The 144179-nt window shown below is 36.1% G+C and overlaps 5 protein-coding genes across 9 annotated transcripts in view; 2 read left to right on the top strand and 3 right to left on the bottom strand.

The window, feature by feature from the left end:
* ccnb1 (cyclin B1) overlaps positions 1–1427 on the top strand; it is a 3357-nt gene extending 1930 nt beyond the window's left edge. Inside the window, 5 exon segments of the mRNA NM_131513.1 lie at positions 1–102; positions 337–573; positions 663–803; positions 904–1014; positions 1119–1427. The exon segment at positions 1–102 is cut by the window's left edge and continues 57 nt beyond it. Of these exon segments, the coding sequence (NP_571588.1) occupies positions 1–102; positions 337–573; positions 663–803; positions 904–1014; positions 1119–1220 (693 nt within the window). The 3' untranslated portion in view covers positions 1221–1427.
* Positions 1428–27300: 25873 nt separating this feature from the next.
* On the bottom strand, positions 27301–27836 carry pmchl (pro-melanin-concentrating hormone, like). Its single transcript, NM_001162488.1, is given in 1 exon segment — positions 27301–27836. A coding segment is annotated over 1 exon segment (375 nt). The 5' UTR covers positions 27799–27836; the 3' UTR covers positions 27301–27423.
* A 9241-nt stretch (positions 27837–37077) lies between these two features.
* Positions 37078–44986, top strand: spag8 (sperm associated antigen 8). Its single transcript, NM_001386738.4, is given in 7 exon segments — positions 37078–37300; positions 37437–37596; positions 39908–39953; positions 42789–42909; positions 43125–43187; positions 43277–43373; positions 43375–44986. Coding segments are annotated over 7 exon segments (597 nt in total). The 5' UTR covers positions 37078–37225; the 3' UTR covers positions 43410–44986.
* Positions 44987–47120: 2134 nt separating this feature from the next.
* npr2 (natriuretic peptide receptor 2) lies at positions 47121–122077 on the bottom strand. Of its 4 annotated transcripts, none has more exons than XR_015491822.1 (22): positions 121138–122077; positions 107784–107971; positions 104801–104914; positions 103216–103351; positions 98528–98622; positions 96422–96545; positions 94865–94949; positions 88444–88564; positions 86210–88374; positions 81993–82070; positions 78285–78389; positions 78000–78071; positions 73940–74099; positions 73683–73838; positions 73426–73594; positions 65465–65611; positions 64743–64866; positions 56631–56699; positions 56195–56369; positions 55716–55814; positions 52639–52730; positions 47121–47606 (listed from the first exon to the last, which is right to left on the bottom strand). XR_015491822.1 is itself a non-coding variant. In XM_087254196.1 (22 exons), exons 1-22 carry the CDS (start codon positions 121835–121837, stop codon positions 47544–47546), a joined length of 3147 nt encoding a protein of 1048 aa, XP_087110322.1. In that variant the 5' UTR covers positions 121838–122077; the 3' UTR covers positions 47121–47543. The 4 variants fall into 4 exon arrangements, 1 of the variants encoding a protein (XP_087110322.1); XM_087254196.1 differs by having other exon boundaries at positions 86210–86284; XR_015491820.1 differs by lacking the exons at positions 47121–47606; positions 52639–52730 and adding an exon at positions 53396–54675 and having other exon boundaries at positions 55259–55814; positions 86210–86284.
* Positions 122078–126754: 4677 nt separating this feature from the next.
* Positions 126755–144179, bottom strand: part of anapc2 (anaphase promoting complex subunit 2) — a 29437-nt gene continuing 12012 nt past the window's right edge. Inside the window, exons 9-14 of one of the 2 annotated variants that reach the window (NM_001256746.3) lie at positions 134399–134540; positions 131613–131688; positions 131135–131338; positions 130840–130972; positions 127188–127429; positions 126755–127083 (exon numbers count right to left, since the gene is read on the bottom strand). In NM_001256746.3, coding sequence (NP_001243675.2) covers positions 126871–127083; positions 127188–127429; positions 130840–130972; positions 131135–131338; positions 131613–131688; positions 134399–134540 — 1010 coding nt within the window. In that variant the 3' untranslated portion in view covers positions 126755–126870. Of the gene's footprint in view, positions 127084–127187; positions 127430–130839; positions 130973–131134; positions 131339–131612; positions 131689–133580; positions 133960–134174; positions 134541–144179 lie in introns of those variants that run through there. The other variant, XR_015489869.1, reaches the window with a different exon arrangement.

Genomic DNA, 144179 nt, shown 5'->3' with positions numbered 1-144179 from the left:
CGTGCCATTCTTATCGACTGGCTTGTACAAGTCCAGATTAAGTTTAGGCTGCTTCAGGAGACAATGTACATGACTGTTGCCATCATTGATCGCTTCCTTCAGGTGGGTGCACTTCCAGTTTTGCTTCTGGATGTCAAGTGCAAGTTGAAAGTTAAAGATATTTTGGAAATCTTTAGTGATGTACATGCATGGTAAAACAAATGCTATGGAAGTTGTTGGAATTTTTTTTTTAATATTATTTGTTAAACTGGTTTGGAAGTTGAAGGCTGAGTAAATTTACAATTTCCTGTTTTGGGTGAACTTTCCTTTTTAATGGGATTTTTATTTGTTGCTCAGGATCATCCAGTTCCAAAGAAGCAGCTGCAACTTGTTGGTGTAACGGCCATGTTCATCGCCTCAAAATATGAAGAGATGTACCCACCAGAGATTGCAGACTTTGCTTTTGTGACAGACCGTGCATACACCACCAGTCAAATCCGGGAGATGGAGATGAAGGTCCTAAGAGTCCTCAACTTTGGTTTTGGAAGGCCTCTACCGCTACAGTTTCTCAGGAGGGCCTCCAAGATTGGAGATGTAAGTCATTTAAGCCATTTTAAAGCTTTGTTGAAGTATTATTATTATTATTATTATTATTATTATTATTATCATCATTTATATTGCAGGTGACTGCAGAACATCACACATTAGCGAAATATTTCCTGGAGCTCACCATGGTCGATTATGACATGGTCCACTACCCTCCCTCTCAGATGGCCAGTGCTGCTTATGCCCTGACCCTGAAGGTCTTCAACTGTGGTGACTGGGTAAGTTCTTGTATGGGTTGGCTGTTTACTTGCTTTTTTTTTTTTTTTTTTTTTTTTTTTTTTTTTTTTTTTTTTTAATTGTTCATCTGCCCTTCTGCAGACCCCTACTCTTCAGCACTACATGGGCTACACTGAAGATGAGCTGGTTCCTGTGATGCAGCATATTGCCAAAAATGTTGTGAGGGTCAACGAGGGCCTTTCTAAGCATCTGGTGAGTTGTTTCAAACTGCTATTAAGCCGCCTGCCAGACTTGGAGTTTTTTTTTTTTTTTTTTTTTTTTTGTGCACAGTAACTAAATGTATCTGTCTCTTTTAGGCTGTGAAGAATAAGTACTCCAGTCAGAAGCAGATGAGAATTGCTACAATTTCTCAGCTCAAGTCCTCCTTGATCAAAGACCTGGCTAAGCAGATCTCATAGTTGGGGTTATGCTGAAGAGACTTAAGCACTGTGTGCTGCCTTGTAAAAATTGTAACTTATGCATGTTTTACTGTTGAACCTTTTTATTGCAATTTATTTTACGGATTTCTTCACTGCCATGGGTTGAGCAAAAGTAATCTTTTAATGATTCAAAGTGTTTTTGCAAGTTTGTACATTTGAATTCAAATAAACTTTTTAAAGTTTTAAGCTTCAGCGTACTTGTAAGTTTTGTATGAACATTTTAGCTTTAGGGCTAGGATGGTATGGAATCAAGTCACTATCACCATTGAGCGGGTTACTGAATACAAGGACTATTTCTGCTAGTTTTAGTTAAACTGACTTGGTTTTGTTTTTTGCTTGGGTTTAGTCAAAGTGCTGCTTTATGAACGCATGATTTAAACCACATTTTGTTATTGGACCAATTAAACTAATGGTTTTGATAATGTGCCACTGCAATGGATTGTCAATTTTGAATATATTTGTTATGTAAGTTTAGTGTGTGTGTGTGTGTAGCGAGGAAATATTTTGTAAATAAGAATTTTATTTGTTTTGGCTATTAAAAATGTAAAGCTACAGCTTTGAGTTTGAAGTGTTAATTCTTTGAATTTATGGTGAATCTGCGCAAATATTAATGAACCCAGTACACTTGCAATTTTTTCTTTTCTTTTTTTTGACCGTTTTTGCTTGGTCAGGCTCATTAGGCACTTTAAACTCCGTTTAGATTGCTTGAATTTCTTGGGTTGCACCACTTTGTGGTCGCCGATGGGTGGCACTCTCTTACTTGTATTTGAGCTTCGTCAACAGGCTTTGTTTTCAAGTCTTGGAATTTTTTTTTATTGCACATTTTTGACTTTGTACACAAACAGTATATGAAGTGCTTAATTGTAATTATTTAATGCAAACCGTCACACATTGAGACTCGATCGATCGCCCCTCCCACTGCTGTAGGTGGAGTGTTGAGCAACACTACCTATATATCTGCGTCAGCCTCAATGGACAGACCCCAAGGACGCATTTCATTCTTTCCATGCTCAAATTATTCACTAGAAGCCGTAAGATGACTACTTTGTTACTGAGACATTTCAGCCAAGATCTTAACCGAACATCTCGGAAAACCTGTTTACACGGAGTGACTGCGTTTCCAACAAGTTAATCTAATCGGTCTTGATTCCTTTGGTATAGTCCAAGAATTAGAATTTTAAACAGTTTACAGTTAATTTCCCGGATTAAATTATACAGATCGAGAACGGCTCACGTTTGCTAATAAAGTTGATTCTTATTGACACAATATATGTGTATGTTCACTTTTTCTATCCAAACGTAAGGTAGTATCCAAAGACTGCAAACAAACATTCCCCGGTTTATGCCTATGTTTAAAAAAAGTGGCCAGTGCACATAACGTAACATTAAAGCGTTTCATTTAGAAGTCATTGACTAGTTTTCTAAAATGTTTTATATACATTACAAAAAATATCACACTGGGATTGGCTAAATTAATGCATAAAAGGGCAATAAATAAATGTTGATTTAACTAATCAGACCAACAGATAAACTAGCTCCAGCCTTTCATATACAGTATTAAACTTTTTTTTTATAGTCCAGTTTTGTGTAATTTCTGTCTTGTCGTATATTAATGTCTTTGTGGCCCATAAAAACTTAATAGATGTTGTGTGTGACAGATGCCCCATATAACAACTAATCATTATATCCTATTCCAGCACAAGGATGTGCACACAGCTGCTGCTTCCCATACTGAGTATGAAGTCTTCATTCTTTAAGAGGGAAGGGCTTATCTCCTTTGCTCCACCCTTAGCGGTTGAGCTCCTCTGAGACCGGTGATAATGAGTCTCAGTTTCTCTGGCAGGCTGCTCAGTGCTCTGGTAAATGCAGGTCCAGGCTGAGAACTCATACTTGCACGCTGAGGTCATGACTGGCCAGTGAGATCAGTTTACAAGGCAGACTCTTCTTGTTTTCATGTGCCATGGGGCTGCAATTCAACAATTCAGTGCTTAAATGGATGTTTCATTTAACACCATTCTGCACTACACTATCACAATGTTCCCAAAGCAACATGACTATTGTATAAGAAGAAATTCACATGAGCATAGTAGTTCACAAAATGATTTGGTCTTGAAATTGCTACAATATAAATGTTAATGCCAATGATAGTGTTCACACTGCAATACTTAAAGGATGTTTTGTGTTTTATGCTGAGCTGAAGTTGAATTCTGACTTGATTTGTTTTCATATGTATAAACTGTACAGTTTCAACCAAAAAATGACCAAGTCTGTCAGATGAAGAAGAGTCAGAGATTTAAATAAATAAACTTTACGGAAGATAGTTTGCAGTTTCATCAGTAGAAGCCAGCTTCAACACTCAAGTTCGTATACTCTCACATAACGTCATTAACTGCATCATACATATAGGTGTTTTAACCTGATGGGGTAAAACAGACCGACTAAGAAAATTTCCACGTTTTCCACGTTCAATTCTGAACGATATCGCAATATCTCAAACATTTAACGTCAGACAGCCACTAGGCCTCGGTTTCTTACCCAAGGCTGAGTGTACTCTCAGCTGTCTTATCAAAACTGGTTAAAAGCCGGTAAAATCTACATACAAACTGCCAGCTTACATCCAACTCAATGTCTTGCACTAAAAGGAAATCACTAAAAATATAATTAACACATAAACATATCAAAATCACTTAAGACAGCATTAACACATATCAATATCAATAGGAACAATTGTTTTATCAGGCCCTGCAATTCCATTTAGAGGTCTCCATATATGACCTGATTTGGTGGCTCCTGAAAATAGAGTTATTACAGCCAAAGATAGAGTCTTCAACAGAACACTGCTAAATACCTTCCAAATTAATGTTTAACTTTATTTATTAGTAAAAATCATTTCAAAGATTAAATACTGATTTAAATAATCATATTAATGAAGAAATAAGAAAAAGGATAAACGATCCTTGATGGGACAGATTTAAAGACAGAAATCTCTGAAACATGGTGGATTGTTTCAACCCTGCTGCATAAAAAAAATGCGTCCAGCAGTAAGATTTGTTTATGTTTTTACACAACCCAATATACTTAAGAGTGTGAAACTCAAGTAGGTTATATAATATATCCTTCACATGCCTGTGGATTGTTGTGCGAAGTTGCTGGATATTGTCAGAAACTAGAACGTGCTTTTTAAAGAGCATCCCAAACATGCATGATGGAACCACATGATAGAACTTGGATATTTTATCTTGGATATTCAGGTTTTGTGTACAGATGCTGACAGCATGGGTCTGCACATGCAAAATCATATTGCTGCATAAAGTAATGTTCATGGATGAATGGCACAACAATTAGGATCTCATTGCAGTATCTCTGTATTTAAAATGCCATCAATAACATGCAGTTGTGTTGTCCATATCATACACCTGCCCATACATAACCCCACCGCCACCATGGACCACTCGATTCACAAAGTTGACATCAGAAAATTGCTTACACACACACATAATACTATACATGCTGCATGCCCTATACAGTGAAACTGGGATTCATCCATGAGGAAAACACCTCTCCAAAGTGCCAAACACCAGCAAATTTGAGCTTTTGCATACTGAAATCAGTTATGATGACGAACTTCTATCTGTTCAAGACCCCTGTGAAGATGACAAGCAAGATAAACTTCCCGGACACAGCTTATGCAAAAATCTGTTGCTTATGGAAACTGATTGTTGCAGCAGCTGTGGCTGGTCTTAGACAATCTTGGAGATGAAGGTGTAGGATGTGGAGGTCCTGGGCTGGTATGTTTACTCGTGGTCTGTTGTTATGAGGCCAGTTTGATATATCTCCAAATTGTTTAAAACGCTTTTGGAAATGGCTTTTGGTAGAGAAATGAAGATTTAGTTCAGTGGAAACTGCTTTAGTGGACATTCCTGCAGAAAGAATAACAATTGCACACACCCTCAAAACTTGCAACACTTGTGGCATTGTGCTATGTAATGAACTGAACATTTTAGAGCGGCCTTTTATTGTGGCCAGGCTAATGCACACATGTGCAATAATCATACTGTGAGGTGAAGGGCAACGCAGAAGTGCTCTGCTCCCTAACACAGATTTAAAGAAATATGTAAAGTTGTAAAGCATGAAGTTAAATCAACTGGCATTCATCTTGAATCATGTTGATTTGTTTCAATTCAATTACAGCGTTGATTCATAAATCATGAATCTAATTAGACTCAGCTATCCAACTTTTTTCAAGTAAGAACAAACACAGCCATTTGGCTTCTGATGTCATTTTTATGTAGTACAAACAGTTTTCTTTTCAGTTAACTGCACTTTGACATTCTTTCTATGTTTCCCCATAGCTGCAAAATAAAAGTCTTGCAAATCCACAATAAAAAATCAGCTCTACATAGACGAAAAGAAAATAAGGTTCATCCTTTAGGCAAGTTTAATTTCTGATTGTTGTCAGTGGTCAAATCGTCACCTTAGAATTACAAGGTTCTATCTGACAGTTTCGCAAAATTCACAAATTCGTTTTAAATGACAACTTACTTACATTGTGATGTTTTTGTATAAGTTGTATACATTTTAAGACTTTTTTATTTAAAAAGCAAAAAAAGGTTTTAACTACAAAGTTGAACTCTAGGTTGACTCTATAAGGTTCTTTCTGTGAGCCAATCAGCATTTAGAATCCATGCACAAGACTGCTTCGTTGACTGCGAAAAAAACCAAAAAGAAACACAAAATCAGAGTCTAAATAATGCATCTAAATAATGCTGCAACACACAAAATTGAGAAGAAACCAGAAACTAAAAATATTTGTGTAAATGTAAGCATTTTCGTGAAAAGCATTTAGACATTAGACATTAACATAAAATGTTAAATTTGACAAATCGATGCAGTGGTGCAGTAGGTAGCGCTGTCACCTCACAGCAAGAAGGTCACTGGTTCAACCTTGGCTGGGTCAGTTGGCGTTTCTGTGTGGAGTTTGACTGTTCTCCCTGCGTTTGCGTGGTATTTCTCCAGGTACTCCAGTTTCCCCCACAGTCCATAGACATGTGGTACATGTGAATTGGGTAGGTTAAAATTGTTCGTAGTGTATGAGTGTGTATGAATGATTCCCAGAGATGGGTTGCAGCTGGAAGTGCTTCCGCTGCTTAGAACATGTGCTGGATAAGTTTGCGATTCATTCTGCTTTGGCGACCCCAGATTAATTAAGGGACTAAGCTGAAAAGAAAATGAATGAATGAATATTTAGTCAGTGAAACTTTTTTAGTGTTTATTAAACACTTACAATTCATTTGCTCATTGTCGGTTTTCTTTTAAAGTCTTTAAATCTGCTATTAAGCCTTGAAGGGCAAATTTATTTCATGGGGTATATAATTCAATAAATATAATTCAATAATTCATATCAAGCATATAATTCAATAAATATAACCATGTTATTTACACAAAATTAACATGTATTTCTTGAAAAGTAATGCTTCAGTTAATGATCTGCCAGATAAAACCTTATAATTTCAAGTGGAAAATTACTTTTTTAAAATTAGAAGATCGGAGATCTGCATTTGTCCTATTTGTTTTAATCCAACTTGCAAATTTAAGAGAATTTTGATAATTTACATTTAGGGTCTCTGTCATGTTAATGTATGAAAGAGAACTGTTACACACATATTGTTTGCTATATGGAATGCAAAAACTTTGAAGCTCAATATCTCAAAATCATTTAAAACGCAGAAAGAACCTTATAATTCCAAGGCGACGAAATATATAAAATGACTTTGTCATAAAGTAGTTTTAAGTGTCTTCTGTGCTAATTTTGCCCAAGAACAACAGCACCTGAGGTAAATTAACTTGATCTTCTATTTATTTTTTACTTTGTGCAACACTGTGCGTCAAAAACTTTGAATGTACTGGCTGAACAACCTGAACAATTCGCATCACAATGTACTTTAGTCTTGATCTTGATAATGTAAACATTGACTAAGGCAACCTACAAAATCAGGAACAATTTATTATATGAGGCAACAGTTTGCAGTAAAATCCAAGCTTTAAACATGTTTGATGAGATCCCCATATAATATTGTTAATAAACTGTAATATAGTAAAATTAGTAAGTTTTTTTTTAACTTTCTTTAGAATCAAACGCAATCACCCACAAATAATTGGTCAACAACATATACGCAACAGCTTACAATATCATAGACACAGAATTTTTTTTTTTTATCAAAAAATATACACACTTTCTTTTCTTCAAGAACTCACTCCTGCTGGTTGAACACCTTGTGGCCCACTTCTCTTAACATATTAAAATCAAACAGTAAGCTTTTTTAAGTGCAGCTTCAAAGATTTAAACATCAGTTACCATCACAGGCTGATTATAATCAAAACAGACAATCCAGCTTATCATTGATTTTCCTTTGGCTTGGTCCCTTTATTCATCAGGGGTCGCCACAGCAGAATGAACCGTCAACTTATCCAGCATATGTTTTACACAGCGAATGCCCTTCCAGCTGCAATGTAGTACTAGGAAAACAATGCAGCTTATGAGAAAGAATAATTAACTAAATAATTTATTTAGTTAATAATGATAAAATAATAATAATAATTGTGTTAGTTGGGTGGCATTAGTCAAAGTATTAGTTTAATTCTCTTCAATTTATATATATACAATATATAATTTTTCTTTGCTATTTATATGTGGGACATTTTACATTTTTTTTGGATTGCTTACACACTAAAATTAAAAGTAGCACACTATTAGCAAAACCTTACACACAAGTATCAAAACATCAGCCCATATTTGCACAACTATAAGCACATTGTCAGCTTCACACTTGTTGCAAATCTCTACACACAGTGATTTTTAAAACACTAAACACACTTAACATACATCACACACTAAAATCTATCATGAAGTCACTTCCTTGCAATACCAAAGCACTGACTGTCATATTACTGCACCGTCCAACCTATTGGTTCAACACAGTCATCAGATGTGCAAACACTTGTTTTATTAATTGTAGACACATCAATCAGGTGTTTAAGCACTATAAAATGCCCGTTTCAATGAAAACCATTAGGTCTCAATATCAACACTGTCACACACCATAAAAAAATATATATATTCAAATGAAGCAAATTTATCGAGTGCCTTTCGAGCACAATTTTGAAAGGGTGAAAAGACTGTGCCATGATGATGCAGAGGTATGTATTCATTTTAGCAGTGTGATCTTGCATACTGTCTCATTATCTTTTACTGTACTGTAATACTAGATCTACACTAAACGACACAATTTTGCCTGACACTGTTCTTCAGGTAGTTTTACGAATGGATGGAGAGGAGATCTAGCATGAGTTTGCTTACGTAGATGATGGTGTGTTCAACCTGATGTGAACACGGAGTAGAAGAAACATCATTGGCCACAGGGCTATAGTCAATGTCCCAGGGCAACGTGGGGGAAATATACAGTAACACTGTGCAGCCATTACAAAGAATGTAGGGCCCTAACACAGCACATATACTTACATTCTTGGACCAATTGCACAATATAACAGCAGCAAATCAAATCGATCATACGCAATACATTGTTGTCTGGGACAATGTGTCTTTCCACCGTTCTGCTCTGGTTCAGAACTGGTTTTAGCAACATCCACATTTTACCATCCTATATCTTCCAGCATACTCTCCATTCCTCATACCTATTGAAGAGTTTTTCTCAGCATAGTGGTGGATGGTATATGATCTTCGTCTCCAAGCTGAGGTACCCCTTATCCAAGCCATGGAGGAGGCCTGTGACCAGATGGAGGTAGCAGCAATATATGATTCTACATTCAAGACACTTCTTTCCAAGGTGTCTTGCTAAGGACAACATTGCAATTGATAATTCTCATGCCAGATCTAACTTACAGTTCAATACGTAAAGTGACATGTTACAGTACTTTGAATCTTCATGCCAACATGTTGGACATGTTGAGGAATAAATGAGTTTCTTCAAGGTGCAACATTGTTCTTGAGTAGTGTTTGGTGAATTTACTTTATATTTGTACTTTGTTGATCTTATCATAGGGAAGTAGAAGTGCTAAAAGTGTTTTAGGTTTATCACAGCAGTGTGTAACTCGTGCAAACAGTGTATAGTAAATGTGAAAACGTGTATTTCTCATGGTAAAAAGTGTGGTTTTTAAACATAAGTCTATAGTTTTTATAAGAGTGTTTAATTATGCAAATGATCTGTAGTGTTTCGCTAATTGTGTGTGTGGTTGTGCTAATTGTGTGTAGTGTTTTAAAAACACGGGCGCTGTTTTGAAAATCGTGCTTAAGCAATCCAAAAAAACTTTAAAAATAGTTTGAGTTTTTTTTTTCTTCTGATATACAAGAAAGAACTAAAGTGCATTTTTGCTATGAACAGATAACTGCTTTCTCCAGATGAGATTGATTACTCTACCTTTGTTTCTCCTCTTTCAATCTATAAACTAACCTCAGGAATTTATCTGAATGAGGTGCTGACACAACCATGTGGAGTGGACGGAGAGACACTAATAAGAGCACAGCTGGCAACTGGGCCGCAGTCTCTCAGAGCCTGGAACCCCATGCATAAATAAACATAGACGCATTCATTTTCACAATTTATAGATTTTCAAGTAAAAGCCCAATGTGCTTCCTGAACTTTACAGACCTCTGCTGTTCTATGGCACATGCAGGGAAGAAAGTGTTCTTTTGTACCCAGCTCTGGTTGTTTGGTTTCATTCAGGTGTAAACAGGCATTAGAACAGTCATGCTCACATCCTCCCTTATTGTTGAATTAATAAAGAAAGAAAGACATTAATCCATTTAGAAAACTGAAATCTTTGGCACACAAAAACAGTGATAGATTTTTCTTAGTTTAGGTGAAAGTATTATTTAGTTTATTTAGTATTGTTATTTTATTTGGCGGCGTGGTGGCTCAGTGGTTAGCACTGTGGCTTCACGGAGAGAAAGTTTAAGCCCCGGCTGGGTCAGTTGGTGTTTCTCTGTGGAGTTTATATGCTCTCCCCATGTTTGCGTGGGTTTACTTCGAGTGCTCCAGTTTCCCCCACAGTCCAAAGACATTTGATATAGGTTAATTGAGTAAACTAAGTTATCCCTAGTTTATGAATGTGAGAGTGTATGGTTTTTTTTAGTACTGGGTTGCGGCTGGAAGGGCATCCACTGTGTAAAATTAAAGCTTGATAAGTTGGCGATTCATACCGCTTTGATGTCCCTTGATAAATAAAGGAACTATGCCGAAGGAAATAAATGAATTAATTATTTTATTCTGCTTGTGGTGATGTTTTTTTTTCACAACAAAGGTTCACTGTACAGCAATCAACATTCTTTGTTGATCTTGTAAAAAAATGCTGGGTTCCACACATTCGATTTGTGTTGGAACAACATGAAGGAATTATGTTAAAATTTATTAGGTTTTACAAATTTAAGGTGATTAAACATAAACAATGAAGTTGTCCCCCAAAAAATCAAGAATTGTGTTGTTTCAAATTAAGTAATTTGAACAAGCAGCAAATGTCATTTTTGAGTGTACCCAAATTAGTCCAAAGGCTAGTTTTCATTAGCAGCCCCAAATACTATAAGCCTATGTTATATTATGCAAATTGTATCAATTAATTTACTGTAGGGCCTCTCGTGTTAATTATGTAGACACATTTCTTCAGCTTAAAGGTTGATTATGTTTTTTTATGTCTGACTGGTACACAGCTTTTACAGTCAGTGCTAGTCGCTGTTTGTTGGGTTTTGGGGTTTCCAAAGACAACAAATTCATCATCATTTCACAACACTTTCTATGACACCTATTTATATTGAATTGTGTGAAATGGAAAATTACTATTCCAATTTGTGCTTAAAATTAATTCAGTTCAATTCATCTTTGTTTTTCCAGCGCTTTTGCAATGTAGACTGTCAAGGCAGCTAAACATAGAAGTTCTAGTAAATTGAAACATGCTTCAGTTCAGTTTTCAGAATTGAAGTTCAGTTTAGTTCAGATTAGTGTGGTTTAATTTTACTACTGAAAGTCCAAACACTGAAGAGCAAATCCATCGATGCACAACTCTACCAATCCTAAACAAAGCAAGCCAGTGGCAAGGAACAAACTTTACCAATTGACAAAAGTGAAAAAAAAAATCTTGAGAGAAACCAGACTCAGTGGGGCACGACCATTTCTTCTCTGGCTGAAATGGAGGCTGCTGGAGAACGCTGAATGTCCATCATGGAGAAACTGCAGGAGTGAGTAGAAATGTATATTAACAGTAGTCAAAGTCAAAAAGTCAAAGTCAGCTTTATTGTCAACTCAACCACATGTACAGGACATATAGAGAATCTAAATGACGTTACTCTCAGACCCTAGGTGCCTAACATATAATGTTAATACAAAAAGTAGAGTTTTAAGAAAGAATTTACAATAAATACAATTATACATAAAATGTAATCTAAATATATTCCTAAAATTTAGTCTAAATATATACATAAAATGTGATCTAAATATATACATAAAATGTAATCTAAAGAATAAAAAAAGAAAGAATAAAACATTTTAATCAATACAATACAAAAACATTAAGGGCATATGGCAATGGGTGCGAACCAGAGTTGTGCAGATAGAAGTACTATGATTACTTGAATTATGAAATAAATGGAAATTATTGTTGTCTTAAGTTGTTCTTGATTTATCATATCATATCTAGTCACATCAATTTATATAAATCAAACAGGCAATAAATGTATTAAGTTAAACTTTGCATAACTACAAAGAGTTAAAGTAACATTAACCATTTGTTGTCATAACTTTTTGTCATATTATAATCTTCCATTTATGGCACAATAGATTAGACTTTCCTTTCCCACACGACGTAGATTATACCCTAAATCAATTGTCTCACAACAACCATGACCATGTTACTAAAAATATCCATTAATTAACAGCTTTCATATTTTGTGATTTATTGGTGTTTTTTGTTTATTTATGGTTATGAATTTTATTATAGGACCTTGATCTCTGCTCTGTCTACTTTTGACACAGAAAGCTTCAGTACAACAGTGACTTTTATTGACAGTTTAGTTATTTTGGTCATTTTAATGTTTGAAAAAATATATCATATACTATGAGATAAAATTAGTCCTGGTTCTCCAGGTTTGCGGGTTAAGCGTTGGACTAACAACCCACCTCATAAAAATTAGATGTTACAAAACACCAACATAGTGCGGTGAAATATCAAATTCGATATAAACAGCCCTGGGAATAAGTAAGTAGTAAGTTAGAAGTAATATTATGTCCGTAAAATAATATAAAAAATACTGTAATTTGCAACATTGGAAGAGACAATATATAATATCAAACTATTAAAAATGTCAATAAATTCACCTTTTAAAATTTTTCAACATCAAAAGTTGTTAAAGGAAATATCTAGCTTTTATAATACCATTAAAAAGCATGAATAAATTTTTCAAAATCATCTAGTGTATCACAAAATACGTATTTTTTATTTATTTATGGGTTTTGTTTGTACAGCACACCTTTTGATTGTAAAAAAGTAAAATAATTAATACACTGTAAAACAGTTTAGGATCAATTAGACCTGACAGCATAATTTTAGGTCATTGTAACTTATTAAACTAAGTTAATCATGTTCTTCCTTAATTTCATACGTTACGCTAGCTGTTTTAAGTCAGTTTAACATAATATAAGTTGGACAATGGACAAATTTAAGGCAACTAAGACTTTTTTACAGTGTAGCAACTTGAAACAGACAAAGACCCCTTGTTTTGTCACTTTAAGTCGTAAATAACAGTAGATGAACTGCACATTCTTCTTAAGAGAATAAAATAAAGGTGCCAAACAAGAAAATCACAGAGATGCTATAGAAGAATCTTTTTTTATATCCCACAAAAACATTATATTTAAAATTTCTTCACAGAACCATAGTGTGAAGTACATTTTATAACCATTTCCCAATATGGAGAACCTTTTGTAGAATGAAAAGATTTTTCAAGGGATTTTTCAATGCCAGTAACAAAGCTTTATTTTTAGTAACAAACCGTGCATTTCTTATACTTCATATATTCAGCAAGCCAAGTAAGTTATGGTGCACAGTACATTACACCTTAAATTGAGTATACTGTTACTTATGCAATTACAATTACTTATTTAATTTATCAGACTTTTTCCCTGTGCAGATGATAAAAGAGAGAACGATGGGCTTTTTATTTGAACCAGTAAGCCATCACCTAGCAACCACCCAGAGTCAACTGCATAGCAGCACAAAAAGAGTTTATCAACCACATAGCAACATCTTTGCTGAGTATCACTCCATTGTACGTGATTAACCATGGGTAACTAGGGTGGTTTGGTAAAGCGGTTGTGTGAAAAAATGTGAATTGATTATGAGTAGTTCCAAATCCTTCATTTGGGGGAAAGATAGTGAAGTTTTTAGATCAAAATGTTGCGTCGAATTGATTTTTCAAATGACATAATGATATGTGCAGTCATGGATATATTGTTAAATCGTGGCTTGCATCATTAACTGCAATCCATGTATATAAACACAGATGTTTGGCACCTCTTGCTCAATTTAAGTGAGATGTGGCAAATTATTGGTAAATTTAACCTTTTTATATTAAAGAAACACTCCACCTTTTTAGAAGTAGGATTTTCACAACTCCCCTGCAGTTTTACCATTTTTGAATCCATTCAATTCAACAACAGACATGTCACCTATCAGATCGGGCTACCAGTGTAAATCTTGATGTCAAGTGGTGTGATATTAGGCTGTAGTATCACCCTTACACATCCCAGTCATTAACCCCAACCTTGTATCTATTCAAATACTGTGTTGGTAGCATAGTCTGACGAGTTGGCCATGCTACTAACGTCTGCTCTCTAAAATAAAATCTGACAAGTGCCTTTCACATATAAAAGATATAACGTATTATTTCATCCATTCATCTATTTTCTTTTCGGCTTAGTCCCTTATTAATAAGGGGTCGCCACAGCGGAATGAACCACCAACTTATCCAGCATATGTTTTACACAGCGCATGCCCTTCCAGTTGCAACTTATCACTGGGAAAGTCCCATACATTCTCATTTACACACATACACTACAGACAATTTAGCTTACCCTAATCACCTGTATTGCATGTCTTTGGACTGTGGGGGAAAACCGGAGCACCCAGTGGAAACCCAAGAAGACACGGGGGAAACATGCAAATTCCATACAGAATTGCCAACTGACCCAGGCTTGAACCAGCAACTTCCTTGCTGTGAGGCAAGAGCACTACCCACTGTGCCACCCCGTCACCCATATATTTTTTTTTAACATAAGATCGTGGGTGTTTACAGGAGTTTGATGGATAAATATGAATTTGTAATTAAATTGTTAGCAGTGCCAAACAGCATTTCCTGTTGTTTACATTGTTTACATCCTTGCTACAACAAACCATTAACGCTAGACACTGTGCATGTAATAGATCAACTTTAACAAATAAAATTACTCACAGGTTGTGGTTCAAATTTCACAGGTTTGTCTATTATGGTTGAAGCTGCTCCTTCTTTGAGGAGTTTTTAGCCAAATCCAGCACTGAACTGGGAGAGATTCTGGAAGTTCTCCTTTGTCAAATGCTAGCTATATAATTTTTTTTTTTTTTACAAAATCTCTGGAACATAATTAAAATTTTAATTGTAAGCACTTCTTTCTTTGTATAATGTCCTTTGGAAGCAGAAATACAGAAACAGGAAATGGAAAAACTCCATTGTTTAAGTATAGATGACTTTTTTTATCTTTTATGCTACCACAGTGGTGAAGAAACATTTGCTTCTGCTGTTTTATCATGGCAAGAATCACAGAGAATAACTAAAGGCAACAACTCAAACAATAAGCTATCAAAATCAACAAAAGACCAATATGTGACTGCCATGACAAGACCCTGTTGGTCTACACTAGCAAGTATGTGTGTGTGTGTGTGTGTGTGTGTGTGTGTGTGTGTGTGCGTGCGTGCGTGCGTGCGTGTGTGTGTGTGTGTGTGTGTGTGTGTGTGTGTGTGTGTGTATGTATATATATATATATATATATATATATATATATATATATATATATATATATATATATATATATATATGGACACAGGTTTTGTATATAAAAAATAATTGTAAAATAAAAGAGTGGAAATGTGAAAAGTAAAAAAAGTTATAATTATTATTGATCCAATGAATAAACAGTCATATATTTTCAGAAATAAGCAAGAAGCTAGTGTCGACACAGTAAATTAACTCTAAAGGTCATTCGGTCAGTTCTGCCCTCACTCAGGTCACAAATCTTACAATCTCAACTTCAGATTGATATCAAAATTTTCATTCATTATATATCAATGAGTGCGATGTCTAAGCAGCCAGCACGAATGATGGAATCCTTCATCCTTCAGTCCTTTGTGAATTGATATTTCAGAAGGGCACAACCTCACAAGATTTATAAAACCCAATCCCAAAATGATTCCCATAAAAAATTGCCTTTTCTCTTACAGTGTATTTTGTTCCTATATGTTGTCTTATATTTAAGACTAAAATGTCTTGTAACCTGATGCCGGAGCTCCTCCCATTCATCATCAGCAATGTTTCATTAAAGCAGCTCAAATATTACAGCAAACTCAAAAGATCATGTCAACCAGCTGAGCAATGGGTGCTAATTCAATTCAGTTATCCCCCAGCCTTGACTTCCTTTCCAAAAATGACTTGTTTCCCCTCACACATCCACACCCACCCACACACACACGCACAAAGCAGCACTTATTGATTGGATTCAGTCAATAAAGCCTAGTTTCCTCTACTCTGATCCTAATGCACTTAGGGAGAAGGTCCCTGCCTGCATGACTGCTGCCAGGTTATAACAGAGCTGAATGCAAAACACATCAATTATTCAGGAACTGTGCTTCTGCTTCCATTAATGATGTCACCCAACCCCGTGGAGCCAGACATTGTCCCATGGGAAGTTATGCTTAGCAATGGTGGGGGTGCTGGTCTATAGTACCCCATGCCTATTCTTGTATATAGCTTTTCTACACGAAGGAACATAAAGAAATCAAATACAATCTTTTGAACTTTTAAATATTTAAAAAAATATTTCTGTTTAGAGTTTCTCCTAGGAATTAGAATTAGTATTTCTAATCAGAATCAATTTCTAATCACATGGCAGCAACTCAATGCATTTAGGCATGTAGACATGGCCAAGACGATCTGTTGCAGTTCAAAGCAAGCATTGAAATGGGGAAGAAAGATGGATTTAAGTGACTTTGAACATGGCATGGTTTTTACCAGATGGGTTGGTCTGAGTATTTCAGAAACTGCTGATCTACTGGGATTTTCACACACAACCATCTTAAGGGTTTACAGAGAATGGTTAAAAAAAAAAAGAAAATATCCAGTGAACGAGCGGCAGTTCTGTAGGTGCAAATGCCTTGTTGATGCCAGAGAGAATGGCCAGACTGGTTCCAGCTGATAGAAAGGCAACAGTAACTCAAATAACCATTCATTACAACCGAGGTATGCAGAAGAACATCTCTAAAAGCACAGCACATCCTATAACCTAGTGGTTAGCACACCAACATATGGTGCAGTAGCACGTCAGGGTGTTCTCAGTTCAAATACCACACATTTCCTTATCCCTCCCCCCCACCCCCAACTATGCTTCCGGTCTCAATACTGTCCTATCTAAGAAAGACATAAAGGTAAAAAATAATCTTAGAAAAAAATTAATTGAGCACCTTTAGGATGTAGTGGAACAGGAGATTTGCATGCTATCACTTAATTTGGACCAAAATCTCTAAGAAATATTTCCAGTTCCTTGTTGAATCTATGCCTCGAAGGGTTAAGGCAGTTCTGAGGGCAAAAGGGGTCCAACCCTGTACTAGTAAGGTGTACCTAATAAAGTGGCCAGTGAGTTAGTACATATTATTTTTTCTAGTTATATTGTAAGATACAATATGGTTGATTAGGCAAGTCATTGAACAACAGTCATTTGTTCTGTAGCATTAAAAGTAGTACAAATTACATCTGTAGGTCTGTCATGCTCAGAGTTCTGGGAAGTCAGCTGAAAGTATTCTTCCTGGACATGGAAAATCAACACTGAAAGAAAAAATATTTAGCCTGGAGATTTTGCCACTGAATCAGAGAGCCCCTGGATTGCCAGGCAGACATTAAGGGCTCATAACCTCCAAATTATTGGTTTAACCAGTGAACCATGTTCTTGTTTATTATCAGCAGGAAACCCTGGAACACTTTTTTGGTTTTATTTTATGTGACATCCCACATGGACTGTTTATATGTACACATCATTTTCTTTCACACCATCTAAACTGATTAAATTGTAACTTGCAGATGGAATTTCAGAAATGTCTCAAAACTTCAAAGGAAATGTTCACACTGTACACAGGTTACTACCCATTTCATTCATGCCATGTGGATTTAAAAAAAAGCTACAAATGAATACTTTTCATAACGCATGCTATGAAATTTGCCTAAATAATTTGAACATGAAATGTAAGAAATAAATTCAGACTTGCCCTTTACTGTGGAGTTTGTTGCCTTGTACTGTGCTTAGTAAGCTCAAGTGAAGTTGTTTTGATGGAATTGTTTACTAAATAATGCATCGATATTATTACAAAAAAGCTTTTTTAACAAAAAAAAGTAGTAATAAAAATTCGGTTTTCTGAAAATTTGTAATTTTGTTGTTTTTATACTGAAAACACACAAGTTCATTCATTCATTCATTTACTTGTTGGCTTAGTCCCTTTATTAATCCAGGGTCGCCACAGCGGAATGAACCGTCAACTTATCCAGCAAGTGGATGCCCTTCCAGCCGCAACCAATCTCTGGGAAAAAACACACAAGTTGTACTGTATTTTACATTATAAAAGAATGTTTAGTCAGCATATCAGAGCATTATCAGGAATTTTCTGTTAAACAGCTGTAAGCTGATGAATACTAATAATAAGTTATTGCTTTGGTCTCAGGCCATCGCAATTAGAATCATTTGTACTTAGTATTCACTTAACATTAGCCAGATTTGAACAATTGTTTATTATTACTTTCCTAGAAAGCTCGACATTTTCCTTCAAGGAGACAGATGAATAACAGAAGAATAAAATGTTTCCAGATGTCAGATTTTCTTTTTAAACCGTAAAAAGGGTATAATTACTTACAAAAATGTAAGGCCTTTTCCAATGTAATTTTCAGTCATTTTACATGCCCTGGTGTTTAAGTTATCTCAATACTCAAACTTGTGCTGTGATGGCATTTTTGCAAATCGTTAATTCAGCTTTCAAACTCAATTTATTTACTTATTTTAATGTGCATCTCGAATTTTCAGGTTTCTCTTTAGAGATCTAAGAATTTACACCTAACCAACTAAACATTAATCCTGATATTTAAAACAGCTCCAGTTATCACAAAGTCACCTCAAAATAATAAAGTGATAAATGCTGAAGTCACATACTGGCAAGAAAGGGTTTTTCATGTTTGCTGTTTATCAGTGTAGTGGAAATTTGTAAATCGTTACAAAGGTACAAAGAATTTCCAAGGAAACAATACAATTATAGACTTGCAATTGGTTTCTGCACAATAAGGTGCAAATTGGGTTTGCAGCTGACTGCACCTGAAATTATTATTAAAAACACCCCTTAATCCTCATTGCACAGTGCTCTATAAACAACTGTTCATTAGTATGCCCGGTGTTAGTATTTCTATCCTCACCCTCCACTGTGATTTAGTCACACACAAGAATAGAGCTACCCAACCATGTATTTTACCTTGATAATCAAAGGTAATCAAATTCAGATTTTTGGTTGTTATTACTCACAGCTTGATTTTCAAAGAGAGAGAGAGAGAGAGTGTGTGTGTGTGTGTGTGTGTGTGTGTGTGTGTGTGTGTGTGTGTGTGTGTGTGTGTGTGTGTGTGTGTGTGTGTGTGTGTGTGTGTGTGTGTGTGTGTGTGTGTGTGTGTGTGTGTGTGTGTGTGTGTGTGTGTGTCTGTGTGTCTGTGTGTCTGTGCATAATACAGCACCTGAGGAACGAGACAGGAAGGTGCAGGAAACTAAACAGACTCTTGGACTTTTTTTGGACTCTTTTTTTTTTCTTCACTTTTTTAGATTCCCTTAACATTAATAGGACTGCTTTCCCAATACTGTCAAGTGAATGGTTAAGGTTATCATATTTTAAAATATGTTGTGGAATATTTAGCAGTGTTTATTATAAAATACTATTGTTAGTGAAATTTAGCAATTATTTTCAATAATTCTTTGAAGATCATTACTGTAGCACATTAATGTTATTATGCAAATAATAAAACAGAAACTTGTAGTAAAAATCTTTTTAATCCCTATTTTTTACATTTATGGGTCTTCTTCCTCTGTTTTGTAGCCTTCTTTTCTCATACTCAGGAACAACAAACAATAGCTTGATTTTTAGAAGTGGCTTAAATGAAAGGCAAAGGCCTATAGATGACGCTTATTTTACTAAAATAAAATATCTTCATGCCTTGATTTTAAATTATTTAATTAGGACAGTAAGGTTTGAATTTGCTTAGACAAAAGTCTTGTCACTTACAGAAATAATTTAGAATATCGAAAATAAAGTCATGTTGCAGTGGAAAAAGAATTAATATTGTGTATGACTCCCATGAGCTTGAAGGACTGCATTCATGACTCAAATAACTCACCAAATAATGAATAAAGTCATCTGGAATGGCAAAGAAAGTGTTCTTGCAGGACTCCCAGAGTTTGTCAAGATTCTTTGGATTCATCTTCAATGCCTCCTTCTTCATTTTACCCCAGACAAGCTCAATAATGTTCATATCTGGTGACGGGGCTGTCCAATCCTGAAGCACCTTGATCTTCTTTACTTTAAGAAACTTTGATGTGGAGGCTGTAATATGAAAAGAAATGCTATCATTCTAAGAATCTCTTCTGTGGTTTGTGATGTATTGGCCATGCAGCACAAATGCAGTATGTATGATATTTGGGATGCAGTTCAACAGATCACTCGCATACCCCAATACTGAATGTAACCCCAAACCATGATTTTTCCTTTATCAAAACTGACTCATTTCTATGAGAATCTTGGGTCCATGCGGGTTCCAATAGTTCTTTTGCAGTATTTGTGATAATTAGGATGCAGATTCATTTGAAAACATTCTGCCACTTTTCCAAATGATCAACTAGAAGTCAAGTCATTATTTGTTGCTCTTACAACCTGGATCAATAACAAGACTTTTGACAGCTAGTGTACATACACACACATTTCTGTCACGATTATCAGCTACAGTGCCTAGGTGACCCACTAGAGGGCACTCCATCTGTGTTCATCTTACATACCACCTCTACCACACCTCCCACAATCCCTTGCTCTCATTACACATGCACACCTGAGACTAAAGATCTAGCCTTTGATTACACCTCACAGCTGCAGGAAATGAATTTTATGTGCAGACACACATAAAAGCACCACACACACACACACCATTTCTTAATAATTTCTGTTTATGATTTCCCCCGTCCATGTTTGCGACCTTGCAATCTTCATAGTTTATGATTGTTTGCTGCCTGACCTGACGTCTTTGCTTGTCTTGTGGATTAACCCTTATGTTACTTGTTTGCTCCCGCTTGAGTCCAACCCTTGCCTGTTTTGACCAATCTTTAAAATAAATCGAACAGGAAAATCATTAAAGTCAGAATTATTAAACTTCCTTTTTAGCCCCCTGTTTAATTCATCACACAATTTCTGTTTAATGGATAGAAGATTTCTTTAACACGTTTCTAAACATAATAGTTTTAATACCTAATTTCTAATAATTGGTTTATTTTATCTTTGCCATGATGACAGTCAATAATTTTTGACTAGATGTTTTTCAAGACACTTCTACAAAGCTTAAAGTGACATTTAAAGGCCTAAATAGGTAGGCAGGTTAGGGTAATTTGGCAAGTTTTTGTAAAATGATGGTTTGTTGGTTCTGTTAATGGTTTGTTCTTCACAGGGGCTAATAATATTGACCTTAAAATGTTCAATGTAAAAATTAAAAACTGTTTTTTTGTTGTTGTTTTTTTAGCCGAAAATAAAACAAATAAGAATTTCTCCAGAAAAAAAAAACATTATCAGACATACTAATAATTAATATCCTAATACTAAAACTAATATCCTAATAGTTATGATTTCAACAGTATAATTTAAACTTTTGTCTGGCTGACCCTTCATATCATATATGCTCGATATAGTCAGCTCAAACTTTGTTTATGCCTGTCATTAAGTCTCAAATGCACCTGACAATTTTTTTTTACTACTTTCTACTTTACAACTAGATCCACACAGGTGATTTGGACAAACCACCCTGACCGAAACGAAAAAAAAAATCCACAAGAAAACAGCTGTTGGAACTTTGTCCTGGTTAGCTTCACTTTACACTTTACTCTGCAGGCTCTCAAAATAAGTAAAGTATCGGCTCAATGATCACTGCAGACTGTATCAAATCTATATTTAATTTATTGATGTACATAATGCAAATTGCCAACATAAGATTTGTAGCAGAAAGAGGTAAATCCTCATAACAATGATTTTCTCTCTCTCTCTCATCATTCTAAAACACTATCAAGGTTGGGTGTCTTCTTTTACTGCCTGCATTTGACAGGATTAGCATTTCAACACAACACGCACATAAGGATGGCTATCCCCTGACCGTTGCAGACATTTTAATTAGAAAAATGTACAAGGTTAATTCCCCTCTAGGTAGCCTCCCTCAAGGTCACACACAATTAACTGTGATAAAAGGCTTTGAAAGTCTTAACTATGAAAGGCTCTTAAATATGTACTGTTTACAGTCATTTTTAAATCTAACAGCGTTTCTTCATAAAATCTGTTGGCTATTGATTAAAAAATATCATTGTATTGGAAAAAGGTAACATGAAAACACACCGAAATTCAGAATGGACAAGAGAAATCAGAAATTAGTAAATTATTAGGGCTATTTTTATACAAACCAAACTCCTATCACATCACTGCTCCTGGAATTTTGAAAAGAAAAGTTATAGACCACTCAAGGGTGGGGGTCAGGAGGGTCAGTTGTCTTACACAATATGTCTCCTTTGCATAATGTCGATCAGATCATTGTGGCCTGTGGAATGTTCGTTGTCCATAGCATACATCTGCCCATACCATAACCCTGCCTCCACCATGAAACACTCAATGTTGACATCAGAAGACCGCTCACACATATGACTCCATACATGCTGTCTGTACAGTGCAACTCACGATTCATCCATGAAGAGAACACTTCTCCAAAGTGCCAGAATCCGTCATATGTGAGCTTTTGCCCACTCAAGTTAATTATGGTGATGAACTGCAGTCAGATCAAGACCCCTACAGCTCTATTAAACATTTCTGCAGTCAGCATGCCAATTGTGCTCTCCCCTTAATATTTTCAACATTGTGCTGAGTGAGAAAACTGCATATTTTAGAGTACCCTTTTATAGCCAACCTAAAGCACACATGTACAATAACCATGCTGTCTTATCAGCAAGAAGTGAATAGTGTTTTGTGTACATAGAAATGATTAAGTTCTTTGAATTAAAAAAATATATAATAATTAAACAGAAAACATAAGTGTTGCATTTATATTTTTGATGAGTGTATGTTGTGTATTACGCCAACTTGTTGCAGCTAAACATCAGCTTCAATATAAACAGCCCTGGGAGTAAGTAAGAATGTTGTGTATTAATAAATATATATGATATATTCTTATAGAAAAATGTATAACACATGCTTAAAAGTACATTGATATTGCTATAAAGGTATAGTTCATACGTCACACAAGTGTCTAAATATCCTGTACACATTTATATTATGTGTGGCAAAATGCAAATTGTTACGGTTAGCTGGAGTACCCACCTATTTACCAATTCCATTCACCTGGACTACACATCCCGTTGTGCTTTGCATCTCACAGCTGAAACAGTTTCCTAATCTAGACACTGACACATACACAGCTGCTGATCAGTGACACATTACATACAGCATTACAAACACCACACTCACTGCTTTATTGTGGGATATTGTGTATTTCTTTCATGGACTCCTAGTGTTTCTTATTTTCTAGCCACTTTGATCCTTGAACTATTTCTGGTTTTATGATTGTTTGCTTGCTGCCCTGACCTTTGCCTGTTCTGTAGATTATACTTTGATTAACTTTAATGTATTGTTTTGCTCCTGTTGTAAGCCCTGCCTGCTGACCATTTTTTATAATAAAAGCTGCACATGTAACTTCATCTTTGCTGCCAAGCTTCATTACATCACATCTTTATATGCAATTTTCATTTTAAAAACTCTCCATTCCTTACAATTTAGAAGACAATATTAAAGTTAGATCTGTCAATATCCTTTACTATTTGAACACTGTTTGTGTTTTGACCAGAAAAACAATATATATTCTTTGGGACTTTATTGCAAAATTGCACAGCATCACTGAAACATGTAAAAAGCCTTTACTAATATTATATTAGTTGTTGTTGTTCATATTTAATCTGCCTTTGTTGTTATCATTTATTAAACATAAACTGCTAGTAACAGAGGTAATCAAAGGAGACATAATATTCCTCACTGTTGTGTTTGACCGCTAACCAATGACAGGAGACAGGAAGCACAAATTAAATGGGTCACATATCAACTAAACAGTTGAGAGGGCGGAAGGAAAAGTAATTGGAGGGACAGAAGTGTGGCACTAATCAAAGCCATAAGGTTAAAGCAGTTAGCTAAGAGCTTGTGAGGGAAGGGAAAGGCGGAACAAATGCTGCCAGTAAGAATAATACATTCCTGTTAATGAAGTATGAAGGGGCACTGGCAAAGGTTAATTTTGTTTTTGTTGTATGGAATAAGATGTACTCACAGAGAGAGTGCTCATTGTTTTCTTATACATTGTTGTTGATTTCTTTTTAGGTTATATGTGAAAAGTTTTGCAATTTGAAACACTGTGTAAATTCAATTCACTTATTGCCACAAACTTGGACTTACATTTTCCTTCAAAGTGTAATCATAACGTAAACTGACTTCTCTGCTTGATTGTAGATTAAATAGAGACATGTATGGCTCTCAACTGAATGAGTCAAATGTGGTCATCTTTGGCCAAACAATTCATTTTAAGAGCTTAGATTATACACTGACCAAAGTCTTGTCGTCAATTACTGTTGTAAAAGCAACAAATAATAACTTGACTTTAAGTTGATCATTTGGAAAAATAGCAGAAGATAAATTTTTTCCAATGAATCTGCATCCCAATCATCACAAATACTGCAAAAGACTTATTGGATCCCGCATCAAGATTCTCATAGAAATTAGTCAATTTTAGTGAAGAAAAAAATCATGGTTTGGGGTTACATTCAATATTGGGGTATGCAAGTGATCTGCATCTTTGATAGCAGCATCTACAGCTTGAGGTATCAAGACATTTGTGCTGCCCATTACATTACATTACTTCAGCAGGATAGCGCTCCTTCTCATACTTCAGCCTCCACATCAAAGTTTCTGAGAGCAAAGAAGGTCAAGGTGCTCTAGGATTCGCCAGTCCAGTCACCAGACTTGAACGTTATTGATCATTTCTGGGGTAAGATGAAGAAGGAGACATTGGTAATGAATCAAAAGAGTCTTGATGAATTCTGGGAGTCCTGCAAGAACACTTTCTTTGCCATTCCAGATGACTTTATTATATGAGTTTTATTTATGAGTTTTTTTGAGTCGTTGCGCCACAGATATATGGATGCAGTCCTCCAAGCTAAAACTTGAATAGGACGACAAGACCTTTGTCAGGTAGTGTATATTATGTATTATATATTTTACTAGTGTTTCTCAACCACGTACCTGGAAGACCACTAATACTAGATGTTTTAGATATCTGCTGTGTCTGTCCCATTACAGGTCTTTCTGTCTCTGCTAATGAGCTGATGATCTGAATCAGGTATGTTTGGTTAAGGAGACATGGAATATGTGCAGAGCTGCGGCCCTCCAGGAATTGAGTTTGAGACCATAATGTAATTCATATAATTCAGTAATGTAACTATATTAATTGACAAATAAACTTTGCATTTAAATACAAAATAAATATGCATGAGCTATAATGCTTTTAAAATCAATGAGACAATGCCTATTGATTTATTCTTAGTGAACTTTTATCATTTTTTTTAATTTAGTTGATTCATTGGCAGTGATATACTGTAGATAGATATCTTATGTCATAACTACAGTTATGTTTTTTTTTTTTTTTTAGTCACTTTATTAATCCGGGGTCTTAACAGCGGAATAAACCGGCAACTTATCCAGCACGTTTTTACGCAGTGGATGCCATTCCAGTCACAACCCATCTCTGGGAAACATCCACACACACACACTACATAACATTCATACTCATACACATCCACATGTCTTTATACTATGGGTAAACGGAGCACCCGGAGGAAAGGCAGGGAGAACATGCAAAGTCCACACAGAAACGCCAACTGACCCAGCCAAGACTTGAACCAGCGACCTTGAACCACCTCACCTTGCTTTTAGGTGACAGCACCACCTTCTGCGCCACTGCATCACCCCACTTCCAATTCACACCTGCTTGATAGTTTCTAATAGTAGAACACCTTGATTATTTTTATCAGCTGTGTTTGATTAGGGTTGGAGCAAAACTATACAAAGAGTTCAGATTCAAAAACCTCTAAATGCCATCTGAAATTTCTTTCAAAAACAAGCATTTTTCTCAACCTCCTGTGTTTATGTTCAGTTTTTTCACTTTACAGCAATGGAAATAGCCTATTTATCAACATATGAAATATCAACATATGAAATTACTAAACTTACACACAAGAGTATCGGAAAAATGCTAATTTTAAGAGAAATTTTTAGATGGCATTTAAATGTTTTTGCATCTGAACTCTTTATATAGTTTTGCTCCAACCCTTATCAAACACAGCTCATCAAAATAAAAAAAGGCGTTCAAGATTACTAGAAACTATTAAGCATTTGTGAGTTGGAAACGGTTGTAGCTAAGCTATATATATATAATAGCCATCTAAACGTAGAATGTTAGGCTTAAACAAAGCTAAATTTGGGCTGTCAGTGAAAATCGACATCTAAGAATAGCTTAAAACTAGACTAGTCGTCAAATATACAGATTAGACATACTTTATATGTGTAGTCATTCATTTCTGTTTATTTGATGACTAGTCTAGTTTTGGCCTTTTCTTAGATGTCTACTAGATTTTCACTGACAGCCCAAATTTAGCCTTGTTTTAGCTAACATGACTATGTTTAGACGTCTATAAGACATCAATTAGACATCTTTTAAAAAACAAAAAATAAATAAATAAATACTTGCTGGGTACTGTTCAATGACTTGCCTTATTAACCTAACTTGTCAAGTTAAACTAATTAACCTAATTAAACCTTTAAGCTGAAAAGTAAATAACTAGTAAAATGGTATGTACTGTATGTCATCTTGGTAAAGACAAAAGAAATTAAACTATTATATTTTTTAGAAGTGTTGAAAAGCTCTTTTCTCCATTAAACAGCACTTGGATACTATTTTAAAAAGAATAAAAAATCATTCCCCTTAAAACTGTACACTGGAACTGCACACTCAATACTGTAATATGCACCACAATTTCATTAAAGTGTTTATCTAAAGTTTCAACTGTTTTCACTAAACACAAATTATTGTCTAAAGTTAATATTTTTACATGGCTCAAGACCATGAAAATAAAATGAAATGAAAATAGCTATGAACTATGGCAATTTAGCATACAGGCACACTTATGGTTCTTTCTGCATAAATCAAACATTTTAAAAAAAAAACTATTTTATGTTTAATTAAACATTAGCCAAAACTATTTATTGCTTTTACCTGTAGTCAGAAATGTGTGCTATATGAGCATTGAGCATAACCTCAGATCACATTATTAAATGTTTGAAAATCTGAAAGAAATGCTGACAACAGAACAGAACATGAACAGACCCGTGTACTTTAGAATAATGTTTTCAACATTTAATTGCAAGATAGAATTCAGATAAACAGCATCAAGTTGTATATTTTGTCTGAGTAACACTGGATAAGAAACAAAGAATCGTCAACCGCTTCCATGTCTTCCCAGAAGTCCTACACCTCCCAGCATGGCCGATACACTCTTCCCACCATGCACCTCATGGTGTCCCTTCTGATGATGGCAAAATTCGGACTCAGGTCTGAACCAACTTCTCTGCGCTCTGTGCTGAGAAGGCTTTCGGGTGCGTTGAGATGAGGGACTCCTCTGTTCAGAGATGTCAGGGTCCTCAGGAGATTGGAGTCAGCCACCACGATGATCCTGGAGCCACCTGGTGTAGATCTCAGAGAGTTCTCTTCCAAGGACTCGCTAAAGCTTTGCAGATCTGGCTCGATTTCCTCAGATTTGGTCATCGGAATAGCAGCTGTTTTAAAGTAGCACTCAGACAAAAGTGCAACGGTGATGAGGACGGTCCCAGCAGAAAGCTTCATTCTTGATCTTGAGCGTTTGCTTTAGCGGTTTGGCTGCTGTTTCCTGTCTTGTCTTGCTTGCTAGACTGATGTTTTTGGTGCTTCGGTTCATTTTTATAGGCCTACCAGTAGTGGTCTTTGTGCCACGTTACCTCAGATTCATCATTGTGAGGCTATTAATAAAAACACAAACACTCATTCAGAACCCAACAAGACCACTGACAGAGCTTAAGGGTTTTGTTTGGTGCAACACTGATTAAGATTTCCTTCAGCGTGGCTTGTGATCAGTGTGCAGACCCCAGGGTTCCTCTGAATGGCCATTTCAAGAGGGAATGTAATTTCAGAATCCACACACTTTGAAACAATATGAGAGGATGTAACACCTGCTGAAGAGTCCAAGTGAAAAACATCTGCTTAAATTGTGAATCATAAGGCAAAGCCATCTAAAGAGACTCAAACCCTGGACGCCCAAAATGAAGATTAACACCCAGCAGGAGGTTATATCATTTCATTTAGAAATGCTCTGCTCTTTGTTGACAGTGCCAGCACTTCACTTTGTATCAAGCGTCATGTTAACACAGCTGAAATGATGCTCCTACTGATAAATGCTTCTTGATGTAGGAAAAATCTGTACATTCGTCATACTCTGAATAGCCCACGGAAATGGGTGACATTAGTTTTATATTACATTCAATAACTCTATGGCAAAGGTGATGTCTGATGCTTATGTTGTTTATTTTTACCTCATACTGCATAAAGTCGTTATATCCTTAAACCTAGAGGTTCTGCTAACCAGAACTGCTTGAAGATCAGGTTATGCACAATTGATGTGCACAAAATGGTAGACAGATTGGTTAAGCAAATCTCCTCAAGATAGCTTGACAGATGATGAACAAATATACAATATAATTTTACAGAATACTTAAGTATAATGACTCTTGTTAAAGGGATAGCACACACTAAAGCCATTTAACATTTTACCATCCACTTGTACATCCTTTTGAGCTTCTTTTTTTCTTTTTAAACTGAATATATATATATATATTGATTTTACAGATTTTTAAGTGCTGGTACCTACTAAACTTTTTTTCTGCTGTGGATATCAGAGGCTACTGGTTTCCAGCATTTTTTTAAATATCTTGTTTTGTATAAGATAAAAACATGAAACAAGTCAAGGGTAAAGAAAGGGTGAGTCATTTTTATTTATTTATTTATTTGTTTGTTTGTTTGTTTATATTTGTCATCATATCCCATTGCTATTTTTTATTGTCTTTACATAGAACATTTATGGAGGTTTTATTTTCTTTTAAGAAATAATCAACAACTATTTTAAGTTGAACAGGTCTTATTTCAGAGAAATTGGATGCTTATTGGCTCTAACCTACTTTGTGTATGTCCATTTATAGACAGAATTATTATTAGTTAGCTATTAATACGCTATATGGCAGTACAAACGGTACAGCAAAATGTGTCAGTGGATAACATATATAACTTATAAAGTTGAATTTGATGTGAACTACTGTAGTATTCCTGCACTGCACACTTGCTCTCTCTCTCTCTCTCTCTCTCTCTCTCTCTCTCTCTCTCTCTCTCTCTCTGTGTGTGTGTGTGTCTGTGTGTGTGTGTGTGTGTGTGTCTGTGTGTGTGTGTGTGTGTGTGTGTGTGTGTGTGTGTGTGTGTGTGTGTGTGTGTGTGTGTGTGTGGTTTGATTATTTACCAAATAATCTTTCCTCTAAGGTGAGCACAGAAAGCGATAGAGACACAATAATGGGGTTAGAGACAATGGAAATACAGCAGTCGTGGCTAGTTTAAAGAAAAAGAGAACTAAATTGGAAAAGCATTCTGGGCTGTTTTAGTAATATGCAAACAAGCTCATCTGGTGAATGTTATATATCCAGGAACAAGGTGGGTGGATTTTACTGCTGTATGGTCTGTGGGCTCTGAATGTTCTTTCCTCTTGTTTTTAAGAAGTTTGAACAAGGCTGAACTGTGTCACCACATTTCCCTTCTATTGGTTTCTGAGAATAGGAATATGATAAATGAATTATGCCTCTATATAAATAAATAAGTATATGCAGTCAAAAATTGGAAACAAAGCTACAAACAATTGAATATATCAAAGACGTAAAAAAAATATTTAGTTAGAAAGACTTGTATACATTTTACACTCTTAGATATAAAGATACATGAGCTTGGTGGAACCTTTTCAAAAGGTACACATTTGTACTTAAAGGGTCCATATTTGTATCTCAAAAGTATATATTAGTGCCTAACATATTTAGGAGGAACACATTTGTACTTTTTAGGTATACCGTTGAGGTATTGAAATGGACCTTTTAGGTACAAATTTGCACCTTTAGGTACCACCCCAGTGACAGCTCACATACTTTTATTTCTGAGAGTTTAGTATGCTTCTTGTTGAATCAAAAATGGATATTATAACAATGAGCAATTATAATAACAAATTTCATTGTCGTTTACAGACTACTTAATAAACTATATATATATATATATATATATATATATATATATATATATATATATATATATATATATATATATATATATATATATATATATACACACACACACACACACAGTTGAAGTCAGAATTATTAATTCATTCATTTTCCTTCAGCTTAGTTAATTTATTTATCAGGGGTTACAACAGCGGAATGAATCGCCAGCTTATCCAGCATATGTTTAACACAGTGGATTGTAAGAATAATATATTGAGGTTTATTATATTATCTTTGGACACATGCATAAATGCAACCTCCCATCAATAAAAAAAATGTGGCAACCCTCTACAATACCATAGTAGTCACATTTCAACACCATAGCAATGACCCTAACATGATTTGTTTTGCATGGGGCAAACACTTCACATTTCTTTCCAAAATGTAATAATCTCGTTCAAATAGCTCATTTGTCTGATAGATTTGTTGGTTGTAGAGGTTTACAGGTACTGACCCCCGTGTATCAAGACATGCTATGGTTACTGTTGTCACAACAACACTCAGTATGTTTAGGTTTTTAGTGTGTGTGTGTGTGTGTGTCTTGGGCAGGTGCTTGTGAGTCGGTTTCTGGTTATTTAAGGACAGCTGCAGGCCATATGCTCATAACAGAGCTGTTTCTACAACTATAAATTGAGGATGGAACAGTTGAAGAATTTTAACCATGCTCCGTTTGTCTATCTCCAACTGGACTGTAACCGTTTCCCTGTTGAACAAGACTGAAAGCAGGTCAATGCAAAAATATTGCAATACCGAATGTGATGTTGATTTTAATTAGTGGTTTTCAACCCTGGTCCTGAGGAATCACAGCAGGACGCATTTTGTATGTCTCACCTATTAAACACCTGTTCATGGTGGGTATTGAAAGGTTGCACACATCATGAAAGTAACCCACAGACATTTTTTGCTGTTGTTTCAAATTAGACAAATACTAGTTTGTCTTTCTCAGTTGTTTTTTGTATTTGCTCTCCTTGGCACCCCAAGCACTGTACGCAGCAGAAGATGTTTGTGTGTTGTTGAATAGCCCATTAACAAACTTACCTCTACACCTCACCATCCCAACATGAGAAAAGGGTTCCCGAGGTTGTAGACTCCTCTCTGAAATGTGCACACCAGCTGACCATACCAGTAGTTGCCAAGCAAAACATTAAACCCTGGCTCAGGGGCCAGAGGAAAGGCAACTTAGCCTCACTTGGAGAGAAGACAGTGCTTCTCACATAACCTGAGCCACCACTTGGGCCGAGGCAGCAGAACTTTGTTTAAAAAACCTGAAGAAGCGGGCTGCACCGTCGTCCGAGCTAAAGTGTTATTCTACCTAGTTAAATAATAGAGCTCTCTTCTTTGTGTAATGAATTGACATATTAACAGCCACAAATTCAATTATGTTCTTGGAATCCATATGCAGCAGTTGACTAAAAGCCAATAAGGACTGAATTCAGTCTTTTAAGTGTTTATTTCACTATATTTCTGATCATATCTGAAAACACAATAAGCAACAGAATATAGTGGAATCCAGTTCCTCTAAAATAACTAAAACTAAATATCCCCCCCCCCCCCCAAATGGATATTCTCATTTTACATAATGTTTGAATTCAAGATTATTTCATTATTATTTTTTTTTATTTTGTACAGCAGATATATCATATGTATTAATGTAAATGATTGGTTTTAAAGATGCACAGATCTTGTATATGTTAACATTTTAAATATTGTCACTGTTGCATCAAGTTTTACTGGCAAGTCCCTGGCTTTATTCTTGGTCTGAATGATTGAGGCTGTGTAAATAAACCATCATTTGAGCCGAAATGAAGTTTGTTTGTTTTTTGTCAGTATTAAGAAAAGCTCCAAATACATGCACACGCTCTGTGCTTTCATCCTGAGACTTAAAAAGCACAGAGTGGACATATTCACACAAGCCACAAAAAGTGTATGCGTTGTTGTAGCCCTTGAGGCCATGTTCCATGTCCGAATGTTCCAAGACCATGAATATTTCTCAAGACAGACTACAAGATCCTTTAAAATGCAGCATCAAAAGAACTAACGCCTTATAAAATATGTGTCAAAGCAGCTTACAAACATTAAAAAAAATAAAATAAAATCAGCGGTTATGAAACAAACTAATGCTGACAGTAAAGCAGCATTACAAAACACAATATTTAGTGTTAGTGTCAAATTAGTTTTATGCTAATTACAATCAAATAATTAAGACTGTCAATGTTACAATGTGAGTGTCATCATCCAGCTTAAGTCTAAAATATGCACTTGTCCAATGACATTAATAATAAGCTTAATTAATAATATTTTTTTATTATTAATTCTATTGTAAACTCAGACTGAGCTAGTGTTGGGGAATGTTACTTTTGAAAGAAATGCATTCAAATATTTAGTTACTCCTCAAAAAAAAACTAGTTACATTGATTAGTTACTTTTTTCCAGAAAGTAACGGTTTATGTTCGGCACGGTGACTTAGTGGTTAGCACTGTTGTCTCACAACAAGGGGGTCACTGGTTCGAGTCCTAGCTCAGTCAGTTGGCATTTCTCTGTGGAGTTTTTATGTTCTCCCCGTGGTGGTGTGGGTTTCCTTTGAGTGCTTCGTTTTCCCACACAATCCAGAGACTTGCGCTATAGGTGAAGTGAATAAATTAAATTGACCGTAGTGTATGAGTGTGTGAGAGAGTGTATGGATGCTTTCCAGTACTGTGTTGCAGCTGGAAGGACATCCACGGTGTAAAACATATGCTGGATAAGTTGGCGGTTCATTCCACTGTGGCGACCCCTGATTGATAAAGGGGCTAAGCCTAAAAGAAAATGAATGAATGATTAATGTCAAGTTTTAAAAAGGCATGTAAAGCATACAGCTGCGGCCGGAAGTAATTACTTGTATTATTTATTAAATTACCCATAAATCCAACCATCATAGGAATGTATAAACACTAATTATACAGAATATTAATATTATTATATAATATACGAAACTTTTGCATTACTATTTCTTACCTTTACCAAGGTTTGTGTTCTTTCAGAACTTTGAGGATTTTTTTTCTTCTTTTTTTAAATAGAGGAGCTCTTTAAATAGAGTTACCTTTAAAAAAAAAAAAAACATTAAATAATAATAATAATGTAAAGCCCAGAGGTCAACATGCCATATAGAGATTAATGAAATGTAAAAGCAATGTGTTTGAGGCTTTCGTACTTTTTGTCTTATTAGTGAAGTAAAATGAGCATTGAGGCAATCTCCTTTTACTTTGCTTCCATGCGTTTAGAATAATGAGAAAACGTGCAGTGCAGAAATGTAAGGATCTACCATCATGGTTTCTGTTTGTTTCTGCAGGGAGAAAATTCTCTCATTAATTTCGGGATTCAATGTTAATTTTTTTATTCAGCAATTTATTTTTTTAGAAGCAAATGAATTAAAAACTTGCATTACATTTTTTATAAATTAACAAATATTATGACTTAATATTTTAATAAATGCATTACTTTACTCGTTACTTGGAAAAGTGATATTATTACATAACTAATTATTATTGAACTGAGCAAGCTAAAGGCTTTATGTGTAAAACTAATTGCTTACATCAACTGTTCATAAAAATTAATGCAGCTTTATTTCCAAACATTTATTAATATTGCTTGCTTATTCTCTGGCACACTATAAAACATATTGTGATGCATTATAGTGATGCATTTTGTGTGGTTCTCAAATCTTCAGAAAGTGAATTCATTTAAATTAATCTGTATTTCTATAGTGCTTTTACAATGTAAATTGTGTTGAAGCAGCTTTACACAGCAGTTCTAGTGAATTGAAACTGTGTCAGTCCAGTGTTTAGATGTGAAGTTCTGTTTAGTTTAGTTTAGTTTCTTGTTATAACATGTGTTTTTTCAAAAGAGGATTAGCCCCTGTTGTAGCCGCTGGTCAAAATAATTACAACCAGCAAGACATTCGTTATTAAGCAGTGCACGTTGTGAATGTATTGTGTGTGTGTGTGTGTGTGTGTGTGTGTGTGTGTGTGTGTGTGTGTGTGTGTGTGTGTGTGTGTGTGTGTGTGTGTGTGTGTGTGTGTGTGTGTGTGTGTGTGTGTGTGTGTGTGCAAAAACAGAGTACAACAAGGCATGGAAAAAGGGGGTCTGGTGATGAGTCTTTGACTTGTCTTTCTATAAGCAAGAATTAATTAAAGTTGAGTAAATTTGATCCTCAACCAAGTCCTGCCAGCGTGAATGACTACACATAAGACATATGTGAACTCTGGGTGGGGAAATGTTGTTTTAAGCCGCTGGAGCAATGAGTGTTAGTGATGGTGCAGTTTGAGAAGCTCTTGCTATTTTTAAACACAGGTGAACAGTAAAAGCGTTGAAACCTCACTGTTTTTGGAGGAAGAAGCTAGCAAGAGATTTATTGACAGGTTTGAGAACTTGGCTTGAGAGTACTTGAAAAGTTTTATTAAAGTTAAATTGTTCTACTGTAGATGCTATGTGATAGAAAAAGTTCAACTTTCCTGAGACAATGCCATGTTTGACAAGTCATGAAATTCCATCAATACACACAGCCACTAAAAATACCAAGAGACATGGATCTGCCAAGACATTAAGTCAAGCAAAAATGTGGAAAAACTAAATAAAAAAGTGTAGAGCCATCAGAAATAGTTTTAACATGGGCTGTTTAATACTATTCTCTCTGTTCAGGAGTTACAAATCAGCTTCTTCACTTTGCACACACTCTCGAATTAGTCCTCTTTCCCTTACGAAAATTTCAGATTTTTAGCAGACATTGCATTAACTACAAATTTGTAATGTAATGCCTGATTTTTAGTTAAACCCATCAAAGTGAATGATGTTAATTGTGTGTCTGTGTAGATAATTTAATTCATGTTTTTGGTGCTAATGCTTTAGCTGTTACTGTAAATTGAGCAAATTCATTGCTATAAGACTCTGGATAAGTTGTAACGGCAATAGTCTGAGTCAGTTATAACAAACAAAACTCATAGTTAGTTGTAAACACCAGTGATGCTACAACGAACCCCAAGCAAATTATTTGTACTTGCATATTTAAATTTCAGTATAGGTAATAAAAGTGAAAGACCTCAAAGCCAAAGAAGTTTGGCACACACACAATAAGCCTTCAAATTACATAACGTTAAACAATTACATAACATAAAATGTTGCATTTCACCCCTAACACTGACTATGGGATGAATTGTTACATTTCATTCCTCCTTTTTGAACTAAACTGTGAATTTTTCTGTTTGTGGTGCAAAGATAACATGCAGTTTAATAGCAGACACCTTTAACTAATTTGAATCACATTTTGAACACACTGGCTTAAAAGATCTTTAAGATATATAAAGGAAAATGCAAAGCATATTACAACGATTGCCCATCAACCCATATTGTTTTATTCAGGCCTTTAATTTTCATAACGTTTTTAGGGTGCGATATTAGGAAACAAAATATATATTTGTACATGATTCAATGTTTATACTCAAATAAAACAATGACATCTTCAGAGTGAGAGATTTGAAGAAATTTCTGATCACTACAAGTGACTAAGGTAGAAATGTCAGGATCATTGCTGTGCTTTGATTTGGTGGCTTTGTTTGGTGTCTTAAGTTTCGTGAATGTTCTGATTGCTTAGTTAGGACCATATAAATGACTTCCCACAATCTTTATAAAAGCTTTAAGTTATTCAAGTGAGGTTAAATGAGGACACGTTTGTTTTTTGGTATCTTGACCATAAGACCTTCTCAAAAAACAATACTGTTTCCTCCAGCTGGTAAACATATTTCTAACATTCCTCAAATGCATGTTAGGAGATTTCAGCAGGACTTCTGCAATAAGTCTCTCTTTGGTACAGTCTCTTTAGTGAGCAATAGCTTGTCAAACAGTGGACAAACATAGATGGTGTTCACAGGCACAGCAGGATCTGATTTTTCATTTCATTTTTGACCTTGAGAAGTCCAATTGGAGCAACTTTTATATGAGGCTATTTTGTGTCCAAGTTTTCTTTTTTTTCACTAGTGTATAAAATTATCTTTAGAAAAAGAAAAAGAAAAAAAATGACCCCAAAATGTTTTCAGATTCCTAGAAGCATTTCCTAATAAACATTTTATTATTCTATTTTCTGGAAAATAACTTATTTTCATTCATTTTACTTTGGCTTAGCATACCATTTTAGCTGCAACACAGTACTGGGAAATCCTACACACTCATTCACACTCAAACACTACAGCCAATTTAGTTCATCCAATTCACCTATAGTGCATGTATTTGGACTGTTTGGGAAACTGGAGCACCCAGAGTAAATCCACGTTTACACAGGAATAACATGAATAACATGCAAACTCCATACAGAAATGCCAACTGACACGAACCAGGCCACAGTGTCATACATTTTACATATAATACAGATTTTAATTAACTTTAAAATATAATATATAAAGTTAAGGTGTAGGTAAATGTAAAAGCACAAGAAACACTAAGACGAGTTAAAACAACTTCCATTAATTCATTATCCATGAATTGTATTGAATTAACGTCTATCCTTACCACAATCCTAAACCCCACCATCATAGTAATGTAAACGCTAATTATATCAAATATTATTTATATTATTTATTTATTAAACACCCCCACTCCAAACCTAAACCTAGCTACCACTGGCAGTAATGTAAAAATATCAATTATTGTTGTAAAGTGTCACAGAAATGTTTCTATATTCATGTGAGTATCCGCAGCTGTATCCCATTTGGACTTTACCAATGGAAAGCGAGACCACAACGTGTGTTTGTTTACGTTACCGTGGCTACCGAGGCAGATTCAGCGATTGTAGGACTTGAGCTCAGATGAAATGTTTACAAAGAATAATAGCCCAGCGTAGCAGTTTTCACAAGGAACTTATTTCACCTGAAGTCGACGTAGCCTGACGTCATACCACAAAGATGAGTGCAATTGTCACAGATGTTGAGGAAAATAAACCGGGTAGAAAATGTTTACTGGGAAACTGGGTTGAGGAGGTAAGTTTCTCAAAACATATTTACTATCATAGTACATGCTGATGTTTGCATATGATGGTACACTTACAGTTGTCAACATATTTTCTGCCCTTGTTATGTCTCATCTCACTTAATCAGTTTCTCATATGCACTTCAGGGGGCTACTGCGCAGCTAGACAGTTCCAGACCTAGAACATGTATTCAAAAGCACGGACACACAGGCATTCTTACGATAGACGTGGCAGCTAAAGTGCAGGGGACCAGCACATTCAGAGCTGCTTTTAATGCTCCTACAAGCCTTAGGATGCGACAAAGAGGTAGGTTAAAAATTACGTTATAAATTTACTTTAAGATAAGCACATTTCTCCTGATACTTAAGATTCGTGTTTTCTCTCTTGGTATTTACACTATCCAACCTTATCATGTGATATAAATAAATATTTTGGGTATTTATTTTTATTTGTTGTATTTGTTTGTTTATTTTAGTTTAGTAATGGTTAATTTTAAATAAAAAGTTAACAATACTTTTTAATCACATTTAATCACACCGACTCTTAAAATGCATTATGCATTAATATGCAATAAATACAGTTAAAAATGGAGCACGTGCTTTATTCCATTAAATTTACATTTAGTCACTAGAAGTACTAATTATACAAAGGTACTGTCAGAGCTCAGAGAATTAAATGCTAGATTGAGGAGGGGTCAGTGGGATTATTTATTTATTTTTTTTAAGAAAGAAGAGTATGGGTGTTTTTTCAAGCCCACTCACCTGTGAGTAAATAAAGGAAGAAGCAACTTTAATCCAAGTCAATCATATCTTAGGGTGCTGTCACACCTGTGAATCGATTCAGTTGTTCCGAAACAAGGATAAAAATTGTTTCATTGTTGCTCTTTGCTCTTGGCGTGGTTCGCTTTCACATGGCTAAGTTTTTAAATGGACCAAAAGCCCAAAACCAAGATCAAAACAAGTCACGTGTTAGTAAACTCTTCTCACATTGGTCAGAGTTTTACGGTTTATTTTGCTGAGTCCCGCTGTCAGGGGAGAAGGTGGTTTGGTGGTGATTGACAAGGTGCGCGGGACGTGTCTAAAGAACGAGGAGGGATGCGGTGGGAAGGGGTGAGAAGGGTGCGCAACGTATTTGAGGACTGGGAGGAAGACGAGTGATTTTCAGGAGATTATAACTCGTTGACGGGCATCTTGGAGTCTCTGTGCATTTGCGAGAGACTCCTGAAACTTTCGGGAGACTTGGGATGTCTGTAATGATCTCCTGCCTTACTCATAATTCTCTCTTCATATCGCAGTATGCCTATTACATATCCATAAAACACTGATATATCAGGGCTCGGATCGTATCACTGTCTCACTACAATGGATCTGCTCCAGAGTTTGTTTCAATCGAGCAGAGACCACCTCATTCAAGCGATCAGGGAGGGATTATTTTGGCACGCATCCGATATCGATTGGTGGATTCACATATGCCAAATGAACTGCGCTATATATATATATACTAAAGTATTTTTGAGCACATCTTCAGAAACATCATCTTTAGAAGTTATTGCATCATAGCATGTACTCCTCAAGGTATGGTCACAAGGAATCCTGCTTCAGAAATAACTTCTCTCCCTCAGTCATCTTTCCATCAAGCAAGTTTCGGTTGGTGACGTCACCAACCAGAGGTAGCATTAACGTACCAAAAACTTAGTTTGTTGTCGAACACGGTAAAACAGGAAGAAGAAGAAATAGTCATTCTCGCCATCATATGGATTTACTTTCATTGGCTAGAAATCGGCCTCACAGCTCCGTGAATGTGGGTGTTGTCTTTTATTAATTCGCAATAGGTAAAGGTAGCTTGTGTGAACGCTACTGTGCTACTTGACAAATAAAATAGCTTCGCTACTAAAAAGCTATTTGATTTAGAAAGTAGCAACGCTACCGCCACACCACTGAGAAATGTAGTTAAGCTAGTAGCGTCACTACATGTAGCGACGCTACTGCCCAACACTGGGAGAGACAGTGATAGAGCCAGTTAAGTGCATGGGGATGATTAGGAGGCCATAATCTGTAAGGGCCTATTGAGGGAATTTGGGCAGAACACAGGGGTTACACCCCAACAATTTACGAGAAGTGCCACAGGATTTTTAATGACCACAGAGTGTCAGGACCTCGGTTTAACATCGCATCTAAAAGACGGTGCGCACTGACAGTATAGTGTCCCCTTCAATTTACTGGGGCATTAGGACCCACACAGACTGCAGGTTGAACACCCTAGAAACCTAGTTTTCCCATTCAGGTACTGAACAGGCTCAGCCCTGCTTAGCAAACCGGTCTTGGGCTGCAGGATGGCTGTGTCAAAATGAAATGACATGTACAATTTAACTGTATAATTCACAAATATAGTTATATTCACAAATATAAAATGGTGAACTGTCAACTGACCCAAAACTCTTTTACACAGATGAGCATTTTTTGAGCATTGCAACAGTTTTTCAGATTTTACAAAGAAGTTCCTTTTGATTCTACAAGTAATAAAGTTCACATAGCTCATTTCAAACAAATGTCCAACCATCTTTCTGCTCCATACAGTAAATACTTTAAAGTAAATTTCACTGTGGTTTTCATTTTAGGAAGACGGACTGAACTTCTGGAAAACGACCTCATCAAAAGAATAAGGTAGTTAAATAAACAAGCATTTACTTTAAAGTTTAGTGTCCAATGACCTCATCGTGTGTAAAACAGAAATTACATTTTATTTTACTCCTGCATTTCTTGTTTTTATGTGCGAGAGAAGGAAACTGGAAGAGAACTGATGTAAGAACATTTTTGTGCCACAAACAGATTCATAGTTCAATTAAATAATTTTGAAAAATTATTTACAATGCCGCTGTCTGCTTTATTCTTGAATGTAACCTTGACTACAAGTCTCTGTCGTCAAAAAAAAAAAAGAAAGAAAGACAAAAATGATAATTTGTAAGAGAGACACCTCATGTCCTTACTTCTGATTTTAGGCTGAGGAAAGGCAAAGCAAAATGGGGTCAGATCCTCTTTAATGTTCTTTACATTCAAAACATTTTGTTGATTAAAAATTAATTATCATTAAAAAGTTCATTAATTAATATTTAAATCATTTCAGATAACATGCTTCACTTTATAGGGAGTCATTCATCTAAAGGTTAATGTGGTAAAATGTATGGTTCCATTTACTTCTTTGTTTATGCTCACTTTTTAAATCTTGCATTTATAATTCCATAAGTAATTTATTTTTATGATCATTAACATGACTCTTCTTTTGTGTCAGATTGTTATCAGTCTGAATGCATGTCAGACAGACATGCCTAAATATAATTGTTTTGTTTCAACCATCTGTTAAATTAGAGGCAATCCTTCTGTTGCGCTCAGTCATGAGTCATTAACTTCTCGTCTTCACACAGTGACTGTGTATTCTAAAACCATTTTCAACAAAATGAGCTTTATTAAACATTTGAAATGAGATAACATGTCATTGCAAACTTAAATCTTGCTTCCCAAATACAGCACGGCAGCTAAAAAATTTTTTTATAGATACTATACTGTTAGATTATTTATTCTGATCGGTAATATATTATCCATTCATTTATTTTCTTGTCAGCTTAGTCCCTTTATTAATCCAGGGTCGCCACAGCGGAATGAACCGCCAACTTATCCGGCAATTTTTTACGCTGCGAATGCCCTTCCGGCCGCATCCACACACACTCAGACACTATGGACAATTTAGCCTACCCAATTCACCTGTACTGCATGTCTTTGGAATGTAGGAGAAACCGGATCACCCGGAGGAAACCCACGCGAATGCAGGGAGAACATGCAAACTCCACACTGAAATGCCAACTGAGCTGAGGATCGAACCAGCAACCTTCTTGCTGTGAGCCGTCAGCACTACCTACTGCGCCAATGCTTCGCCCGCCCGTAATATATTATACTATTAGTAAACCTGCAACCTATTGAACTTATAAAACAAACAAACAAATGTTGAAGGCTTGCTTTTTTCACTAATCTACACTATGATGACCTGTGAGTAGCATTGGATTGGAGAGCTGAGAGAAGAAAAGGAGAAAAGAAAAAGAGCACTAAGTGGAGCATATAATAAACGTTTATTATATAAATTCAAACCAAATGAGTCTACTGACAGTAAACCTTTTTTATTGTAGCCTGTACAGTCCTTCTTGTACAGTGGTGCAATGGAAAAAGAATGGATATTGTGTGTTACTCCCATGAGCTTGGAGGAATGCATTCAAACATCTCTGCAATAACTCAAATAACTTATAATAAAGTCATCTGGAATGGCTAAGAAAGCGTTTTTGCAGGACTCCCTGAGTTCATCAAGATTCTTTAGATTCATCTTCAATGCCTCCTCCTTCATCTTACCTTAGACATGCTCAATAATGTTCATGTCTCGTGACTGGGCTGGCCAATCCTGGACCAAATCTTCTTTGCTTACAGGAACTTTGATGAAGTATGAGAAAGATCCTGCTAAAGAATTTGTCTTCTCCTGTTGTTTGTAATGTAATGAGCAGCACAAATGTCTTGATACCTCAGGCTATTGATGTTGCCATCCACTATGGGGATCTCTTGCACGCCCCCCATACTGAACGTAACCCCAAACCATGATTTTTTTCTTTACCAAACTGATTTCTGTGAGAATCTTGGGTCCACATAGGTCTTCTGCAGTACTTGTGATGATTGGGATGCAGTTGATTATTCATTAGAAAAATCTACTTCCTGCCACTTTTACAAATGATCAAATAGAAGTCAAACTATTTGTTGCTCTTATATCTGAGTGCCATCTTTTGCTTTAAAAGCAAGCTTTATAAACCTTTCACTAAAAGGTTCATCATTGGCCGAATAACATTGCTGTGCAAATAGAACCTTTTCATTTCTGTTTAGTTTGATTATGACTTAAGTCGGAATCAGATAATCAAAAATCGCTGTTTACGTGTTAAACTCTTAATCAGAGTACAGTCTTTAAAATCCGACTATTGGTGTCCATGTAAACATACTCACTCAACCTATTTATTAACTTATGTAAATAATTATTTATTACGTTTTTATATTAATTTTAGCAATATTGAATAATATGTACATTTTTGGTATATGTACAATACAGTTTGTAAAGAACTATTTTTGGTTTTGGTCTTTTTGGTTGTTACATGTATTATTTGAGAGACTTATTTGTTTACCAAACAAATAGTTCTGATTGGATTTCCATTGCAAACCCTAAAAGTATAAAGTTATTTTTATTTATTTCATGTGTTTAGTTTTTAATTACTGTACTCTCAAAAGCATTCCACATAAATGTATAGAATTTGTAAATAATTATATGCAGAAATGGCTAAACAAATGTCTGCAGATTCTGTCTGGGCCTGCTTATGCATACAGAACACAATCAAGTAGTTAATATTCAAAGAGACTACTTGATTGAATTAACAAATAAGCTACAGTTTTAGCATAACATTTTGTTCTATTTTACAGGGATAAGATAAATGCTGACCTGAGCGCAGATCCTCCAATCACAGAGTTGTCCTCGGTAACAAAAGCAGACTACAAGGTGGAGGGCTTCAAATCTGTCCGTGCATGTCCAAATTCAACCATGGTGTGTCTCATTCTACTGTAACCTTTAGGAGCTGATATTTGACATTTGCCTCTAGAGCAATGCGTTTCATTTTTAAGTGAAAAAAAAATGTGATGGTAAATTGTTATGAAAGCATTTTGTGACATATAAATCATTATCCCTTTGAGTATATAATTTCATATATGTGCATTACAGGCGTGAATTTACAGGCATCTCAATTTTCTTGTTTCTTCCAGGGTCATGAATATACAACCGAACAGGCCATCACATTTTGGAGTGATAACTATCAGAAGATTCAGGTAAGCCTTTTTAGAACTGTGAGGTTTTAGATACATTCATCTTTTATTGTATCATCATTTTAATATTAACATTTTCTTTTCACATGCAGGGCATGACAGCAGTTACAAGGAAGGACAGTCCATTTAAAAGAAATGCCACCTTTAGTACACCAATCGGTGAACAACTAGATCAGCTGGATGACACAAATGTTGTACCCATCAGAAAAGGATGTTCATTTGTGAGGAATTAACAAATGTTATCGTTGTATCATAAACAGCAAATGGTAGGAGTATATTCAATGCTGTGAATCTAAATGCAAGTCTATAAATAGCTGTTCATCTTACTCATTTTACAGTTCACCTTCACCACCTCAAATCAATCTTTTTCCATTAATTTAAACTAAGTTTTTAAATAGGTACGTTAATCATCATTAATCAACAGGGAATTAAAAGTTAACACTCTTGTCATCTGTCAGAAACAGCCAGCTAAATGTATGTAATTTACACACAGGTTGTTTTTTTTTTAATGTTTAATGGAGACTTCTTATAGATGTAATGACTTCTATACTGTAGTGTACAGACTGTATAATATCAAACTCTACACCTAAACCAAACTCTTGCAGAAAACATTATGCAATTTTACATTTTCAAAATTCTGCAGGATTTATGAGCCGTTTTCCATATGGACACCCAAAAAAAATCCTAGAATTTATTTATCCCAGAAGTTATTACCTCTAGTTGGTGACATTTGATCCTCAGAACCTAGTGATAATTCAAAGAAACACATATTTATCTTTCTATCTATCAATCTATCTGTCTATCAATCTATATCTATATACATGCAACAGACTGACAGTTTTCTCTGGATAAATGTGAAATGGTAAATTTGGTTGCACCCCAAAACCATCTGCCTTTTTTCACAAAAAGGAGAGCTCTAACCATTAGCTAAAATCGACTGCTGCTGTGTTTCTTTGGATTAGGATGGCTTACTTTCACACAGCTGTGCTGCCAGTCTCAGAGCTGCTCTGTCGCTGCAATCCTCTTTCATGCTTTCAGCAGGGATTAATGTTGGGTAGCTATGGCAACAAGTAATTTTAGACTTCATTAATTCAGTTTCCATTTGTTTTTACAAAGCTGTTTTCTTGGAGGAATGTGACAAAGTTTTAAAACTATTCTGATTCCTGAAAAGATTCATCTTGTTACTTAAATACAAAACTATTTTACATGATTGTTGCAGCTAGATCTATTATGAAATGTTTTATATGTCTATCCACTATTCAGCTCTTAAACAGCATCTATGTATTTGAGACTTGATTTTTACTTCTAGTAAGGGCTCCTTTTTTCTATATATTTATTTTAAGAAACATAATTAAATACGTAACTAGAACAAAACAAACAGTCAAACATGTGTGCTACCATGTCAGTTTGTAAGTATAATAGTATAAAGCTTTGCAAATTGACCTCTGGCAACAGGAGTAACTGTGACAGAGCTGATAGTGGGCAGTAATTAGGAATCATGGGGGTGAGAAGCAGCTGTGAACATGAGTGCTGACACACAGATGCATTAAAGGCACAGATGCCAAATGGGTTCCTAATGATCAAACTATGATGTCATCCCTATTTACCACTGACTGGAGTGAGCAGTAATGACCTAAGGATGTTCTTCAATGAGCAGACATTTTGTGGTTTAATAGAGAGAGTAAAATGAAATACTTCACGTTCAGTTGTTTAGTTTTTAGGACAAAAGTATCTCCAGCAAAAAAAAAAGCTATCCAAAAATGTCAATTTTAGTTGTAAAGAAATAAATGTTTTTGAAACTGACAGCAGAAGTCCATAATTTATTTGTATTATTTAGCCTGACATGTTTACGGTTCTAAAATATTTAAAATGTTTCCCAAAATAAAATATATTGTGTTTAGTGGGGGGAAAAAATTAAATTTTTACCAAGACATTTTAAAGATAATATTTTAAAGCAGTGATCACAATACAGTGAAACCGTGATATTTATATCCAAGGTTATCATACTGTCAGAATCTTATACTGGCCTAGTCTTAATAATACTTTGGTTCAATTTTCTGAATGGAAATGTAAATACCTTTTTACCCTATCAAAAACACCTGTCCACAGTGAGCCATTTTGATTCATGTCTCTTTAAATGCATATAAGCTGCTGCTCCCCTGCCCTTTCTTTAAGGGGACGACCACACCGAACCCGCTTTTTGCGTTGAGGGGCCTTTTTAAAATTATTTACTAATGGCCCAAGAGCATTTTCGCGCTGCTTATGCGCCCTGCGCACCTCGCATTTTAACGGCCTGCTGTGCCTCGAATATTCGACGTTGCACGCTCTACTCTCGCAGTTGGAAAAAAATCAACTTTGAGCAGAAAAAGTGCATTACATCAGTCGCGTCTGTTTCATTCTCCAATCAAATGATCAACCCCTAAGGCTGCAAGATCATAAATGGTGATTCATTTGTTTTGAGAATTTTATTTTTAAAAAGACATGCATCTTTCAGACAAATGCTTCATCTTTTAAATATAGTTTCCAGCTTTGTAAATTGCACTAGGTCATAAAACAGTAGTGTGAACAAGATTTTGAACACACAAGCAAGTTTTGTCCACTCTTTCTGGGACATTCCCTTTATATATAAAACGAATAAATTTTGCTGTTGCCTTTTCTGAAGCTGGGAGCCTCTGCATTTGAACAGAGAGACTGCATTGTAGGATCACTTCATTGTTAAAATGGATAAAAACAAATGGCACCATCGTTAGTCCATTTGCTGTCTGTTTCCAAATGTCCATATTTTGCAGACACGTGAAGGTGTATAGCCGGTTACATCTAAACTAATACAAAAACACGTCAATGTTAGTAATGGTACATAAATACACTCTAGCATATCTTCTTTTCAACTTGTCTAAGGGGCTGATCACACAGAACACGTTTATATATATATATATATATATATATATATATATATATATAATTTTTTTTTTTTTTTTTTTTGCGTTGAGAGGCACCTTTTTTAAATGATTTATGCACTCTGCGCGCCTCATGTTTTAACCACCTGCTGCGCCTCGCGTTTTCGCTATTGTGCGCTCGCAGTTGAAAAAGTAAATTCATTGTAAAAAGCACATCTTTTTTAATCTCCAATCAATTGAAAGCAGAGGCGGGGCTTCCGTTGAGGAAAAAGCAGTGTTTGTGTTAAGATGACTACGGAAACTTTTAAAGACAGAGGAGAGACTAGGGATTGCTGTTTTGTGTTATCCGGAGCTGTATGACTTCACAAATCTTGAATATCACAATATTATTGAATATTAAAATTATAGCAACAGCAACACTCGTGCACAATACCCAACTGATTTAGTTGTTGCCTAGTGACAAAAAAGTTCACCGCATTTTATTTTTCTTGTCAACAAAAAGTTTGCTGTGCGCCACGCATTTTTGCAATTAAAAAGTGCTTTCGGTGAGATCGGCCCTTAAGCTGGCAAACAGCGAAAACCTAAACAGAACCAGAAACTAAACACAAAACAGTCTTCAAAATTAAGGCTTATTCCAATGTCACCTTTAAATATATTGTGAAACAAAATCTTGAAACTACTCCTTTGGCCCTTTATCAAAGAGCTGTTTCAATTTTTTAAAGGTTTTAGCATTCAAGTAATAGATGAAGTCCTATTTCAATTTTGGATAATGTTTTAGCTGACCTGAATGACATGAAATACAATGATGAGGGAGAAAATGCAGTTTTGAGCATGAGAGTAGCCGCTAATGGAAGTCTGTGGAAGACTGAAATGTTCATGCGCAGTTTTATCTTTTTCTCTTGTGCTAATAATCCACAAACCCATTTGGGACTATGTGTTGACTGGAAAAGAGCCCTTTAAGAAGGATTTGTTAATGTTCTCTATTCTTCAGAACTGTCGAGATATTTACGATTTGATTAATCATGACCACGCCAGAAAATGCTTTTAATTCAGTTTATTGAACAAAATATCTTACAATGTCTTGGATATACATATGTACAAATATTACATTATGCTAAAACTTCACTCTGTCCTCATTCTTAACAAACACCATCCATGCACTTGAAAGAACATTACATCACATCACTTGTTTCCAAAAATCTGAATATAGAAAGCACAAAAATAGGAATTTCACCTGGAAATACATACTTGTCAGCACAGGAAAACTTCATTGTAAAAAAACAAAAACAAATTGTGTATACAATTTTTGCAGTTTTTAAGCAGGTATGAAATATACCTGAATTGACCTCCCTTAAAAGGTATTATAATGTGTTGTTCCATGTGAGAGCGAGAATCCCTTTCAGACACAGAACAAGTAAGCAGTGGCTCTGATCCTGGTCACTTCCTGGCATCAACAGTGCTCTCAGATAACATAGACATCTGTCTTCTCTCCCAGAAGCCAATATGTTCTCATTTTGCCTTTACCCTGAAAGAGAGGAACAGCAGCGATCAATAGCATGCATCAATGAGCACTCAGACAGCTTGCAGGAGGAACTAATCAACAATGGCCAATATGCTCTTTCCTTAATGAAAAAAGACACATAGACTGAGTCCGAGCTAATATCATCCTTCACAGAAAGGTGCTAAAAGTTGTTTATCTCTATTGATTAAGTCATCATAATTCACAGATTGACATCAAAGTTCAGAGTTCACAGGACTTATTGTAGTATTGAACATAGAGTATAGAAAATATGACAGTGATGAGAGCTTATTTTTTATTATGCTTAACTATTTGTTTTAAATACTGTCTATTTAAATAGCCACAAAGCATTTGGTAAGGATATAAGAATAAAAAAATGAAAAAGAATTTAATTAAAAGACATGCATTTATTCTTGCAAGGTTAAATGACCTTTTTCAGAACTCCGTTATGGCTTTAACACCACACAATTGCAGAAATCTAATGTGTAATCACTGCTGATTACTGATTTGCCAGAGAAAATCATCATAACCCGCATCATTGGATGTTCTACATTAGATGCAAAACCCGCTAGACTTAAAGAGCCCCTATTATGGGTTTTTGATACCTGCCTTACATGCAGTGTTTAACACAGATCTAAGTAAATAAAAACATGTAGCTGAGGATTAAATCTGAAAGTGCACCGTGTTTAAAATGATTCATTCTTAAGGGAAAGAGTCAACCCAGAGTCGAATGATTTGTTTTGTGTACAAATCTTTTTGCCTGTTCGTATAGATATCAACACGCGACCGCCAAATATGAAGTGCTGCATCAAGTAAACCGTGAACGCGTCTTTCCCTTCAGACACTAGTGGAGCTCAGAGAATCATGGAATTTTCATGACCTGAAAATCAGGGGCGCCTGCAGGATTTTATTCAAAGGTACACACATATCCAGCACCACCCATCTCATCATCCCTTATTTTTATTTCAATCTCAAAAAACACTGATGCTTGCTGTCAAAGGCTACATTAGGGCATTGCTGCGAGTGAGAACGAGAAAATAAAACCACACTATTGTATCTTTATTTTTTTTTTCCTTTTTTTTTTTTTTGTGGTCAGTTATCTACTAGATAAAAAAGAATACCGAATAATCTGAGGTGAAGTCTCAAACTCTTTTGGAAGGGTGGGAAAACTCAGAAAATTGTTTTGAGAAAGGAGATGTCTGCTTATTTGTGCCAGTCTGTCAGATAAAATAATTTAAAACATCCTGAATGTAGTGGGTCCATGCGAGGAGGCTGCGCAGCCACAGGCTGGGCCTGGAGTTCCCCCGGATCAGGTGCTGATGAAAGGTATCATGAGCAATATTTGTCTCATTAGTTTTAGGCCTTTTAGGCAAATGTCTCAATTAAGTTTAGCTGTTTTAAAGAGAGTTTACTCATTTTGAACCTTGTTTTAAACAATAGCTATCTGAATTGTAAGTTTTAGTGTGCAGAAAAACTGCCAGCAAAACTAAAGCCAATAATTTCTTTACCCATCTCCCACCAAGTGCATACTTTAAAACACACAAACGCACACCTTTATTTATTCTCATTCTTTCTTGCTTTGTCAGTATATCATAGTGTATACTTTTAAATAATCCATTTGAATGATGTGAAAAATAAATAAATAAAAAAGCAGCATTAATTCACATCCGGTAGGCAAACACAGTGCGTACACCTACGGCTGGCAGCAGGCCACTGCTGAAGATTACCATTACTGAGAAATGGCCATATATGCGATTTGTATATATGATTTGCCAGCTATTTGTTATTAAAGAAAGGACCAGCACAGTCTAATAACATATGGAACTTTTCAGTAAATGTTACATAGTTTGTATGGACCAGTTTCTTCTTCCTCCAGATCCTGTGAGTGTTTCTCTTTCTTGCACAACCTGTAAGTGTGATTAAAATGGTTGCCTCGTTTTCTGTAGTTTGCAAAATATATGTTTCGTAACTTGTAATCTTTCTGTGTGACTTGAAATCACTTATCTACTATAAATCAGTGCTTGTAATGTATCTTACATGTTAAATCTTTATAGGTCTGTTCACATATTGCGTCTGTGCTTGATTCCCTACATATTATCTTTGCTATGGCCACTATCAGCTGTTTCTCACAAGCGTGGCGTGGTCTTTAAAATAGTTCAACATTTGCCACTGTGTATATTAATTCTGAATGTGTGCCGTTGTTATTACTTGAGGTTACGATTAAGAATAAAGCAATATTGCACAACTGCATTGGGCTCACACCAATCACAACAGACCTAAGTTGTTTCTCAATATGCATTCTTCAGCGATTTTGCGACCTTGTTTTCTCGTGTAACGTCATCATCAACTGCCAAAGTTTAGTTACAATACTCAAGACGCGCGCGTACTCAAGAGCGGTGTTGTCGCGCGCGTACTCAGACCGGGACCGAGGGTGTGCCGCATCGCGGGGGCACTTTTGATCATTTTGGAAGGGCACTTTCTATCCAAGACTAAAAAGGGCATGTGCACTTTTGAGTGCTTTCGCCTCACAGCAAAAAGGTTGCTGGTTCGAGCCCCGACTGGGTCAGTTGGCGTTTCTGTGTGGAGTTTGCATGTTCTCACTGCGTTCGGGTGGGTTTCCTCCGGGTGCTCCGGTTTCCACCACAGTCCAAACACATGCTGTACAGGTAAATTGGGTAGGCTAAATTGTCGGTAGTGTATGTGTAAATGAGTGTGTGCGGATGTTTCCCAGAGATGGGTTGTAGCTGGAAGGGCATCCGCTGTTTAAAAACATGCTGGATAAGTTGGCGGTTCATTCCACTGTGGCAACCCCGGATTAAAAAAGAGACTAAGCCGAAAAGAAAATGAATGAATCAATAAATGAACGAACGTGTGAAGGTCACATGACCATCAGGAAGAATGCAGCATCTCATTTCTCACAGGACGCGTTCTCTGTTCTCTCGGTCTCCCGAGTTCGTTCTTCTGAAGTTTACCTGGCAAGAGCGGTCTTCACAAGAACGCAAGTCCGTTCTTTTTGTTCTTGGCCTTAGTCGGACCAATCAGTGCAGATTAGCTTTGCTTTAAGTAGGGGTTTGTGAACCTATGAATCACTAAACAGATCATATGGGATCGTTGGGATAATTAGGTAAAAATAAATGTAACTTTTAAGACAATGAAAGTGCTTTTTGACCTTGCATGCATATCAGCCTGTTGTTGGAGGCCCCGAAACCAAAATATGACCTTTTATAATGCATAATAGGGGCTTTTTAAATAAACAGTCAGCAATAGATGCTGTATAACAGCTTTTTAACATGTTGTGATCAGCAAATGAGCTAATGTTAGAGATTTTCCTCTCATTGTAAAACGTGTTTGTGTATTCATAATGAGATGAAGTATGAGAGGTTAGAAGAAAATATTTAACTATTCCTTTAAGACACAACAAACAGTCCTACACATCTAAATAGCTTTTGTAGTTCAAGGCCAAAAATACACATAGACTATATGTGAAAAGCAGGGTACAAAAGTATATAAACACTCTTACGAACATTAAAAGAAAATGAAAATGCAAAGTTAAAGGGCACAGTATGTATGGCTTTTTTCATTAAAATTTCCAACCCCACTAGAACAATTTTCTATATTTTGTTGACTTATGTACTTGTATTATCAGAAGTTTCAAAGCATGTTCAAATGCATCTCAATTTTAACTAGAAACATGCTAATGATCTCATATCTCAGATTTCTGATTTGGTCTTTTAGAAAACATTGATGCACCAAAGATCAAAGTTTCTTAAGACTTCACTGTAAAAGCAGAATTATAACAGAACTTGAAAAAGTATTAAGTTGTTAAAACAGTGCTTCTAGGGCATCACGGTGGTGCAGTGGGTAGCAAGATCACCTCACAGCAAGAAGGTTGCTGGTTTAAGCCTCGGCAGTTGGCATTTTTGTGTGGATTTTGCATGTTCTCCCCGTGTTCGCGTGGGTTACTTACGGGTGCTCCAGTTTCCACCACAATGTCAAAAACACGTGGTATAAGTGAATTGAGTAAGCTAAATTGTCTGTAGCGTATGTGTGTAAATGAGTGTGTATGGATGTTTCCCAGTGGTGGGTTGCAGCTGGAAGCATCTGCTGGCAGCATCCACTGCGTAAAACATATGCTGGATTATTTGGGGGTTTATTCCACTCTGGCGACCTCAGGTTAATGTAGGGACTAAGCCGAAAAGAAAATAAATGAATGAAAACAGCACTTCTTTTTTCCTACGTTATCATGAGCACAAAAGCTTCACTGCTTTCATGCAACATCACACTCGAGGGTGCTTCAGCAGTCTTTTTCTGCTTCTATGGCTTTCAATCTTACTCTGCTCTATACTACTATGACAATAGGTTGTAAATACATTAGCTCATCCATGAATGAACATGATTTCTGCAGGAGTTTGGTAGGATGTAATGAAGATGGCAACTCCCACAATTCCATACTCAGACATGGCCTCATCAAACTGCAACTTTGTTTGTTGTGAATACATGTCCCCTAGTGGCACAAATGATCAATTTTTAGCTGATAATTTGCCACTGCCACTAATAGCCTTTAACCATTAGTGGCAGTGATCTCTCCCTCTCCCCATGCATGTGCACACTAGGCTACATAGAGAAAATCTACACAATGTCTACACATTAATGAAACACAACTTTAAAGTATTATATTGAGTATCATATTGAATTGGAGGCAGTGCTTTTATTTTCATTCTCTCATAACAAACTGAGAAAGATTGCCACCCCAAACATGGAAGCAAATCCTCAGACTTTAAATGCAGCAACCTTTTTTTTTTTTTTTCGTTTTGGTGGAATAACTTGCATGGATTAATTGTTCACCTATAGAATAATGATGTGTGCTAGCAAAATAAACATTTTAAACATATAAACAATGTAAATTTCACACCAACTTTAAATTAAATTTAAAGTATATTTTATAGCATTTTATAGTATCGTATGTTTTTTTATAGTATGGTCCTCAAATTTTTCTATATTTTGACAATCACTTCAGAAAGCAAGTAAGACTCCATACCTTCATCTCCACATCTCCTCGCAGCTGGAGTTCGAAGTAACCGAACTCATCCAGAACCTCTTTGGTTGCTGAGGACATGTGTATCCTCAGAGCTGTTGAGAGAACGGCCATCACAAACAAAGTTCATGAGAAATATTGAAATAATCTCATCATTTACTCAACCCATTTTCTTCTTGAAGTAGTTCTGTAGTATGTCAAACCTAATGCAACATGTCACTTATGTTATACCTAATGTATAATGAACAGCTTGCCACTATACACTCACCGGCCACTTTATTAGGTACACCTGACAAACTGCTCGTTAACGCAAATCAGCCAATCACATGGCAGCAACAATGCATTTAGGCATGTAGGCATGGTCAAGACGATCTGCTTCAGTTCAAACCGAGCATTAGAATGGGGAAGAAGGGTGATTTAAGTGAGTTCACTGTACTCAAATGGCCTCCACAGTCACAACAGCTCAATTAAATAGAGCACCTTTTGGATGTGGCAGAATGGGAGATTCGCATCATGGATGTGCAGCCGACAAATCTGCAGCAACTGCATGATGCTATCATGTAAATATGGACCAAAAATCTCAGAGGAATTTTCCAGTACCTTGTTGAATTAAGGCAGTTCTGAAGGCAAAAGTTAGTCCAATCCTAGTAAGCTGAACCTAATAAAGTGGCCAGTGAGTGTATATATTGTGTCTTTAAGACCCTGGTCACTGTATGTTTTCTACAAATACTCCCTGTTCATTTTTTTTTTTTTTTTTTTTGCGTTTTTGAGTCTGAGCTATCTTTTCAGGGGCCAAAACTAATCAGTGTAAGTGCACAGCTGTGAGTGACAGATGACACCATGCTTGATAAAAGATGATCAAGATTCAGAATGGTGACATGTTGCACATATGGAGCCTGACGTAATGGGTAATTTGTCCTGTCTAAAAGAGGCTACATAAGGTGTGGGCTCCTTGCAGCTAAGTGTGCATTAGGCTCCAACCAGCTGTAAACATATTATTACATGTTATAAATCAAACCGGAAACATGTTGAGTGTCCTTGTCACTAAGTATTAATAATGCAAATGTGCACAAAGCCCACATCAGGAAGTGGATCGTCAGTCGATACATGTGGGAAGTCTCATGAACAGCAGTTGCTGCTTGTGAATGGGTGAAACGCATATTAAAGTTTTATACAGCACAACTCAGTACCACATTAGGGATGCGCTGTCATTGTCTGCCATCTACACCATCTAATGGATTATCCTAACCATGACGCAAAAGCAATCTGTATAGATATGTGCAAGTGAATTGTTTGCTAGCTGAAAAAGTGAGTTTGCTGCTAGCATGCTTGTATAAGCATCTTTATTTTTTATTTCTCCTTAAGCTATAAAGTGACATTAAAATTATTCTAAAATGTTTGTTGAGCATATTATATTGTTGAGTACATGAGAATGGTTTCTGAAGAATTATGTGACATGTGAGAATTTAGCTATAATTGCCCTTTCCTTTGATTCATAATTCCACAAATGCTGTAAATGCAGACAGTCGCCGCCTGCAGAGCAAATAACAGAACTTACAGTAGCACCTGATTCATTGTTATTTTGTTTTACACTCACTATTTTCTGAAGCTTTGGAATGTTTAGTACATTTAAAATCAATGCAGCCCATGACCCTTTTTTAACAAACAGCATTTTCTTTAAATATGTCAATCACAACACTCATATGCTATTTAAACTTCAGAAAAATTTAAACTTAAAAGCAATAAAGACTTAAAATTATACTTAAAGACGTAAAGTAGTAGTTCACCCAAAAATTAAAATGATGTTATTAATTACTCACCCCGTGTTGTCCCAAAGCCCTGGGACTTTTGTTTATCTTTGGAAAGCACTTTGAATTTCCATTGTGTATGAAATGTGCTTTATAAATAAACTCGCCTTGGCTTACCTTGCCTTTGGAACAGAAATTAAAACATTTTAGATGAAATCTGAGAGCTCCCTCATCTTCCATAGACAGCAAGATTGCCGACTTTTTCAAAGCCGAGAAAGGTACCAAAAACATCCTCAAAACAGAATCCTTTTATGTTCAAAATAAACAAACAATAATGACTTTATTCAACAGTGTAGTCCCCTCAGTGATGCACACTCTACACTGACACCGAGGAGAAGAAACTCTTGAATGTTTCATGTGCGCACAAAAGAAAAGGATTCTCGTATCTTGATAATATTCCAATTGAACCACTGACGACTTATGGACTGTTTTGAGGATGTTTTTTGGTACCTTAATGGAATGAGTTAGGAACTTTGCTATCTATGGAGAGTCATAGAGTGCTCAGATTTTACCTAAAATATCTTCAGTAGTTCACACTTAGCTGGCGATTGATTATAAAGCGTGTTTGGCATGCTGTCCCGGGAGAGAGCCCATTAGCTCAAGATTCTTAAGCCGGGGGCAAGAGGGGAGTTTAGAACTCACCTGCTTATTTATGGCTAATGGCAAATTAGGGATTGCTATGGAGAGATATACTGCTGGTTAAGAACTCATCTATGATGCCAATTTTGTTTGGTCAATTCGCCTATGTCGCATGTCTTTGGACTGTGGTAGGAAACCAGAGAACCCAGTGAAACCCACACGAGCATGGGGAGAACATGTAAACTCCATACATAAATGTCAACTGGCCTGGTAAGGATTGGAAAGATTTGAGGCAACAGTACTAACCACTGGGCTGCCGTGCCTATCAAGGAAAATGGAGCAGGAGTAGGGGTGAAAGGGCTATTCTCCAATATGAAGATAACTGAGGTAAGGAACTCTGGTTATTTATAGTGAGTTATGAATCATCTGATTTGTGAATTATGCATAAGCTAATGTGGGACCAGCCGTGGTCAATCATAGTCACATGATCCTCTTGAAATTAGTTTATAAATAAACTTCCTTTAATATGTGCTCTAAGGATAAATGAAGGTCTCAAGGGTTTGGAAAGACATGTTAATTAGTAATTAACATACTACACACGTGTGTATTAACTGTTTATCATGCTGTATTGTCCTACAAGTGGAAAAAAATTGAATTCCCAACGAAAAATAAAAATGCATTTTTGTCACCAACCTTCTCCTGTAGACTCCATACGGGATGCTGTGTTGACGGTGTCTCCGAATAAACAGTATCGGGGCATCTTCAGACCCACTACACCGGCACATACAGGCCCTGTTCATCACGTACAAATACAGCAGAGAAAGAGAGATAATAAATCACTGTACATATGCAGATTTTAAAGTTGTTATTTCGATAAACAATGTGAAAAATGGAATTTGTTTTAGAATTTATTTTAATATAAATGCACACTATTCTCTTCAAATTTTCTCAAAACCAAAAATCGAAGCTATGAGCTTAGTTTTATGTCTTGATGCACGCTAACATTTGAAATTTTACAAGGAAAAGTTTTCTTATAGTTTACTATGTTATTGTTTGTAAATGATTACTTGGACTTACTAGGATTTTCTCAATACCATTAATAAATATCAATAACATGAATGGATTCAAACGTATTAATATTAATAATGAAATCTGACAAACGATAATGGTACCTGTGTGAATTCCTATCCGCAGTCGTAGTTGATCATTTGGTCTGTGTCTGATTTTGAAGGTTTTAACCTGCTCCAGTAAAGCCAGTGACATGCCGGCTATCTCACGTGCATGTAGCTTCCCATTCCGCACAGGCAGACCTGAGACCACCATGTACGCATCACCGATTGTTTCCACCTAACATTAAAAGAAAATGCATGAAACCAAACATGATTTTGCTGCCTTCAAAAATCTCATAGAAATTAAATATCTTACTGAAACTAACTTTTATCTTTACACAATATTATCAAGAGCATATTTCAATCTTAACATCACATTTTAATTCATTAATTTTAAAATCAGCTATAGCTGTTATAACTGCGATTACAATTAAATCTGAAAATACACAATGATATCAAATAGATAGAATGACAGCACAGTTTATAAAATAACACTTACCTTATATACATCAAAATTATCAATGATGGCATCAAAGCATGTGTAAAGATCATTCAGCAATGTCACCACCTAAAGAGAGTGTTAAGAAAACTGTTAAAAGAAGCACCGTGCTGTATTAAAACATAAAGAGAAAATTATGTATTACATCATCTATAAATATATTATGTTAACTATGCCTTATTAAGCAGTATTTTGACAATAGGATCAAAATGACTGCACATTAAGAAGATGCTGCCAAATTAAGAATAACCACTATCATTCGAATCAAAAGGTCTTTTGCAAGTGCTTGTATCCATATATGAAAATATATACTGTACTATATGAAATTAGCCAAGATACACCAACGTTTTGCTTCCCCGAGCATTAAATAGCATTTATTAACTCTTTAGAAGAGACACTCAGACTTTCTCCATTTTTATACACCTTTTTGGTGTGATAATCTGACAAATTATCAGGTCTTCATTATCATTCATTTATCCATTTATTTTATTTTTGGATTAGTCCCTTTATTAATTAGGGGTCACCCCAGCAGAATGAACCACCCTTCCAGTCACAACCCAACACTGGGAAACACCTATACACTCTTGCATTCACACACCAGTTGAGTTTATTTAATTCATCTATAACTCATGTCTTTGGGCTGTGGGGGAAACCGGAGCACCCTGAGGAAACCTACGGCAACACAGGGAGAACATGCTAACTCCACAGAGAAATGGAAACTGGCCCAACTAGGGCTCAAACCAGCAACCTTCTTGCTGTGAGGCAATCGTGCTACTTACTGCGCCACCATGATGCCCGCTTAATTATCAGAGGCCCCAAAATTTATTTTGAACTGAATGTATTATGTCTAGGAAGTGTTGCTAGGTCAGATCGTTCGAAGAAAGTTCAGTCTAACCCTGAATGTTTTATCTGAAAATTTGCCCTAGAATTTAGAGAAAATTTGAAAGCAAAAAAAGGTAACTGTTTATTATTTTAGGTAAGCACTGTTGTCATTTACTGCATACAGTATTAAAGAAACTGAGCATGCTGAGTTAATATATCTAAGTGCAGATGACAGAGATTGAGAAAGCTGGACGGTGTCTATTGTTTGTCGTATTAACCTTACACTGAGGGTGATCTAATTTCACCCCACTGTCATTTGGCATTTTAGGTATATGCAAAAAAAAAAATGGCATTAATAAAAAATATATATTCATAATATTATTAAATAAGCTTTTATACAAGTTAACACTCCAGTTTGAAGCGGATAGTGCCTGCCCCATTTACAGTAAACTAGCCACAACACACTGTATCTTTTATTTTGATTTTGAGAGAAATCCCTGCAGAGTTTTCAGTCACTGTTAGAAAAGTGGTTTGAGAGAGTTTGAGTATGAACAGAGCTTCTGTCTGCTTTATATAAAGCTTTGGGGTGATTGCAGATTATATCCTAAATGTTTTGGTAGTTGATCATCAGCAGCAGCCTTTTAAACAGTTCTGTTGTGTTGTTCAAAATGGGAAATTCAGATACTTGTTTTGACACCCGCTTCGAATGTTATCACTCGACTGAATGGGCGTTATCAGTGGTTATCAGCTTATAGATATGGGCCATTATGAGCCTTCTGTACCTATAGGTAGGCTCAGAAGGCTTTTATCATCCATCCACATAGTTAATCAGCTATACTAACAGAGAAGACTTCAGATCCAGATCTGTTTTTATATTACTGTAATGTTGAGTTTAGGGTAGGGGTAGACATTAATAAAATACAATTAATTGGAAATTTAATAAATAATACAAATAATTATTGTGGTTAATCAGCTTTACTGGAAGACTCCAGATCTGTTTTTACATTACTGTGACGGTTGGGTTTAGGGTTGGGTTAGGGGTAGACGTTAATAAAATTAAACTAATGGGAAATTTAATAAATAATATAAATAATTCTCGTTAACTTCCAACCACAGCCGTATGTGATCTATAGCTGATTAACCATGTGGATGGATGATAACAGCCTTTTGAGCCAACCAGTAGGTGCAAAAGGCCCCTACTGGCCCATATCTATCAGCTGATAACCACTTATAATGCCCTTTATTCGAGGTTTAACATTCAAATCGACTAGTTTTCATCTTTAGCAAAATAGTTTTAGTGATGATTAGGTATCTTTAGTCTAGTTTATACAAATCCATATCTGCTTGAAAAGATACAGAAGGCTTTATAGCTAATAATAAAGAATGAGAGTCTTATTTGGGATCATTCATGCAAATATTGTGTTCTCCATGACTATAGAATGAGCTTAGATAGTGTATATGGCTATGTTTATTTAATGTATTATGATTTAACTAAACTTGTTAAAATTTAATTGATTAAATCTAAAATTCTTCAGAAGATAAAAAATGAAAACTCATAGCTAAAACTAATGGAATTTTACTAAAAAACAAGCCTGTTCAAATGTATATTTAATATAATTTGTCAATATTATTTTGTATAAATTTAAAAGTTGATTATTTAATTGTATTATTCAGATAGTAGAAAAACTTATTATTATTTTTAATTGATGAAAGTATCAAAAATAAGCTAACTCATACAATAATACCAGCATAAATAAATTATGATATATAGCACAACAATAATCATGCACAAGCTTAAAAAAATTCTAAAATGTTATGAATTTAATAAACTCCTGTTTAGTAGCAATACTTGGAAAAAATGGGAGGAGTTAGAAGAAATGGAACTAAATGAAGTTGTATAAAGCGGTATAAAAATGCTCTTACAAAACATATAGTTCCTGCTTACCCCTTCCCCTCATTAGCCACTGACGTTTTCAAATCCTAGCAATGCCCCTGATTACGTCTATTGTGTCTGCAGCCCTGCATTGTTGTTGACTGTGAAATGACTGCTACGATGTATTTCTGCTCGAACTCCCAATGGTTCGCTCAAATTAAAATACTTTCTGCCCTCCTCCCCACACTCCCCCCTTCCATCCCATCCTTCTGGATGTACGCCCAGAAAGAGGCCTTACAGAGCCGATATATTTGCATAAATAGAAAAGATGATAAATTAAACATCCAGGACAACTTCATTATGAGGATATCATAACCTTATAGCCTTACATTTTGACTGATTTTACATCTGTTTGAAAATTATGACTGTTCAACTTTTGTTGTCAGCATTTGGTCACATTCCAGAACAACTTTCCAAAATCAGCTGGTCTATGAGTTCAGGTCAGACAAATGGCCTCAAATGCCTGACTCTTATTTGAAGTGCAAGAAACAGAAAAATACAGAAATGAAGCTAAAGAAATCTGTACTTTTCAAAAATGTATTTCAAGGAGTAATGACATAAAGCGATGACAACTTTGCATTGATCTTTTGAGATCTTTGTACCATTAAAAAAGCCTAGAAAGTTCATAGGTTAAAATATACTCCTCATATTAAAGAAAGCATTTACTCAGTCAAGATTTAAAAATGGCTCATTTGGCGAAGAGGTACCATGACATGACAGGGCCCATGCATGTGCATTTACACTGTATGCATCATTATACATCATTGAACCGTAAGTACGATCCAGCCCACTGGTGTTTAGTCAGTTAGCAAAGGTTGCACACCATGCCACAACCCAAATACCAACTTTACTGTTATTCCCAATCCAGGCTCATTCAAAATAATTTCCTTTGTCTAGATTTTTATGAAAAGTACATTGTGTTACACATTTCAGATCACAAATACACTAGATGGTGCAAGTCAGTACATGCCCTTTTTGTGGATGTTCTTGAGAAGGCCTTTAATTTCATACAGATCACCATGTTAATTACTTAAACCCATCCCTAAAGCCAATCACTAATGATTTTAAAAGCAAATGTAAAATAAAGACCATCACAGTATACAGTATCTGGATTTTACATGGAAATTATATCTTTATTGTGGAACTGTGCTTCACCAGACAATAATCCTGTGAGAATACTTAATTCTGATTTGTCAGTCTCAACATTCCACTTGACTGACAAAATTCTTGTTGCCTTTCCAAGATTTAGGAACAACAAATGATAACTTGACTTGGCTTATATGAATGGCGAAGGCCTCTAGATTAAACTTATTTTACTAAAATAAAATATGTTCATGCTTTGATTTTTAATTATTTAATTAGGACAGTAAGGTCTGGCTTTGCTTAGACAAAGGTCTTGTCACTTAACAAAAATAATGTACAGTATAAAATATTAAGTCATGGTGCAGTGGAATTGAGTATGACTCTCATAACCTTGGAGGACTGCATCCATACATCTCTGCAATGACTCAAAGAACTTATTAATAAAGTCATCTGGAATGGCAAAGAAAGTGTTCTTGCAGGACTCCCAGAGTTCATCAAGATTCTTTGGATTCATCTTCAATGCCACCTTCATCTTACCCCAGACATGCTCAATAATGTTTATTCTGGTGACTGGACTGGCCAATCCTGGAGCACCTTGACTTTCTTTGATTTCAGGAACTTTGATGTGGAGGCTGAGTTATAAAAAGTGCTATGCCGCAGAAGAATTTGCCCTCTCCTGTGGTTTGTAATCTAATGAGCAGCACAAATGTCCTAATACCTCAAGCTGTTGATGGTGCCATCCACTCTGCAGATTTCTTACACACCCCTATACTGAACGTAACCCCAAACCATGATTTTCCCTTCACCAAACTGATTTCAGTGATAATCTTGGGCCCATGCGGGTTCCAAAATGTCTTCTTTGGTATTTGGGATGATTGGGATGCAGTTCAGCAGATGACTCATAGGAAAACTCGACCTTCTGCCATTTTTTAAAAGATCAACTAGACTACAAGTTATTATTTGTTACTCTTACAATTGGAATCAATGACAGGACTTTTGTCAGGTAGTGTATGCTATTGCCAGATAACAACTGTCCGGGAATCATCCTGACCATCAGTGAATAGGTTGTATGTTTGTTTGTAATGCTGCTGTATAATGCATGCTCCTTCAACTGTTTTGAATGCTTTGCATTCAATTTAATAATTAAAGACAAATAATTGATAACTGCCTAGATCTACTTCATCCCTTACATAGCCCTAGAAACAGTCAAAGATTTTTCAATCAATATTTAAGCATGCAGTAGACCAGATTATCATGTAAAAATATATATATATTTGAACTCGTAAGCTAACAACCCAGGCTCATTGTGGATTGTACAGCTGTATACACTTCTGGAGAGCACTAAATACAACGCAGGAGGTACTTTTGTGTAATTTTCACGAATCAACCTGAGGTTGCTGTGTATGCTTTTTCAGATCTCAAAATTCTCTAGCAAGTGCCATTCGCACCTGTTGTTCTTCTGTAAATCCATAAGAGGCTGATGTCAACTGACTATCCAACCGACCGAAGGATCCCCCCACCTATTCAATCGATAGTGTTTTCAAAAGCATTGATTAGCCTGCCCACCACCTTCCCTAAACCCAACTGACAGCATTTTCAAAAGCAATCAATAAAAAGAAAAGTCTTTGCGGCTGCCTTATTTTTATCATGTTTCAGATCTTACAGCACTCTCACTCTGGTATTTTAATTTATTTTTTGCTTTTTGTTTTACCAGCTTTCTTATTATTGGCCAGACTCAAAAAGAAATGTAGACTCGGTTACATATTCACAATGAGCCTTTGTTGCAAGCTAACCAACTTCACTATTATAAACACCCTATATCATATTAAATAATTGAATAATGGCATGTCTGCTGCTGGGAAACAAGACAAACTGAAATGTGAAAGAAAGCAGAGAGTTTAAACAGCTCGTTTAGACTTTAGAAAGATCCTTTTTTACAGCATTTGACTGCAGATCTAATGTGTTGTGAATGATGGTTTTAAAGGACATTGTCAAAACAATCTCATGCACAATAGCAGGATTGTGTCTGTTTACTGACAAGCCTCAAAGGACCCACTCCATAAAAACAGACTTTTTCACAAAGAGGGAATGGGGCTTGAAAGTAATTATTTTTTTCACATATATTTGCTTTTTTTTTCTTTTTTTTTCGAGAAAAAATATATTATTAATAATTCTAAGGGCAACATTTAAAAGAATCCATGCGATGACATGTATTAAGTCATATAAAATCACAATGAGGTTTTATTCGTAAATTATATTCTCCATTGTGAATGATGTATTGAGAGCATTTAACATAATGCCATGCCTTGATCTAATCTTCAGCACTATTCAAACAATATCTCAGCCAAAATTACATCAAAATATATATCAAGATTTATTACTTATATAAAAAATTTTGTAATGTCTGGCAGTAAATAAATTAATACAATAGCTTTGAATGAGAATATATAACCATCTAGGGGCAAATATTTGCAGCCTTTCATCAAACGGTGATCATCATGTTAAAACGCATGGGAACATGGTGTAAGGAATGTCTTCTCTGTGGCTTAGAACAAATAATGACGCAGTCATTTATATCTCTTTAAGACATTATGAAGGACAGATAGGTTACTTGCAAAAGCAATGATGAATAGTGCTTGCACAATCAAACAATGGTTTCAGAAAGTTACACTAAATATGGTCATGACAGCTCCAACCATACATAAACAAAGCAGCCAGGTTATTAAATATGTGCAATGATAACTTCTTTCACAGATTTTACTGAGTAAACATTCCCAGTGAAATATACCAGATCAATGTATTCTACTACACTGTGCTCAACCTAGCACTAATTCCTAGTGAATTGAATATATATATATATATATATATATATATATATATATATATATATATATATATATATATATATATATATATATATATATACACACAAAAAGAGCTATGTTTATTCCCATACTGCATTCCCCACATAATTTTACTTTAAAAAATATTTAAGCTTGGATCTGTTATGTGTGTTATTTAAGCTGAGATCTGTTATTTGTGTTATGTTGCAATATTTGGGCTATAGCCAAAATGCATTGTACGATAAATTTTTCAAAAAATCATTCGAATTTTAAGAAATCTTTACTTAATGTTTCATTAAGACTTTTCAGACTGTAGATATTTCAAGACTCAATTTTGCATCAGTAATATGATTGCTAAAAGAACAATGAAGATTTTAAAAGTTTAACCAAATATTGCTATATCTCAGCAGACCATACATTTAACGAAAAGATTATTTATTAAGCTTTCAGGTGCTGTATAAATTTTAATTAAAATAAAGACATTTATGACTGGTTTTGTGGTCCAGGGTCACTCATTTTGCAGTGGAGCATTTGTAAGTTTTAGGGCTCTATTTTAACAATGTAGATGCAAAGTCTAAAGCGCCTGGCGCAAAAGCAAAAGGACATGTCCCAATCCACTTTTGCTATTTTAAGGACAGATAAATATGGCGCATGGTCTAACAGGGTTGTACTCATTCTCTTAATAAGAGTTATGAGTGTGTTTTTATCATAATGTGCATTAAACCAATCTGAGTCTCATTTCACATACCCTTTAGGAGTCATGACGCATTCGCTATTTACATGATGGACTTTGTAAATGGAAGAACCGAACGATTCACTAGCAAGAAAACCATCTGCAGTGTTAGAGTAAAGAATGAGTCTGCTCTATTCAGCCCCTTTACTTTAGCTTTACTTTAGTTTTACTCTTTACTTCACTCCTTTACTTTTGTAGAGTACGGAAACAGTGTTGCACGCACTCCACTGAAGACATTCTTTTACATATTTAATTTTGTTTGGGCAAAGATTTGTTTTGAAACTATTTTTAAATTCAGTTCTAATTTCCATCCAACAAAAAAAATCAACAAAAATAATGAAGTGTGGTCAATGAAACGAGTTGGACTTTTTAGTTGGTCAATGGCGCGGTCTATTTCAGTTCTTCAAAATAGCAAAGTGCAAACATTGCACCTTAACAGACCTCCTTTTTAGACCGGAATGCCCACGAGTTCACAAAGTGGTGCAAATGGATTTGCTATTTAAACAACGTGGTGCAAAACGTGAAAATTAGGGTTGCGCTGGTCTAAAAATAGCAACAAATCATGCCAAACACGCCTTATTGCGCTAGAAATAAAAGAAATTGTAATGCATTTTTTAATTATCAAGATCATTAATCTCACATTTTTGGAGCCCTCTGTTAATTTATTTACTTTATATTTATTATTATCTTTTACAGACCTGTAATGGCGTACTTTCAGCAGACATTGACGTGAAGCCCACTATGTCACTGAAATAGATGGTGACGCTGTCAAATGCTTCTGCTTGTACGGTCTCCCCTCGCTTGAGCTGCTCCGCCACTGAACTGTCAGGAGAATTAGGTTACAATGAAGTGAACCATGAAGTTATTTTCCATACACATGTCCAAAAACAATAGCAGGCATGCAAGCAGTGGCAGAACAATCACTTTAATAATTCACGGTAGAAATAAAAAAAAATACATATAATTTCATACATTATCTGAAAAAAACATTAAGTTATAAACAAATCCAACATGGTTTACATCATGCTAAAATATGAGAACTTTGACTTGCTGAGATTCTCAGCATTTCTTTTAATAATTAAAAACAAGATCGCTCTTGAGATCAATTAGTGATAATTCAGTTAATTAAAGAGTGAAATAGCTTGGTTAAACCCCATCTATATTCTATAATTTGTCAGCTTGTCAGCTTCATCTTAAGCTGAATTTAAAAGTTCTCACTGCTTGCATAATCCTCTCGGAAACAGACTACGCTCAATGCTAATAATTAGCCATTTTTAGATCAAACAGAAAATATAGCTCTATACATTCTATCACACGCAAGTTAGCTAGAAATAAGAGATTTCTGAAGTAATTGCTTCCACAGTCCCTAATCAAACATTTGGAAACTTCATAGGAAACATTGCACAACATGATCTCTTACTGTGGAAGGATTTGGTAAAGAAGATTTTCAGCTTTTCGTTTTTCCTCGAGGTAGGCTTGTGTTCGCTCCTCTACCAAGTTCTCCAGGTTATTGGCATACTGTTCCATTCTGGACAACAAGTTATTGAGAATACTGGTGCTGCCTTCTCTGCAAAAAAGGGAGAGGGGGTGGGCGAGGGTTAACAATAATATAAGTAATAACTGTTAAAAATACAAATTTAAAAATACACATATATAAATTAGACACCTGCTACTATACATTTGATGCATTATTATGTTATGTTTTATATATATATATATATATGTTTGTGTGTGTGTGTGTGTGTGTGTGTGTGTGTGTGTGTGTGTGTGTGTGTGTGTGTGTGTGTGTGTGTGTGTGTGTGTGTGTGTGTGTGTGTGTTTAACAATCCGTTTACAGTAAACTAGTGAACTGAGATCAATTGTAAGTAACCCATGAAAAGACTAGGTGAATAAGAGACATTATGGCATATTGGTTATGAAAGCATGAGAATTTTACTGAAAATGGGTAACAGGAAGATGTGCTGAGATCTGTAGTCCTCTATAATGCAGTGTTCTTCTGAGGGTGTTATGGCATAGATGAACCTTATGATGCTGTAAAAGGCAGCACTTATGATGAAATGTGGTCGATTCTGGCTGATTCATGTACTGCTGGTGTGTGGTTTGCTGAATCATATTGTTCTATTTAGGGGTCAGATCTCACTCCTACATACAGCACACCCATACAGACCTGCTTGAATGCATTCATCTAGAGCCACACTCTTCATGCAAATACATATAAATGATGACAATGACTGCGAATGTAATCATTTTTAAAAGCAAATATAATTTTAAGATTTATGAACTTAACATTATAGTATTGCAAAACTATTGATATATTTAACATTTTAAATGTAGCAAGATCTATTTATTATTATTCTATAATTTTCTATTTAATCATTCATTTATTTTTCTTCGGTTCAGGGGTCGCCTCACTGCCAATTTTAAATGATTATTTATTTACATAAAATACAATGGTGATCCTGTTTAAGATGATGATAAGGAAGAAGATAGTGATGTAAAATGAACAAACAAAAAAAATTAAAAAGTCAAAGACTTATCTCTAATGTGATCCTCTATGAGATAAGCACAGGAGCAAGAAGCTAACTACAAAGAACAACAATCATGCATAGCATTATGACCACCCTTAGCCAAAAGCAATGACTGCGTCAAAGGTGCAGTTTACAGTATATATATTTAATTATATATATATATATATATAGTTTCAGCTTGGCGCAAGAGTCATTTTGACGTTTTGCGCCACACTATTTAAATAGCAAATGTATTTGCGCTCATATATAGTCTAAAAAAAGAGGCGCTTTGAGGCGCATTGCTGGCGCATTGCTATTTTGAGAAGCTATAATAGTCTGTTCTATAGACCTAAACAAAGCCGGTCTATTGTCCAGCGCAGAGCGCGTTAGTTGTGCGCCTCGCTTACACACTGCTTAATACACACAAGATGCGCAAATATCCTTACATATAAAAAATAACTAAAATATTAAAGATATATATAAGATATAAATATAAATTAATAAATTTAACAAAACATATTATTTTCTAGCCTACATGAATATAAAAACCATATATTTTAATGCCTTCTTCATTTTCTTGTCAGCTTAGTCCCCTTTTATTAATCCAAGGTCGCCACAGCGGAATGAGCCGCCAACTTATCCAGCAAGTTTTTACGCAGCGGATGCCCTTTTAGCCGCAACCCATCTCTGGGAAACATCCACACACACACACTACGGACAATTTAGCCTACCCAATTCACCTGTACCGCATGTCTTTGGACTGTGGGGGAAACCGAAGCAACCGGAGGAAACCCACGCAAAGGCTGGGAGAACATGTAAACTCCTCACAGAAATGCCAACTGGTGACCAGTGACCCAGCAACCTTCTTGCTGTGAGGCAACAGCACTACCTACTGCGCCACTGCCTCGCTCCCATGGCAATTTGCTTTTGTATAATGCTATCATTATTAGTGGTATTATTTATTACATCCATATTTATATTTGTTTTATTAGAAACCAGCTTAGATTTGCCCACCTGTCAGGACATAGACCATATGGGGCACAGCATGTGTATTTGGATATAACTCACTTTTTTTAACACTTATTACACACTTGTTATTATTGTTCATTTATTCGTTTGCTGGAAATTAGAACTTAATTTAGAAATAGTTTTGAAACAAATCTTTGTGCTTAACAAACTAAATTAATTATTTGTAGGCTAATTGATTTCTAAATCACTATGCTAAAGTACGCTAGTACGCTAAATTCTGTACGCTAGTACGCTAAATTCTGTGCGTGCAAGGTTTTCCTATCCACAAGAGCGAAATTGAAAGTAGATAATGATGTGGCCTTATCTCTCATTCTCGCGCTGCAGATGCTCTGTTTCCCTCTAGTGAAGCGTTCAGTTTTTCCACTTACAAAGTTGCCATATAAATAGCAAATGCACCATGGCGCGACGCAAGTGACTCTTAAAAGGAATGGGAGATGAGACTCTGATTTGTTAATTGCTATTTGCTTACGCACTGCAGAATATGGTCAATAGAAACAATAAAATAGATAGCTGGAATGAGTCAAATGGTTTAATGCACAGGTAGTACTAGTCATCAGCATTTTGTGCTGCTCTCACTGACACGCGCACATCACTTTAACAGATCGAAGATTTTGCTGTGCACGCATTTATAGCTGTCAACACTGTGACTTTTAATAATGTAATAGCTTCAGATACTAAGAGAGATACACAGACAAAGCCAGGTAATACATACCAGCAACTTGTATCGCTCTCTTTCTCTCTCAATATCTAAATAAATAAATTGTATATTAAATTGCTATTGAAGGGGGACTTTTTAAAACCTGATACAGACAATGAATCTGATTTTAGCTTTTTCCTAATCACTAACAATTCTTCACCATGATGCATTTATGTAATGAAATCTGGGCTTTAAGGTTATTTTTTCCATAAGGCATATGAGCTACTTTAGAGGACCTTTATCAACGCCTGTCAAATCTGACTTAAGTGCCCCTGTGGGGAATTAAACATGGAGCTTTCACTCACATCAATATAGACTGTTTATCAATGAGCTGTCAGGGACCAGGACGGATGCAGCATTCAGTTTAAAGATACAACACTGCCTCTATTTCATTAAGTAAGCACAATCTGGGCTTTGTTTATCTTTATGTAATAAAGCATTATGCAAGAGTTAATTATGAATAGATTTCTGAAATTCTCATTTGTGTTTAATAGTTTATCATACAACAATGAATCATTTCAATTGGGCTTTTAGGACTATATTTTAAAGATCTAGGTACAAAGTCTAAAGCACATAGTGCAAACGCTTTAAGGGCGAGTTTAAATCTACTTTTGCTATTTTTGCTATTTTCATCTTCCATTCCCTTTAAAAGTCATGAAGCATTTGCTATTTATATGGCAGACTTTGTGGAAAAACTGAATGCTTTACTAGCGAGAAAACAGTTAAAGCATCTGCAGGGCAAGGATGAAGAACAAACCTCCTCCATTCAACCTCTTTTCTTTCACTTTCTCTCTTTCGTGAATAAGGAAACAGTGTTGTACACACTCTACTGAAGATTAACCCACATAACTATTTTCTTTTGTTAAGCGCAAAGATTTGTTTCAAAACTATTTCTAAATTCAGTTCTAATTTCCAGCAATTGAATAAATGAACGAAGTGTGGTCAAACAACTCAGTTACTGTATATCCAAACACAGGTGCTATGCCCCATATGGTCCAAAACCTGACAGATGGACAAGTCTAAGCTTGTTTTTAATAAAACAAATATAAATATGCATTTAATAAATTATACTAATAATGATAACATTATACAAATGCAAATTGTTATGAATAAACTGAAAAAAAGGAGATGAAGAAGGCACAGAGGCATTGGTTTTAAAATTTATGTAGAAAATTATAATTTTTGTAATATTTCAATATTTTAATCCTTTATTTTTTTATTTGTAAAGATATTTGTGTATTGCTGTACATCATGTGAGTATTAAGCATTGTGTAAGCATTTAAGGCTATTTTAGTTCTTCAAAATAGCAATGCGCCAACAACATACCTCTTTTCTAGACCGACACACAAAGCGGTGCAAATGGATTTGCTATTTAAACAACTTGATTCAAAGTAGAAAAATTACTGTTGCGCTGGTATGAAAATAGCAACACATTGTGGCAAACACATCTTGTGTCTTATTGCACCAGGTGTATGATAGGGCCCTGTTAGTGTTAGTTATTTGTTGTAATTGATGATGTATTTATTTTAGTGATGCAATGCAGGGTTGGAAATGAACAAAGACTTGAAGTAATATTGCCATTTAAAAGAAAAAACACCCCCTAATTCAAGACAGCAGGGTAAAAATGCCCATGCAGAAAAAAAATTTGTATTACAGCCAGGGGCGGGTTTAACTAATAAACAAGGTAAGCGGCCGCTTAGGGCCCTGGGAAATCTGACGACCCCGAAATAAATAACTAGAAGTGTAAATGATACCTCTACAATATATGCAACATAATTCCTCTATCATATTTTGTATGGTGAGTGTCTAAAAATGTCAAATTAAATGTAATTATTACATCTGTGCAAATGTGTCCCCCACCTTTAATCATGGAGCAGTCGAGCTGTCAAATCAGTAAACATTTAGTTTTAAAAACAAAATAGTTCATTCATAATTTTGAGAAACCAATCGTTTCAAAATCATTTTTACAAAATGCTTTACATGTTATTATTATTTTGCATTAAGATAGAAATGTAGAAATCAGAAAATCAAATCAGTAAATCAGTAAGTCGGCCCATTACAGCTTCTTCTATTGAATATAAGTGAAAACTTATGATTAGTCACATTGTGCCATTACATTTAAACACATTTACAATTATAACAATCGTACAAATTCTGTTGAGCTCATAAATGCAGTTGGCAATTAGTGATTTTAGTTAGTTTCTCGTAAAAATAGTGAGCTTGTTTTTTAAATAAAGTGTTGTATTTCATGCTAATGTGCTAAAAAGTGTGTTTCATGCAACAAAAAAAATGTAAAATTTTGATTCTCTAACCTTTAAAACACTTTAAAATAAGGTTTTTATTAGTTAATGCTCATTAATGTATTTACTAACATGAAGTACACTATTGTTGTCTATTGGAAGGAATGCGTCAATAGAGCCGCCATTTTAGTACAGGGTATCGCTCCTTTGAAATGACTATGGGACCAAGGTGCAGTGGCAGACTGGCTATCCGGAGCCAGAGATATATACACATGTATACATATATCTATGATTGGAGATCAGTATGTAAATATTTTTTTGTTATTACGAAAATGATCATTTTACATCACTTTTCTATATCGATGGACAAGTGATTGCATGGGCATTGCTGACAAAAAGCATGTGTTTGTGTGCATGGAAATGTATTATCCTCTCTACCTATTAAATTTAATCTGTGTCCTGAAACACACACCCTCTCCTGCTTTTTTAATTCTAACGCAGGAAGCATTTCATTTGTGAATGAATCTTCGCGTTATGAACAACTCGTGTGAACCATTATCCCTGCATCTCAATGTGCACATCCACCTTCCACAGGGGAATGAACTGCCAACTTATCTAGCATGTTTTTACGCAGCGGATGCCCTTCCAGCCACAACCCATTTCTGGGAAATATCTACACACACACACACACACACACACACACACACACACACACACACTCATACACTATGGACAATTTAGCCTACTCAATTCACCTGTACCACATGTCTTTGGACTGTGGGGGAAACCGGAGCACCCGGAGGAAATCCACACAAACGCAGGGAGAACATGCAAACTTCACACAGAAATGCCAACTGAGCCAGGGTTCGAACCAGCGACCCAACAACCTTTTTGCTGTGAGGCGACAGCACTACCTACTGCGCCACTGCATCACCTTTATTATTTGTTCATGTTAGTAAGTGTATTAACTAATACAACCTTATTGTAAAGTGCTACGAAAAAATCTTAGCTTGTATTCTCTGTGTAGCCAGAATATGGTAATACCTCTTACGTGTTCTGTTAATCATCATCAGTAACCATTACCACAATATAAAGAATATAATCTATATTAATGATTTTGTGTTCAATGACTGTTAATCTGTTAATTCATGATGCTTACTTTAGCATCAATAAATGTCAGTTAAAACAAACATTGTTGGTCTTTTAGATATAGAACATGTTCCATAATTTCAATAAAGATGTTGATATCCATCATTTAAACATCTGCAGAACTTTCAACAATCAGAATAATCTTATCTTAAAAATGTAAATAAAAGCAAGACTAAAAACTGATGCTCCCAAAACCTTTGTGAACAGAAAATGTAAGTGTATGTGCAATTACTTGTTATGGTGTGCTTTGTTTTCATTTCTTTAAAAGGTGTGCAGTAATTACTGCCTGCCAGGGCTTAAATGTCAGCAAGGGATCTGCTAAAGGCATAAATGCCCACAAATATATATTCACTATGGCATGAAGGATGAATGAGTAAATGAATCCACATATCAAAGGAGAATTTGAAAATGCTCTGCGCCTTCACAAACAGCATAAATGAATCAGCATAATGCATCTTAACAGAGCTGAATGCTGTCAAAGTAATTATCACTTGCCCAATGCAGCCATTTGGTGCTTTGTCAATAAAGTTTCTGGGTTAATTAACCCACACTGAACTGAACTACTCTGAACTGAAATTTTGAAAACTGAACTGACAGTTTCAATTTACTATAATCTTCTATGTTAAGCTGCTTTGACACAATCTACATTGTAAAAGCGCTAGAGAAATAAAGATGAAATAAAGTTTCCAATCAATTTTAAGACTTGCTTATTCAAGCATGCTATCAATTTTTTTTTCTAAATAAACAAATAATTACTTCAAAAAGCATATCTTGTTAGTATTCACTTTTTGTCAGTTATGTCTTGAATGAACATGAACAGAAAATGCATGCTTTTGACTGCTGAACAAAATGTACACATTCATTCTTAAAGTGACAGTAGCCTATACCTATAATATATAAGTCATTCATTCATTCATTCATTTTCCTTCGGCTTATTCTCTATTTTAGAGGTCATCACAGTAAAATGAACGATTAACTATTCCAGCATATAATTGCCCTTTTAGTTGCAACCCAATATTGGGAAACACCCAAAACCACTCATTCACACACACACACTCATACACTAGGGACAGTTTCGTTTATTCAATTTACCCCCAGCAGGCACAGGATGTCAACATGACATCAGTTTCACGTTGTGCCCCAAACGTGTGTTTGCTTTCCATCGCAACCTAAAAGCAACAAAATATCAACGTCTAATGATGTTACAGCTTGACTTTGTTTGGACGTTACCAATATGAAATCTACCAGACGTTGGATTTTGGTTGCCATACCTGATGAATAAATGTCAGTATATGACGTCACTATGACGTTGGTTTAGGATGTTGGCTTGACAGTGGATTTGGTCACTTTCTGACAAAACCTAAAATCCACGTTATCAACTAATTAAACACCAAAAGACAAACAAACAGCTCACTTCTGAATCACTTTTGTACCATTACAAATTTTCTGTATTAATTCATATGGAAAACACCAGTGTTTTATTTTAGATTTGACTATTAAAATACTATTCAATTTCCCTTCTGTAGCATGTAAAGTCCTAGCTACAGCTTTTCTATGCATTAAAAATAGCACAAATATTTTTCATTTAATTAAAATGACTTAAAATTGTAAAAAAAAAATTTAATTAAAATTTTTGAAAATCTGTTTCGTAAACTTTTTTGCATACTATAATACACTAATAAAATGACTATATTTTATAGACTTGTTGGACAAACTATTAAAAGGCACAAATGTAAATATAATCAGTTTAAGTGCTTACTTGTTAAATTTTGCAATGAAGACCTTAATATGGCTGAAGTCGGGTCTTTCTGCAGGATCTTCAGACCAACAGCCTTCCATTAAGATGGTCAGCTCTTCACAGTGCCGGCTGTTGTCTGTAGTGGGCCTAAAGTATGGTTTCTGGCCATTCCGCACCTTCTGAATTATCTCTGTAAAAAAAAAATAGACAAACAATGAAATTAATTCCCGTCAGTGGAGAACACAATTATTTCAATACATTTATTTTTGAGCTTTCACCTTTGGGACTAAGATCCATTCCTTCAACATAAAACGGCCCGTTCCGGAGTGCTATCTCTTGTAGTATTATCCCAAAACTGTACACATCTCCTTTCTGGGTCCCTTGGGGTGGATGCCTATCATATATCAGCAACTCTGGAGCTGTCCAAAGCTTTTCTGGAAAAAAAAAATGGTTTGGTAGGCAGAACTTTATAAGCAATGGTCAATGTTTAGTTGAAGATTTCACCTTAAAACATATAATTTCAAAAGATTCTTACTTGCATACAGCGCATGTGAGTCTTCATTTTCACAAGACGAACGGAAGCTTGCCAGACCATAATCTGTGATTTTCAAAACGAAGCGGCTATCCACCACACAATTAGATGATTTCAGATTGCCATGGGAGCCAATGTAACTGTTGTGTAGATAATTCATTCCCTGGCAGCACAGACATTAAACAGAACATTATGTCTTTCCCCACATTTTATATGGCAAATGGTGCAGTTTATACATGGACCACTGAAAAGTATTATACTGGAGTGCATAATGGTTTCACGAAGAGTCATGAATCGACAAATGTTAAACATTTAAGTAAAGAGAACTGAATAATGATATACTGACTTTAAAACAACCTCTATTGCAGGGGAAGGGAACCTATGGCTCTGGAACCACATGTCGCTCTTTGACCAAAAAAATGTGGCTCTCCAGCTGACTCTCTTCAATCATATTTTTTAAGTTTAAAAATACAAGACAATTACAATTTCTTTTTATTGTTTTTTTTTTTTTTTGCAAGAAAATGAAAAAGAATTCAGTTTACAACAGGACTTTTAACCAATGCATGTGTGCGGTGCTGTGGATTAACTTGAATCGCGACACTAAGGCCGTACTCACATTAGGTACAGTTGCCTCAAACCGGGCCAAACCACGCTTGTCCCCCCTCCCGTCTCCCCCGACGGCCCGCACTCACACCACAATTGGGCCTTGGCATGCTTATGTCATCAATGCTGTGCTGTTCAGTGAGAAGCAATCTCACTCGGCAGCACAGAGGAGATTTCTCGAGTTATATCGTATCAGTCGTTTGATATGCAGTGACATGCAGTCAAATATTTCGCCAAACAGTCCTTAGGGATGCAGTGACACGCAGTCAGATATTTCGCCGAACATAGTGTGCATAGTGTGAGTAGGCCCTAATAAACATATCTAAACATGTCTTTTCCATGATGTCAGTACATAAAATTTTACTCTTTATTTTGCAAGAAATTACTATTCAGCTTAAAATACAATTTAGGTTACCAAGTTAGGTTACAAGGTACATAATTAGACAGTATATATATATATATATATATATATATATATATATATATATATATATATATATATATATATATATACAGTGGAGCTGGAAAGTATTCATAGCGCTTCCCTTTCTCCACATTTTTCTTTGTTACAACCTTAATCCACAATTTTGATCCTCAAAATTCTACACACAATACCCCATATAATGACAATGTGAAAAACATTTTTTTTTTAAATTGTTAAATATTTATTTCAATAAAAAACCTGAAAAATCACATGTACATATTTACAGCCTTTGCAGTGAAGCTCTAAATTGAGCTCAGGTACATTCTCTTTCCACTGATCATTCTTGAGATGTTTAAGCAGCTTAATTGGAGTTCACCTGTGGTAAATTTAGTTGATTGGACATGATTTGAAAAGGCATACACCAGTCTATGTAAGGTCCCAGGGTTGACAGTGCATGTCCATGCACAAACCAAGCATGAATACAAAGGAATTGTCTGTAGACCACAGTGACAGGATTGTCTAGAGGCACAAGCCTGGGGAAGGTTACAAAAAAAATTCTGTTTTGAGTGAATGTCAGGCATTAGGTTTGGAGAAAACCAGGCATTGCTTATCACCAGGCTGTTACCATGGTGGTGGCAGCATCATGCTGTGGGTTGTTTTTTAGCAGCAGGAACTGGAAGACTAGTCAGGATAGAGGAAAAAGTGCAATGTCAAAAATATAAGTGGAGTGGCTTCACAGCAACTCTGTTAATGTGCTTGAATGGCCAAGCCAGAGTCCAGACCTAAATTCTATTGAACATCTCTGGAGAGATTTAAAGATTACTGTATACTATCGCTTTGCATCCAACCTGATAGAGCTTAAGAGGTACTTAAGAGGTATCACACATAAGCATACCTTTTAAACTTGACAAAAACTCTCGACAGCCTTTACTGTCTGCTGTGTCTTTAATGTGGTGTAAATATTATCAAGTGTAATTGAAACATCAAGGAGGATGCAGCAAAGAAAAGTCTCTTATAAATTAAAGACTTTATTATTTTATACAACAGCTTTACATTTAAAAAGGGTAACATAAGTGTGATCATAACCAAAAAGACCCGTATAGCCTATAAGGCTATATGTTTTCTTTCCCTTATTTATTCATTTGTTTGGCGCATGTACTCATGTGCGATAGGAAAGCTAGTGTAATGACGGCATGCCATATTATACAGACTCTGGCAAAGTCTGCCTCTCCTTTTACTCTGCCCCGAAGCCCCAGCTGGCTTTTTTTGGCCCAAGGTATTCAGCGGGCCGAAATAGGCCAACCGCTGGCCCTGAGAAAAGCCCCGCTTTGGCCCGATCAGGCCCCTGAAGTGAAAGTGGAAACGCAACTGGCCTTGGCTCACCCTGGCTCGCTCCCTTTAGACACGATAGTGGAAACGTGGCAAATGATGCCAAAGGTGCATCAAAAAAGTATTGAGCAAAGGCTTTGAATGCTTATGTACATGGGATTTTTCAGGTTTTTTATTTAAATTTTTATTTTTTTTCACATTGTCGTTATGGGGTATTGTGTGTAGAATTTTGAGGAAATCAATGAATTTAACCCATTTTTGGAATATGGCTGTAACATAAAAATGTGGAAAAAGTGAAGTGAATACTTCTATATATAACTATATATATATATATGTTACAGGGATAATAATATTGACTATTGACCTAGCAGTTTATTCCAGCCAAGAAATATAATAGGAAATACTGTGGTAAAATCCCTTTCCCGATCATAAATTAAGATATATGTGAAACATGTTTATAAATTAATCATTCTTTTGGGTAAGACTACACATTGCATTGCAACTACATGCCAGTTACTTCTCATTTGACTATAAGCAGACTGTCTGCTTAATATCTGCTGATTCTGCCTCTTCAACAGACATTTAACAGACTATAAGAAACTTTGCAAGTACATTTCAATTTGCACTAACCCTAACCCCAACCTAACTGTCAACTTATTATCTATTGAGAATTAGTTGGCATGTAGATGCAGTCTAACTTAAATTCAACAATATGTGTTAAAGGGACCATCAAATTAAAGTGATTCCTCCTTTTGTCTAAAAATCTTGCCTGTAAATTTGATTGTGTTTTTCATCAGAGCACCACATACGAGTGAACTTTTTACCAACATTTCTTAATTAAACTACTATAGAAAGAGTTGGTTGCCTGGTTAAGGTTACAAATGAGTGTACATGTTATTGATTTTCTGAGTTGGATGTGTATTGTCAGGACAACAAGACAACCTTGTCCAAACATTGATGTTAGTCATGTAAGTTTTGGGCCATACAAAATTCGGGTGACAAAAGAAAATGGGAGAAATATGATGTAAAATATAAGAGACTTCCAGGAAAAAAGAGTGTGTTGACAGGTATATATTGAACAGCAACTTATTTGTTACAATACCAATTTTATTAACTAATCAACTGAAGGGAATTATGTCTGTCAATAATAAAATTCAGGTGGCTGTAGTCTACAATTTTTTTTTCTGATAGACAAGTTCTATTCTAAAACAAACTATGGTTTTTACATATCAAAAAAGCAATGTGTGTTTAATTGTAATTTACTTTATTGTAGTTGCAGGCAAATTTTTAAGCAAAAAATGCTTTTATGAGTATAGGCACTCAAGTACCTTGACATTGAACAAAAGATTGCTTTAAATTAATGGAGGGAGAATTCAGAAAGAAATTATTTTTCAACATCTTTTCCACAAAAAAAAAAAAACAGTCATGTGCTAGTACATTTCCCTTTACTAATGGAGCTCCTATCTGAAACCAAATAATTAGCCCACACTTCAAGATTCTGCTTCCTGTCTGAATTTTAATGTATTAAAAGAGGCATGTTTTGTTTATAGGATGCATTAAAATAAAATAAAGTTTCAATATTAAAAATAAAAAGTGTATTAAAAGAGCTGAAACAAAAAAAGCTAAAGTGTGAGTGATATGACTAAACAGAGCTTATTCTGTACAGCATACACATTTCTAAATTTGTCCACAGTTTTTCTTACAAACCTTCACAATGTCATTGATCAGTGAGTATCGGAACATCCAGTCCAGGTTGATGCTCTCATTTTCAAGGATGTCCTGTGCAAGAAAAAAAATGAATGTCAACACTTAGAAGCATCTAAATACAAAGACTTTTTGTCCGATTTGTACATTCAAACAAGGGATAAGCACAACCAATAAATAAACAGAATAAAATGCACCACAACTACATTAGCAGTACAATTGTATTAATGACAAAACTAGATATTATATAGTAAGTAGTTAACATTAAAGATATTTTAAGCCGTTTACCTGTAGACTTCCCCGGGGGCAATATTCTGTCACAATGCAGATGTTTGGTGGATCGATGCAAGCGCCAATAAACCTTGTCAAATGGTTGAACTGCACATCTCTCATCTATACATATAACAACAAAAGGAGTTTCAAATTACAATATGGAGGATGCTTATAATTGGGTTTCTACATGTACAGAAAATCTCAATAAAATAAAATAGACAACATTTGGTCATCATGCATAACCTTTAAACTTTCTAAGAATGAGAGGAAAAGAAGGTAAGTCTCATTGATCCCTATCTGTCTGGCTCATTCCACTAATTCCACCACTAACCAGTGGTGTGCCTGAACTACTATAGTACGGTGTGTCATTCGGTAAATAAACTATGCAATGCCAAGGCAAGTCATTTACAACTTTTTGACATGATATGCAAAACACTGCAGAAATGTTGCATATATGTACAGTACAAATATAAATTAAAAACATTAACATACATGTTTTTTCCCAAGCTTTGGAAATGTAATAGATTTTCAATGTGAATCTAATTTCTTCATGAGCTATGGCTGTGTTCAAAACAGCATAAATGTAAAAGATCATTAAAACTGAACTGTAATTTATCTTTGTAGGCAAACTACATAATATGTGAGCAAGACAACTTTAATATTTTAAAGTCAATAATAAGAGAACAGTAAAGTGTTTGAAATGTATAAGAAATTAGGGGGGAATAACTCAGAATGGAACACAACCAGGAACTATGCTTGACCACAAATCTAGAGATGCGATTCCAACCACATAAGACTGCAAAGCTGTTTGCAAATATGTGTTAGAAACCCTGGATTAAGAAAACTTCAAATCACTGAACAATGCTCGTAATGAAGGAATTGAGATCTAACATTAGTTTTGGGAAATGCACTCCAAACCACTAAGCTCACTGTCTGAAAGGATAATTTAGACCAAGGGTGCTCAATCCTGTTCCTGGATATCTACCTTCCTGCAGATTTCAGTTATTACCCATATCAAACACACCTGAACCAACTAATTAGGACCTGAACACCACTTGATAATTACAGGCAGGTGTGTTTGATATGGGTAGCAACTGAAATCTGAAGGAAGGTAGATTTCCAGGAACAGGATTGAGCACCCCTGCTTTAGACTATTGCTTTACACTACATATCCCAAGCCATGCAACCCAAGATTCCCATCAAAGCTGAGCAGGTTAGAACTGGCCAAAAGTCAGCTGGTCTCATCAGCATTCCCTCAGGATAAGGCCATCCAAATAAACACAGGCTTCATATAAGGCTGGTATGGGAAGCTTGTACTCACTGTATGTTTATCTGGCTCAGCCTCATCACAGTGGTCTCAAATGACAGACATTGTATGAACAGCAAATCATTCAACAATGTCATTCTTAATAACTTTGCTGCATATTGTGTGAGTTCTCCATGAACACAAAAATACCCAGATGATGTACGTTGTGTGCCAAAATAGTCCTAAATCCTAGTACTAGTACAAAGTACGGTATCCCTCAATGAAGCACACTTATCTTTTTACTGACCAAAAATTCATCCATGACAACAAATTTCATCTATGACTTTGTGGTTTGTGGTGAACACTGATGTTTTAAAAGTGTGCCCTCCATTCTGAATTGCAAAACAATATCAACACCACTCTTCATATATCCATATATTCATCCAAAAATTACACAAAGAATGAGATGCAGCATTGGCAAACCAATTTACAGTGTTCTGTGATGTCTGTCACAGTACCAACTGGCAAATAACCTTTTATGCTCATAGAGTGTTGTTTTAAATATGTTGTTGGTATATTAAAACAATGGCCAGTAACAAGCCTACACTATGGAACTTTTTATAATTTTTGTTAACTTGAATTTACTAAGCCTGGGTCATTTAAACCATGGGTAAGCAGAATCCTGGCTTATCTGTATTCAGATTTCATACTGCATACCATACCTGGGGTTAACTGGTAATCGTGGGTAATCATTAACTAGTGTTTTATGTTGTACATTAACCATGGCTTAAAGTTCTTATTTGCATATTTGCAATGTCCCTGATTTTACAAACAGTAAACAACCCATCTACGTGGCTTTTCTTTTGTCTTGCCAGTTATTTAAAAAACACTTCATAGGTAGTTTTAAGCCTCATTAGATGCATAAAGGCAGGAAAACAAAGACAAAGGAATGAAAACAAGATGCCATGCATGCAAATATTTCTTTAAACTTCCTTCATTGCAGCTAAACCAGCAATCGCTAATGGTGGAGGAGAAAACCCGCATGGTTTTAAAAATACTCCTTCACTGTGTCACAAAATAAAGTTTTAAAAGTTTTCAAGCGAGAATGTAATCGTTTTATTAATCATTCTTACTGTTCAGTGAACGCAAACTGCCGTAGTTTATTAAAGACAAGAACTCCTCACAGCACAACAGACTCTGACTCCCAGCTTACCAAAGGGAGCTTCGTCATCACCTCCCCCGCTTAGAGCAGCTTTACTTTGGCCAGTCCATCTCGGATGTACCGCTGGATCTCATCTTTTCATTGTAGTTAAAACATGATATTTAATAAATCTTGTGTATATCTAACGGACAGTTTTTGGTCTTTTAAATCTATTATTTGTTATCAGGTGTATTAATTTAGCAGTGTTATTTTGGTACCTTATTAAATTCAAAGCAGCTCAATTGACAGTTTCTGCAGTATCATTGTTATGAACCCTCTGGCATCAGAAAACTTAAAATCTCAGGGAATACTTGCCTCACAGACACATCCATGTAAAGCTTTAGGTCTCTACCTAAAAAAAAAAACATGAAACACCAACTACACATCTAAACAAATGTTCTCTGGTTTTGTAATCTCTATGAAACGAACAAAAGGTACAGTCCATCCTGTCCTGCCTCTGTCATTCAAATGCATATCACATGAATATACTTGAAAGCCCATAAACTTGTAATCAAAGAAGCCAGTCTTTTGTGAGGAGATTTGCCATCAAGTTGGTAATTACTTCAGAAGACAAGCATGATTATCATACAGAGGATAAGATTGTGCAACAGGTAAATGAGGTTGGTGTCGTGATCTTGTTCTGTGTTAGAGCGCATAGAGCTGGAGTTCATGTGTAAATTGAACATTTATAAATTACATTTAAGAGACTGTTTGCGATTCCAACTATTAATTATAATTGTATTGGAAAACTAGAATGGCATTTCAAAGATAACTGCTGAGTGAAATGACTTGCCTTAAAGAGATTTGACTAATATATAGTATATGATAGAGATAGTATAACAAACTTAATGGTAAATAAATAACAATTACACTTCACATAATAATCAGTATGTTTGTGTCATGTAAACAATTTCATTATTGGTGTTCATATAAACAAAGCCATATGCCTGAAGTCAGTCAAGCAAAAACACCTTGTAAAATCCAACCACTCTGCCTTCCCCGACCTCTGCGCTTATAGCCTCATAATGGCTTCCCAGCCCCCTCCAAAGAATGCATGCATGTCTGTGTTTTATATGTGTGTAGAAATGGGGTGGGGGTGCTTTAACCACCTTGGATAGCAAGGCTGTCAAGTGGGGTCAAAAATGATGGGCTAAACCCACACATAACAAGCATGCCTTCTTTCCTCTACCCAGATACAGACAAAGATGGACATTTACACGCAAATAATTAAAAAGACAGACATTAATTCTCTGTTTCATTTGATTATTTGTCTTACATGCTTCAATTCAAACAACACTTGTCTGGTGAGCTCAATCCTCTTCTTGTTCACATGCTTGATGGCCACCAGGTTGCCCTGTTTTGAAAAAAAATAGATGTTAAAGAGAAAACAACTAAATGTAATTCTGAACAGTCGCTAAAAACAGACTGTTGGAAAGAAATGTCATTTTTATTTACTTTACACTGAACAAATAAGCATAACACAATATGATACTCCTATTTCATAGCACATGCATTTTAGAAGAAAATATCCTGACTCTCCTCAGCTATGAAAATAATCATAATATCAATAACAAAATAAATAACACTAATAAGGTTTTATTTTTTATATCTTTGTAAAGACAAACTAAGAAAACACTGGACGAATAATGACATGCACAATAATGAATTTGATCAGTGGCTTTGTCCTTGTCAGTGGCCACAGTGGTAGCAGAAATATTCCGCTGGCTCAGTGGACATTTGATGCCTCAGTGTCCTTTTCAGCTTACACTGCCAGACAAAGAGGTGACAGTGACTTCTTTGTTTATTCAGTGTGCATCACACTTCTTTACACTAATCAGCTCCTTTGGAGAATAAGCTCTTGTTGGGTGACCCAACAAATTTATTTCATTTTCCTTGGACATGTGCTGCTTAAAAATCCGGGAGGCTTGTAGCTTTTTTTTTTTTTTTGCTACTGTATATGCATGATATGTTGTATGCGTTGCTTAAAGTGGGTTGTCTGTGGGGCAAATGCAAATATTGTGGTCTTAAACAGATATTTGACAATTTTATGCAAATTTTGTTCTACTTTTTAAAAGAAAGCTAAATATTTCAATATAAGAATTTCAATTAAATTAAATTCAAAAACCACCTAGCAACGGTGTAGTTGGACACCATCTTGCAGCATCGCACATAAACAAGGTATACCTTAATGAGGTATATAATAGGTTTACAGTATATATACAGCTGAAGTCAGAATTATTAGCCCCTCTGAATTATTAGCACCCCTGTTTATTTTTCCCCTGATTTCTGTTTAAGTAGAGAAGATTTTTTCCAACACATTTATAAACATCATAGTTTTAATAACTCATTTCTGATAACTGATTTATTTAATCCTTGCCATGATGATATTATGACTCGATATATTTCAAGACTCTATTCTATACAGCGTAAAGTGACATTTAAAGGCTTAACTAGGTTAATTAGGGTAGCTAAGAAGTTTAGGGTAATTAGGCAAGTTATTGTATAATGAAGGTTTGTTCTGTAGATTATCATATATATATATATATATATATATATATATATATATATATATATATATATATATATATATATATATATATATATATATATATATATATATATATATATATAGCTTAAAGGGGCTAATAATTTTGACCTTAAAATGTTTTTTAATAATTAAATTAATAAGAAATAAAATAAATAAGACTTTCTCCAGGAGAAAAATATTATCAGACATACCGTGAAAATTTCCTTGGTCTGTTAAACATCATTTGGCAAATATATAAAAAAATAATAATTCAAAGAGGGGCTAATAATTCTGACTTCAAATGTAAGGTATAGTTTAGGGAACACACCTACAACTGGTGTAGCTTAGGTTAAGCTTATATCAACCCTTGCTTAAGACACCTCCACCTACTCCAACCACCCAAGCCATAGACATTTCTCTCAGCTACCCTAAGGCAAACGGTTCCGCAGCATTCGGTCACGTACCAGCCGACTAAAGGAAAGTTTCTTCCATCAGACTATCAGGCTGATGAACACTTAAAACACCCCCCACAAACTATTCCGTACCACTCACACCATCAATATGTAGCATGCACTTTAACCAATCCATACTTAAAACAATACTGCCTACAACTATGTTCCCACCTATTCATTGTACATATCGGTGTCAATATTGCCAATTTTACATTGTCCTGTTTTTTGGGAGTATGTTGTTGTATTTTGCACTGTCTGCATTTTGCACTGTCGTTGTATTTGCACTGTCTGTATTTTGCACTGTCTGGAGCCAGCATCTAAGCTTTTCACTCATCATAGCACAAATGCTGCTGCTGATGTGACAATAAAAGTGATTAGATTTGATTTGATTTGACCTAGGTAACATTCATAAAAAAACTCTATTTCAAATGAACCGCCAACTATTCCAGCATATGTTTTACACAGCGTATGCATTTCCAGCTGCAACCCAGTACTAGAAAGCATCCATACATTCACCTACAGCACATGTCTTTGGACTGTGTGGGAAACGGGAGCATCCGCAGGAAACCCACACAAACAAGGGGAAAACAAGCAAACTCCACACAGAAATGCCAACTGGCTCAGCTGGGACTTGAACCAGTAACCTTCTTGCTTTGAGGTGACAGTGCTAATCACTAAGCCACATAGGTAACATTTCAAAATAATATTCCATTAACCAATACCTTGCAATCAGAAATACGTTATTTACAGCAGCATCTTTGTTAATATTAGTTCGTAATATTCCTAATATTAGTAATATTAGGAAGTATTGGAAATGCCAACATGGAATTGCGTCATGAAGCACATGTAAAAATCAGTTTAATAGACATTATCACATAGTATGTGACACCATGACAAGGATATATTTGACATGACATATTTGTCTTAACAAGAGTAAAATAGTTTTTAAAACATTATCGAGTTAAATAATTTCTGATGCACAGTTTCAAAATTACATTTTTTCAGCTACTTTTCAGATAACTAATTTATTGGTGAAAGTCTGGCACACGGTTATAAATTCCATAAATATCTGACAAAACCTATTCAAATGGCAGCCAAACTTTTCAGTTTACACGGCTAATTGATGAGCCATTCTAAAACAATTGAAAGATTGATAGAAATCTAAGATTTCTATAATATTGCACTTTTACTATGTAACTAGTTCCTTCATGTCCCCCAGAAAGATTAGTCATTCATGAAGGACAATTGCAACTCAGAACACACCAGAGACTCGAGATGCTGGTTACCTTAGAATGGAAACTGCTGCCAACTGCTCTTTTGGTAGACTCTGACAGCTGCCTAGACTAGTGTGATACCCTCTGGTCTGATCTTTTGAAATCCAAATCTTTTAAAGAATTGTTAGTCAAATAATAATTATGGGGAATTATAATGAACACAGAAAATATAACAATAATTACGATTTTCATTCACCACATATTGTGTGACAAGATGTTTTTTTCTTGATTGTGTATATGAGGTTTTATCAATTTGACATGGATTCCACCCCATGGTCCCTGTTTCTGATGTTTTAGCTGTGCTTCATCATTCACACTAGAAAAACTGTCATAGTTGTTAACATTACCATGATGTTATAAACCCCAGTGTTGTATGAGTTCCATGTAAATGGAATAGCTCATGTTAAGACTGTAACCATGGTTCCCTGAGAACATATGAGACACTGCATGACCATGCCATACTTCTAGCATTGTGCTACAGACTTTGACATTATTTTGTTTGCGTGAGCTTTATAGTAAAGTCCCAATATCATACTTCACATCCTACATCCCATCACCCAATTTGATTGATTTCACACATGCTTCATGACACACAAGCACTTCAAGTCATAACATAAGACGTTAACATTATCTTTTAACTGTTAGTTTATGTTGGCTATGGTCGATTTAATACTATATATTTTTTTTTAAAAGTACCTAATTACAACATTTTAAAATACAATTAAATAAATATTATCTGTAAAACTTAATAGCTTTAGAAATGTGTTTCATGCTTAGTTTATGTATATACAAACTATTGAATCTTAACTGCCATACATAGTGAATGAATGAATAAATGAATGAATGAATGAATAAGCAAACAAATGAACATTTTTAGAGATAGCTTAAGAGTTGTAAGCTTAGCAACATAAACCACCACATACACATACAGTCCACCACAACCTCCACAACCACATACAGTCAATGTCACAAGGCTTAATTAGTAAAGATTAGAAAAATAATACGCCTGTACACTCCAAACTCTTTCTATCGTCTTCAATAGTGGTATTTTAAGACTGTGATCCACTTATTATGGCATTTAAACACACAACATGGTGATTTACCTTAAGGAGCTGTAAAGCTGCATTAAAGTGTGATCTTAAAGCAACACATTGAGTTGGTAGTGCACCCACTCTCCATTTCTCCAGTGAATACACATGTGTGTGGGTGTGCAGCAGAGGGAGGAAGAACTCAGCCTTACCTTAAAATAGCCTGTTTTTGCAAATAGCTGATATTTTCCATGAGCTGTTATCAAGGAGCCATAGCTGGAACCTCTCTGGAAAGGAAACACAGAAAGAATGCAACACCATTAGACACAGGGATCTCATGTCTGAAAATGCATTTTAATGCTTCATAAAAAGATTTCTCTGATGATTTTACCTACACATGACAGCTTGACTGAATCAAAGTGCTCAAAACAATCACCAATACACCAAATAAAAAACACATTAAATATTAATGAATTAGAAACAACTGTAAGAGGAGAAGAAAAGTATTAAAATATAAATTTAAATAACAGCAGTGGTGTAGAATGAATCATACATTCAGGCCAATGATGTGGAACATATTAGAAAGGAGTTCCAACATTTTAAAGGGAGGGGGCTGGGTTGGGGGAAGCAAAACGAATCTGTATGTTTGCTAATAACCCATAGCAAATCATTATGATTTCAACAAATAGGAAAAAAAAATAGCATCTTCTTGGACCAATTATGACGATATAGACTGGCATTTCAGCAGAGCAAGATTAGTAAACAGAAGCAAACATTTAATGTTGGTATGAATTTGAGAACCAAATCAAGCTACCATTTTTGACCAGACTAACTGACTAAGCCATCGCTGTAATTCCCCAAGGAATGGTTGTTTAAATGGACATGGCAAAACAGTGCCAGGAATTACTGCCAAGTCCAAAAAGGCATTTTTATTAGAGAAATTAAAACCTTATGCACAAGGGCTGAAACACACTCTAAAAAAGCTGGGTTTAACTGGGTTAAAAAATTTAACTTGTGTTATTTTCGCTAGGTCAAAAATCCAGCACTAAAATCTAAGTCACATAAAGAGATTTTTAAGCAAAACATTTGTAATCATTTTAGATTAATACAGGTATAATTTATATCTATATGATATTACATTTAAACCCATTTTACAGCCATTGCAGAAATAAGTTTAGAAATAGAAATATATAAATACATTTAAAAGTAAGACACTTGTTTTTTAATCACTGAAATGATACTGATGCTGGCAAACTGCTGAAATGAGCAAACAATGGCTTGATGTTCAGCACATCAGACAGCAGCATCTTGCTTTGCACTTTGAGGAATTTGTGCTCTGTATTTGACCCACAAATTATTCCAGCAATTATCTGTTGAATATAAATTTCCTTTTAAAAGAATTTACATTTGTCAACGGGAAAACTAATTAGAGTTACTAATTAGACTATAGAATACACAAGACATGTCACTGATATAGTTTTGAATGGGGAAAAATGTAACGGTCAATTTGGAAAATGAAGCCCCGCCTATTAGTACAGGAGCCAATCATCGATTGCTATAGATCGAGGAATCTCTGGGGAAAAAACTTAAACGTGTGCTTTTACAACAGTTTGTTGATCAATAAACGCGCTGGAGTCTCAGCGAATACTTCCTTCACAGAGATAATAAATACACCAAATAAAGCTTAAAATTTGTACTTTTAAATGAACCAAATGCACTTGAAAGCAAAAGTTTTTTGGTTTTGTAATCTGTATGAAATGAACACAAGGTATAGTACGTCCTGTCAAACGCACATCACAATGGGTCGTTTTCAATGCAATCAGATGATCATTATCCAGATCATTAACTCATTTAAATGAGGTTGGTGTCATGGTCTCGTTCCTTTCGAGTGCGCATACGCATTAGCTTGGGCAATCTGAAAATATGCATATTTAGTTTGATTCGGATGTTTAGAATTGAAACTTAAGAGACGGTTGTTGTTTAATTTTATTGGTGATTCCATATGTAATGTGTAATGTAATCATAAACTTGGCAAACAGTTTTGAAGAATTTGATGTCTTTATCCAAGATATGGACACAGTGGTGCAGTAATAGTGCTGTTGCCTCACAGCAAGCAGGTCACTGGGTCATTGGTTCGAGCCTCAGCTGGATTAGTTGTCGTTTATGTGTGGAGTTTGCATGTTCTTCCTGCATTCGCGTGGGTTTCCCCTACAGTCCAAAGACATGTGGTACAGGTGAATTGGGTAGGCTAAATTGTGTGTGTGAATGAGTGTGTGTGGATGTTTCCCAGAGATGGGTTGTGGCATCCGCTGCATGAAAACGGGCTGGATAAGTTGGTGGTTCATTCCGCTGTGGCGACCCCGGATTAATAAAGGGACTAAGCCAAAAAGAAAAAGAATGAATAAAAAGATATAAGAATATTCTTAAGAATGATATAAGAATGTACCTGAGAAAGAGTGAGGCGGCTTCCTGCACGCTTGTGATATTTGTTGGGACTTTCAAACTGGAGTTCCTCCCACCGTATCCTCCAAAGCATCCCAGCTAACTCTTTTTCCAGCTTCAGTTTCCTAAAAAAGAGCAGAATGTATTAAAAGAATGGACAACCAATGCAAACAGAAAACCAAGTTGTTTTTGTGGTTTTTTAAATAATAAGTGCTGTACTTGGTTTTTACACTTTTCAAAGTGTTAATATGTGAGTGCAAACATGCCCTCTGCAATATTACAATCTCTACATGCAGATCAATTCAACCTTTAATGACTATGGAATATCATACACAGGTGTGACAGAATGTTTAGTTTATAATTTTGAAAAAAATTTATAGCACCAAAATGTTTTGAAAATGCTATTTCATTTCGCACAATTAGCTTAAATAAGCCTTGGACTAAAGGCTCATGGCCATGTGAGACTAAACTAAGGTGGAAACAATTTTTGCAGTAGACTGCGTTGAAGTTTGATGAGACGATAAAATGTAAGCCAATCTTAGGGTCACTGTTGTTGTGCCATTTCCAGCATATTATTTTTAAACGCAAGTAAACCAAGCAGTCCAGCTAGCCATGTGGATAAATACATGGGCAACTTCCAAGTGAATCAACACATCTGGAGGAGCTCTCTGAGGACCTGATATTTCTCAACAGCTTCTATTCACAGTGAAAAAATATTGCTCTTTTTTCATTACAAATCAATCTCTGAATGTTTCACGGATGTGGTGCTAGGGTTGCGAAAGCAGGATATCAATGGAGAGGATTGTAATTACGTTTCAGAGCAATCAAAACAAAGTACAAGAAAATAAAGCAACCCCCACACATTCCACTACAATCTAAAAGGTGTAAAATACTTCCAGATGGCAGAGTGCAAGTACTGCAGCGTCTGCATTTCGACAGAGTTTTGCTCGATTTTAGAGCCACCCTGGTTAGCCCCAAAACAAGCACCTTCATTTGTTTTTGTAGACCAGATTTTGGAGTCAGAGTGGTGGAAAAAACCTCGGCAGGGTCTTCGTGTTAAAGAGCCAACATTTGTGCTCAGCTGTCTGGCCAGGGAAAATGCTCTTTCAAAATGTCAAAAAAATCATATGCTGAAAACTCTTTAGATGAGTTGGAAGAAAAAGTCAGGTTTACAGCAGTATGGCAAATACTGTGTATACTAAACATGAAATACAATAAAGTATTAAAAATCCAAAACAAAATATTACTCTTTTGAAAGCTATTGCATTTGATGTGCTAAAGACTTTAAGATTTTGTATTATTTTCCTGGTGAAAAAAAATGTTAAAAATTTGAATTTCAAACGTGCTTTCTTTTTCAAAAAGTGCACAGGAATAATACTAACAAAAATTGTACCATCCTTTAAAAGTTTTAAAGGAAAATTACATTAACATCATGCTACTATTACGAAACTTTAAAGCCATTGTAATTTAGTAATTTAGTTACAGTAGTTTTATATATATATATATATATATATATATATATATATATATATATATATATATATATATATATAAAAAACTACTGTAACTAAATTACTAAATTACAATGGCTTTAAAGTTTCGTAATAGTAGCATGACTACTATGATATATATATATATATATATATATATATATATATATATATATATATATATATATATATATATATATATATATATATATATATATATACTATGATATATATATATATATATATATATATATATATATATATATATATATATATATATATATATATATATATATATATATATATATATATTAGTATTATTAGCCCCCTTCGATTTTTTTCTTCTTTTTTAAATATTTTCCAAATGATGTTTAACAGAGCAAGGAAATTTTCACACTATGTCTGATAATATGTTTTCTAGAATAAAAGCAGTTTTGAATTTTTTATGAACCATTTTAAGGGCAAAATTATTAGCCCCGTTAAGCTATATTTTTCTCGATAATCTACAGAACAAACCACTGTTATATAATAACTTGCCTAATTTCCCTAACCTGCCTAGTTAACTTAATGAACCTAGTTAAGCCTTTTAATGTCACTTTAAGCTGTATAGAAGTGTCTTGAAAAATATCTAATAAAATATTATTTACAGTCATCATGATAAAGATAAAGTAAATCAGTTATTAGAAATGAGTTATTAAAATTATTATGTTTAGAAACCTTGTCTCCATTAAACAGAAATTGGGGAAAAATAAACAAGCTGTCTAATAATATATATATATACACTTAAAACATTGTTTATTTAAAACTATACATTTAATTTCTATTTCAAACTGCATACTTGAAAGTGTCATTTTATCACTATTATAACTATGATTTATCATCATTATAACTATTATTAAAAATATACATTTAATACCCAGAGTTTGTATTATATTTTAAGTGAAATTAAATTTAGTTAAGTGATTTTTTAAGTGATGTTTAGAATAAACTTCAGCAGTTTTTTTTTTTTCCGAAACTTTGTAAATATATGCTAGTAAATGGTCACGCTACAACATATAAGCTCATAACGGCTATATAGTTTATTAATGTCTGTTCTTTTAGTTCAAGTGGCTCTCGGGATGCACTTTAAACTATTACCAAATAAAAGTGCAGGGGTTTAAACCCTTGTCAATTTCCCATGTGAACAGGCTTGCTTTTAAAATACAATTCACTTCCACTTCGAGGTTATTATTACTGGTTCGCTGAGTTAACCATGGATTTGGAGTTACCAAAATGTTATTTGTGCTTTATTTATGAATTACTGATAAAGTGTATTACAATTAAGAATATTACCATTGAGATAGTTATTTGCAGGAAAATATATTGTGAAAAATTTGATACAGTATATGTACATTTACTGCAAAAATATAATTTTACAAATATATCATGTAGTTTACAAGATAAACAAATGAACATTTTACACAAAACCTCCTAGTTCTCTCCTAGTTCCTAAAACCTAGTTCTTTACAAATTATTGATTAGTGACACAGTGGCTGAGTGGATAGAGCTGTTGCCTCACAGCAAGAAGATTGCTGGTTCGAGACTTGGCTGAGCCAGAACTTTGAATGTTCTTTTTATGACAGTGTGGTTGTTCTAGTTTCCTCCAGCTGGTTAATAGAGTATATTAAGTTGTTTATAAGTGTGAGTGAGTCACAGCCCTGGTCAAGTAGTTCTACTCAAAGTGGATCCTGTAAATGTGTGGGATTCATACTAAAACTAGGGACATTTTAATTCAAGAATGTGATTTGTCCCTTAACTGGCACATACTTTCTGTACTAAATGTAACTGAAATGGCCATACTTCAGTGCATTGAATATACTTATAATAGTGCTTTGCTTTACTTTTAAAAACTAAAATAGCAATATAGTAAAAACTGCTAAGTTGATTTAACTAGTACTTGTACTTGAAGTACACTGACCATTCTGTTTGCAAGACAAGTTCATTAAACAGCATTTGAAGTTAATCAAAAATGTTTAAGACAAGAATAGCTGTTGATAAATAATGTAAGGGCAACTTTGATGAAAGGTTTTAATCCACTAAATGTTTCCTACTGTACACTGAAGTGCAGTAAGCCAAAATGTAATTTATTAATAATATACAGTGCTCTGCATATATGAGTACACCGCCACAAATCTCTCATTTTAATTATTATTTTCTAGAGGATTCATTCATTTATTCATATTTTTTTTTCAGCTTAGTTCCTTTACTAATGCAGGGTCATCACAGTGGAATGAACTGCCAACTTATCCAGCACATGTTTTATGCAGCGGATGACCTTCCAGCTGCATCCCATCTCTGGCAAACATCCACACACACTCATTCACACTTATACACTTCAGACAATTAAGCTTGCCCAATTACTCTGTACCACATGATTTTGGACTGTGGAGGAAAACCAGGAGGAAACCCACACAAAGGGGGGAGAACATGCAAACTCCACACAGAAATGCCAACTGACCCAGCCGAGGCTTGAACCAGCAACCTTTTTGTTGTGAGGCGACAGCACTACACTTTACAATAATATATTTGTGGATATATTATTATATAATATTTAGGATAATATATTATTAGATAATATTTTCTAGAAAAGTTAAGTACAATTTTTCGAAAATAGAAAAAAATGTTTAAAAAAATACAAAACTATTTACAATTTTGTTTGAATGTTTTAGTTTGTAATTTTTTGCCTCATTTTTCAAGCCTTTAAATGTATTATTTTTCCATTTCTAAATATGTTCTGTGACTAAATATTATTTTAATAAATATATCTGTTAAGTAAATGTGTTTTGTTCAAACGCACCAATATATATTACCTGTATTTACTGGATAAAAATATCAATTTTCAAAATGGGGTGTACTCAATTATGCTGAGCCCTGTATATTACTCAACATTCATCTTTATCACTTTAATATTGCTTTTGTGAAAGTTTTTCCACTTCAAACACTGGTTCATCAATACAAACTTATCTAAATAGTACAACTTACTTTTTGTGGAACACAAAAAGAGACATAAAACAGAACCACGTTGCTATGTTTGAGAGCAAACAAGTACCAAGAACTGTCTTACTTCAAAAGTGATTAAAAAGCTCCCCTAAATCTCACATTCCGACTCTTGTGAAATCATACAGTTGCCTAATACATAAACAAACAGTAATACAATGTGTTAATCATTTTTACTGCTTGTAAATTAAATGTATAAAAAAAGGAGCAAAAGCATTTCTAAACTCATCTGTCCAGTTCAGTCACATTATTTTTTAATGTGTGATTAAAAAATTTCCTTTAATTTATAAAATATTTGTGGTTAAAGTTTGCCTTAAGTGAATTATCATAGTAAATAATAGAGCAAGTGCACTACATTTAAAGTGATCAGCTATAAGTAATAAGTAACAATATTAATTACACAGTTTATCTGTCCTATTTGGTCAGAATTTCCATGCAAAAAGCATCCTCTTATTATCACAGTGTGACAGTGTTCCTGTTAAATGTTAGCATCTCCCTGGCCGACATTAACTAAAGTTTGAATGTTTTGAACAAATGCAATTTGTATGCATTGTGTATTAAAAATTAGCATCAATGTAGGGTTACATCCATGTTGTTTCTTTTCCAAATAAATCAAGTGGACAAATCATAGCAGCAGTACAAAGTTCCATTGCTCTTGCTTATCCAAAGCAGAATAATGTCGATCAGCTTGTTTTCCTCTCACTCTATTATTTTCATTTTGGCTATGTTTGTGTTTAGTGTGCATTGTAAGTGAGCACTTAAATTCTTACACATGATTTCCATTTTATTTTTTTGTTTTAATTGAGTTAAAAGGAGAGAATGGCTGGTCCAAGAATAAGTCTACCTCTGCTGCAACTGCAGTATTTATTCTAGTAGCCATGAGGAGCTAACATCAATATTTGTCTCAAAGTGTTGACTATACTGGACTTGAGCCCATTATATAACCCATGAGTCAGCTTCTACAATTCCCTTTTCCACAAGATGTCGTTTCAGACTGTTCAGTAGTATCCTCTTGAACTTTAGTATAGAAAAAAAACGTGTGTTTTAAAAAGCCGACATGGTAACACATATATAAATAAAAAAGTTCTTTGACCAGCCTGATATCAGTGAGAAACACACAGCTGATAATTGTGACAAATAAAAACAATCATTCTTCTCAAATAATCATGTTTGCACAGATTTTGAAAATCATTAAACACCATAAGTAATGCACAAGCATTTAATACGCTGATTTCAATTATGTAACAAGGCTTTATCATAAATTGCTTCCTTGTATGTACATTAGACTAATAAATAATTAATAGAAATAACTTTAAAATGATTAAACATGTCTTGTCTGCAGCTTCCTGCACATTTGATTTCAGTGCCTCCATGAATTTACACAGAAATGGCAACTTTTATTAAGCTTTAAAACGCTGAAAAAGATTAAAGAGCTGTCTGCATGGTTTAACATATTTCTCAAATCCAATACATACAATGCCCCTGATTTTCTACAAATATCAGTTCAGAAAATGCACCGTCCGCAAATTCCATTTGGTTCTAGTCATAATTGAAGCAACAGGGTCAAAAGCACAGCCTGAAATTTGTTGAAAATATCAGCTGACCAAGTAAAACAATGAATTATTTAGACCGAGCATCAGCATTTGCCTCTGAAACAGACGTACTTTCCAGTTTTCACTAAACAACTGCTGAGCGGTTGCTCTGGCAACAATCATGTAAATTCCTCTCTGGCACTTATAGAAGCTCTTCCCGAACATCCACTGGAAAAAGAAGCAGATGCAGGTTCCAGCATGTCCTCTTTCTGTGAACCCTTAAACAACACCTCTCCCGTTTATTTCACAGGTTGTCAATGATATGAAAATGAAAGCAATTATTGTAAAACGATAAAAAAGTGCGTACCTGTAGATTAGAAAACTGGAAATTCCGAATATGATGAGGGCCAGACCAGACCCAACAGCCACTATTCCAAGAACAGGAAGATGATCTGGGAATGTGAAATGGAAATTACATTAAACTAGACACAACAACTGATTTGGGGGGGGGGGAATATATAATTATCAGGCCTTTTTGTAGCAATTATTTGCAAACATGACCTGCAAAATAGCAGCCAATTCACTGCCCATAACATATGTGTTGAATGAAGCTTGCACTATGCAATTCCCAATTCTGTAGGTGAGTTTTGAGTGCTAGGTTGTAGAAGGTACAGCAGACTGAAAGATCATGCTTTCCTTGGGATTGTACTGCATCACTCCTATGCTTTAATCCAGTCATCGCAAATGGTCTATAAGTGTGTACTCACACAAGGCTAAAAGAACCATACCCAAGCTCATTTGACCCCCATTTCCCAGTTCATTTGATAAGTGTAAGTGCTTCAAATTGGGCCAGGCACGGTACAGTTAGCCAGCTCTGGCCCAGTTGAAAAAGGTGTGCAAGAGCGCAGTTCAGTTGGTCTTTGGCATAGTACATTTGTAGTGTGAGTGCAAAGCACACCTGAGCTCAAAACTCAAGACCCAATGCCACTGTTAAGGGACTGTGTCATATGGATTTATTAATCACTCTTACTTTTGAATGAACACGAACTGTCAAAGTTTATTAAAGATACAAACCACTGTGCTGCACAAGGACTTTCATTAAAATTTATGAGCGTCAAAAGTGGTGGATCTGTTCAGCAAAATATTTGACTGTGTGTCACTGCATGTATTAAACAACTTAAAAAAAATACAAAACAATAGACCTAAAGCAATGACTATTGTACGGAGCGAGTACCACACGCTTCTCTTCTGTTAAACTTAGCAGTTGCATCATAAGCATGTTTTTCCAAACTTTTTAACCAAAACTCTCTCCTTTTCCATGGCTGTTGCAATTTCTAGCCAAGCATTATTGATCATTAGGTTATCTCTATGATCACAGATCGTAAAGATGTCTGTACAGGTGTACCTGTTTCAGACAAAATCTCTTCAAAGAATTTTTATATTCAGCTCAAATCAAACGCGGCAGCATGCGCACTGTTCGCTCGAGTCACATTCGCCGTGCACACTTAAGCGAACAAGCGGACACGTCGAGTATAAACCAGGCTTGAGAAAGCATTTCAGATTCGCAAAAAAATTACCAAGCACCCTCTAGTGGATTTATCATCTTAAACATGCAACAAAACAAACCCGAAGCAAGGTATTTTGACATTTCGCAAAAAGTCCAGGCTGAGGCATTAATGCATTTCAATGAGTCTGGATTGGTTTTGCAATATAACCTGAAACCTGTTTCATTAGCAGAAGCAAGAGTTGCATTGTTTGCTCTCTTCTGAATGCTGAAAACATCCTAAAATAAAATGGAAATAAAACCTATTTGTTGCTTTTAATTAAAGCAACAAAGTCAAATAATTGGTTCCATCAGCTAAACAATGTGTTTCTTATTTTCTAAGGGGACAGACGTTACATTTTACACTAGAAAGGTATCTACCTTCCTTGCATGGAGAGAATCCACAGGGTGGGTAGTCCAGAGGTGGGCAACCCTTTGGCCATTGAATCTTCTCTGTTGGGGACCACAAGATTTCTTTACTGGTCCCATTGTAGTGACCAACAATCTGTGAAAGAAAAAATCTGTGTCAAAAGCATGTTAGATTTAGAGAATTGGAAAATTATGACAATAACTCACTTTATTATCCATTTATCCACTCGTCAAAGCATCGGGGACTATTTTTATTTTAGTTCATGGTAAAAAACAGCTTATTACTACACCTGAGATGTTTTCCCAAGTATGTGTATTTCCCATGCATGTGTATATGGCAATCTTGTATAAGCAGATGAAAAGAAAGTGTGAATATATTAATAGCATAACTATGGGTAGCTATGGCAACAATGTGCTTTGTTACCTTCAAGACAATCATTCTTTTCTCATCTTTTTTCCCTTTTTTACTTATATTGACAGAGCTCTCTGAATCAAACCAGGCACACATACATTTATGAATGAACACGTCAAATTGAAAAATTAACAAAACCATAGCAAGCTTGTGAACAAATGTTTTAGATTAGAAGAGAAGTACCAGGAAAGGATTTGATTTTGCATCATATTATTCAGTATCCTAAGCCACTCAACCACAGCCACATTTACAGTAATTATGGAGAATGTGGCATGTGGGTTAAATTAGACTGTTGTTCTTCATATGCTTGACATTTTACCCATTATTATTTATTGTCAGCATGTCTGACAAAAAGATTTTTTTTTTTACCAGCTACACTATTCATAATGTTACAGATTTCTGTTGTTTGCTAAGGCAGACTGTCAGATAAAGTCCTATTTGGGAGCATGGACATTTGGATTCCAATGGTAAGCTTCTAAATATATATATATATAGAGAGAGAGAGAGAGAGAAAGAGAGAGAGAGAGAGAGAGAGAGAGAGAGAGAGAGAGAGAGAGAGAGAGAGAGAGTGTTTAAGTCAAAAATATTAGCCCCAATCTGGATTTTTTTTTTTTTTTATGTTTTTAAAAATATCCCAAATGATGTTTAACAGTGCAAGGACATTTTCACATAATATTTTTTGTCTTCTGAGTTTTATTTGTTTTATTTCAACAAGAATAAAAGCAGTTTTTAATTTCTTAAACACTATTTTAAATGTCAGAACTATTAGCCCCTTTGAGCAATTTTTTCTTTTTGATAGTCTACAGAACAAACCATCATTATACACTAACTTGCCTAAGTACACTAACCTTTCTATTTAACCCAGTCAAGCCTTTAAATGTCACTTTAAGCTGTATAGAAGTGTCTTAAAAAAACATCTAGTAAAACATTATTTACTGTCATTATGGCAAAAATAAAATAAATCAGCTACTTGAAATAAGTTATTAAAACTGTTATGTTTAGAAATGTGTTGAAAAAATCTTTTACACAGGCCTTATAATTCAGGAGGGCTAATAATTCTGATTTTAACTGTATATATAAATACTGTATATAATACATGCACATACATACATATGCCTTTCTATCCAGAAGCAATGAAACAAAACCATATGTTAAGTATATTTTCCAGATATAGCCAAAATGCATTTTTATTTTTTTTATCATAAGAATATTAATTAAAGATCCTATATATATATATATATATATATATATATATATATATATATATATATATATATATATATATATATATATATATATATATATATATATATATATATATATATATATATATATATATATATATATATATATATATATATATATATATAAACGTAACATTTTATTGGTAATATGACTTACTAAAAATATAATTTCTTCAACTTTAAAAGGATTTGCATAATATTTGCATTCAGTTTAAACCCTCAGTCCACAGATTTTTAAATAGTTGTATCTCGGCCAAATATTGTTCTATCTGAACACAAACCATACATAAATGGAAACCTTATTTGTTTCCAAAAATTTACCTTCATGACTCTTATGGTTTTGCGGCCCATGGTCACATTTGAACAAAATTAACTATATTTCTCAAAACTGTCATTCTTGTTTATGTATGAATAACAATCCAATTGTTTTGTTTTGATGGCTTGACTGACGGCTCTACTTACTGCGTATTGTCCACTTTTAAGGTTTGTCATTGCCCAAAGGCTAAAGTCCGTGAATCTGGCATTTTTCTGATCTATGCTTACAAGGCCCGTCACCCCTGTGGAGAAACAAAGACCAGTTCAGGGATCAAAATAACATTTCTATCTGAGTGTTGCTCTTAAAGCTATAAAGCAAAAGAGTCATATATTGTCTCTACTTTGCTAGCCAACAATAACATTTAATACATGGGAAAAAAAATTATGAAAGGTAGTGCTTTCAGTTCTTTATATTTCCAAAAGATCACATTTGTTTTACATTTGAACTGTGCCTTTTTTTTTTTTTTTTTATACGCAACATATATAGGATAATGAGATACCCTAGAAATGGTTGTGCATGAAAATTCCAGTAGGTTAGCAGTTTCTGAAATACTCAGACCAGCCTGTCTGGCACCAAGAACCATGGCACGTTCAAAGTCACTTAAATCATGTTTCTTCCCCATTCTGATGCTCAGTTTGAACTGCTGCATTGTCTTGACCATGTCTACATGCCTAAATGCATTGAGTTGCTGCCATGTGATTGGCTGATTAAAAATTTGCATTAACGAGCATTTGGAAAGGTGTACCTAATAAAGTGGCATTTCAATAATTCAAACATTTCAATAATACGGTCCCATTCAAATTAAATTGTGACAAGGGCAGCATTATACTGGAAAAATTTGCAACATGTATTATCGTTGTTGAATATTGGGATAACGTTATTTAATACGATATACAATTTTCAGAGAAAAATGCTGTTTTTATTGTATATTTTTTACAATTATTTATTTATTTAAAGATGTAAAAAAACAGGTAAAATATATTTTCAAATCAAGTTACTCATAATTAAAACAACAACAAAAAACTCTTTCACAGGGTATATGCAGGAATCCTAAACATAATTTCAATACCTTTTTAAGACTTTTTAAAGACCTTCTCAGAATATCATCGCCACTTTAAGTTCTAATCATTATCAAACCTTTAACTTAAACAGTTGTTAATAAAAAGCTGTATTTAAATAAATCAATGGAGCACAATCATGAAACAGAACTCATATAAGCTTGGAGGAAACAAACCATGAAAGAATAATTTATGCGATTGTTTTTAGCCACTGTTTAAACTCGCCTTTCTTCAACCAGGAGTACACAAACTTACATTTTCTCATTTTGGTGTCTGTTTCACTCCATGGTTTTGCTTCATGTGGATAGTGTCACATCACCTTCCCACATTTGTTGCAAAGAAGTAGCTTTGCTGGATGCGCCCTGGCCTGAACCAATCGCGTGGATTGAGCACGCCGTTGTTAATATTAGGATAAAACTATATAAGTGTTTGCTTTTTTGGAGTCAAACATTTAGACAACGCTTGCATAAAATTTAAGACCTAGTAAAAACGCGATTAAGACTCTTTAATACTTTTTAAGACAGTGGTGGGCAAACTCGGTCCTGGAGGGTCTGCACAGGGGTGCGTTTCCCAAACAATAACGTTACTGTTGGCTGAACAATCATAGTACGATGCATCGTTTGGGAAAAGAACTGTGTAGTGAGGAGTGTTTCCCAAAACCTGTAGTTTCTCTGTCGTAGATCCATCGCTTGAACCACGTTAGTTATAACATAAAACGGCCACCATGATGCTCTAAACTAGGTGGAGTAACTACTTATTTAGAGAAAAACCCATAATTATTTGTGCAGATTATATTGTTTTACACGCACATGCATTTAAAATAAAATCCAATATTAGATTTGGTAAAAACATGCACTCGCTTTCCATATTTACTGAAATATATGTAAATGGCACATAGGCCTATGTTTGCTTTACTAATATTATTGAGAAGTTGAACACTACATATTCTATTCTAAAACATATCACTTACAGAAGCTAACACATATTCTAATATCGTATAATCATATAAACAAGTAAATAAATAAGGAGGCTATTTATTATAAAATGAAATTTAATATTCATTATTTATTAGAAATTTAAAAAAATCATACTTTAATAATATTATTATTGATGATGATGATGATGATGATAATTATCATTATTATTATTATCATTATTATTTTTTTTTTTATATATAATTTTTATTTGTTTGAAAAGTCTACTTTTACAATTTGACACGTGTAAACCACTGCAGAAAGTTCTAACCAGCAGGCTCATGTCATATACAGTGCAGGTACATAATAAATAACCTACTATAAATTAAAAGAATTAACATATGCTTTTTGTTTTCACAAGCTTTGGAGACGTAACATAAATTCCGCTTGTAAATAATAGGTCACCTATAGCTTTCGCCATGAGGCTGTGATTAAAATGACATCCATGTTTTCAAAGTGCACTGCGAAGGAAGCACAACTGTAAACATGAAGATCGCTAAAACTGAACTGTAAAAATATTTTAAAAGCAAATTACACCTAAAAGAGATGACCTAATTTTCTCAAATTGATTTATCAACTTTTAATAGTTTTAAAGACCCCGCAGACACCCTGTGTCAGGGTGCAAACATTTATTCTTTAAAACACTTTGACCGAGTGAAAATCTCAGCATATATTCTGTCTATTTATTTTCAGCTCTGGGTTTACTCCAACCAGTAGCAGGACAGCAACTATTGGGCAGGTGAGAATAAAGATAGTAATAATAACCCCCATCTGATTGGTCAAATTTAGATAAACAATCAATTCATTGTCTGCAATGTGTATATTGCCTTTTCTATAATTGCGATAATGATAATTCTTTGATTCCCAGCTAGCAAAATTCATGTGGCTCAAATCCGGCCCACACCAGACACTTACATCTGGCTAACATATCACATGAAATGACTGCACTTGGGCAATCTGCTCCTGTTTGCCAGATCTGGGCCTCAGTTAAACCATAGCAATATCACATATCAGCCAGAATTTAACCAAATTAACCAGAACTGACCTTATTCTGGGCCACAGTTTGCTTTTATTCTTGCCCAGATCTGGCTTACACCTTACACTTGCTGGGTGTGGCAAAGTACAAAACTCCCAGCATGCATTGCAGTATGAATATATTATATAGCTTTATGAGGCTAAAGTTATTATTATTTGCTGTTGATTTAGCTGTTTATGTTAACGTTTTTGAATTTGTTACTTTTAGTATCTTGTTTGTGATGTTTGTGAGTTTTGTTCATTTTGTTAATTGCCACCGTTGTTGAGGTTCATATGTTGATTATTGATGTCTCTGTGAGCAGAAATTGAACCATGAAACTGTTTTAGCTTATAAACCTTCATAATTCTGTGGCATGTGCAAGCATGTTATTATGTTACTTCTAATAATAGATTAAACATTGATTAACACCAGTTGATTATATTATTTCATCAAAGGTTGTGCCTCACTTAATTGTATTGTTTTTTTTGTTTTGTTTTTTTCTCTTTCTTTTTTTTTTTTTTGGCTTGTTTGCTGTAATGAATAAAATTTCTTAAGCAAAGTTCTTAAAAGTTACAGCAGCCCAAAAGAAAATGTATCTTAAGAGTTTTAAGGCTATAAAGCAAACACTTTCTCCATGGTGGGAGACTTTAGTCTATGTGGTCCACATAAAAGATAACATTTAACACATTTAAGATAACTGGTTCACATTTTCCATATCTTCTCTGGGTCACTATAAGCTAACGGCTGCATTAGCCAGAGTTTACTGTGCCGAATATTTGCCAAACTGGCCCACATTTGTTTTAAAAAAACTGGACCACATTTGCCATATTTTCTCTGGGCCACATTAGGCTAACAGCCGCAATAGCGAGAGCTTACTGAGCCAAATATTTGCCAAAAGTGGCCCACATGTGTCTTAAAATAACTGGGCAACATTTGCACTTACACGGGTGAGCCACTTTAGGTTTAGACCCAGATTACCCTTAAATGACAATGCCACAATTTTGCCAACTGTGGCCCACATTTGTCCTCCATCATTTGGGCCAAATTAATCATTTTCCACATGGGCCACATTAAGCTCACATTTAGACTACATTTTGCCATAAGTGCCAAATTGTTGCCTTAAATGGCCTATAACTGCCTAAAGTGGCCCACATTCGTATGCTATCTGGGTTTATTGTGCAGTACTAATCCGGAGCACATTTTATTTAACACAGTTCATTTACACATATTTCGTCACACCATGGTAACATATTATTTCTCTTCTTCATTGTAATAACATCAAATGCAGGGTTCTTCCTAATTTGTCTTGTTTTTAGTATGTTTTAATATTTTAACTGGAAAAAAGTAAAAAAATAAAAAATAAAAAATAAAAAAAGACAGATTAAGAAAATGCTTTTTTTGCAGGGCATTCAGAATTTGGTCTGTTGTTTGGCACAATGTGTGAAGCATGCTCCAGGGAGCGGGCTCAGCAGATGGGTTGTGTATTAGAAACAGATTTTCCATCCACAAGCTAGTTGGGACATGCTTTAAATCAAGGACTCTGACCTCGACATTCCCCGCAAGAGAGGCTGCTAGTTTACCAACATCGACCTCAGAAGAGCTCTTACAAGCTCTCAGCTCACTTTTAAAAGAATCTGAGAGGAAACAGTCCAGCTGCCATTAAAAGCCAGTGTCATGGCATCCTCAATCTGTAAAGGGTTTAAATGTTGTGACCATCCTTTGGTGTGAACATGTTTTTTTTTTCAACTTATAAATTTGCTTTTATTAACCAAGAACACTCAACTCACCCCAGAGCCTGCGGTTTTGCATTCTCGCAGTTATGTTGATTCCATCGTTCTGAGACACGCCGTCTGCTAACGCTTCACTGAGGGCTTTTGCATATAGCACAAAACCATCATGGAAACAGCCAGCAATAAAATCCATCTGAGGAATAGCAGAACAGAGATTTCTTACAGGGGAACATCAAGAAATCGAAAACTGCACATCAATCTGCACACCCATGCAGGGAGTAGGGTAAAGCATGCCAGCAGTCCTCTAGGGATGAAGAAATGAGGTGATGTCAAACCAAAATGGCTGCCTATTGATGAAAACTGTAATTTAATTAATTATTAATTTGCCAGACCTAATTTAAAGATTTTCTTATCAACTAAATTCATGACAAAGAAATATGCTTGTCTAAATCTAGTGCCACTGCTTGCTCTATATTTAATATAAGGGTTTATTATACAACACACACAGCATGGTGGTGGCACATCATGCTGTGGGGATGTTTTTCAGTGGCAGGAACTGGAAGACTAGTCAGAATAGAGGGAAAGATGAATGCAGCAATGTAAAAAGACATCCTAAATAAAAACCTGCTTCAGAGTACTCTTGATCTCAACTGGGGCAACAATTCATCTTCCAGCAGGACAATGATCCAAAGCACACCGCCAAAATATCAATCAAATCAAGTGGCTTCACAACAACTCTGTGAATGTCCTTGAGTGGCCCAGCCAGGGCCCAAACCTAAATCTTATTGAACATCTCTGGGGAGATCAAAAAATAACTGTACACTGTCGCTTCCCATCCAAACGGATAGAGCTTGAGAGGTACTGCAAAGAGGAATGGGCAAAATTTCTAAAGACAGGTGTGCCAAGCTTGAGGCTGTAATTGATGCCAAAGGTGCATCAACAAATATTGAGCAAAGGCTGTAAATACTTATCTACATGTGATTTTTCAGGTTTTTTTTATTTTTAATAAATTTGCAACAATTTCAAAAAAAACAAAATTCACATTTTCATTATGGGGTATTGTGTAAAGTATTTTGAGGAAATAAATCAATTTAATCTATTTTGGAATAAGGCTGTAACATAAAAAAAAATGTTGAAAAAGTGAAGCGCTATTAATACTTTCCGGATGCACTGTAAATAGTGTTTAAATAGATTTTGGAGCAACTGTACACATACATAATGTATAATGAACAACAGGTTGGAAAGTAATATATTTAGTCTAAGCATACTTTTCATTTATACATTTGTCTTAATTGCAATCACTTTAGTAGGTACTCAAAGGAATGTGTGTGGATCTAGCATTTCAGGGAGTTGTTTCCTACTTTTGTCAAAGTTTACAACTGATTCAGGAAAGTAGGACTGACACGAGGAAGCCAAACTTATGATTCAAGCGCTTTTAAGTGTCATATCTAATTTTGTGGTAAAGGAAACACAGTTTAGCTCCTGAAAGCCTATAGAGCTGAACAGAATGTTCAATATTTTCAAGACAGTAATAAAAAGCCAAAAGAACTACGCTAGTTTGTACAAATGTTCTGATTAAATCTGATGTGACAGATGGCTATGCATAAATGCCAAAATCTGCTCTTGTTTATGAGCAACTCACCATCGAGGGTTCCAATTGTACATTAAAGTCTTGTATTGCTCTTTTGTGGAGTTCTTTGCGGAAAGCGGTATACTCAGGGCTGTCTGGCTCCTGGTATGTTACAACGAACACAGACTAGAGAGATGGAGAGAGAACACAACACAATCTTCTTAAACCAAATCACTAAAATGTTGCAAAACTATTTAAGATACTCAGATATAGTCATTCTATTTACATATATTTGCTTACAAAAAGAGATGGTTAAATATAATACAAATTGTGTCATTATATACTTACCTTAACACTGTTTTAATCCCATTTGATTAAATGACTTGTATATTTAGCAAATTTCACACTTAGGGCTCTATTTTCACGGCCCATGCGCAGAGCGCAAAACGCAGGGCGCAAATGCTTTCAGGGCGTGTCAGAACGCATTTTTGCTACTTTAAGGACGGGAACATCCGCTTTGCGCCGTGGCGCATGGTCTAAAAGGGTTGAGTTTATTTTCTTAATGAGTTATAGGTGTGTTTTGAGAATAAACCAATCACAGTCTTATCTCCCATTACCTTTAAGAGCCAGCTGCGTTTGCTATTAACATGACGTAAAGTAAGTTCACTTTCGCTTTTGCTCTCGTGGATAGAGAAACCTTACCGCACAGACATCAATTAGCTTATAAATAATTAATTTCGTTTGTTAAGCGCAAAGATTTGTTTCAAAACTATTTCTAAATTCAGTTCTAATTTCCAGCAAACGAATAAATGAACAATAATAACAAGTGTGGTCAAAATACTGAGTTATTTCCAAATACACCTGCCATGCCCCATTTGGTCTAAAACCTGACAGGTGGGCAAATCTAAGCGTGTTTTTAATAAAACAAATATAAATATGGATATAATAAATAATACTGCTAATAATAATAACATTATACAAAAGCAAATTGAATGAACTGAAAAAGTCTCTCGAGATGAAGAAAGTAAGGCAGTGGTTTTTAAATTCATGTAGGCTAGAAATTAATGTTTTGTAATATTTTAATCATTTATATTTATATCCTATATATATATATATATATATATATATATATATATATATATATATATATATATGTGTGTGTGTGTGTGTGTGTGTGTGTGTGTGTGTGTGTGTGTGTGTGTATATATATATATATATATATATATATATATATATATATATATATATATATATATATATATATATATATATATATCCTTATTATATATATCCTTAATATATTATATTTTTTATATGTAAAGATAATTGCGTATTGCTCTGCATCTTGTTTGTAGTGTGTAAGCCAGGCGCACTTTGCGCCAGACAATAGACCGACTTTGTTCTGGTCTAAAGAGCAGACTATTTACAGTTTCTCAAAATAGCAACGCGCCAAAGCACGCCTGCTTTTTTAGACCAGAACGCCTATGGGCGCACATATGAGCGCAAATGCATTTGCTATTTAAACAGTACGGCGCAACACCTCAAAAAGACTATTGCGCTGCGCCTTGCGCCACATTGCGCCGGGTGTATGTTAGCAGTTAGGTCAAACATATATAAGTCAAACAGATATTTCATGGCACCTTATTTTTTTTTAAGTCCTATCCTGCTGATGAATTTGCCCTCTCCTGTGGTTTGTATTGTAATGGGCAGCACAAATGTCTTTATACGTCAGGCTGTTGATGTTGCTATCCACTCTGCAGATCTCTCAAATGCCCCCTTACTTAATATATTCTCCCACACCATGATTTTTTCTTTGCCAAACTTGGCTGATTTCTGAGAGAATCTAGGATAGGTTCCTGTAGGTCTTCTCCAGTATTTGTTATGATTGAGATGATTGTGATGACAGTTCAACAGACGATTCATCAGGGGAAGTTAACTTCTGCCACTTTTTCAAATGATTAACTAGAAATTAAGTTATTATTTGTTGCTCTTACAATCGACAACAAGACTGTTGTCAGGTAAGTGTACAAACAAACAAATATTTATAATGTTTTTCACAATATACATGATTAAACTTAATTAACTAATATTCAAATGTATGTCATTGTTGGTTTTATACGTAATTTATTTCATTCTCTTATAACAAAGAACAAAAAATGTACATTTGAATCATTATGCACAACTTTAACCAATTAAAGAACCAATAAAACATCTGTATTGTATCCAGAAAACACGTTATAACTTGCTGATCACTTTAAGATCTTGTGTAATACCTATTAAACTGCCAAAAGGAACAACTCCAAATCAAGTTTAAAGGCTCTCTCTAAATGGTCCCTGAGCCATTTGACTCAATTATCTGTCAATAAAGAAATTTTAAAGACTGAATTTAACAGCTTGATAAGACAGGATATATTTAATGGCACAAAGAGACTTTGACGAAAACTTTAAAGACGGTAGAAGAAAAGCAAAATGACAAAAAGTATTTTGACAGTTAAATCAAATTAAAAATACCAAACAACATTTATTTTTATTTTTTGTAAATTAATATTACTTTTTGCAAGTATTATAATTTATTATTTTAATAACAGTAAAAGTAATTATAATGTGCTAAAATAATATTAATTTAAGATTGCTTTTATTTATTTAAAAAATCGTAACCGAGTTTTATATGTGCACCGAGTCTTTATATATTAAATGTTTCCTGTTGCTGCATTAATCAGCCTTTTAAGAATTACTTTAAAAGCAGACACACACACACACACACACACACACACTCATTTAAGTAAGTGGAAGCTTAATGGATTATTCACAATCAAAGCATCGAGGAAGACTTTTTAGCTAAGTGAATATTAGCCAAATTAACAAAACCTGTCAAAACAAGAAGTACATTAACATCAAGAAAATTGAAATCATATGAATGCTTAAATTACAATGGATGTTAGAAAACAAGTCAAAGAATTTAGCAACTGCTGAACATAAAAGAAAAACAGAACCTACATCAGTTCTAATGTAATGGATGAAGCTCATTTGTTATTATGTAAATTTATAAGGATACCTGAAATAGCTTGATGGGGTCATTCCACTGGATATCTGAACCCTGCCAGGGCATTGGAACATCACCACTTAAACTCTCTGCAAACACGTCAAGGTAAAAGATGGCGTAGTCCTCTGGGCTCTTCACTTCATCCTCAAAGAGCTTCATTATTTGGAAGAACGTCGGTAGAGGGCCGCATATATACACAACTATGGTGGAATAAAAAAGATACAAAAACTTTAGACACAAGCTAACTTTTTACAATTTCTAATGAAAAATACAAATCAGCACCTTAGAATTATAGGGTTCTCTCTGACATTTTTGTCAAAATGTAGTTATTGATATATTCTTATTAAATACCAACTCATTTACATTATGGCAAGTTGTTTATATTTTAAGACTTAATATTTAAACAAAAAATGTTACACACGTAGTGTTTGCTATATGGAATGCAAAAACTTGGAAGCTCAATATCTCAAAATCATTCAGAACGCAGATAGAACCTTTTGATTCCAAGGTGACAAATTGTCGTTCTTATGATACTGTGATGAACTCTGATGAACAGGTGTTTAACCTGTTAACTGTCATGTCCATTTTTGAGTGAAAGCCTGCAAAGATAATACATTTAAAATTGAAATTAATTTAATTCTAGAACATTTGAAATAAAAGTCATAAAACTAAATGCGTAAATTCGAAACCCTGAAAAAAAAATGTGTTGTTTTGTGATGATGATGATGATGATGATGAGGACGATTACTAAAGATTATTTAGTTAGCACTTTACATATTCATTTTCAATCATATTCTCAATACTTGGAGTAAATAAATTCTCAGTTGGCGGAAACACTTTATTTTGATGGTCCATGAGTATCAATAGACTGTGTGCTTAATATCTGCTGACACTGCTTATTCAACAGACATTTAACTGACTAGAAACATTGCAAGTACATGACAATTTACACTAATCCTAACCCCAACCCTAGCCCTAACCTAACAGTCCACTTATAATCTAATGAGAATTAGATGGCATGTAAATGCAATGTAACTTAAATTCAACAAATGGATCATCAAAAAGTGTGTGACTGTTAAACTGTAACATTAAATCCTGGATGTTTGAGGCATGTATGTGTGGGGAAGAAAAATCTTTTCAGATTAATCTGTATTTGTTGTACTTTGTGTTTAACTTGGCAAAAAGTAATAAACAATGCAACAAATAATAATAAAAACACAAACTCTTATTTTACAATGATTAAAAAACATTAGGAAACAAAATACCTCAACCTGTTTACAATTTTCAATTTTGCACTGCAAAACCCCATGAATGTGAGGTTCAGGGCAGCATGATAAGAAAAAAACTGCAGAATATTGCAATATGCATATAGTTTCCACTGATGATTGAATAGCTCTATTCAGGAAAATAAATATATTTCATTATATATATATATATATATATATATATATATATATATATATATATATATATATATATATATATATATATATATATATATATATATATTATTAATGGTAATAGTAAAAGCAATAATGACTCAATATATACAGGATATATACTATATATGTACGGTTGAAGTAAGAATTAGCCCCACTTAGAATTTTTTTTCGTTTATTAAGTATTTCCCAATTGATGTATAACTTAGCAAGAAAATTTTCACAGCATGTCTGAAAATATTTATTCTCCTAGAGTATTCATTTTCTTGTCGGCCTTGTCCCTTTATTAATCCGGGGTCGCCACAGCGGACTTAACCGCCAACTGCAAGTTTTTACGCAGCGGATGCCCTTCCAGCTGCAACCCATCTCTGGGAAACATCCACACACACACTCATACACTACAGATATTTTTAGCCTACCCAATTCACCTGTACCGCATGTCTTTGGACTGTGTGGGAAACTGGAGCACCCGGAGGAAACCCACGCGAAGACAGGGAGAACATGCAAACTCCACACAGAAACGCCAACTGAGCCGAGGTTCGAACCAGCGACCTTCTTGCTGTGAGGCGACAGCACTACCTACTGCGCCATGCCTCGCCCTCTCCTAGAGTAAGTCTTGTTTATTTCGACAAGAAAAAAAAGCAGTTTTAATAATGAAAAAAAAAAAGAATATCTTTAGGTCAAATTTATTAGCCCTTTAAGCTATATATCTTTCGATAGTGTACAGAGCAAACAGTCATTATACAACAACTTGCCTTATAACCCTAACCTGCCTAGTTAACCTAGTTAAGCTTTATATATATATATATATATATATATATATATATATATATATATATATATATATATATATATATATATATATATATATATATATATATATATATTGGAACCACCAGGACTCATTGGATGTTTGGAGAAAACCAGGCACCGCACATCACCAGGCTAATATCATCACTACAATTAAGCATGGTGGTGGCACATCATGTTGTGGGGATGTTTTTCAGCGCCAGGAACTGGAAGACTAGTCAGAATAGAGGGAAAGATGAATGCAGCAATGTAATAAGACATCCTAAATAAAAACCTGCTTCAGAGTACTCTTGATCTCAACTGGGGCAACTATTCATCTTCCAGCAGGACAATGACCCAAAACGCACTGCCAAAATATCAATCAAGTGGCTTCACAACAACTCTGTGAATGTCCTTAAGTGGCCCAGCCAGAGCCCAAAACTAAATCCTATTGAACATCTCTGGGGAGATCAAAAAATGACTGTACACTGTCGCTTCCCATCCAAACTGATAGAGCTTGAGAGGTACTGCAAAGATGAATGGGCAAAATTCCTAAAGACATGTGTGCCAAGCTTGTGGCATCATATTCAAAAAGACTTGAGGCTGTAATTGATGCCAAAGGTGCATCAACAAATATTGAGCAAAGGCTGTAAATACTTATGTACTTATGTGTTTTTTTTTTTTTCCATTTATTCATTTTCTTTTTGGCTTAGTCCCTTTATTAATCTGGGGTCACCACAGCAGAATAAACCACCGTAAAAAACTTTTGAGCTACTTTTTCATACCTTCTTGAGGCTGATCTCTTAGAACTTGTTTTTTTTTTATGAGAGGAACTCTGCAATTAACAACACACTGTATAACATTCACTTACCTTTTAAAACACATAACACATCAAAAAAATATTTTAGGATGATGTTATCTTCTAAAAACTTCCTGACCGCAGAGCTCTACGTGCCATATTAACAGATTATTGAAAGTTTTAAGCAATGTGTTTGATACTATTTGTCTTAAGTAAAATCACTGTGCATTGTGACTATAATCAGCTATTCTTTTACTTTGATACATCAAAAATAATGAACACATTCTCTCATTGACTGCCTGGTTCATGTGGTGACTTTCGTTTTAATTCAGCAATTAATTTTTTTAAAGCCAATTAATTAAACGAAGAAGTAACTCAAATATTATTACTTAATTTTTAAGTAATGTGTTACATTACTCATAACTCATTAATACTCATAATTCGATAACCCCAACACTTGTCATAACTATATCCCTGACTCACTGCAGATCCTGCAATGTGACTATTGCAGATGCACACATCATGATATCGATGCCGAAACAATATCTTGTGCTGCCCTAAAAAAATATCGCCATAAAAGAAAAATACGATAAAAACACACTGAAAGCAGAACTGAGAAAGATTTTTGGGTTGCTGCACAGGATTGAGGTGTACTGTTTCTTTCTGCATGGCACAGCATTGGTGTGCACATGAAATCTTCTGCATATGTGTGTATGTTTTCCTTGGCATCTACGCTTTTGGCCATTATTTCCATTAGCCGTGTCTTCGAGCGTAGCTTTTGCCAGCTCAGGGACCAGACTCTAAGTTAGCAGACATTTCCGTGTTAGACCAAAGCCTGCCCCGTCTGCCTCTCAGCCCCCAAATCCTCAGCTCTTCCAGCCTAGCACAGACAAACTCATGCCAAGTAGTCCTGCAGTCTCCTGGACATGCTCCAAGACAAATGTGCAAAAAAGACAGGGAAAATGTTCAGCGGTGTTTTTATTTATAAGGATCTGCATGAGCCTGGCTGATACACAAAGCCCATGAAAACTGCTTGGGAATATTTTCTATGACGAGGCTCTCAATTGTGCTTGTGCTGTTTTGCAATTTGTTGCATGTTTGCGCCAAGTCATTTTGTTAGTCATTTGCTTTGTGAACCGCACAAAACATGCTCAGCTGTGGGTTGTTTATTCGTAAGTGTCACGACTGGTGAATGATACTCATGCTTTTGTCTCTTTGAAAGTAATTGATATCAATTGAAGAAAATAAAGATGTTTTATTGATTCCCTCTTTCTTCTCAGACAGCCTCATCTGCCGTGAGTCACTTTTTCAAAAGGGCTATGTAGTTTCGTAACTGCTGTCTTTTCAGGAACAAAACATGCTGCTCTATTGTTTGTGCTTTGGTTGTTTATAAAGCATGTGGTGCTATAGGTTTTTTAAAAGTTTGAGAGAAACTTTTTTCGCATCACACCTTACTTTAATGTACTTTCAATCATCTGAGAGGCAAAAATATGTCAAGTTGAAAGTCATTTTTTACATCTAACTTGTTTAGACATGTTTTGAAAAAACACATTTAAATTCATTCATTTTACTTGTAATCATCCCTGTATTCATCAGGGGTCAGAGTGGAATGAACTTTTCCATCATTTGTTGTATGCAGCGAATGCCCTTCCAGCCACAACCCAGTACTGGGAAACACCCATACACACTCATTCACACGCATACACCACGGACAATTTAGTTTATTCAATTCACCTATAACGCATGTCTTTGGGCTGTGGGGGAAACCGGAGCACTGAAGGTAACCCACGCGAACATGGGGAGAACATGCAAACTCTACACAGAAATACCAACTGGCCCAGCCGGGACTCAAACCAGCAACCTTCTTGCTCTGAGGCGACAGTGCTAACCACTGCATTTAAACTATGTTTCAAATACAGAATACTTAATAATTTAGGTTTTAACAATTAAATAAATTAGCCAGCGGCCAGCTGAGAAATTAAAATGGTCGTGCCCAACTGAGTCTGGTTCCCTCAAGGTTTTTTTTCTTCACTCCCATCAGGTGAAGTTTTTTTCCCTCTCCGCTGTCGCCACTGCCTCGCATGGTTCAGGATTGGTAGAACTACGCATCGATGAATTTGCTCTTCAGTGTTTGAACTCTCAGTAATGATTAAATCCCAATGAACTGAGCTAAACTGAACTGAACTGAACTTAAACACTAAAACCTGAACCACACTGTTCCAGTTACTATGACCATTTATGTGAAGCTGCTTTGACACAATCTACATTGTAAAAGCGCTATACAAATAAAGCTGAATTCAATTGAATTGAATAAATTAATGGTTGGATTAAATGTTGGCATATGCTTCCTCATTTGGGCTGAAGAAACTATTGATCAACCAAACTGTGTGGCTTGTTACCTTCAGGTTAGGGATTTTTGTATTTTTGAGCCAGTAGCAACTACTTAGCAACCACCCCAAACAGCCTATAGCAACAACACTAATAAACCAACAACACCAACATCCTATTAGTCAAATATAACCACAACATAATAAAAAACACACACAGAATACATAAGCACAAATACTGGCATACAATATTGTAAGCTTTTCAGAAACAAGAACTGTCACTCTTTCCTTTATCAGTTAGTAAGAAAGCCTGATTCCAAAAGGTGGTCAAAAATATAAACAAACTACTAAACATGAGTATTTATATATTCAAAATTATATATCAACAAATCGAAATTTAAACAGAATATGTAATTCATTTATTAACTATTCCTTTTTATTCATGCCTTTCCAGCTGCAACCCAGTACTGGGAAACATTCATACACACACTACGGTCAATTTAGTTTCTCCAATTCACCTATAGCGCATGTCTTTGGATTGTGGGAGCACCCAGAGGAAACCCACACCAATGCGGGAAGAACATGCAAACTCCACACAGAAAATGCCAACTGGCCAAGCCAGGACTTGAACCAGCGACCTTCTTGCTGAGGCGACAGTGCTAACCATTGAGTCACCGTGTTGCCTTAATTAGAATTTAAAATTACTGAAACATTTAATTTTGTATATGGCTTCCACATACACTATATATACACAAACTGTTTAAGATGTAAATAATATTGAGTATTAGTGTGATCATTTAATGTTTTACATAATGCACAATTTCACATGTTAATCCCGTTGATGAGCTCATGATCTTAAATTGTACATTTTGTTGTGAAAAGCTTTGTGATGTCAATGGCAAAAAGCACACACTGTATTTATCCAGAGGCATCAGAATGTCTCTCTCTCTCTCTGCTTCCTGATTGAATTGTTGCTATGACCCCGAGGTCAGATTAATTTGTGTCTTTTGTTATTGTTGTTTGGACTTGTTCAGTTTGTGAACTTGCATTCCATGCATTGATGAGATAATAATCAGCCTTGAGGCTGTGAATTGTCACCACAACTTCCTTTTTTTAGTTTTTTTTTTTTTTTTTTTGGTTTTTATATTGGTTAGACACACAGTAATGAGAAAAAATATGATCAAACTGTGTTTAGAAAATGTTGCATGCTGGATTGAAAATGTCATTGTCCACATTAGCACCACTCATTTTGGCACATCATATGCACTAACACTTTTCATTTTCCTCTGAATATGGGAAAAAGTGACTCAGTGAACTCCCGACAGAGGCTTTTTTCTCCTTATGCGCTGCTCATATTGTTTATATGAAGGTAATCGTACATAACATGTACAGCTATTTGTGTGTATGTTTACAGTATACACTTGAAGTTTACATTATGAAAGCCAACCACTCTGAAGATGTTACATACAGAAGTTTGTGCCTGCATTATAACAAAACACTGCAATTCCAATATGTGACCTCACAACCATTGAAATGAAGATTTATGAGATGAAAACCAATAAGCTCTGCATCGATATATACTTTGTTATGATATGGCATATGGCGTGTATAAACTATTTGACAATCGGGAATTTGAGGGTTCAAAAAATCTAAATACTGGGAAAATCATCTTCATTCATTCATTCCTTCATTCATTTATTTTATTTTCGGCTTAGTCCCTTTATTAATTTAGGGTCGCCACAGCAAAATGAACCGCCAACTTATCCAGCAAATGTTTTACGCAGCGGGTGCCTTTCCAGCCACAACCCAGTACTGGGAAACACCAATACACACTTGTTCACACTGATACACTACAGACAATTTAGCCTACCCAATTCATTTGCTCTTGACATTTGTGAGGACATACGTACATCTCTAGAGTGCATGCATTGCACAAATTGTTTTTACCCTTTTAAAAGTAATCATGTAAAACCAAAAACTTACAAGTATAAAACAAAAAACAATTAATGAATCATATTCCATGCTGCACATTTCAATTTACTTGATTTTACTGCAACAGGAGGTATATATGTAGAGAAATTTAGAAAGGTGTGGGATGCAATTTAACTATTTCATCCCAATTATTGTTTTTTATAATCACGGAGCATGGAGGCCAAAATCAAAACTGAATTTCGATTAATTGCACAGCCTTGGTTTATAGCATTATAATGTACTCATAGCAATGTAGGTTACTAAGGGTTGACAAAGCATTATTTTATTTTGAAGTTGAATCAATTATTGGTAGGGACATTTCAGTAATTGGTGGATACTGGTGGGGACACAACCCCTCCATCCACGCCGATTCTACACCCTTAGCATGATATTTACTTATAGTAAATTGATAGTTCACCAAGTGCACGCAAAAGAAGATATTTTAAAGGAAGTGATCCACTGTATCCACTGACTTCCACGGTATTTATTTTGACTATGAATGTCATTGGTTACAGGTTTACCTTTTACAGATATCGTCTTTTGTGTTCAATAGAAGAAAGAAACTCATAAAGATATGGACCACAAAATAGTCCCTTTAAAGGTACTGTACCACAAAATTAAAATAAAATGTTTTAGATGTTACTATCAGGATGTTAGTTTTGAGGATATCTCTAAGCTAATGTGGTACAAAACAGTGACAAAATTCACAATTTCAAAATTATAAAACTGATATGAACAAACAAGGCCTGCAGTTTGGCACTCAGCCTAAAGAGACCATCGTTTCTTTTTTCCATGTCACCTCATATTTCAATTTCTCATCAAATCTTGACCAATCAAATGTTCTTTGGTATCTGACATGTCCCACCCCCTCAAGACGCTTCTCGTTTGCTTTTTATTTGATGCGCTTGTGCAACATAATAAAGCAAAACACTATTGGCTGTTGTTTTAAAAAGGGAGAAGTTCCCAGCCTGTTTTCAGCTGATATTACTTCAAGGTCGAGTAAAAAAATAAACAGTTTAAAGTACTTCACATATTAATATTCTAATGATTTTGCAATAAAAAATGTTGATAATTTTTACTCATACAATGCATTTTTAACCGTTTACAAAAATATACCCTTGCAAATTATGAATAGTTTTGTTGTCCAGGGTCACATGTAGTAATAGTGTTTGTTTCTTGTCAACAAGCTGTATGCTGTTTGAAAATGCAGTGTAACATGCAGGGGCGGACTGGCCATCTGCCAGTTCTGGCAAATGCCAGAAGGGCCGGACCATTTTTTTAAATGTGGGCCAGTATGCTATTTTTTAAATGACTTTTTTTATATGTATTGTTTTTATATGTTTTTCTCTTGCAAGATGTGAATATGATGATGATAGTAATAACAATAATAATAATAAATGTTAAGCGTTGGCCCAATCGGCAATGGTTGACTGGTTTTGAGATGGGCAGACCCAATCAGAGGTTACATGGACGTAATCAAAATCTGGCAAGAATGTCAAACAAACAGTAAGTGCAACACAAGCTAATTGTCAGAGATGGACCGTTAAAAAAAGAAAAGGCGGTGCCGAAAAGCCCAGAAAACGTCAAAAATTGCTCTAAAATCAGATGCTGCCAAATGCATAACATTAACTGAAATAGACTGGAAAGGACACTGTTGACAGCAAGAAGGTCGATGGTTCGTACCTCGGCTGGTTAGCTGGTGTATCTGTGTGGAGTTTGCATGTTCGCATGGGTTTCCTCCCGGTTTCCCTCACAAGTCCAAACACATGTGCTATAGGTGAATTGGGTAGGCCTAATTGGCCGTAGTGCATGTATGTGAATGTGTGTGTATAGGGGTTTCCCAATGATGGGTTGCAGCTTGGAGGACATCAGCTGCGTAAAATATGGTACTGCTTACATTGTCACCATCTGTACAACAATATAAGTAGTGAATGTGCGTGTCCGTGGATGGGGCTGTGTCGCTGTGGTAATGTGGGCTGGTGTGGCTACAGTGCCAGGGCTGATTTTTAGTCCCAGTCCGCCCCTGGTAACATGCCACATCAAAATAAAATTTGCAATTTGAGGTGGGTTTTTACATTATGCCATATTTTTTTGTAATTGTTAACATGTCTGTGGAATTTTTCATTCATTCATTCATTTTCCTTCCGCTTTGTCATTTATTTATCAGGAGCAGCCACAGCAGAATGAATTGCCAACTATTCCAGTTTTACGCAGCATATGTCCTTCTATCCGCAACCCATTACTGGGAAACATTCATAAACACTCATTCACACACACACATACACACTACGTCCAATTTAGTTCATCCAATTCATCTATAGAGCATGTGTTTAGACCAGGAGTCTCCAAACTCGGTCCTGGAGGGTCACTGTCCTGCATAGTTTAGTTCAACTTCTTTTAACACACCTGCCTGGAGGTTTCTAATATACCTAGAAAGAGCTTGATTAGTCAATTCAGGTGTCTAATTGGGGTTGGAACTAAAATATCAAAAACACAGGCACTCCAGGACCAAATTTGCACATCTCAGGTTTAGACTATGGGGAAAACCGGAGCACCAGGAGGAGAACATGCAAACTCCAGACAGAATAGCAAATGGTCCAGCCAGGACTGGAACCACAGATCTTCTTGTTGTGAGGCGACAGTGCTAACCACTAATCCACTGTTTTTTTTAAACGTATTCTAAACTTATTTTTACCATATTTTATTATTCAACATACGAAGATGTTTTACTTTCAGATTACATTAATTACCATAGCAATACCTCAAGCTAAATGCAGTTAGAAATGGCACAGCCTCACTCTTGAAATATGTTAATAAATTAATCTTATGAGCGAGTCAAAGACGTGGATAATCAGGATCTGCGAGCAGCCAATCAAGCCAACAGTAAAACGGCAACTGCAAGCAATTAGCTATAAAAGCGCTCTAAATGTTCACACACTATTACAGCGTAGTTAAATGTCAGAACAATCTAGACATGCTGAATGGCTCTCAAAAGCTACTAAACGATTAAGTCAGTATTATCAGATGAAGGCCATGTGTTGATGTTATCGCTTATTTTGGTGACATACTTATTTTTGTAAAGAGAGGTTATGAAACTGAAAACCAAACAGAAGAACAAGGTTAGGGAAAGAGCAGAAATCAAGCAGCAGCTTAAAACCAAACCAATCATAGCTTTTAAAATGTTGAAATTCCTCATTTAGTGGCTTTGAAGGAGCATGCTGGAAGCATTATTTAAAGAATACTGTCAAAGACAAAACCGTAATCAACCTTTAAATGTCTTTGTGAAAAGCTTTAGGCATCAAGGGACATTCGTTGCATTTTCAAAGGAGACACTGGAAGACATGGATTTTTGTTGCCATGGCAGTGTGGATTCAGCTATGTGAACCATTGATCTAACTAAGGGATGGTGGACAATTCTCCCAAATGACATGAATATTACTCTTACGATGAATATATTTCTATGGCAAAGATCATGAAACTGAAAATGTGCTTTTCCTAATTGGATTTGTAATGTTATAACAATGATAACTCAGACAAACATTAATGTTGCACAAATCTAGGTTATATACTATGAGGAATTTCAACCCATGAATCATCAAGTTCATAATTTGTCCAGGGTTATGACATTTCCAGATATGTCATGTAAAACTGTGGCAAATATTCTGCAATCAGTCAGGTATTTATAAAATCCCATTTTTGGAACAGAAATACAAATGGGAAACAGTGGGAACATCTAACCAACAAATGTGGTCAGACTATACTGAATAGGTTGCATCTTGCTTGCCAGCTGCAGCTGTTTTCAGCCCTTAACTAGACAAAGCCTTCTGATTTTGTGTGTCCCTAAAATCACACTCAGCTGAATTGTATCAAGACTACAGCTTTAGTTTTGCCTCAACCACCAATAAATATTTGTCATCACATAGAATCTGCCCATATGCAACACATGCCGGCCCTCAGAAATGCACAAAAAAAAAAAAAAAAAACCTCTCAGTAATTGCCTTAAAACAGTGCACTTTATAGGTTTATGTTCAGTTTTTAAAATGACAAGCAGCAGACAACAGCTGTTTGGGTCAAAGAAACAGTGTCTCATAATTATAATTGCCTTGGTACTATGAAGAAAAACTGATCTGATGATCAGTAGGGATGAAAATGATAATTTCACTGGATTTTCTGTAAATGTATCAAATTAAAAATAAGAAAAAAGAAAACATTTTGAAAGAATAAACTTGTTGCAACATTCCTTTGTTATCGAGTGTTTCACTGTCTGATATCACTCTAAAATAAAATATTCGCTGAAGAATTGTTGTTTATATAAAAAAAAAAAAACTGGGGGGAAACATTATTTTCTTGACATATTTAAATCTGTTATGGGATTTTACCCTTTGTTTTCTGTCTCAGTACTTGAAAATTTCAGAATCTGGACCTCTAAGAGCTAGACCTCAAAGCTGAAGTATTACTCTGACTAACGGTATGCTTTCTCTTTTACTACACAATACATTTTATAAACCATATCTTAATTAAAATGCTGTAATGTATTGTAATGCATATATTGTGCTATACGAATCTTCAGGGAGTTCAGTTAAAAATAATGAACTAACAGGCAGAGTTTAAGCACAAAGACCTCTGTGACATTGCAGTACGTGTTCTTCTCATTCCTAGCATTATTCCCCTCCTGCCATAATAATTGTGTTTGACAGCTCATTGGGGTTATAAGAATGTCAAGCACTGTAACAAAGAATCGAGCTGCACTCCAGAAAGTAACATGTTTTAGGGGTTCTCTGTACCCGCTTAAAGTTCAACATCAACTCTTCTGATCAATTATCATTTGTTTCAAATAACATTTAAAGTTTCTGATAATGTCCCTAATGAAGAAAACTAGTCTCTGAAGTATTTGAATCAGAAGTTTATATGTATTTTTGAAAGCAACTTTTAAAAAAATGTTTTTAAGTTATGTTATATTGTCTTTGATTTATTTTTTGCTTAATTTTAGCTTTTTAATTATACAAACACATTTTAAATACTATAAGAACATCCAACAAACTGTAAAATTGTGTGATTGGCAAGTATATGAACACAAGGTGTCCATAAATGTTGACAATATTGCTTTATTAACAGTAAATAGAGTGTGTGCCCTCCTGTTTTGCCGGTGCTGTAAATAACTCACCCAGGGCACCACAGGGCCAAAAATACAGCCCGGGGAAACACAGGTGGTGTCTGCCCTAAACCAAAGCTATCAATGCCTCATTGTAATCTTCAGATTTTAGATGTAGTGAAGCGAGAATATCAGTGTTGCTGCCATGGAAGGATGCTTTGAACACATGTTAATTGTGCGGGTGTGGTTTTGGGGGAGAGGACCAAACCATAACAGTGACAAATCCAGATGGCAATATCACAGTATTTTGATATGCATCTTAAGTGTTATATATTACAGCAACTGCTTTATTACACAAAGATATAACATCTAAAGGGAAACATGCCTCATTCTTTATTTTTAATTTTAAACGGTTACTAAATTATGTACAGGACTCTTAGGGGAATAGTTTATTGTACTATTCAGGCATCTTAATAATTTAAAAAACACGATCATAAGGTTTTTTTGTTTTGTTTTCCTGTAGTCATTATAAAAAGAGTAATTCGAGTGAAATATAATTTAGATTCATTGAAGCTACAACAAAAAAGAGCTGTATTGCAATTTGTGCTTTTGCCTTGAGTTATTGGAGTAAAATTATATGCTTTTTAAGTACCTTGGATACTAGTGTACAGGTAAATTGTAAACAAATCACCATTCAGTATTTGGTATATCAAAACACCACTAAACTCAAAAATGATTTTGACTAAAACTTATTTAAAACTAGTTAAAACAACACAATTCACGGTTTATTTTGGAACAATTTAACTGTTTTACGTTCAGTCCGCTTAAATAATTAAAATATGAAGTTAACTTAATCGATTTTTGTTGGGACAACATGAAGGAATTGTGTGGAACCCAGCATTTTTTATTTCTAGTAGTAAGGGCATATGGTAACTTAAACTAAACTTACTTCTGCCGTTGTCCTTTATAAATGTGATCATATCTTTATAATTATAAGTTTGTTCGTCTTCATAAGGGAAAGCCAACACTGTAATGTTTTCCTCGCGCAGAACCGTGTAAATGCCCTCGGAGAGAAAGTAATGCGGCCGGTCGTCCTGTTTGAGGTCATGAAAGATCATTAACGCGCGAGAGCTCCAGTTAAACTGTCCGTGCAGATAATTGACAAAATCTCCGAGTTTCTTGGTGGTCGGGCCCGTCCTGACAATAGTTTTAAACTCTTCCCACTTATCAAAACCATACGCTGGTCCTCCCGCGGTTATCAAAGGGAGTTTCCAGTGGGACGCGAACCGTCCGACCGACGCCACCGAATACGTGCAGCCGGGTCCGATGAACGCATCTGGTTTGTGGTAAAGTTTTGTGTCCACAGCGATAATTTGCGCCTCGTTTTCCGAACAAGAACCTGAGGAATCCTCTGTGCTAAAGTTAAGAAGGTTGATTGTGTGTCCCCTTAAAAGTCCGCTTTTCTGAATTTTCTCTTGCGCCATACGGATAGCGGGGAGGACGCGCGGCGAAGCCCAAGAATACTTCAGGTTTTCGGGCAGCATCACCGCGACAGTAATATTGCCTTTTTCTGCTCTGCATTCCAGTACGACCATGCGTGTAAGCAGCACAATAAAAACACGATATCCCATCTTAAGTAGCGATCCCATCTTATGTTGGCAAATGAATCGTAGTCTGAGCGCGCTCCAGGTAAAGCAATTTCCTTCTCAAATAAAGCTTAAAAGAGAAGAGTCGGGTTTTAAACCAAAAGAACAATCCATCAGTTACGCATTTTCCACGTAGTCCAACTAAATCGCTTGACAGTCTCCTTATGCTTTTTTAAATTGACTTCACGAGTCTGACTCCTCCGTCGTGAGACTCAGTATGTGTGTGTATGTGAACATCCAGATGAGCGCAACTTCACCGTGCGCGGCCCTTTCACACACAGCCTCAACACGTCATGATATACTAACCCATTCACGAGTTAACTGCTCCCTCTGTCTGCAGGTCAAATATAGGCTACTCTCACAGCCAGTTAGGGTAGATTGCAATTTCATTTTAAATTCCCCAACTGCTCGTTTGATTGCTTGATAACGTTGTTATGAGAATATAAAAATGGTTGGTAATGAGTCAAATTATAACATATGTAACTAAAATCCATACATACTTTGTTTTAATGTGGCAATACTATAAACTAAATTATTAACATTAATTAACTATTTGACAATCTGGAATCTTAAAAAAAATAAATATAATAAAAATAAAAAACTGCCTTTAGAGCATAAATTAAGTGCTAAGCAATTCAAAATACAAATCAAAGATCAAGTATTGATGTTTACAACAGGACATTTACAAAATGTCTTCATAAAGCATGATATTTACATAGTAAATTTATAGTTTACTGAGAGCAAAAGAAGATATTTTGAATAAAGCGGTCCAATGTGTCCACTAATTTCTATAGTATTTCTTTTATCTACTATGCCAATGGTTACAGGTTTTCTTATTTTACAGATGTTTCTTTTGTGTTCAACAGAAGAAACTCATAAAGATATGGACCACAACATAGGCCCTTTAAAGGTACCACAAAATTAAGGTAAAGTATTTTAGATGTTAGTATCAGGATGTTAGTTTTAAGGATATCTCTAAGCTAGTGTGCTCCAAAACAGTGACAAAATTCACTTTTTTAAATTATAAAACTGATATAAACACCTGAAGCTTGCAGTTTGGCACTTCTGTTTAAATGGAACGTTTTTTTCTTGTCCTCTCATTCTTCAATTTCTCATCAAGTCTTGAGCATTAAAAACTGTCTAGTATCTGACATGTCCCATCTCTTTAAGACATTTCTCAATTGCTTTTAATTTGATGCAATTGAGCAAAATACATATTAAAACAAAACAGTATTGGCTGTTATTTTAAAAGGGGAAAAGTTCCCAGCTTCCCTTCAGTTTGTTTTTTGTCAACAAGCTGTATGCTGTTTGAAAATGCATTGCAACATCCCACATGAACTAAAAAAAAAAGCAGTTTGAAGTGTGTATTTAAATTTTGCGATATTATTTTGTTATTTTTGACATATCTCTGTACTTGTTCACTTATTTTCCTTCAGCTTTGTCCTTTCTTTAAATGAGGGGTCGCCACAGCGGAATGAACCACCAACTTATCCAGCATATGTTTTACACAATGGATCCCCTTCCATCCACAACCCAGTACTAAGGAAACATCTATACAAACCCATACACTACGGGCAATTTAGTTTATTCAATTCACCTATAGGGGGAAACAGAGCACCTGGAGGAAACAGCTATAACACATGTAACTAAAATCCATTTTTTGTTTTACACGAATAGCCAAAATAATTATCTGGGGACCTGAAAATTTTGGCAGCATTTGTAGATAATTATAGTAAAATAAACCACAAACATCAACAACGCTGCAACGTGCTGCAGACTGCAGTACAACACTACCTTCCCTGTAATGTTCAATCTATTCAATCAGATGTTGAAATCACATGTGAACTACATGGAACACATGTAAAACACTTTTTTTTTTGGAACATTTTCATGTGTAACACTGGAACTGTCATTTTATATGTTTCCATCAGAGATCAGGCAATTACAGAGGGAGGGCCGCTACCACCAGAGATTGATTATTCAATCTATAAAATAAAAACTGGAAATAAAAAACACACTACAACTCCTAATCCAACATTCACAGTGAGATTAGCCTCTTCACTTCATCTTGTCTTTAAAGAATTTTTAAAAATCATCTCTATGATCCAGGGTCAACAAAAACTCCATGGAGCTGGAAACTACAGTGTGGTTGCCATGAATCTGCTTTCATCAACGTCCAACATAGAAGCATAACATTGTGTCAAGAGCTCAATATTAAACCCTGAGCAATGGAAGAAAAAAAACACACAGTGTGGTCAGACGAGTCAGCTTTCATCCTATTTTACACATTCAGGAAAAGAAAGAAGAGGCCTTTTGTTCACACGTTGACCTTCTACAATGCTTCTCCAAGAATTGCCAGATTAAAACATTTGACTCGTTAGAGAAACTTCTGGAGCACAGAGTGCAGGACAGATGTACAGTGCAGGGTCAAGGTTAAAGCAGGGGTTCACAGTAACTGGTTTCATGCTAAACATGAAATGGAGAGCAAATCCAATACCAGTTTTCATTCAAATGTGCTATTCTTAAAGAGAGACAAACTGAATATTAAGACATTGTGAGCATAAGAGGCTATTCACACCTTTTGAACAGTAGGCTATGTTTTCACAAAGGCTGAATTATTTGGTTAAAATAAAGTAAAAAAAAAATCTTATTTGTATAAGACTACTTATCCGTATACAGTCAGGTCCATAAATATTGAAACTTCAACACAGTTCTAACATTTTTGTGCTCTATACACAAACACATTGTATTTTAAATTAAATTAACTAAGCATGCTTTAACTGCAGACTGTCGGCTTTAATTTGAGGGTATTTACATCCAAATTAAGTGAACGGTGTAAGAATTACAACAGTTTGCATACGTGCCTCCCACTTGTTAGGGTCCAAAAGTAATATGTCAGTTGGTTTCTAAGCTGTTCCATGGCCAGGTGTGTTAGTCCCTCATTATCCCAATTACAATGAGCAGATAAAAGGTCCAGAGTTCATTCCAAGTGTGCCATTTACATTTGAATCTGTTGCTGTCAACTCTTAAGATGAGATCTAAAGAGCTGTAACTGTCAGTCAAGCAAGCGATCATTAGGCTGAAAAAACAAAACAAACCCATCAGAGAGACAGCAAAAACATAAGGTGTGGCCAAAACAACTGTTTTGTGAGCTCAGCAACACCAAAAGACCCGGAAGACCACAGAAACAACTGTGGTGTACGATTAAAGAATTATTTCCCTGGTGAAGAAAATGCCCTTCACAACAGTGGGACAGATCGAGAACACTCTCCAGGAGGTAGCAAAGCATGGTGAGCCTCAAAAACAGGAAGGCCAGATTAGAGTTTAACCCGGGCATGTATGGCTACCAATGCAACTGGTTCTCTTGTTTTTATTGATGATGTGACTGCTGACAAAAGCAGCAGGATGAATTCTGAAGTGTTTCAATGGCCAATATTAGCTCGTTTTAAGCCAAATGCGTCATAATTCATTAATGCAGATGGACAATGACCTAAAGCATACTGCAAAAGCAATCAAATAGTTTTTGAAGGGTAAGAAGTGAAATATTAAGCAATTACTAAGTCAGTCTCCTGACCTGAATCTGATTGAGCATGCATTTAACTTGCTGAAGACAAACTGAAAGGAAAATGCCTTAAGAACAAGCAGGAACTGAAGACAGTTGCTGTAGAGGCCTGGCAGAGCACCACCAGGAATGAAAGCCAGCATATGGTGATGTCTATGTATTCCAGACTTCATGCTGTAATTGACAGCAAAGGATTTGCAACCAAGAAGTAAAAAGTGAAAGTTTGATTTATGATAATTATTCTGTCCCATTACTTTTGGTCCCTTAATGCGTGGGAGGCACATATGTTGTAAATGCTACACCATTCACCTGATTTGGATGTAAATACCCTCAAATTAAAGCTGAAAGTCTGCAGTTGAAGCGCATACAGTATAGTTCTTTTCATTTAAAATCCATTGTGTTGGTGTATAGAGCCAAAAATGTTAGAATTGTGTCAATGTATCACTATTTATGGACCTGACTGTATATATATTAATATGCAATATATTCATGAAATGGCAAAGCTGCATTTTTGTGTCTTCAGTATCCCATTATAATGTGCTAATTTGGTGGCCAGTTATCATTGGTCAGTTATAATGTTCTTATAAAAAAATATAGTTTGCATGTTATAGAGTTTTTTTTTTCAAGCAGTAACATTTGTTTAAATTTATATTATATAGTTTTCAATTTGAAACTGATGTTTTGGTGAATTAAAAATGTACTTTAGGACAGTATTGATTTCAAATATATTTATTTTATCTTTGCTGAAAAGACAAAGGCGATGCACTGGCGCAGTAGGTAGTGCTGTCGCCTCACAGAAAGAAGGTCACTGGTTTGAGCCACGGCTGGGTCAGTTGGCATTTCTGTGTGGAGTTTGCGTATTCTCCCTGCGTTCACGTGGGGTTTTTTTAGGTGCTCTGGTTTGCCCCACAGTCCAAAAACATGTGGTACAGGTGAATTGTGTGGGCTAAATTGTCCGTAGTGTATGAGTGTGAATGAGTGTGTATGAATGTTTACCAGAGATGGGTTGCAGCTAGAAGGGCATCCGCTCCATAAAACATATGCTGGATAAGTTGGCAGTTCGTTCCGCTGTGGTGACACCAGATTAATAAAGGGACTAATCCAAAAAGAAAATGAATGAATGAAAAAACTAAATAAAAACTACCTTTCCACAAAATATAGATTTTTTTAAACGTATTCATCAGCATAACATCAGGATCACATGATAATAATAAAGTCTAGTTTACTGGCAGCTAAAAAGGTTGATTTTCCATTACGAGAATAATTGCATTTTAAAATAGTTATTTTTTATATTTTTTGATCAAATACATGTAGCCTTGGACTTCCTTCAAAAATATATATTAGCCTAAAGAAAAAAATCCAAACATGTTATGTTTTTATTCATTTTCAGATTAAACAAAAATGTTTTGACATAAGATAAACTTCATTTTTTTTGTATTCTCTCACTTGTTCCTATTGAGGGTTATTCTGTTGACTACTGAGTGATCTTTGGTAGCCTGTAGACACCAGTGGACACAGTAAGCTGGTGGGCTCTGACTTTCTTCTGCAGGAAAGCCTGCAATTCATTCACGTCCATCTCAGTGACTCCAGGCCCGGCGGCCACAAACATTCGCAGCATGGAGTGGATCCTCTCTAAAGTCATGCTCTCCAGGTTAGTCAGCATGGCCTGAATGTAGGCCCAGAATAGCTGAGAAATAAGAAAAAAATGATTTAGTATCATCTTTATTATAAAGTAATTCCCTTAACAGTTTTACATTAATGCAATGTGACTGTTAGGAGAGTATATATAACCTGCAGCTTCTCTTCTCTCTGCTCAGATTGTGTTGCTGTGTTGGAATCTCCCTCCTCATCACTGTCTATAAGCATGACACTTCTTTCAGATCTCTCTTTGCAAGTGCTGGTCTCCTGCACAGTATATCGGCCACCGGCTTCCTCCCGCAGCACACCCTGCTGCTGCCACAGGGCCAGCTTCCTGCGCACCATCTCCTGGGGCACTCCTAGGACCCCACTCAACTCTTCCAATGTCCAAGTGCCTAATAATGGGAAAACAAAGAGTATTGGCACTTCAGAAGCACAGTTTTATCAAGAATGCATCATTCATGAGCATAGTGGATGGTAGTTATGCTAGCAGCTTGTAGAACCTTAGAATGCTGCAGGAATTGCATTATTGTAGGCCAAAACCTTTAGGGATAGTTCACCTTAAAAATGAAAATAGCAGTATGTAGAACTGGCAACCTATTGGTTGACATTGATATTGCAGTACAAATTCAAAATATTGAAGTGAGCTTTTCCACCAGACCCTTCCTCCGACAACAACACAGGTTGCTAAACTGACAGGAGCGAGCATGCCTGATGACTGAGCCGTAGAATTTTTACAATTACAATATTTATATTATTATTAAAAATTATTAAAAACTCATTGAGGTCGCATTTTAAGCAGCACCTGCATATACAGTATGAAAGCAGCCTTCATGACTGAAATGAAATACGCAGTGTTTTCTGAAAAACACAGCTGAATAATAATTGGATATACTTACAGTAGGCGGAGTTTAACAGACCAAGACAAAAGGGACCTATTATCAGTGTTGGGGAGTAACTAGTTACATGTAACGACATTACGTAATTTAATTACAAAATAAATTTTAATAACTGTCCAGTTACTGACAAAAAATGTGTAATTAAATTCCAGTTACTTATAAAAATGTTAAAGATTACAAATGGGGTTACATCTAAAAATATTCTTTAAAGATCTGGGATATGTTGAATAATAATTATCTGTTACTTTGCCTGATATGCAAGATGCCTTCTGCTAAGGCCAAATATAAAAGCGGTGCTATTCTGCTATAAATACATTTATCAGTAGCGTAGCGGTAGTGTCGCTACTTTCTAAATCAAAAAACTTTTTAGTAGTGAAGCTTTTTTTTTAGTCAAGTAGCACAATAGCGTCCACACATCATCAATAAGTGACAGCACCGACATTCACAGAGCTGAGGCCAGTGTCTAGCCAATGAAAATAAAGCCATATGACGGTGAAAATGACAAATTCTTCTTCTACCTGTTTTTCAGAGGTCCACAACAAACTTTTTGGTGGGTTACTGCCACCTCTCGCTCTGGTCAGTGATTTCACCAGCCAAGGCTAACACAAAATTTTGCTTGATGGAAAGATGACTGAGGAGGAGGAGGTCTATATATATAGTTTACTCTAGTAAAGGCTAAAGTAAAATATGGTAATTACTATTAGTTCATGATAGTTACTACATTATGTAGAGTGATTTATTAATGAAGAGTTGTAAATATTTATACAATATAAAGCTCATTTCTAAATATTTCCCTTTACTATAAATTATCATAGTATTTTAATTGTGTAACACCTGGTTTTATTGGATTATTTGTTTTAGCTGTTATATACTAGAATTTGTTTCTGTTATTACAGCATATTTACAGTACATAATTTAACTGAACAATTCTGTTTCAAAATGTTTCATTACAGCAAAAAGGTTAGTGGTTCGAGCCCCAGCTGGGTCAGTTCGCGTTTTTGTGTGGAGTTTGCATGTTCTCCCTGCATTTGCGCGAGTTTCCTCTGGATGCTCCGATTTCCCCCACAGTCCAAAGACATGCAGTACAGGTGAACTGGGCAAGCTAAATTGTCCATAGTGTATCAGTGTGAATGAGTGTGTATGGACATTTCCCAGAGATGGGTTGCAGCTGGAGGGGCATCCGCTGCATAAAAAAACATGTGCAGGATAAGTTGGCGGTTCATTCCGATGTGGTGACCCCGGATAAATAAAGGGACTAAGCGGAAAAGAAAATGAATGAATGTATGTTTCATTGACAGTGTTATTGATCACTAAGATATGATTAACTTGGATTTAAGTTGCTTCGATTTAAAAATGAAAATTGCGAAAATAGCTTAGATGTTTTTTTTTGTTTTGTTTTTTTGCAAATGCCACAAAAATCACCCTGCACAACTAACCAAAATTTTGATTTTGAAACAACAGTAAACAATTTTTTTGTTATAAGGTCTGGTTTTGTGGTGGCTGTACTTTGGGTACGTAGGGTAATTTGTAATCTGTAATCTCTTACATATCCAAAGTAACCTCCCCAACACTGCGTATTATACACCTAGCGCAATGAGGTGCAAGGCAGGTATTTGTTGCTATTTTTATACCAGGGCAGCTCTAATTTTCATGTTTTGCACTACATTGTTTAAATAGCAAATCAATTGCAGAGGTGTGTGTAAAGGCACATTGTTGGCATGTTGTTATTTTGAAGAACTGAAATAGACCGCTGCATTGACCAACTAAAAGCTAGACCAAACTCCAGTGCAAAGTGCGATAGTTATGCGCCTATGTGGGTTCAAATGCCTACACATTGCTTAATACACACAGGATAAAGAGCAATACACAAATATCTTTAGATAAGAAAAAAAATTAAATATTAATATATTACAAAAATTATTATTTTCTACACAAATATAAAAAACCACTGCCTCCGACCATGCATTCTTGACATTTAGGGTTTTGGAATCCGGCTCTTATGTTGTCTGTTTACTCATTCATTTTGCATTTGTATAACGGTATTATTAGTAGTAGTATTCATTTTGCATATTTATATTTGTTTTAATAAAAACAAGTTTAGATTTGTACACCTGTCGGGTTTAGGAGACGTACGAATCATCATATGGAACAATAGAAAGTGTGTTTGGATATAACTATAAGTTGTTTGACCACACTTCGTTAATATTGTTCATTAATTCGTTTGCTGGAAATTAGAACTGAATTTAGAAATAGTTTTGAAACAAATCTTTGCGCTTAACAAACAAAATTAAATATGTAGGCCAATGGATGTCTACATTGGAGTGCGTACAACACCGTTTCTTTACAAAAGTAAAGTAGTGAAGTAAAGAGTAAAACTAAAGTAAAGAGAAAGTAAAGAGGCCAAATGGAGGAGGTTCATTCTTTATACTCACTGCAGATGGTCTGTTTAACTGTTTTTTGTTAGTAAAGCATTCAGTTCTTCCACCTCCAATGTCCACCATATAAATAGCAAATGCACCATGGCGCAACGCATGTGACTCTTAAAGGGAATGTGAGATGAGACTCTGATTAATGTATGTTATGCTCAAAACACACCCGTAACTACTAAGAGAATAAGCACAACCCTGTTAGACCATGCACAAGGATTGCAGAGCTTATTTTTCCATCCTTAAAATAGCAAAAGTAGATTTGGACATTCCAAGACTTTGTGCTTTGAACATTAAAATAGAGCCCATAGACAGACATTCCAACACAGAACACACATTATAAGCAAAGAATAACTGACATTAGCATGTTTTTCAGATAAACCCAGACAACCACAGCATTTTTCCTAAAGCACCAAATTATCATATAATGGAATGGTATCATGAAGAGCAATGTATTTTTGGTGAACTACTTTACCCCACCTTTGTCCTGGAAGTGTAAAATAATTGCAGCATGGATGGGCGACACTGTGAGATCTGTGATAGTTCTGTCCTCCAGCTCTAGATCTAATGTAACAGAACCCAGCTGAGGTTTCCACCTCAGAGTCCTCATGGCCTGCATAAAAAAATAAGAAAAGATATGGCTTAAAATATTTCCAAAAGAGTTTGGAAGACAAAGACATATTATGAAGAAAGAATCTAAAGAATTTGACCGAACTCTTTTTGTGCTGCGTGCCAATAAAATATGTGCCAAAAAGTAAAAAATGTACTAAAATACCTTGAGTTTCTCAAAGCGGTGTGTGTAGTCCTCCATGGCTTTAGAGGCGACTGCAGGGAGTTCCATCTTTTCCTCCTTCAGCTGGGGCCAGAACTCAGATGAAATGATCATGGCAGACAGTGGTAATGTAGGCTGCTCTTCTGCAGGAAGACGACGTTCCTCCTCGTGGATATTAGAGTTGATCCGCCTAGAGTCTGCCACATCCTGCAGAGGAAAACGCAGACGTTAATTATGTGTAATATTGTGGTTCATTATTTGATGTCTTTTAGTTTTGTTTTCTGTTTTATGCTTAATGTAGAGCTTTGGGTGTAAGAAAAGTGCTGTATAATAATTTATTATTATTAATATGTTTTTTATTCAGTATAAGAAACACATAACGCAAGAAAACCCATTCGAGGTTACATAAAAAGCAATGACATGATTATAAGATGACATGAATGACATGATAACAAGAAAAGTGATTTGGTGAAGAGCATACCTTCAGCATCACTTCACAATAATGCATATGGGATTCGCCAAACCTCAGTTTCAGCAGCTCAACATTGCGAATCTCTCTGTAAACACAAAGAAAGAACATTTAAGTACAGAATTTAATACTTAAAACCTGGTAAATAAAATCCTCTTCCTGATCTCTTTTAACCTTAATGTCATGAATATTTGCCTTATCTTTTGATAATCTTGTTTTGAGATACAGTAGAAACATAAAATATCTGCCTTTACTCAACTGTTTTAAACAATATCTAAAATCTTTTTTTTTTTTTTTTTTCATTTGCATCTATGAAGCTTATGCATTTAATTTGTAACATTTATGTGGAAATACAATTTATAATGTTATGAATTTGGGCTGCACAGTATATTGGTTTGGCATTGATATTGCAACATGTGCATTCAATAGTTGCAAAATATCACCAGATAAAACTGATCAGATTAGGCAAGACCAATAAGGTCTGGTCAGATTATATCAAATTCCCAGGTCAGCCATTTTAAGCATCTGCCATTGTAAATTGTCAAAAATTGCTATATTTTATGAACACATTGACATAGTGTCACAAAACTCTGCATGTGTCTTTGGGACCATGAGGTGCTAAAATATTGTATGGCAGTGGCACAAAAAAGTTATCATAGAATTTAAAGAGGTGGTCCAGTACGATATCATATTTTGCTGTGTGGACATAAACAACATCTCTGAATGTAAGATGCTCAAAGTTCAAACTTAAAGGGAGACATTGGCTTTTACAAAGTTAGCTTAGCAAAGCCTACAGTAAACAAATCTGGGGACTACAAAAAAAAATACATCCAGGCTAATGAGATCACAAACGATCCAGGTTATGCACATCCACTGCCCACACACCTTGTGCAGCAAAGGGGCATGGCCACAGACGTGTTAGTAGAGAAAGAAAAATGCAGTCCAAATGCTGCTATTTTCATGGATCTTGTTCTGTTTCACTATTTAGCCTTCCGAGGGACAAGACACACAGAGAGAAGTGCTTAAAATTCATTTTTAATTATATTCCAGATTATTACAAAAAATATATAACTCTGTGCAAAGCATTTTACAAAGGACAGTGCTGGATTCAGCCTATGATAAAAGAAAAAGCTGTGTATTGTGAGCCACAACCTGTACATACTTCTGTTTGTTAAAAATTATACCTTACATGCATAGTTTCTAGTGTTCATTGTAGGCTATGTTGTAGAAAGGACATAAACAAGGATATGAGCAACGAGAAACATGGTTTGTCACTAGCAATTATTATTAGCAATTTAGTTCATGCCTGCCAACATTTGTGCCCGATTTTCCCGAGAACAGGGGGTGTGGGGGGTTTGGTGTGGTGGTCTCTGTGTAAGAAAGTTGAGGCTGTGAGTATGTGGTGTTATCAACTGTACCATGTTTTCACTATCGTCACCAGCGACTGCAATGTACCTGTATGCATCAGCATTCCGTGAGTTTTACATTTGAAATAATGGGTAATACTATGTACAGACATCTCAAGTCTCCCTGAGGCGCTGCCACACCATTCAGAAACATCTCACAAGAGTCGCATTTGCATGGGTTCAGCTTTGTCCTCTTCATGTTCTGTGTCTGAATTAGGCGCAAACTGATACAGACTACCAAGGAATAGCAGAATAATAAAAGATAAGTATATGGAAATGGCATACTGTAAGCCTCAGACACCAGTTTCCTTGTTTTGATGTAAATTCCACAAGTGTAAAACCCTGGTGGACAACAGACCAATGAGAAGACAAAACAAACTGTGAAGAGACTCACGGGCCATGCCCTCGCATTTGCATTTTTGCCATTAATATACATGCCTCATGCAGTGTATGATAAGCAGCTATAAAATGTTTTACAGTGAGAAAAAATTATGATTTTCCTCTATTAGATATTTTTAAGTGTACATTTCACTTATGAGGAACTTTAATTTTGAAAACGTGTGCACCAAATTGTTTACTGTGCGTTGCTGGTCTACGACATCACAAGGCACGTTCAAACTGGCCTCAGGACGCAAAATGCACAATTTACATATTATACATTTATACAAGTTTAATTATAATTTAGCCTTTATCCACAACTCATTAGCGGAGCAAACAGGTTAGCGTTACTCTGGTTGGGTTTATTTTTAACTTTGTTCAGCATACATCATGCTGTATAAGAGTGCATGTTTTTGTAAGAACGGCACGTCAGAATGGAGCTCATTAACATTCACGACACAAGCCATATATAGTAAATTATGGACTTTCTGATTTTATAGATATTTTATTTAGTAATAAATAAGCTTATTAAACTGTTTATGAAGTTTTTTTTTTAACTTACCGAAGCCATAAACCTACTATGTAGATTTCAGAGAACAATTTAACTTATTAAACCAATGCAGTATATGGCATCCTTAACTTAGTCCAACTAAGGCTAAAAAGCTGTGTAAAGAATTGTGCCATCTTTGAACAAATGTCCTTAAGCAGTAACTATTCCTAAACCTAAACAATTGATATAAACAAAATAACAAAGGGGATAAAATTATCCTCAAGGCTCCCCAATATTTACTTGAAGCTTAAAGCTTTCAAATGATTGGTTAGAGAGTTTGTGGTAAATGTGAAACAAATATTTTATTAAGTGATTTTTAAAAAGAACTGACATTAAATCATTTTGAAATTGAATAAATTATAATCTGACAGTTTTAACTAAGCCAAGCTAATATGATTAAGCTGATTCAAGAGCATTAAGCATTATGTGGATACAGGTTTACATATGTATGTAAGGTGGGTCACCTGGCTGTGTTGTAGTTGAGCTGATGCAGAAGTCTGTCAGCCAATACAGTCTTGTATTCATTAACGAAGATCTCTTTACTGCCATAAATGCTGACCAGCAGACTGATGATGTCAGAAGAACGTCGCTTAGACCCAGTTTTATCTACAGTGAGAGAAAGAGGGAGAGAATACTATTAAATATAAAATTGCAATGCAAGACCTGAAAAAAAATCACAAAAAACAATAATAAAACTAGTGGCAGTGATGTTTAGGGATCTCAAAAAAAAAAAAAAAAAATCAAGATTTCTCTAAATGGGAAAAAAAAAAATTTAAATTATGAAAACAAACATTTGTAAAAACAGAGGAACCCCAAATGACAATGACAATTACCACTAATATATATATATATATATATATATATATATATATATATATATATATATATATATATATATATATATAAAGAGATCCACAAGCACCTGAAATGCAGAAGCTCTTACCAGGCTAAACTCTGCAGTGACAGGAGCAGTATTTGCAGAAGAGCACCCTTTAATGGCTGCTACTTAAACTACAGCCAATCCAGCAAAGCACACTCAGGCTCAAACTAACACATCAGCCAGATATAAAACAAACAAAATCTGAAAGATGGAACTACAATACAACAGAAGATGTAACTGTATTTGCTCCTGAAAAAATACAGCAAAACAGCAGAATATCTAAGCTGTATAAAAGAACACAAGATTAAAAAGGCACTACTGAACTGCAGACTAACCAAACACTGTCTGCATTCTAAAAATTGATACTCGTTTGAATTGAGAAAATTAAATTTGATAAAAGATTAATCTATTTTTGGCCATCTGATATTACGCACACACATATTTTTTAAGATAAAGATTTTCAAATGCAAAACAGCAATCTGTGAGCATTTATCAGTACCATTTATTGAGCCCTGCCATATGGACTGAGCATATATATATATATATATATATATATATATATATATATATATATATATATATATATATATATATATATATATATATATATATATATATATATATATGTATGTATATATATATATATATATATATATATATATATATATATATATATATATATATATATATGTATATATATATATATATATGTATATATATATATATATATATATATATATATATATATATATATATATATATATATATATATATACAGTTGAAGTCAGAATTATTAGCCCCCTTCAAATTTTTTTCTTCTTTTTAAGTATTTTGCAAATGATGTTTAACAGAGCAAGGACATTTTCACAGTATGTCTGATAATATTTTTTCTTCTACAAAAAGTCTTATTTGTTGTGTTTCGGCTAGAATAAAAGCAGTTTTTAATTTTTTAAAAGCCATTTTAAGAACAAAATTATTAGCCCCTTTAAGCTACTTGTTTTCTTGATAATCTACAGAACAATCTACTGTGTGTACAATAACTTGCCTAATTACCCTATCCTGCCTAGTTAACTTAATTAACCTAGTTAAACCTTTAAATGTCACTTTAAGCTGTATAGAATTTATTTATTTATTATATGTCCGATATCACCTCCCCGTTTAAAAAGAACAGCCAAAGGGTTTTGTTTTATCACAGCTTTGCCAGTGAGAGTGGTTCAGCTTAAGTGCATCAAATGAAAAACAAATGAAAAGCTTCCTGAAGGGGGCGGAGCTTGTCAGATGCTTTGAATGGTTATGATGTGATGAGAAACTGTAGTTTGAGTTGACGTGAATAAAACCTTTGGTCTGTTTGGGCAGAAGTGACAAACTACAAGTTTTCCATGTTTATTTCAGTTTTATATCTTCTAAATGCAAATTTTGTCACTGTTTTGGGGCACACTAGCTTATAGATATCCTAAAAACGAATAATACTGATACTAACATCTAAAAAAAACTTCAATGGACCTTTAAATATTTTTTTCTAGTACACATATTATTGTATACATTTAATTGTATACAGGGTTCAACGCTGAGGATTCCCCTTCGGGGGGAACTTCAGCACTATAAGTGGATTTGATTTGTAAAATCCACGCATTGGGAGGATTCGGATCAGAAGCCGCTTGTCTGGAGAGTATTGAACGGGCCAATGAATGAAATTAATTGGCAGCGTAAGCTTGCGCAGGTGTGCGACATCTGCAATTATCTCAGCATATAAGCACACCTGAAGCCAGCAGACGCCATCCTTTTCGCTTCAGATCCTTTCTGAGTGAGTCGATGAGGGTTCCTCTTGCTGATCAGCACTTCAGAGCGAACGAGTGTGTCTCCCGGTCCAGAGTGGGTCTTCGCGGTGGCAGACGGTCGAGCTGGGTTACTCCCTTGCCTGCGGTTCCTTGGGTCCGGTCCTCCAGAGCGGTGCGTATAGTTGCAACTTTCCTAAAAGAGCAACACAGTCGTGCAGCACGTCCTTTTCAGGATGGCGCTCCGACTGTGCGTTTCTGGATGCGGGGGTTTCCTGGCTCCGGATGATGGACACGATCACTGCATTGCATGTTTGGGGGTCCAGCATGTTAATGCGGTGCTCGCGGGCGGTTCATGTCGTCATTGCGATGCCATGACCGTTGCACAGCTAAGATCGCGGCTAACTTTCGCAAGAGAGCGAGCCACCCCAGTTGCCTCCTGTTCTGAAAAAGCAGCGGGCGCTCGGGCAGATCTGAGGGTTTCAGCGGGAGATAATCCGCCGCCCACGGGCTCGCGGACCTCTCGCTCCTCACGGCGCTCCATCCAAGCTTCGGGTGGTGAGAGTGATCCGTCTAACCAGATGGTAGCTCTCACACTCGCTGACACCGGAGATCAGATGTCCTCCGCGGCATCGGAGGGTGGGCTTTCACTGTCCGACGAAGATCCGGACCCGCTCGCCCCCTCCGGGCAGGTGAGCGCTGTCAAATCGGATCCTGAAGCGGACATGTTAGCCGTGCTTTCCCGGGCTGCTTCGGCCGTGGGGTTGGAGATGGTTTATCCCCCAGCTCCGCGGCCGGACCGACTAGATGGGTGCTACGTAGAGGACCAGAAGGCGAAGCCTTCGAAGCCTCTCGTCCCCTTCTTCCCGGAAGTGCACAGTAGGCTCACGCAGTCTTGGAGGGCACCTTTCTCTGCCCGTGCTGCGTGTGCCTCCGCCCTCACCGCCCTTGACGGCGGAGCTGCCAGGGGGTATGAGGCGATCCCGTCAGTGGAGCGCGCTATCGCGGTCAATCTTTGTCCGCGCGGCGCCTCTACGTGGCGGGGTTTGCCCCGCCTCCCGTCCAAAGCCTGTAGGTTGTCTGCCTCCCTCGGAGCCAGAGCTTATAAGGCTGCGGGCCAGGCTGCTTCTGCTTTGCACGCGATGGCCACCTACCAGCGCTACCAAGCGCAGGCGCTGGCCGAGCTGCACGAGGGCGGGTCCAACCCAAGCTTATTACATGAGCTGCGCACCGCGACCGACTATGCTCTTCGGACTACTAAGTCCGCCGCGTGTGCGCTGGGGAGGACGATGTCCACACTTGTGGTTCAGGAACGCCACCTCTGGCTAAACCTGGCCGATATGCGCGACGTTGACAAAGTTCGCTTTCTTGACTCGCCCATATCCCAGGCTGGCCTGTTCGGCGACACCGTCGGTGAATTCACCCAGGAATTCAAGGCGGTGAAAGAGCAGTCGGATGCGATGGGCAATGTCATCTATCGGCGTGGCCGTAAGCCCGCTCCGCCCGCCGAGCCATCCACCTCCGCTGTTCCTCGCCGAGGGCGCCCGCCAACGAGTGCTGCCTCGAAAGCAGGCAGCCCCTCCTGCCCAGGGCGCCGTTAAGTCCGGTAAACGGACCGCGAAGCGTCCCTGAGACAGGCCATCCGGAGAAGAGGAAACTTGCTCTTTCCCCGCTGGAGGGCGGGGCCCCGATAACAACGGTACTTTTCAGTGCCACCAAAACATCAGTAAAAGAGCACTTTTTCCCTTCCCCGGATGTGACTGCACGAGTTCTGCCAGTCCGGGACGCGCTGCCTTCCGGCTCGCAGACTCTACGTGCTTCGCCAGTGGCTCACGAGCGCTGGGGGGACGGTCTCCCTTCCCTCAGCCCTCCAGCCCCCTCTCCGGAGTCAGGGTGCGGAGCCAGAGCGAATCGCTCTCCTCCAGCTCTTCCGCGGGACCCTCGTGCTTCCCGGATCAGCACACCCACTCCGCGCTGCCCCACCGCTGGTACGTCAGCGATTGTAGCGATGACTCCATTAGCGAGGGCTCTGCCTGCCTGGTTAGCGCGGGCCAGCCCCTCGCGGTGGCTCATACGCACAATCAGACTCGGTTACGCGCTTCAGTTCGCGAAACGGCCCCCCAAGTTTACGGGCGTGTATTTCTCCAGGGTCAACCCCCTGTCCGCCCCTGTCTTGCGAGAGGAGATTGCTGCCCTCCTGGCGAAGGGTGCAATCGAGCCGGTTCCTCCAGCCGAGATGGAGAGTGGGTTTTACAGCCCATACTTCATCGTACCCAAAAAGAGCGGTGGGTCAAAGCCAATCCTAGATCTGCGCGTTTTGAACCGCTGTCTGCACAGGCTGCCGTTCAGAATGCTCACGCAGAGGCGCATTCTCCAATGCGTTCGTCCTCGGGATTGGTTTGCAGCCATAGACCTGAAGGACGCGTATTTCCATGTCTCCATTCTTCCACGCCACCGCCAATTTCTGCGGTTTGCGTTCGAGGGTCGAGCGTGGCAGTACAAGGTCCTCCCCTTCGGGCTCTCTCTGTCTCCGCGGGTCTTCACCAAACTCGCGGAGGGTGCCCTAGCGCCCCTTTGGCTCGCGGGCATTCGCATACTCAATTATCTCGACGACTGGCTGATTTTAGCCCACTCGCGGGAGCAATTGATTATGCACAGGGACAAGGTGCTTCGGCATCTCCGCCTACTGGGGCTTCAGGTCAACCGAGAAAAGAGCAAACTCGCCCCCGTGCAGAGGATTTCTTTTCTCGGGATGGAGCTGGACTCGATCACCATGGTAGCGCACCTCTCCGAGGAACGCGCTCGCCTGTTGCTGAACTGTCTGAGGGAGCTCGACAGCAAACTAGTGGTCCCACTGAAGTTCTTTCAGAGGCTCCTGGGGCATATGGCATCCGCAGCCGCCGTCACGCCGCTCGGGTTGCTCCATATGAGACCACTTCAGCACTGGCTTCACGATCGGGTCCCCAGACGCGCATGGCACGCGGGCACACACCGGGTCTCGGTTACTGCGCTGTGTCGCCGCGCCCTCAGCCCTTGGAACGACCCCTCGTTCCTACAGGCCGGTGTGCCTCTAGGACAGGCGTCCAGCCATGTTGTTATTTCAACAGACGCTTCCAACACGGGTTGGGGGGCCGTGTGTCGCGGGCATGCGGCTGCGGGCCTCTGGAAGGGTGCCCAGCTGCATTGGCATATCAATCGCCTAGAGCTGTTGGCAGTGTTCCTCGCTCTCCACCGCTTTTTACCAGTGCTGGAGCGGCAACACGTGCTGGTCAGGACGGACAGTACGGCGGCGGCGGCGTATATCAACCGCATGGGGGGTATGCGCTCTCGCCGCATGTCTCAGCTCGCCCGCCGTCTGCTCCTCTGGAGTCACCCGCGGCTGAAATCGCTGCGCGCCATTCACGTACCAGGCACGCTCAATCGTGCAGCCATAGCGCTCTCACGACAGCTGTTACGCCCTGGAGAATGGAGACTCCACCCCGAGTCTGTTCAGCTGATATGGGCGCGATTCGGGGAGGCCCAGATCGATCTGTTTGCTTCCCCCGAGAACGCTCACTGCCAGTTGTTTTTTTCCCTGACCGAGGGCTCTCTCGGCACGGATGCACTGGCCCACAGCTGGCCTCGGGGCATGCGCAAGTATGCGTTTCCCCCAGTGAGCCTGCTCGCGCAGTTTCTGTGCAAGGTCAGGGAGGACGAGGAACAGGTTCTGCTAGTTGCGCCCCTTTGGCTCAACCGGACCTGGATATCAGAGCTCTCACTCCTCGCGACGGCCCTCCCCTGGCGGATCCCTTTGAGAGAGGACCTACTCTCTCAGGGACAGGGCACCATCTGGCACCCTCGCCCCGATCTTTGGAACCTCCACGTGTGGTCCCTAGACGCGAGGAAGACTTAGGTAACCTACCGACTGCGGTGGTTAATACCATCACTCAGGCTAGAGCCCCCTCCACGAGGCGCGCCTACGCCCTGAAGTGGAGTCTATTCACTGAATGGTGCGTCTCTCGCAGAGAAGACCCCCGAAATTGCCAGATTAGTGTTGTGCTCTCTTTCCTTCAAGAGAAGTTGGACAGCAGGCTGTCGCCCTCCACTCTCAAGGTTTACATGGCCGCCATCTCCGCTTATCATAGCGCGGTAGCTGGCGGCACCGTGGGAAAGCATAACCTGGTCATCCAGTTCCTTAGGGGTGCTAGGCGAATTAATCCATCTCGCCCCCCTCTCATGCCCTCTTGGGATCTCGCCCTCGTTCTCACGAGTCTGCGATCCGATCCCTTTGAGCCACTCGAATCAGTATCTCTAAGATTTCTGTCCCTGAAGACAGCTCTGCTGGTTGCGTTGGCCTCCATCAAGAGGGTCGGGGACCTGGAGGCATTTTCGGTCAGTGACTCGTGCCTGGAATTCGGGCCGGATTACTCTCACGTCATCCTGAGACCCCGCCCCGGTTATGTGCCCAAGGTTCCTACCACCCCCTTTAGAGATCAGGTAGTAAACCTGCAAGCGCTGCCCCCGGAGGAGGCAGACCCAGCCCTTTCTTTACTTTGTCCAGTTCGCGCTCTGCGCATTTATGTGGACCGTACTCAGAATTTTAGATCATCTGAGCAGCTCTTTGTCTGTTATGGCGGTCGGCAGCAGGGAAGTGCCGTATCAAAACAAAGATTATCCCACTGGATTGTGGATGCCATTTCACTCGCTTATTTGAGTCGAGGTCAGCCGTGTCCCCCGGGAGTTCGTGCACACTCCACTCGGAGCGTTGCATCCTCTTGGGCGCGTGCACGCGGCGCCTCTCTAACAGACATCTGTAGAGGTGCGGGCTGGGCGACACCCAACACATTTGCAAGGTTTTACAATCTGCGAGTGGAGCCGGTTTCCTCAAGGGTATTAGGTAACCCTTTGGTGATTGAGGAGACAACTCGGTAGGGTGTTGAAACACGCTTGCTGCGCCATTCTCCCTAACACGGAGGTACGTGCGCCTTTTCTATCTGTCAGTAAAGTTCCCCGTCAGGTGAGCCCTGCAGATTCCTCCGTGGCCCCCAGCACTGACTCAGCGGAGGAGTCACTTGCTGGCCCACTACGTTGTAGGTCTGCCCGCTGGTCAGCCCGCGTTTTGGGTATAGGTGCCTGCTATGCGTGATCCCCACTAGGCGATCCCATATGCTTATTCCGCCACGGTTAAGTCCCCCCCCTGGGCGGACCCGTGTCTTCCCTCTCCGCTAACCACTCTTTGCTATGCGTACTCCCCCTTTTTAGGGCTAGTCCATATGTAAATTCTGCCATCTATCCCCCCCTTGGGTAACGAATGGCCTCCGCAGCGTCCTCCCTATCGGGATTGCACGCTTCCCAACGTACTGTCGTATTTCCTAGAATTATCTAGATGCTCACGACTTCCCAAAAAATATATCTAAATCCGTAAAACTGTTGAAGTAGGATAAATTAGGGCCAGGGACACGTTGGAGGACCGCGCCCCCCATGATGTGGGTGCGTCACGCTTGCTTGACTATCTCCTCATCGGGGGTGTTGGTAAGGTGCAGTCATTATGGCGCTTTCAATGGGCTCCCAATGCGTTGATTTTACAAATCAAATCCACTTATAGTGCTGAAGTTCCCCCCGAAGGGGAACGTTCGAGGTTACTAAAGTAACCCTTCGTTCCCCGAGGAGGGGAACGGAAGCACTATACTCCGTCGCCATAATGACTGTCCCTTAGCTGTTTGAAAGTCTCTTCAGCTTAAAAGGATGGCGTCTGCTGGCTTCAGGTGTGCTTATATGCTGAGATAATTGCAGATGTCGCACACCTGCGCAAGCTTACGCTGCCAATTAATTTCATTCATTGGCCCGTTCAATACTCTCCAGACAAGCGGCTTCTGATCCGAATCCTCCCAATGCGTGGATTTTACAAATCAAATCCACTTATAGTGCTTCCGTTCCCCTCCTCGGGGAACGAAGGGTTACTTTAGTAACCTCGAACGTTTTTTCTACAAGCCCAATCGGACCAGTGGTTCAGATCTTTACTTGCCCTGCCAATATTTTCACTGGCCCTACAAAAAAAAAAGTTTACAGCTATTTCTTAGCCACAAATTAAAAACAAAAATGTGTCAAAATGTTTGTAATCTAGAATTTAAATATTTAAAAAAAAGTTAATAAATGTATAATGAGCAAAATTCTAAGTGTTTTGCAAACAAAAGTGGCTAAACCGCCAAACTAACGGCAAGCTGTACAAAACATCATTTCATTTTTTTTAGTTGTGGTGTACCCTCGTAAATGTCTGCTTCCAAGATGTTAGAAACAAATGTTTTCCTTAAGCATCATAACTTGATATTGCTGTCTCTTTGCTGTACTGGTTGTTACGGAAAAAAATAACGTGCTCACAACATCCAATCAGATAAGAGGAACCAAGAACAACATTTGAAGGCTTAAAAACCCAAACTGTTTCTTCATTTTGACTGTATTTGCACGCAACTGACAAATAGTCATGGGCAAACTAAAATTTAGGCAAACTAAAAATTACTTTCATGGCAAAGAATGATGAAAAAGTTTTTTATTCTATACACTAAACATGCAGCAAAAAGAAAATTCCTTGTTGAAGCTTAATAACTTATAATATATAATAAAACACTTGGCAGAAAACACCTAACATGTTGTATTGTTTTTCTAATTTATTTTGTTAATTTTTCACGAAAATAATGGTTTTTAACTTTTTTGTTGCGTTCATAAAAACAAATAAATAAAAATCAAACAGAAAACAACTATCTAATTAAATGCTGCAAGAATGTACCATACTCTTAACTCTTACAAAACATGAGTGCATTAAAAAGATCGCAAAATAGGGGATGAACCAACAACAAATTACCAATCTTTCCAAACAGGTATGAATGAATGTTTTTTCGTCCATAAATTTGATGATTATGAAAAAAAAATATATGCGTTTTATAAAAACTACATAAAAGGATAGATAGCTATCAAGAATGTTTCAGAAACATTTTACTAATTTTGAGATCCGTATGATCACCATAACCAAATTCAGAAGCAAATGCTATAACCTTGGCATACATATAGACTGCAAAAAAAGAATGTTTCCTTTAATTAGATTCAAAGTCCTGTCTTCAGGCAATGCTTTCCCTTAGAAATGATCATTAAGCACTAGTTAAGACTGATCACAAACGTCTAGAATGTTTACTCCAGGATGACACACAGTTATTTAATACTTAGATCTAGGGCTGGGTGATATGGCGTTAAATTGAAATCTCGATTAATTGACCATTTTAACTCGATTACTAAATTAAGCGATTTTATTTATTTATTTATTTATTTATTTTTTGCTCTCATAGTTTACTGACAGGTTTCGTACAGTAAATATGCTCACATATTACAAGAGAGAGATTACTGAATGAAGTGTGCATAAAGGGAAACACACTACTATCTGTGATTTTTTGAAAATAAATAACCTGCACTTTTGGAAACAAAGTAAATTATAAAAAAAAATTTATAGTTAAAGTAGACAATAAACAGTATTTCTTCTAAAACAAATAACTCTTGCATCTTGGGTAAATAATATTTTAAAAAGTTTTTTGCATCTTCTGTAAAGAAATATTTTAATATAAA

Source organism: Danio rerio, chromosome 5, assembly GCF_052040795.2.
Source record: "Danio rerio strain M-AB ecotype USA chromosome 5, GRCz13ab, whole genome shotgun sequence".
Classification (NCBI taxonomy): Eukaryota; Metazoa; Chordata; class Actinopteri; order Cypriniformes; family Danionidae; genus Danio; species Danio rerio.
The sequence above is the reverse complement of the archived record's forward strand: the minus strand, read 5'-3'. Positions and strand labels throughout refer to the sequence as shown.

Bases quoted from the DNA above. Each gene is read 5' to 3' on its own strand.
- npr2 (XM_087254196.1), bottom strand. From the start codon at position 121,837: ATGGGATCGCTACTTAAGATGGGATATCGTGTTTTTATTGTGCTGCTT. The intron at 73,839-73,939 runs GTAAGAATCTTT...TTTTTTTTCCAG, and splicing joins CTCACATGCGCTGTATGCAA to AAAAGCTTTGGACAGCTCCA. The intron at 65,612-73,425 runs GTAAGCACTTAA...CCTTTTTTGCAG, and splicing joins TTCATTGCAAAATTTAACAA to AGAAGGCAGCACCAGTATTC.